Here is a 144179-nt window from a genome sequence, read left to right as displayed (position 1 = left end):
ACAGCCCACCCACAGTGCCTGCCAAGTCTGCCAACAGCGCCGCCGCCAAGCAAGCTGATAGGTCTTACATTGCAAGCAAGCAAGCTGAAATACTTGCCCCTCCACCTCTCTTTTTGCGCACATTTTACAAATCACGATCACTGTTTTATTTAATAATTATAAAATAAAGTTACATTACAAAAAAAAAAAAAAAATCAAAATGGCCGCCTGGCGGCCAGGGGGTGCACGTGCACCCTAGGACACCCCTTAAAATCACCTATGGACATCACTGACTGACATCACGGAACACCATGCATGGGCATAAACAGGCGAAACAGTGCCCAAATTTGGAGATGACTGACATCGCTGATACGTCTTAACTCCTACTATCCTACGAGCCGATACTTTCATCTCAGTACGCAACACAACCATGAGCAAGTACTAGGGTTCATATGGTTAAGTCCATTGTACTTTATTGTAAACATTAGGGCTGTCACGATTATGACATTTTACATGTGACGATTAATTGTCACTCAAATAATTGCGATTAACGATTTAATTGTGTTTTTGTCGTTGACAATTACATTTCTGTTTGGCTTTTAGGCTTTGAAGTTGCACATGTTAGATATGACAAATAACCTAAATATACAAAGAAATTACTGAAATTTGACAACTTTATGCTTAAAAAAGAACATAGTGGAAATATCCGATCTACAAGCTCACAACGCGTCACATCATTTCCACTATTTTTTTTCTTAAAATATTTGAACATGCAGATTTTTCAACATGTAAACGATTATGACGATTGTCACAAAATAATTGTGATTTTGTCAAATAATTGCAATTAGACGATTATGTACTGTAATAATTGTGACAGCCCTAACCAGCATAAAGCAAACATACGACTCCAGTTACTACATGTACGTATAGGTGAGAGAGACACGGAGTGAAGAAATCCAAACAGAACGGATGCAATAAAGGCCAACGCGGCCCGCAGACGCACACACACATCCACATCCTGGATGACAGAGAAATACCCCAGTCAACCTGAAAATCTAATTTCCACAAGCTGTGTCCTCCTCAACAACACCAGCCTATTTAGCAGCCGTGGCTGCATGTGTCACAGTATTAAGCCATTAAGCAATAAGACGGGGCAGCAAGAGGCACTGGGTTTAGTCCCAGGAAAGAAAGATCAGCGAGCCTGCAGTGCACATCATCAACAACAACTCAAACAAAACCATAACGGTCTCCTCCCACTGTCCTCCCGTCACCAGCAGTCACATGACGAGCATTGTGGCGTTTTTTTAAACATCCCTGAGAAGACCTTTATAGTCGAGATGGGGACGGACGCTGCTTTTTAAATATTTACGAGGCACCCGATAGGGGCAGGGCCGCCTACCCCCCCACCCCCCCTCACTGTCTCCCCTGACAGTCTAGAACACAACAGCTCCAGCCTCATCATCAGTGTATGTGTGTGTGTGTGTGTGTGTGTGTGTGTGTGTGTGTGTGTGTGTGTGAGTGTGAGTGCATGCATGGCATCCATGCCTCTGAGCATGTGTCATCGTTGCATCATTGTCTCGCGACGACACTCTGTGACAGCTCCATGTTCTCAATATTAATAACGGTGGCGGTCGGGCGGGCGACAGTGAGTCAGGAGCCATAGAGTAGCCGTCTGGGAGCCAGAGGGTTTCGCGGGTTCGATTCCCCCCTGAGCAAGACGCCGTGAAACGCTATATATAACTGCTGAGCAGGCTGCTGCAGCTTGGTGCCTAGCATGTAGGGGCGGGCGATATGGTGATAATTATCGTTGTGACGATACAATGTCTCCACGATATGCCTTTTCAGAGATGTCGTATATATCGTGATACAATTGAGGGAGCCTTGTAAAAAAATCCTGTTTAATCGTTAATACAGAGATTCATTGCAGAATTCAATTTAAACCTGCATTTTTGTCTAAATCAGTAGTTCTCAAACTTTAAAATGTCAAGGTCTCCACTTAACTCTGACAGTATACAAATGAAACCAAATGGACCCGTAAGGGTCAATTTGGTTTCATTTGTATACTGTCAGAGTTACGTACTTGTAAAGTTAAATTTAGACCTCCCAAAAGGAACCCAGGGAGTTTTTGTCAAGGAACTTTAATCATTAAAGACCAACTTGAAAAAAGAATCGTGATAAAATCGTGTATCGTGATACAGCTTGGGAAAATATCGTGATATTGTATTTTTCCATATCGCCCACCCCTACTAGCATGGTTGCCTCTGCCATCGGTGTGTGAATATGTACCTTGTTAGCATGTAAAGTATGACGATATTGATTGATTGATTGATTGATTGATTGATTGATTGATTGATTGACAATCATATATGCACAAAACAAATGGTAGCACATTTTAGTCAAAAGGATAACACAGGGGACACGGTGGTGCAGTTGGTAGTGCTGTCGCCTCACAGCTAGAAGTTCCTGGGTTCGATTCCTGCCGGGGACGCTGTGGGGGCGCTGGGGGCGTGTTCTCTCCTCCACGTCATCAGTGCCCATACCCTAGGAGGTGAAGGGGTGGCAAAAGGGCCTTTCTGTGTTGAGTTTGCATGTTCTCCCTGTATCTCCTAAGGTAGGTACCCTCACATGCACATGACTCCTCATGAATAGGAGCATGAGGTCAGTCCGTTGTCTCCCCAGGTTGGCAGAGGGAGTGTAGCGCCCAGGATTACATTTAGATAATTGACACTGGGTGGAAAATGGAAAATCGCAGAAAAGCCTGAAGGCTTACTTCCATAGTGGTCCTACTGTATCTGTTGTTGTGACAAAAAATAAATTAAATAAAATGAGTAGAATTCAGTTTAAAACCAGGACCATGTGGTATTAAGATATGCCCTGATGAAGACCCTGAGTTGGTCGAAACATGTTGGCTTTTATTATTTTGTTATGAAATAAAGTACACAGTTTTTACGTCCGTTCCCCTCCTTTTTAACTTTTTGAGTGCTTGGATCTCTCCTCTCTTTTTTAAGTTTTATCCCACTGAGCACCCATCACACGTTTTTAACTTTGCTGCTACCTCCTGAGTGAACTGTACCGTCATGAAACTGTACCTTTTCCTATGCAAACTTCTAATAGTCTTCAATCAATCAAGCACCTAGTTTCTCTTTGCTTGGTATTACGCTAAGATAACTCTTTATTTAAGGAGGACTGAAAGCTAGTACCGTATTTTCCGGACTATAAGGCACACTTAAAAGCCTTTAATTTTCTCAAAAAACTACAGTGCGCCTTATAGTCCAGTGCGCCTTATATTGACATTCCCTTTAGCACAGCTCCATCTGTTGGATGCATAACGCAACGGTAGCGTCTATTATGTGCGCCTTATAGTCAGGTGCGCCTTATATATGAAAACAGTTTGAAAATAGACCATTCATTGACAGTGCGCCTTATAGTCAGGTGCGCCTTATAGTCCAGAAAATACTGTAATAGTCCCAGTCAACCGCAGACAACCCATCCCATGTGATAGCTGCGGAATACTGATAAAGAGGCCTGTCCAATATCGCGTTTTACTCAGCATGGAACACTCCTGTGGACCATACACACATATTCATGAACAAAACTCTAAGTCAACCAAGGCTACTAAAAGGAGTCGGGAGGAGATGAGTTGTGGTGGATGAGAGTGGAGCTTGTGGATCAACATAAGTAGTTTATTTATTTTCTGTATTTTGTGCGTGTGAATGGGCGAATGTGAAGTACATTTTAAAGCACTTTAAAGAAATGGTAAATGGTGCATTTTGACCCTTTCTCACGCGCACGTTCATTCACACCACTGTCGGAGGAAACCATTCTAACTAAGGCACCAAACTGCTCATTGCTTTGAGTGGCCGGAAAGACTATAAAGGCACTTTATACAGTATATGTATGCAGTGCATTTACCATGATAATTAATTAGAACATTTCCACTTTATGTTTGTCACATATAGGCTCTGGGCACTGCTCTAATCCCAGGCCCACTCTACTAGTCCACATTATCTCCAGCCAGGGACGTGCTGGGCCCCTGATTCAGCCCGGGAAAAAGAGTTGTAGAGGCCCTCATTGCGCGCTATAGAGAGAGATCTCTCTCTATAGAGAGAGATCTCTCTCTATAGCGCTGCTGCTACTCAAAGATTTGCCATTTCAGATCATGACAAGTGACAAGCTAGTGGGCCAATTACATGAGTTATATTTCGTCGTTTTCGGGTGGAAACCATTTGTTTTGTATTTATCATTTAAAAAAGGTTTTAAACTAGTGAAAACAGCCGATCTACAAGCACACAACGCCTTGCGGTGCGAGGCGTTGTGTGCTTGTAGATCTGCTGTTTTCACTACTTTTGTGCAACGGCCTTGTATGATGAAGCAGGGCTTTGCTTTTCGAAAAAAAAATTACAAATTTGAAACTTGGAGATACAAGGTTTCTGCCCGACAGTGACGATTTACTTTGTTGGCCGCCCAGCCCCCAAAATGGAACTTATTTGTATTTTTTTTCCTAATGGCCAGCCTGGACCAGCCAGGAATGAACCAGCCGTTCGGGAGTTGTCCCGCTTTTCCCAATGGCCAGCACGTCCCTGTCTCCAGCTCACACAGACATCAGTACAATGTTGGAACATCTCAATACAGACAAAACCCATCAACACCCATTAGCAAGCGATCCTTTCCCCGGGGCTAAAGCAGCCTAATCGCACAGAAGTACAGAAAAAGTACAGAAATGTTTACGTAAAACAAGTAGTACTCATTATGCACAATGTCCCATTTCACAAGTTTTCAAATGTAATTGTATAAGAATCTTTGGCCGAAATGTATACAGGGCTGAAGTGGTTTTGCAATAATAATCAAAATCTACAAAATAACGAGTATCTAAATTTTTCAAATCATTATATTGGAGTAAAAGTAAAATATTTGCCCCTGAGAGATGTAATGGCGTAGAAGCAGTAAAACTACAGAAAATTGGAAATACCTCAAAATTGTAGTGCTTAAGTACAGTACATTTACAGAGTAAATGTAATTACTGTAGATACTTTACACCATTGAGTAAAACACAGAACATTCCAGCAGCTTAGAGAGTTGTTTTGAGGGTTATATCATTGAGCTTTGGATGAAACATTCAGTAAACAGAGAGAATGGTTGGGGGGAGGGGCACTGACTGCAAATTTGCACATTTATCGAATAAATCAAATCCTTTGATTGATTGATTGATTGAAGACTTTATTAGAAGTTTGCATAGGAAAAGGTACAGTTTCATGACGGTACAGTTCACTGGTACAAGGTCTACTAAAAGGAGATCCATGAAAAGACTAAGCTTATTTCCACTGGAAACCATTGAAGTATCTCATATAACATTGAATGACAGACAAATAGAACACAGTACTATGCAGTAGATATGTAAAGAAAAACAAAAAAAAAGACAGTAAGTCTAAAACAAACAGTATATACAAAGAAGGGGCAGGGGAGGGTAGGGTTGGGCTAGGTTCATTAAATTTACATAAATAAATAACTTAACTTTCAAGAAGTATAGTGAAAATAGCAGATGCACAAGCTTGCAAAGCGAAGTGAAGCAAGCAACGCGTTGTGAACTTGTCGATCTGCTATTTTCACTCAAGTTTGGGTCCCGGTCACATGTAATTTCTCTTTTGGGTCTTGAGCTACGCTGCTCTACACTGCAGAAGAGGACCAAGTGTAGACCCCTATATGGGACCACCAGCCAGCTATAAGTATATACTGGTTGTTAAGGATGGATGTGATTTCTTGAAGCCACTAAGTTTGATATTGATTAACTAGGCTTGATTAAAGTACAGTCATGGTTATATCAGGTAATGTGTCTAAGCTGTAACCAGAGAAAGTCATGCCTGTTAAAGGTTGACCTGCTGGCAACCTTGTCTTGACCTTTGAACTGTGATGGATCTGCGACCTGCGACCTTACCTCGAGGGAGGAAACACAAGCATGCAGGGACGTGCAGAGAATGTTAGAGAGGCAGGGGCTGACATTTCTAAACAGGCCTTTTGGTGAAAATATTGATAATAGCAGACCTCCGAGTTGGGAGGTTGGCTATTTTCGGTGCTCGATACCACACTGAAAATGCATAAAGTAAATGGCAAATCAAGTGGCAAAGTGAGAGGCCAAGTGAGTTTAACGTTGTTCAATGCAATCAGATAGGACTTTTCTGTTTGGATGCATGGGCTGTCAAGGCCAGAAAGTCGTTCTATTTTGCCATTCAGTAGGCGAATTCCCACATAATGTCCGGGTATGATGATGATGTCACACACATACCCTCTATACTCCGAACAAATATTCTACCTATGAGTGGATTCTGCCAATGCATTTCAATGAGAATAGCGTGGATTCATGGTCTTGCGCAGCTTTCTGCATGCCGCGCAGACCTTGCGTTTATACTGGAGCACTGGAGCAGATCAATTCTCAGATGCTGGGTTCCCCCTCTGTCCAATCGGGTGAGTCGAAGACAGAACAGGGAGGGTCCTGGAAGTGAGTGACAGCTAGGTGCACCACAGGCTTTAGGTTTAGGACAAAATGCGCTCTCTGCGTTTTTAGTCAGCCTCTCTCAAAAAGAGTTTATCAGCTGGCAACCATACTTTGGTGTGACCGTGCCCTTACAACATCTACGAAGAAACTAGAAAGTTGGCTGATTTACCACTATTTCAGGGTTGTGCCACGAGCCGAAGGCAAACTACCACTTTTTCCATATAAATGAAAGAAAACACAGTTGTAACTTGCAAGGATCTTTAGTTACAATCATTAATTGTTTCAGAATACACATAAACTTCCTAACTTCTAAACATGAAGTCTGCATGTCATTGTTTTGGTTGGGGAAAGGTGTTCCGACTCTCAAAGTCCCCGGATGCGTTGTGAGGCGCATTGATCTCGGAAATGTGCCTCATTTGCATCACAACGCATCCGGGGACTCTGAGCAACTCCATAGAGTTGTCTCATTTACCACTCTTTCAAGCCAATCACAATCCAGTATTTGAACACGTGACTAGAAAAAGTGGTAGAACAAAAGTTTTTAAATAATTGTAGTGGACTATACAATATTTGCCTCTGAGATGTGTAGTGTAGATGAACTGAAGACTGGACATATTCCAATATTTAAAAGTAAATGTACCTCAAAATTGTACTTAAGTACAATGTGAGATGTGAAGCGACGAGATCGCCAAGCAGCTTGGGAGACTAAGTAAGTAAGTACTTGAGTAGTACAGTAGTTACTTTCCACCACTGAACATAATCAGCATTATTTCATAATGTCTCCATATTGCCCATATGGATCCTAGTAGCCTGTTGATCAATACACAGCCACACAATAAAATCCTCAGTGTCAGCTGTCATCGCCATGCTGGCTTGTTGTGGACATTTCATCAAACTTCGTCAAACAAAAATGAAAAGACAATGATTATACCAGAAACACATAAAGAGACAGCCCAAACAAAGTCTTGCCACGGACACATTTTGTACGGTCATGTTGATGACCCCTGCTCAGTGTTCATTTGTCCATTTGGAATTAGAGCAGTGGTTCACAAAGTGGGGGTACAGGGGTCCCTTTTCCCTATACTATAGCATCACAATCCCTTGAACCATTTTAACGGCTATAGATCTTCTAATGTTTCAGATGGGGGGTCCCGTCCGTAACCAAAATACATATTCATTGAGCCCCAGGGTGGTCCAGGGGAAAAATCTGCCTAAAATGTATGCCCAAATTGGAACAGTTGTGGACACAAAACTACCATGATTGTGGCTACTCTTGACCCACCAAATGTCAGCTAACCCCTGAGAATTCACAAATGCAGTGTAAAACATCACATTTCTCTTACCAAATGGTCCTGCTGTGATCATTTACCAAGGAAAAGATGATTGAAAAAGACCTCTGCCTATGGAAATTTTGCCTTCTGAATAGTGAATGAGCCTCAAGACCTCATTGAAAACATATATAGTGAATAGAGAAATTGTTCACCAAGGTGTCATCAATTGATAGGCAAAATTGTATGAATATATTCCAAACTATGTAAACTCTACAGATGTTTTAGTGAGAGTAGTGCTGTAATATTAGTAATGTTAAAGTATAGGGTGAAAAATTATAAAAACGAGTAACAATAAGTAGTAATAATACTGTAATATGAGTAATGTATGGATGAAAAGTACAATGGCAGCTGATTACTATGCTGTAGGACCACTGTAACAATAATCAACAAAGAAATTGTAGTTTGATTTGGTCTCTATTGATTTATTGACATTTATTGACAGCTGTTCAGAGGTCAACACATTTTGCCCCCGCCGGCGGGGGCAATGGGGTTCAAGAGGGGTCCTATACTGAAAAGTGTTTACAAGAGTTTACAAATATAACCAAATGACCCAATAAGGGCCCATTTTGGTGCACATTGTGTACACTGTCACTGAGTTAAATGAACACTGTCGATGTGATTAGCCTATGACTGACCAATTAGCCATTGTGTGAATGTAACGTGTGACCCTTCCTGTGACCAGGGAAGCCATCAACAGGCTGTGTGAGGCCGTGCCCGGGGGCAAGGGAGCCGCATGGAGGAGGAAGGTCAGTGCTAAAGTGTGTGTGTGTGTGTGTGTGTGTGTGTGTGTGTGTGTGTGTGTGTGTGTGTGTGTGTGTGTGTGTGTGTGTGTGTGTGTGTGTGTGTGTGTGTGTGTGTGTGATGCAGTGGTGAATAAAATATAGTTTTAGTTGACTGAATATCATTCAGATTTTAGGCGACTAAATCTACAGTTGATTTAGTCAACTGAAATGTATTTTTGGCAGGCCTTGATGGCATCGTAATGACTGATTTTACACTTGGTTGCGTGCTGAAAATAGCCGATCTACAAGCTCACAACGCGTCGCAGCGCGACGCGTTGTGAGCTTGTAGATCTGCTATTTTCAGCATGCAAAACCTGAGAGCAACCAAATATAAAATGACTCTCTTCTCCACTAGTCCCTCCCTAACGTTTTAGTCTAGTTTGTATTTTGTTGACGAAATTGTCAATATTTTTAGTCTTAGTTTTAGTCATCACAGCTTAGTTTTTATTTCGTTTTTAATTTAGTTTTCTTCATTGAAAAAAACACAGTCGACAAACATTTTTCGTCACAGTTTTAGACGACGAAATCAACACTGATGTGTGTGTGTGTGTGTGTGTGTGTGTGTGTGTGTGTGTGTGTGTGTGTGTGTGTGTGTGTGTGTGTGTGTGTGTGTGTGCGTGCGTGCGTGCGTGCGCGTGCGTGTGTGATGCAGTGGTGGAAAGTAACAAAGTACATTTACTCAAGTATTGTGTTTAAGTACAAATTTGAGGTATTAATTTTTGTACTTTACTGGAGTATTTTCAATGCTTTTACTTCTACGCAATTACATCTCTGTGGCAAATATTGTACTTTTACTCTATTTGAAAACGTAAGTTAGTAGCCTAGTTCCTTTGCAGTTTTGTATTATTACGAAACATTCATTGACCACTTTAACATTATATACGTCAGCCTTGAAAACAGACGATCTACAAGCTGACAATGGGTTGCTTTGCGAAGCGTGTTGAGCTTGTACTGTAGGTCTGCCATTTTCAAAAGGTTTTTATACAGTTTAAACGCTTGTGAAATGGGACATTCTGCGTATTTTGTACATCATTTTGTTTACATTGTAGTTTAGTTTTAAGAAAAATAGGGAGAAACACTTCACTACCCACAATCCTAATGTGTAGCAGAGACATCTCTGACTGGTAGAGCGCAAGTTATACTATGGAAATGTTGTACCACAGGATCACTGTGAAAAAACATGGCGGCCACTATGATTACAAGCCAAAGATCCACTTTTAGAACCACTTTATTGTATTATAGGCAAATGTGTGTTTAGAACAATTTTGTATTTTGAAATATTTTGCAAGTAGCAGATATTCCTTGTGTATGTTGGTGTATATCACTATTGTTTCATAGCAACAAATTATTTTCCCAGTGCCATGTACAGTACCATAGAATAGATTACTAGTAAGACACCTCAGGGCGACAAGCGACCTTGCCCTAAAGGGCGAGGTTGCGCCATGTCTTGGCCATCTGACCAGTGATGTATATCGGACCAGTTACCCATATATGGAGACCCCTGGTACCCATATGGAGATCCATGTACTGTATATGGAGATATGCTGTGAGAGTCCAAACATGCTTACTCAGTTATTCGTTATGTGAAAGTCCCATGACGTCATTGACATCTGACATCATACATACAATCCCTTTTATGCCCATACATGGAGATCCCTGTCTGAACCAGCCACACAGATATGGGCTGTCTTTGCCATCTGTCTTGGCCATATATGGATTTTGTGGTATGTGGCCAATGTGGCCTCCATATATGGGCATTCCCATATGAAGTCCTGTTAGATATGGGCTCAATATTGATGACATCAGGGAACTCCATATATAGGCATAAAGGGGATTTTAGTGTTGTTCCCCTGACATCACAGTGATGTCAGAGCGCGATGTCAGACCGTAAAAAAGTGTCCACGTCCAGACAGATGGAGACATGATGTGCCGTTTCACATACTAAACTGCGACCTTCGGTCACAATTAACCACATTAACCCTACTACAGTTGTCTCTATTTTGGACATTGTCATAGGTAGGGGTGGGCGATATGGAAAAATACAATATCACAATATGTTTCCAAGCAAATATCACGATAGACGATCTTATCGCGATTCTTTTTCATGTTGGTTTTTATGGTTCAACAGACCATTTAGACCAGTGGTCCTCAAAGTGGGGCCCGGGCCTGGGGTTCCTTTTGGGGGGTCTAAATAGACCCTTACAAGTATGTACAACTCTGACAGTATACAAATGAAACCAAATGGACCCTTACAGGTCCATTTGGTTCCATTTGTATACTGTCAGAGTTAAGGGGAGACCTGGACATTTCAAAGTCTCAGAACTACTTATTTAGACCAAAATGCATGTTTAAATGAATTCTGCAATGAATCTCTGTATTAACAATTCAAAAGGATTTTTTATAAGGCTCCCTCATTGTATCACGATACATACGATATCTCTGAAAAGGCATATCGTGGAGACATTGTATCGTCTCAACGATATTTATCACCATATCGCCCACACCTAGTCATAGGTCATGATTTTCCAAAACGGTTCATATTTTTTTTTAAATCAATTTGTTAACAAACAGATAAGCGGTTGATGGTGTATCCTGTGTCTTTTGTGTTACAGGCCTTTAACAAGGCTCTCCAGTCCATCATGGGTAAAAGTAACCTGCGTTTTGCTGGCATGAGCATCGCGGTCAACATCTCCATAGAGGGCCTCAGCCTCCTCATCCCCACCACGCGACAGGTCAGTACACCGCTGTGTTTACATTAAATATAATAGATCTCTATTAGTGTTTGCTTTGGTTTGTCAGTTAGTTATTAACATTGTAGGTTTAACTTGCTTAGATGCATTTCTTTTAGATATTTATTTATTATCATGATGTGTTTTCATTGATGTCTTTGAGCTGCTGTAACGCTTCCCCTCGGGGATCAATAAAGTACCTACTAGGGCATTCACCAAATATTCGAATATTCGAATATCAAAGTCACTATTCGACGTTGTTCACCGAAGTCGAATATTCGCTTATTTTTATTTTTTTATTGTTTTCTCTTTAAAAAATGTATACCGCTAGTTTATAAAGCTTGGCTAGATAGGAAGTCATAAAAATTAGTTGTCAATGCCCCTGGTGGATGAATTTGTTAATGCTCTATACCAGGGGTTCTCAAACCTTTTTAGGCCGTGACCCCCAAAATAAACATATTTGAACTGGGGACCCCCCACCCTGACAAGCACTTGGAATTGTAGGTATTACATTTAATGTGACTCGGTTCCGCAGATAAATATTGTGACATTTCTTTTTTTATTTTTTCACAATGTTCGCCTCTTGCTTACTTAATATTTGACAGTTTGGCCAGTCCTGTCGAATATTCGACTATTCGAATACTTTGCGGTCGAATAATTCGAATACTAAAAATCACTATTCGTGAATGCCCTAGTACCTACCTACCTACCTACCTACCTAATATGACCAAATGAATCCTTCGGTTTGTTCTCACTGGCGATAAAGTTGATTATATACACCATTGTTTCCCAAACCCTGGGTCGGGACCCATTTGTGGTTCGCAGACAGATCTTTATGGGTCCCGTTTATTTAGTTTAGTTTTCATTTTCGTTTTTTTTTTCTTCTTCATTAATTAAAAACTAAATACAATATCTTTTTTTTTCTTCAGTAATTTCATGAAGAAATCAAAGAAAAATCTAAGAAATCCATAAATTAGAAAACAAATGTTTAAGAAGTAGTGAAAATAGCCAACCTATAAGCCCACAACTCGGTGCGAATCGACACGCTGTGAGCTTGTAGATCTGCTATTTTCACTAGTTTGGGTCCCGAGAAAATGTCAAATTCCTCTTTTGGGTCTTGAGCAAAAACGTTTGTGAATCACTGACATACACAATTAAAAATGTGTAATTGATACATGCAGTTGCATTGAGACAGAGATAAACACACACAAACATTTACAAGGTAAAATCCAGAATGTTAACTTCAGATCGTGTGAAAATGGACCAGTGTTTTCACTCTCAGATGTAAATGAAATGTAATGTAAATGCTCTCGATTCCATGTGCATAGGGACAGTAACAAACAAGTGCCAAACGTATAGAGTTGCATTGCATGCAGTGATAATATCCTGTGTATACGTTTCTGTACTGTACTTTTCCCCATCTCCATCTCTCAGGTGATAGCGCACCATCCGATGCAGTCCATCTCCTTCGCCTCGGGGGGAGACACTGTGAGTGCAATGCGTTATTATCCCCCTCCCCGCCCTAGCTTCTATTTGGTTGGAATGGACTTTTTGGCAGACGGCGAGTCTGCATTTGACTGCGTTCCAATCTCATGGCCTGCATGGAGAATCAATAAGGGCTTTAATTCAATTATATATCCCGCCCTCTAATTCATCTGGTCTTATTGAGTTCCTCCCCCCCCTCCTCTCATCTCTTGCAGGACACGCCTGACTACGTTGCGTATGTGGCCAAAGACCCCGTGAACCAGAGAGGTATCTACACCAAGGAGCTTCTCTTTCCATTCCCTTTTGAGTGCACGACACATACAGTACATGCAGCATTGTGTGTGTGTGTGTGTGCGTGTGCGTGTGCGTGTGCGAGTGCGTGCGAGTGTGTGTGTGTGTGTGCGCACGACCGCACGTGCATTAAATATGGATTAGATTCCACCCGGAGGGAGAACATTATGACTCACTGCCACTTGTTTATCAAGATGCTGCTATCGATTTCTCGGACTCTCTGCAAAGACACAATGAAGAAGTTCATTCTAAAATGAGTTATCAGCCGGTCGGAAAACACGTCGACACCTACTCCTTTGATTGTCCCTTTAAACTCGTCACTGAGGTGAAAGTACAGCTCTGCGTGGTGCAATACCAATGTCATTTGTAAAATCCGTCTGTAAAAAGTGCCCTCTCTCCAGACCATGAATGCTGTTTTTACTATGGTGAAAGAAATGCAAATGCCCTCTTTCCATGCCATACCTGAAGGCAGAATTCAAGAGAAATTGTCTCGTCCAAACTCTCCTGAACTTGAATGCAGCATCTTATGTTGAAAGAATTGCCCTCTCTGTGTAGAAATCCATGCCACATCTCCAGTATTAACTTGATCATGCTTAGTTCAGTGTGGTATCAAGCACGGAAATAGCCGGGGAGAGTTTCGCTGTTACTACGTGTCATCTTTTTCGACCTTTCAACACCCAACTCTAACCCTTACCCTAACCTCCGTGGGGTGAGTTGCTAACCCTCCCGACGCTCCGTTGTCAAAAGGATGGCACGTAGTAACAGCAAGATTTCACCAAATAGCCGACCCCCAAGCTCACAACGCGTCGCAATGCGCCGCGTTGTGAGCTTGGAGGTCTGCTATTTTTGACATTTTCACCCAAAAGGCTCTTTTAGAAATTCCGGCCCCTGCCTCTCTAACATTCTCTGCACATCCCTGGCGCTATGTAATACAAATGTAATTTGCTCTCTTGACCACATTATACCCTATCCATATACTTAGTTGACTGAGGTCCCCCAGGGGTCTGTACTCGGTCCCCTCGTCTCTTCCCCTCAACGCCAAAAAAATAGTCGATCTACAAGCTCACGTCGCTTGTAGATCCCTCATGCCATGCCCCGCTTGTCATTATTATGACATTCTTATGACCCCCATCCCAGAATAGGGATAATAGGGTTCATTTGGTTAAAGAATAGGAGCGATCACATGTGAGCGACCACAACGGAAATTGAGGGGGAAATGTAGGATGATTTTAACATTTCGTTGTTGTTGCTTTTGTATTGTTCATCTATGTTTTTATCGATATCCAAAACAACTTCTTTCCCCCTTTATATGACTTATAATCTCAGATTCAGTTAATAATAACCGGCCGGTACACGGTAAAAAATGTTAATTTCATCCCCTTGTAACTCTGAGAGTGTAGAAAATGTAAACCACGATTGTCTGTACGTTTTGGCTACACTCTCGAGTGGAATTAACAGGTTTTACAGTGCACACTCAGGTCATCTCTGGGCTCACTACTAACATGGCTCTCTGTCCTCTGTCAGCGTGTCATATTCTGGAGTGCTCAGACGGTTTAGCCCAGAGCGTCATCAGTACTATTGGCCAAGCCTTCGAGCTGCAGTTCAAACAGTACCTCCACAGCCCGCCCAAGACCATGGCCTCCACGGAGAGGTGAGCTCACTTTTCTGAGGGTTTCTTTTCCTCCGCTTCCACTGGAGAGCACCGGAACGAAGAGAGATGAAAGAACACAGGGGTCATCAACGTGTCCTTACACGGACGTAATATGTGTCCGTGGCAAGACTTAGTTTTGTCCGTGGCAAATTCTAGACTCTTTTTTTACACACCAATATAACGTTGTTGTCCTTATATGTCCAAAAGCGTTCGTTTTGTATTTATCATTTAAAAAATGAACTAAACTAGTGAAAATAGCCGATCTACAAGCACACAATGCCAATGCATTTCAATGGGAATGGAGTGGGGTTTTTTTGCAGCAAAACTGGCAGCAAACCGCTCCATTCCCAGAATCCGGCCTCATAGGTAGAGAATAAAAGTGAAATGGGACCTTCTGCATAATGAGTACATTAATGGATTGCATTTTTATAGCGCTTTTAAAGCAAGTTGCGAACTCAACGTGATTTACAACGGTCCATTCATTCATTCATTGGGATTCATACAAACACTTCCTACTTTTGGTACTTTAAATACATTTATATTCAAATACTTTTGTACGTTTTACTTACTTTTGTGACATTTTTAATTCCAGACTTTTACTTGCAGTATATCAGTATTTCTACATTGCAGTATTGGTACTTTTACTTAAAGGAGTAGTTCACCAATTTTCAACCTGTCTTCATATAATAGGTCCTCACTAATGGTCATGATAAAATATCACAATTTTTTTTTACTTAGTCCAAGTCTCCTAGGAGAGCTGTGGGGAGTTCAGAATCCATAGTCTTGTGACATCATCATTTTCCCAAAAAAAATTTTTATCAACATTTTTGAAAAAAGAAATAGATTTTTATTATCGCGAGAACAATGGCTTCCACTTTAAAATTGCAACTTTTCAGGAATAGAAAGCCTGCAGTTTCTATAAGCTGGATTGGCAATCGATGTCACAAGACTATGGGTTTCTGACCTGCCCACAGCCCTCCTCTGGAAAAAAAAAGAAAAAAAAGAAAAGAAAAGCTATTTTTGAGTGAGGATCAATTATATGAACATAGGTTGAAAAGTGGTGGAGTGCCCCTTTAAGTAAAAAAAGAGTACTTTTTCGAACAGTGCACAGGCTTCATGGGTCAGTGTGGTTTATCACACGTTGGCACTCATGCCCCCCTGTGCCTGGGCATTCTACAGAGAAGTGCTGAGTCGTGCCTTTCTAGAGACACTAAAAACCTGATATCAGAAGCTCTTCCTTTCTTGTGCATGAGGAGGAGATGTGCTCAATCCTTTGCTCTCATATTCCCACAAAGTCCATCCTTCACTTGTGACCATCAACACATATCAATACCTGTCATTCAGCTCTCGGGAACTATTTTCCAACTTTTTGTTTAGGCAAATAGAACAAGCTTGGCTTAAAACCCTTTAAAACCTGGAAGGCGCCGCCCACGTTTTAACCACTTTAACCATTATTTTATGCTTTAACTATTGAAAAATAGCAGATATACAAGCTCATAGCGTGGCTGCGAGCTTGTAGATCTGTTATTTTTGAGAAAAAGAAAAAAAAAATGAAAACGTGTGCAAGTCTTTGAATGTCTTTGACCCGATCTTTGACCCGACATCTAAATCCTTCCTCTAAATCAGTGGTTCTCAAACTTTTTCACGTCAAGAGACCACCAAAATTACAGTTAAAATGTATTGTTCCAGGGACCCCCCAGAAGCAGAGATTTGAGTTACAAAATTTGGCTTTGAAAAATATTTATTGAAAAATGCACACATTTTCACGATTAAAAAAAACAATAGCAGATCTACAAGCTCGGAGCCACGCTGCGAGCTTGTATATCTGTTATTTTTCAATAGTTAAAGGGCAAGTTCACCTCTGGGACAACCAGATCTTATTTTATTGTTGTTTGGGACACGATCAACACAATCCTGAGTAATTTTTTGTGTTCAATCTGTGTTTTTAGATATTTTAGTATTTCAGCTTGCCAAATGCATCATTATGACTAGCCTAGTAAACTGACTCCCCCCATCTTTGCATTCGAACGAAGGCAGGAGGAGGAGTCTGATCTGGTTTTCCCAGAGGTGAACTGTTCCTTTAAAGCATTCAATAATTTTAGGCCTAAATGGGTTCAAACATACAGAGCATGATGATAACTCTTCCCAGAATCAGTTACGTCAGGGTTCCCCAATTAGTTTTCCCCAAGGGCCAAATTATGTCTAGGGTACCAAGCTGAGGGCCACAACATTGCAGGGGACAGTGGCATTCCCGCTACTCCAGTGACAGTTCAGATATTGTCGTTGTCGGGTGAAAATCTTGTATGTCCAAAACCGTTCGTTTTGCATTTATCATTTTAAAATTAAACTAGTGAAAACAGCCGATCTACAAGCACACAACGCCTCGCACCACGCCTCGCGGTGCGAGGCGTTGTGTGCTTGTAGATCGGCTGTTTTCACTACTTTTGTGCGACGGCCTTGTTTGATCAAGCAGAGCTTTACTTTGCGAAAGAACGTACACATTTTGAAATACGGGTTTTCCACCCGACAATGACAATATACTAGTGTTGTTGCTGCTCTTATACCACCATTATTACTGGGGTTGGTGGGGGCCAGACAGTAGCCCCCCGCGGGCTGCAAATGGCCCGCGGGCCGCCTATTGGGGAACCCTGAGTTACGTGCTCACTCTATGGCTTCTCTCAGGACGTTCAGGGCGGAGGAGCCGGCGTGGGGCGACGACGACGACTCCTCGGAGCACGACTACTACAACAGCATCCCAGGGAAGGAGCCTCCCGTGGGGGGAGTGGTGGACTCCAGGCTCAGGCCCAGCGGGGCCCTGCTGGGCCACATCCACACCCAGCCGCAGAGCAAGGTACAGGATAGCAGCACAGGGGCCTTTCTGTGTGGAGTTTGCATGTTCTCCCTGTGTCTCCTTGGGTAGATACCCTCACAAAAACACGCAGTAATCCTGGTCTTTATAATGCCTCCCCCTGGCCAGCTTGGGCGCCTGATGGAGCCAGGGGAGGCCTTAGCTATGTTTCACCAGTTTCAATTGAAACGGGCCTCAGCCACCAGCTCTTGAACAGGCCTCCAGATTACTAAGGTCGCCCCTCATGGAGGGGAAAGGAACTGGTTGGAATAACGTGTTCCTTCCACGTGCTACGTCCAACCGGGGAAACTCACCCCTGTTAGTCCATGGGCCATAAGAGATGTCGGTATCCGAAAGGTGGCAAAGGTTACCATGCATTTTTGAAAAGCTCTATATCTGTAGATTATAATTTGGTATGATAACCCCTTCTGAGACACAGCTAAATTGGTGTTATCAGCCGCTAGAGTTGGTGTCCCATTAACTTTACTATACAGGGGGGGAAAAAAGCAAAACATGAATCTGCTTTAAGGGGTCAAACTAACTAAACGGCCGCCACAAAAGTGGCGGCCCCATAAGACTAAACCATAGTCTTATGGGGCCGTTTTTAGCCCACAGAATGTTTTTTGTGCAAAACAGATGCTTGCAATGGATTCAGAATCATGAAAAAGTTTGACCCCTCATATGATACTTAAAGCAGATTAATGTTTTCCTTTTTTTCCCCCTGTATAGTAAAGTTAATGGGACACCAACTCTAGTCTAGCGGCTGATATCACCAATTTAGCTGTGTCTCAAAAAGGGTTATCACCAAAATATAATCTACAGATATAGAGCTTTTCAAAAATGCATGGTAACCTTTGCCACCTTTCGGAAACCGACATCTCATATGGCCCATGGACTATGTCAGGTGATAAGATGTGGCCTGCTCACTCCTCATTCACTGAAGGAAGCATGAGCTCAGTTCGGGGCCCTCCCCAGGCGTGACAGAGGGAGAGCAGAGCCCAGGATTACAGCAATTAGGCAACCACTGATCCTAATGCATAATCAGCTCTGTAGAAAATATTTTCATGTCAAGGACCCCTAAATTAATGTGTGTTTGTCCGTGGACCCCCATCTGAAAAGAGTTTGTGCCAAGGACCCCCGGCCCCAATACAAGCTTTGTGGTGTTCAAAATATTGAAAATATTCAAATGTTTTCAAAGAATGTTAAGATTGTTTTAAAATAGCTGATGTGATGTACTGTACATATAGGGCCACTTTGAGAACCACCAGCACTTGGATTATACCTCCATAAATTGAGAGTGTACAAATACAGGTCCAATTGGTTCCATGTGTACACTCCCAGATACAGCCACATAAAGCCTCTATCAGAGTCCATGGTGAAGAGCTATATTCACTTCACCGTAATGTAGTTTCCTAGCTATCACCTAGGCTTTATGTATTTTTAGGTGATAGCTAGAAAACTACACCACGGTGAAGTGAATAGCACTTCACCCTGGACTCTGATAGAGGCTTAAGGGTCCTCCATTTGGTTCCTAACTAACCATAATGTATCTGGCCCCCTCAAGGACCCCTGGGGGTCCCTGGGCCCCTCTTTGATAACCCCCATTGTAGAAGAATATCTGCCAGGCTTATAACGGCACTACCGCTGTTTGCTATTTTACTTTGCATAACGTTGAGAGGAATTAATGTCATAGCATGTAATTTTCCACCCGAGATCTAAATGCATCTCAGACATTGTAATTGGGGCTGCAGCTGCTCAGAGTGTGCATGTCCAGCCTCAGCCCATAATTGACAGCCAGGGTCAGGCAGCACTCCTTCATCTCTGCTCCATAAACCAATGACCCACGAGCCTTCCTGCTCTTTGCTGCTATATGGTTTGCGTGGGGTATCATTCATAAGCCCTGTGAACAGGGGCGTCACACCAAATTCTGGGCCCTGGGTGCAAGGATTCACTGTAGGCCCCCCATGAATGGGAAGTTGGGAACGCATTATTATGCATTATTTTGTGCTTTAACCATTGAAAAATAGCAGATCTACAAGCTCACAGCGCGACACCGCTATTCTGAAAAATCGTGAAAATTTGTGCAGGTCTATATTTTTGACATGATTCTATAAATGTCTTCTAAATCCTTCTAAGGTTTTCCCCCATTTCAAAATATTTGCACCAAAAAAATAGCAGATATACAAGCTCGCGGCGTGGCACCGAGTGCCGCGCCGTGACCGTGAGCTTGTATATCTACTATTTTTCAATAGCTAAAGTATAAAATAATTAAGGCCCCTCCACCTTGGGCCCTAGTAACTCAGTCCCACTTTTCCCCCCCAGTGTGACGCCCCTGCCTGTGAAGCATGGCTTATAGTGTACTTCCACAAACGTCTTTTCCGTGTGCCTGCGCCCTAATTGGCAGGGAAAGATATGATTACAGGTTGAAACGCAGGCCCCTGTGAGAGGAATCATCCTCCTTTTCCCAGCAGCTTACTGGAGTCAGGGATGTAGCTAGGGTTTCAGACTGAGTGCCTCCAAACGACATTATGCCGGGGACAAGAGATGTACGCTGTACCAATCAGGTAGTGAAACAAATATGTTTACAAGGCATTGAGTGCGTCTCTGTGGTGCGTGTTTGTGTGTGTGTGTGTGTGTGTGTGTGTGTGTGTGTGTTTGTTTGCAGATGGGCTCCCCAGCGAGAAGGGACACAGTGTCTTACCCCTCTGGTCAGCTGTGCTATGAACTTCACTGGGACACAGAAACAAGCTCAGGTAGGACCTCTTGTGGCAAGACAAAAGACCTGCAATCAGAGAAAACATTGGCTGAAGAGTTATTTATTTATGTCGGTTTAAAGGGGAACTATGGGCACGTCTATTGTGTATACTGACACATTCCCCCCTCCCCCTTCCCTCTATGACAGGCATCAAACAGGTAGTTGCCTTTGACGCTTTCGTTGATAAGAGAGATCACTAACGAGCACTTGACACTTTTATGGCCCAATCGATTACCTCAGTGCACAACCCCTTTGAGGTTCAAAGGGAGCAATTTAGGTGCCGGCCACACGGAGCTGGATATTTCTGAAGCTAGACATTTCTTTATGCGGTTGGGGCTTGCAGCCACACAAAGCTGGATATTTTGGACGCGAAACTGGATATTTTTTAAACCGGATAAATAAGTGAAGACATTGCAAAATATTCGATTCACTGGATCCGTGTAGGCATGGAACACGGATATCTCTGAAGACTTTACTGTGTTTGTGCTTGTCCCCCTATAGTGGAGGTCTGGGGACTCTTTTAGACCTAGATATCTTTGTCGTGTGGACCTAGATATTTTTCTATGTGGATATCTGAAAAACCGGGATATATGAAAAATCCAGATCTGTGTAGCCTAGGCCTAAGAGCTCTGGACACCTCCCCCTGACAAAAACGTCCCTCCAAGGGATGAATGTCAACACAAACAGTGGAACAGAACCAAAATACAGCCAGAGGGATGTGTCTTTCTGCAAGGAAACACCCCAGCACAACAATGTAGTGGCTGATAGAGAGAAATAAGTGCTAAAATATGTATATACTATACTGTATATATAAAAAATATAGGCTTACCTAGTTTCCCTTTAAACGTGATGGTCTTAATTGCTTCCTTTCTCATGCAGGCCTGACATCAGACGGGTACCTGCGTGCAGACGGCCAGCCTCCCAGCAGCAGAGACTATGAGGAGCACTTGTACGTCAACACCCAGAGTCTGGAGGACTCCCTGGCACAGGGCTCAGAGGCACACAGAGCACCCAGGGGACCCGAGAGTCCCAAGAAAGACATCTTTGACATGAGTAAGTGAGGCAGGTTTTCTTTGTGAGCACAGCTGATGCATGAAGATCAACGGATATAGTTCAAAGCAAACACACCATTTTTTCCACCTTTATTATACCCATCTAAAAGCACACATTGTTATGACACAAGTTCATAGCCTATTTTATGGTCATATATGGTATTTATTGCTATAATAAGTACATGCAGTAGCAACCCACAAACATGCACTATAACTGCAGACAGCGGTTTAAGTGTATCACTGTGATCTTTGCTTCGTGGTCCTTTCTCTGCGGCAGTGGCTCAGGGGTTAAGAGTTGCCGTCTTAGAACACGGAGGGTTCCCGAAGGGTTCCCAGTTCGATCCCGGGCTCCCCCAGAATTAGAGTGGAAGAGTCCTTGAGCAAGACTCTGAACCCCTAGTTGCTCCTGGTGAGCAGCAGATCAGTGCCTTGCATGGTTGCCACCGGTAACCGGTAGAGTCGCCGGGAAGAAACTCACTGAGATTTTTTATTCTTGTATTTGTTTTACTGAGAATAAGTTTAGAAATAACTTTAGGATTACGCATATCTTTCTGAGGTTAAGATTAGGAATAGGGCTTGGTTTTGGCACCTTTTTACTGAGGTTATAAGGTTAGGAATAAGGTTAGGTTTAACCGTTTTTAGGCATAGTTTACAGAGGTATATATGGATATTAAGGATCTCAATGGAAAATACAAATAAGCCTTGCCTTACCCTTGTTTCCTTTTAGTTGACATTGTATCAGTGAACTGTACTGTCATGAAACTGTACCTTTTCCTATCCAAAACCTCGACTAATAAATACCTCAATCAATCAATCAAAAGCCATAAACCATCAGCCCAGGGCAGTTTCTTTCCGGCGACTCTTCTGGTATTCTTGCCACCGCCATTGAATGGGTGTGTGAATGGGTGAATGTAATGCACAATCTCTGTAAAGCACCTTGGATAAAGGCGCTATATAAATTCACCATTTACCATTTATTTCTCCCCCAGGGCCCTTCGAAGATGCTCTGAAGCTCCACGAGACCACCAGAGGAGGAGGAGGAGGAGGGGCAGGGGCGTGTGCTCAGGGCGGAGGGGGAGGGGCAGGGGTTGGCGTGGTGGTCCTGGAGGACCAGTGGCCCAGCCCGCCGCGGCGCCGCGCCCCCGTGGCGCCCACCGAGGAGCAGCTCCGCCGGGAGGCCTGGTACCACGGCCGCATGAGCCGCCGCGACGCCGAGAGGATCCTGGTCCGAGACGGAGACTTCCTGGTCAGGGAGAGCACCACCAACCCGGGCCAGTACGTCCTGACCGGCATGCACTGTGGCCTGCCCAAACACCTGCTGCTGGTCGACCCTGAGGGAGTGGTGAGTAGGGCTGGGATCCTTAACGATTCCCTCTTAATGTTCCGATTCCAAAGGGGAATACCACTCATTTTCAATATTGAACTATGTCAACATTGAACTCCAGTTCTGTGTTGCCTAGAACTGGAGGATTGATTGTGGGGTCATGTGATCAGTGACATCTAAGATTTATAAGCCTTCCTCAGTGCTTCAAACACACACAGTGTACAGTGTTTTATCCAGAGGGTGCAAAATCCCTAGGACTCTGAGAGGCCTTTTCCACCAGCAAAGAACCGGCTCTGGTTCTTTCTCCCGCCTATGGGATGAACCAGAGGTGAGCTTTTCCACCGAGAACCGTGTTGGTTCCGAACCGTAAAAGTTGGTTTGCGGCCGGTTCGCAAGAACGAACCAAGGTTACAAGAATGTTGCCATCCCATAGGCGGGAGAAAGAACCCGAACCGGTTCTTTGCCGGGGGAAAGGCCCCTGAGAGTGTACAAATGGAACCAAATTGACCCATGAGTTACTGACCTGTAAAACCTCTTAACAGAGTCCAGGGTGAAGAGCTATTCACTTCACCGCGTTGTAGTTTCCTAGCTATCACCTAGGCTTTGTTATGTATTTTTAGGTGATAGCTGGAAAACTACACCGCGGTGAAGTGAATAGCTCTTCACCCTGGACTCTGATAGAGGCTTAAGGGTCCATTCTTTGGACCCCTGGTGATCCCCAAACCTTACATTGAGAAACAGTGGCATGAACCAAGGTTATTATAGTAAACGAAAACTAACTAAAAAACGAAAACTAGAATGGAAAAAACATTTTAGTTAACTGAAATAAAAATAAAAACGAAGCTTTTTAAAAAAACGAAAACTAACTGAAACTGTATTGTGTGTTTACAAAACTAACTAAAATAAACTAAAATGATAGAGAAAATCTCCTTAGTTTTCGTCTTTTGTGGAAATAAAAAATAAAAAACACCAGTTGGTGAGGTCAAAGAGAGAAGTTGTATGTCTCAACATTCCTGCCACTCTCATCAATATGATGTTTATTTGATTTTCTTTATTAGACAATACTTTTTCTGGAGCTTTTTTAATCTCACCCCTGACAAATAACCAATATTACGTAAAAGACTAAAACTAACACTAAAACTAATAAAAACTAAACTAAAACTAAGCATTTAAAAAAAATTAAAACGAAACGAAACTAGCAACTTCACTTTAAAAACGAATTAAAACGAAACTGTAATTGAAAACAAAACCTCAAAACTAATAAAAATAAAAACTAATGGAAAAATCCAAAACTATTATAACCTTGGCATGAACTGCTTGGTCTTATTCCCTTGCGTCTCTTTCTGTTGCTCCATGCAGGTGCGGACCAAAGACATGCTGTTTGAGAGCATCAGCCACCTGATCTCCTACCACCTGAAGAATGAGCTGCCTATTGTGGCGGCAGAAAGTGAACTCCACCTTAAACAGGTGGTCCGGAGGAAACAGTGACCCCTGCAGGCCTGCCTCATTGAGGGTGCACTGCCTGAATGGGTAAGCAGGTAGGAGGACAATGATGACTGCATATATAACAAAACATATATGTCCTATAATAAAACTGGCTTAAAGGAGGACCGGCCAGCCGGCGGGCAGACAAATACAGAAATGTCCATATATGGGCATAAAAGGGGCAATGCGGGGTCAGAAACAGTGCTGGCCACGTAGTTAATGTAACTCCAAATGTCACTATTTCCCCATAGACTGATTAGACTCTCCAATAGACGGCTCATAAACTCATCCCCTCCCCTTTTACCATACACCCAACACTGTGGGTGTGGCTAACTTCAACTGGGTCACCACCCACCTGGCAACCAGGCATACTTAATGACTTGGTGGGTGTGGCCACATAAAAAACATAATTTGAACACTTTCTGTACACTTTTTTGGAAAACAATTTTTTTTTAGGGAGAAAAAAAATCATGGCACCCCATCTTTAAATAATTGCACCCTCCAGGTTCATACCCATTACACTGCTATGCACTGTAAACTAACTTGCAAATGAATGTAAATAAAGTTCTTTGTCTTCTCTCCTAGGATCCAGAGGTGAACACCCTCACGTCCATGCTGAAAACCGGCTGAAACGTCTAGCCTGGTTGCATCGCCGACTCCTCTATTCCAGTGGACATCGCTAGCAAGGACTTAAGAGGTGTCTGACGTCTCCTCGTACTTTCTGTCTCTGTGGAACTTTCAGGCTCAAAGGAACTGTCCTCTCACCCGTTGCTCAACTCCTCAGCATGCAGTCATTAAGCTACAAACCGCTCCGTCTGAACCTAAACCACGGTCCAGCCCTGCTGAGCCCAGTCCAGCCAAATGACATGGTGTCATGAACACTTGGCAGCTGATGGCAAGAGGTCCATTAAGGTCAAAGAGAGAGTTGACCACTGGGGGGGTCAGAAATCACGCAGTCGGCCCCACAGGGTCACACAGGAGGGAAGTGCTCCAACTGACCCGCTACACCAGGGCAGGGCCCCTGATTCAGCCCGGGAAAAAGAGTTGGAGATGCCCTCATTGCGCGCTATAGAGCTGCTGCTACTCAAAGATTTGCCATTTCAAGACCATGACAAGTGACAAGCCAGTGGGCCAATTACATGAGTTATATTTCGTTGTTGTCGGGTGGAAACCTTGTATGTCCAAAACCGTTTGTTTTGTATTTATCATTTTAAAAATGATTTAAACTAGTGAAAACAGCCGATCTACAAGCACACAACGCCTCGCACCGCGAGGCGTTGTGTGCTTGTAGATCTGCTGTTTTCACTACTTTTGTGCAACAGCCTTGTATGATGAAGCAGTGCTTTGCTTTGCGAAAAGATTTACACATTTGAAACTTGGAGATACGAGGTTTCTGCCCGACAGTGACGATTTACTTTGTTGGCCGCCCAGCCCCCAAAATGGAACGAAGGCCGACATTTTATTTACATTTTTTTCCTAATGGCCGGCCTGGACCGGCCGGGAATGAACCGGCCGTTTGGGAGTTGTCCCGCTTTTCCCAATGGCCAACACATCCCTGCGCTACACCCCTCCTTGTCCCCCACTGCTGTGTTGACCGGGCCGGTCACAGAGAGTGGTGAACCACATGGGCCTCGTGTCGCTCAGTAAAACCCGTCAGGACACATTTGGAACTTGGAGACACAAGGTTTCTGCCCCGACCGTGACGATTTGTTCCTCATGCTTGTAGGCATATCATAAATGGCTTGAAGATGGCACAACTGGAAAATGATGCAAAGTGCTGTTCCTATAGCCTCAATATTACCATTGCTTTACGTCCGATTTATTTTATTTCATCCCAATAATCTCAGGTCCAAATTAAACAGTCTTTTAAGCCATGCTTCTGTGGAATTTGTACTAAAGGAGGCCGATCATTGCGGACAGAGGAAAAGATGTCAACTTGGGTTGTTTAATTTTCACATTATAGCTACATGTAGACAGTCTATCTATCTACAGTATACATAGGCAGTCTATGGATGGCATTTATCTTGGAATGTGGGCAGTTCAGATTTTACACTATCATCAGATTGTGTTGTGCTGGTATGGTGGGTAAATCATGTCTTGGTACAGCTGCATCTGCTATATAAGCCTGTGATGATTACTGCACAGAGATGATTACTGCTCTGTAGTTAAATTATTTCCGTCTTCTGTTATAAAAAACAGCCATTGCTAAAGATGCATACAAACTCAGTATACCCTGATCAGTATTTCGTCAGCCCCTCGATGTTCAGTGCCTTAAGAACTACAGAAACAAGCATTTCTGTCTGCTTTTCCCACACGGAGAGGACAACAATGAGTGTGTAAATATGTGGTGTCTTAATGTCCCAGCTGCAAATTTTTTTTGTTTGTTGCATTGCCAATGAATGGATGATCAAGATGTCAGGTTGATTTTAAGATGTTATCATTGTAAGCTGCTGATGTGCAAACAATATTTAAAATACTGACGTGGTGTATTATGGTATGTTTGATTGTCACTGCCGATTGTCACCCCTATACTAGGCGAGTATTTTTGCCCTTTTTTCTTAGAAGCAAGCCATAGCATCAACCTGGAAGGAAGAAAGAAAGAAAGAAAGAAAGAAAGAAAGAAAGAAAGAAAGAAAGAAAGAAAGGAAGGAAGAAAGAAAGAAAGAAAGAAACTTTTCAAGTTGAAATAAAGGTTTGAGTTGAACTGAATTACTGAATAACTTAGCCATATTGAATACAGCCATAATACTCGCATATCCCTGTGAGTGATGCACCAGAGGGCTACGGTTGCAGACAACTTTCTGAAGCCTGATTTATGCATGGCAACGCCAAAATACGGAGCAAAAAAGAAACTGAGCAAAAATGAAGCATTAGTCATTAGGCTACATGTCATTGGCTCGTCCCAAACTCCAGTGAAGCCTTGGTGTGGCGTGGGCCAATCTAGTCCATCGTATCTAAGAGGTTGGGTGGTTTGTGTTGGCATGATAAGCTAAAGTGATATCAAATGTATTGTTGTTTGATCCCACTGGCTACGTACAGTATCTAATCAATCAGATCCCAGGTGAATCAATACATCTATTGTTCTGAAAGTGGTTTTATTCTCATCTGTCAACAGTGTCGGCCAACAAAAATGTGGTTTTCACCTTTCAATCAGCCGACACAGTTGTGTGATGAAAACATCTATAGTTGCACATGCAGAATGAAGAGAGGAGAAGGGTTTATCTCTCTTGTATGCAACCTTTTCCCAAATTGCCCCCCTTTGCTTTCTCGGGACTTTAGTGTAACTTTTGTTCTTTGATTAGCCTAAAGGTAATGCATTTTTATCAATAAAACGAATATAAAACAAAGGTAAAAGGCTATTTTGTTAATTTTGTCACACCAGTGTCCGTCAATTGATCAAGGTACCACAAGAGATTTGGTATACCGTAAATAACAACTGTATGCGTGCATCCTACTGCCATAACACACGCACGCACACGCCCGCCCGCACGCACGCACGCCCGCCCGCCCGCCCGCCCGCCCGCACACACACACACACACACACACACACACACACACACACACACACACACACACACACACACACACACACACAACACACACACACACACACACACACACACACACACACACACACACGCACACAGAATATCCAACTGTGTGTGTACTCAACTGTATGTACAGTATATATACTGTATACACGTGTTTTGTGATGCTTTTAGACATTTCAACAGCTTGCGCAACACAGTGACATAAGCGGTTATACTCAATTAGCATTGAGTCATGAGAGTGGCTGCCACAGTCCTGTTACTTATCTTTTTTTTTTTATTACATAAAATAATATATATATATATAGAGAGAGAGAGAGATATAGACATAAAGATATATAGTTATACAATGTATACATATATATTATATATCGTCACTGTCAGGCAGAAAACCTTGTATCTCCAAGTTTCAAATGTTTTTCTTTTTCTTTTTTTTTTTTTTGTAAATTAAAGCCCTACTTCATCATACAATAGTGTCGCACAAAAGTAGTGAAAACAGCCGATCTACAAGCACACAACGCCTCACGGTGCGAGGCGTTGTGTGCTTGTAGACCGGCTATTTTCACTATTATAAATAGTTTTTAAAATAATAACAAAAAAAGGAACGTTTTGAACATACAAGGTTTCCACCCGACAACGACAATATATATGTTCTGTTTTCCAGTGACAGTCTCTTTAAACACCTACAGTAAAAGGTTACCTCTGTTGAGTGCACTATATAAAGAATGGATTATTCTTTCCTCTAACACTGCCAGGACCTGTATACCTTAGGTGGAATTTTTCTGGTACCTGATGTGTGATATTTGTTCCACTACTACTGATCCTCTTTTTTTTACAAGTTAGCATTTCATTAAACTGCATCTGTTTTCAAAACAGTGATATCCAACTTTCTTTTTTTTTAAAGGAGGAAAAAAAGATATATACTATTTTACACCACAGTATGTTGTTAAAATAGATGCTCAGATCAGCTATACTATAATATGATACTGTAATATAGTACAAAATGGAAAATTATCTTTAACCCTGCAAGGCCCACTGTCACTTTTTGGACACATTTATATTTTATCAAAAAAGTGTTTAAATAATGTATGTTCCTGTCCCCCCCCCCCCACCTAAACATCACCATTGGATCCTATTGTTTAGTATTACAATGCCATTGGCCACGGTATTTGCATATGAATACCCTCCACAGAGGCTGACATTCACACAACTTCAAGATCTCTGGACGAACATCTCACTTTTTCACTGAAGCTATTCCTCACAAAAACATTAGTTACATGCCAGTAATATATATATTTTTTGGTGATCATTAGAATGTCTAGAATATGTACATACGTATGTTATTATTGTGAAAGATATCCCCCAAATGTAAATTAGAGCATGATTTATGATTCATGGCTATAAAACCTTACAAAAGGGATAGTTCACTTTCAAAAAAACCTTTGATAATTTTACCGTCTAATCAGGCTTTTATGAACACCCTGGTCAGTTTTTAATTTGCATGAGTCAATATTTAGATATTTGATGTAAATGTTACCAGGCCCTCCAGGCCCAGGGCCTCTCCCCACACACACCCATTGTAACTTCAAACTTCATTTTAACCATGATAGATTCATTAAAAACATCCATTAGTGACTCATACACTACCCTCCTAATACGTGAGCAGGCCGTGTTTTTTCGATAAATGTTTTCATTTATTTTTAAGAATTATTTTTTGTATTTCATTTTTTCCATTTTCCCAAAGAATTATCAAAAACAAATGAAAAAAGTTAGCGAAAAAACACGGCCTGCTGCTCACGTATTAGGGGGTAGTATGAGTAACCAGAAAGAATAATGTGTGTTTTTAATGCATCTATCAGAGTTAAAATGGAGTTTGAAGTTACAATGGGTGTGTGTGTGTGGAGAAAAGCCCATAAGCCGTTTCCCTGTTGAAAGTGGAATATCCCTTTAAGTTTGATGTGATGGACAAACTGCACTCAAAGTCATCTGTGAGCCATTCTATGTTGATTTATGCCACTGAAGATTGAGTGTCTGTCAGGTTCCCCAGCATGCTTCATGGTGAAAATAATATCTTAATGTGCAGACAGAATGACAGGCAAACAGATTAAAACCCATTTAGACCTGAACACATTATGACGCAATATTTTATGCTTTAACTATTGAAAAATAGCAGATATACAAGCTCACAGCGCGGCACCGAGTGCCGCGCTGCAAGCTTGTAGATCTGCTATTTTTGAAAAAGTCTTGAAAATGTGTGCAAATCTTTGAATAGATGTATTTTCAAAGCGAACGTTTGTAACTCAAATTTTGCTTCTGGGTGGTCCCTGGAACTAGATATTTTGAAATGGGGTTCCGTGGTCAAATAAATATCACTTTGGGGGTCCTTCACATGAAAAGGTTTGAGCACCACTGACATAGTAGTCTCTCAAGAACAGACTAACTGAGCTCCTGTTGAAGTGAAAAGGACCTTTTCTTTGACGATGGCTGGCCAGATCGCTGACATAGAAACATAGGTTTTTTTCCAAAAACCTTAGAAGGATTCAAAAGACACTTATAGAATCGGGTCAAAATTCTAATTTTCACGATTTTTCTAAAATAGCAGATCTACAAGCTCGCAGCGCAGCACTCGGTGCCGCGCTGTGAGCTTGTATATCTGCTATTTTCAATATTTAAAGCATAAAATATTGCGTCATAATGTGTTCAGGCCTAAATGGGTTAAGTAAGCTATGTTAACACCGCGTCGCTGCTATCTTGGACAGGGCTCTCGCTCAACATCAACATCAACAGGATTTACCTGGATGAGGGTATCAGGGGTTAAGGAGCATTCAGTGCTCTCTCCGCTATGGCTGGATAATGGCCTAACTAAATCTTGCCCAAATACGGAGTTCCACGCAGCTCCAGACATATTTATGACCAGGCCCATATGTGCACACATAAACATCAAAGGGGGCCCCTGCGCTTCTATCTGTCTGTAATAAGTGCCCTCTCCAGACCAAAAATGCAGTTTTTACTATGGTGAAAGAAATGCGAATGCCCTCTTTCCATGCCATGCATACATAAAGGCAGCATTCAAGACTAAAGAGTCCAAACTCCAAACTCTCCTGAACTTCAATGCAGCATCTTATGTTTAAAGAATTGCCCTCCCTGTGTAGAAATCCATGCTGTTACGCCACATCTCCAGTATTCACTTGATTAGGCCTATGCTTAGTTCAGTGTACACGTCTCAATGCGTCGCGTTGAGACGTGTTGTGAGCTTGGAGGTCTGCTCAACATTTTCACCAAAAGGCCCCCTGCAAGCCAAATGATAGCATCCTCCGGTGACTCCAGTGACGTTCAGAACTAGGCCAGATCACAGCCCATATGGGGATGATCTTGACGTCATTACCAGGACGTCATATAGACTTTTTAGTTTGACAGGATTGTTGATATTGTTTGTAATGTTAGTTGACATATGAGCATATAAGGTTATATTCTGGGACAGGGGCAGGATTTATGTTGGTTGAAATCAGGCGATGTTCAAGTTTGACTTGATCTGGCCCCCAATCGAGACGTCACCGATTAGTCCAGGTCCTGACCGTGCATGCTGGGCCCTTTTACAAATGTCAGCCCCTGCCTCTGATATTCTCTCCCTGTTTATGACATAACCCTCTTGCCAAATATGGTTCCACTGACAGTTCAGTGGCTCAGCGGGATGGTGGATCATGGGATTATGATTGGACTGTTGTAACTCACTGTGTCATGGGCTGAGTCAGTCCACTCTCTCTCCCGTCTGCAGATGGTCCAAAACCCAGCTGTCAGACCAGGGGCGTCAATTGGGTATGGCAGGGGTATGCAGCTGCCATACCCTGGGTCTCGGGGGGGAAATAAAAGTTACTTTTAAATAATAAATCCATGAATGTCTCTTTGTCTATCTGCGCTGGTTATTATGTTGTTAAATTACAATAAAATAACTACAAATGCAAAATTTAACAACATGGTCACTTTAACAAGGTATTATAATTATATTTTCCCCATCTTGACAAAATGGTATATTCCCAGGTTCCGCAGGTCAGCTACAGGTGCAATTCATTATTGTTAATTGTGTCACATTTACTAACATGACAAGTTTAGCTGCACTTGAACAACCATTCCAGGCTGCCATATCCAGCCCAAGAAACCATAGAAACGGGGAAAAAATAGAATGTATAAATGAATGTATCGTGCCTGTTGCTAAGGTATGGCAACATGACTGGTGTCTTGCACGTGCGCGAAGCAAGACACGAGTCATGTTGCCATACCTTAGCTTTTTCTGAACTGACGCCACTGTGCCAGACCTTTGACTGTAACTATAGGAACCGGCCTTGCGCTGCCACAGCACATTTGTGATCTGGTTTCTGCACCCCCTGCACCCAGGGTACTTATAGGTCATCTTCCCAAATGCTCCTTTGCCAAAACGAAAGGTGACTTTCTGTTATTGCTACCACACTCTTGGAACAATCTTCCATTGCACATTAAGTCCAACTCAGGGGTCATGAATATGTCCATATACGGACAAACGTGTCCGTGGCAAGATTAGGTTTTGTCTGTGGCAAATTCTATATTTTCTTTTTTACACACCATTATAACCACACACACACACACACACACACACACACACACACACACACACACACACACACACACACACACACACACACACACACACACACACACACACTCAGTGTGAATGGCAGGTTCACCCTTGCATTCATTCAGAGACTTGCTCACATCATGAACTATATGCGTCTCATGCACCCAACAGCACAGCACTAGGCCTACATGTCATCATACACCCGCTCTAAACGACCGCTTTGGAAGCCAGCTTTTTGTGGTATCCTGTTGATGATAGTGGGCCAGATGTTTGTTACAGATGTAACGCCCTGACATCACTGTGATGTCAGGGGAACCACACTAACAGAATCCCTTTTATGCCCATTTATGGCGTTCCCTGATGTCATCAATATTAAGCCCATATCTAACAGGACTTCATATGAGAATGCCCATACATGGAGGCCACATCGGCCACATAGAACACTAACAGAATCCATATATGGCCAAGACAGCCCATATCTGTCTGGCCAGATGGCCAAGACATGGCGCGACCTCGCCCCTTTAGGGCAAGGTCGTTTGGCGCCCTGAGGCGCCATACTAGTTTAAAATTGTATTTGTGATGATCATGTCGTAGGCTACATGGGCGTCCTTGAAAAAACAAACGTTATATATGTGACATATGATTTTATTTCAGGATCAATAGAGACATCAATCAATCAATCAATCAATCAATCAATCAATCAATCAATCAATCAATCAATCAGTTGATTCCTTATTCCATAATGCATGTGGCCTAAATGGATTCACATGCAGGCCACTTCATTGTTGAAAGGAGTGGGCATGCAGATGCTACAAGTGTACAGAGAAGACTTTGAAGTATGCTCCGCTATGAGGATTATGTTATCTTTGTCCTCAAGGATAGGGAAAAGGAAACAATACCACGCCAACACATTGATGGGGTGTAGAGCTGAGCTGACGTTTAGCTGGGGATGAACAATGGATCAGACAGCTGCAGCTGTCTGCATCTTTAAGAACTGAAGCCCGATTTATACTTCATGGAATGAAGCATTTAGCATTAGAAGGACCACTGTGATTCACACATTTGATCAAAAACACAAACAAAGGGCCTATACGGGTCCAGGCACATCCCACATAGGCTCTGACGCCTGACAGCGTGTCGCAGGTTCGAGTCCCGATCGAATCCCGGCGACCTTTGCCAGCGTGTCACTCCCCATCTCTCTCCCCATTTCCAGTCAGTCTACTGTCTTATCAATAAAGGCATAAAAGCCCCAAAACAAATCTAAAGAAAAAGAAAAAAAGAAGCTAGCCTTTCTTTGTGACCACAGTTTTGATAGATAAAGATAAATCACTACCAATAAATCACTACCATGACACTACCATATAGGGATTTGATGAGCGGAATACATACCATACATATTTGAGAAGGAAATATTGCGGTTTCAGTATACATATGAACTTAAATTAGATTAGTTTAAAATGACACATTTTGTAAAGGCTTTTACAATGGAACTATACAGTATGATGTCTGGAACAAAGGTCGTGCTCTGAAATATATAAAAGCATCACAAAACCATCTTAACCCATTTAGACCTGGAACGCTGTGTCACTTTAGATTTTAATCACTTTAAACATTATTTTATACTTTGGCTATTCAAAAATAGCAGATGTACAAGCAACATAGCGGGCACCGAGTGCTGCGCTATGAGCTTTTAGATCTGCTTTTTTTTAAGTGTGAGATTATGAAAATCTTTGAATATATGTATTTTTTAAGCAAACATTTGTAACTCAAATCTTTGCCTCTGGGGGTCCCTGGAACAACATATTTGGAGATGGGGGTCTGCTGCTGAAATACACAAAACTGTGCGTGTCCTTGACATGAAAAAGTTTGAGAACCGATGATCATAGAAAAATACATTTTTAGAATCAGCCTCAGGTTATCAGGTTAAAGGAGACTCTAAAATAGGAAGCAGAACAACGGGTGACGTTCTAACCTCCACTCGCTGCCCTCCTGTCCTTAACCATAGGTCATGGTGTCTATAGCCATACTGGTCCAAGATGTACCCACACCTCCAGCATCCAAAACAGAACTGCCAATGGATTTATGACTTCTTTCCAAATACAGGTCAATGGATAGCCTTTATATACAGACAGCGACAGAGCTGTGGGGACACAGAACGCCATCTGAAAGGTAAGAGGAAACAGGTAGTAAGCTGGAGAGACCTTTATATACAGACAGCGACAGAGCTGTGGGGACACAGAACGCCATCTGAAAGGTAAGAGGAAACAGGTAGTAAGCTGGAGAGACAAGACCACGTTGACCAATAGTTGTATGCTGACTCTGACCCCTAAGGACCCTTTCTAGGGAGGGTTCATGTGGCGTTTTTGCCGTGTCACTGTTCTATTTTCTTTTTTTTTTAGCACTGACCAATGGACACTTTGCACTTTTGGGGTTGTGTTGGTTGTATTTTGCTTGTGTTTGACAGGGGAGATACTTGTGTAGCACGGACTAACATTGACTGTTTGGACACTTTTTGTTTGACACTGCATTGATTAGTTGTGCTTTAAGTTTTGCTATTTGTGTTCTGATGTGACACTTATAAGTGTTGACTTCCTTTCGACACTTTATGTATATATTCTTCTTTATTGTGCCTTGCTTTTTTCCCCCACTGTACACATCAGTACTTATTTCTTTCTTTCTTTTCATTCTTCTCTGTAACCTTGTAACCTTAAACTTCTTTGCTGCCTCTGGGCGACTGATTTCCCCCCTTGGGATAATAAAGGCATTGATCTATCAATTGTGAATATCAAATGTAATGTGTTGTATTGCATTGCATTGTACCACTTCATTTCTTTATATTTGCTCACAGTTTCTTTCCCGGAGAGAACCAACATCCAGGTAATCCAACTGGGCTCGCAAAGCAAGGCAAGTCACCTTTTGTTGCGTCATAGTATAACTTTCTGTTCAGCCGCCTTTGATACCTATCTGCTGAGTGATTTATTGAAACAAAGCTTTCAGAGGATATAGTGTGGTAGTAACAAGGCCAGGGAATGTTGAAACCACCCTGTGAGGCTGCAAGTGAAACAGCTCTTTAAATGTCCAGAACAGCGTGAGACTGATACCACTTGGCTTGACTATCGGGCTAGACAGAATAATGGACTCAACAGAAGTCCAGTGTATTTTAAGTAAATCAAACACCTCATGTTGTAGGCAGTAGTAATAACACATTTGAAATGCTAGTTCTGTCACGCTATAGTTCTCATCATCACCTCCATTCTAATTGACTTGTTCATTTTTAATGTCTGACTTCAAATGATCACCATTATGACGTTGCTAATTATAAGCCGTTGACATCCATTGTGCGTTGGTGTACAACACATGTATTTATTTATTTGATTGTTATTTCTGTGACACTGAGAAGTCTTGTGATTGCATCTAAAAGTAGTTGTGATATCAAGTAATGGAGAAGCCATTTGGAGGTTGGTTCATCGCCATGCTGGCTTGTGGTGGACATTGTTGTTACATTTTTATTTTTGCCATGGACATAGTGTATACAACTAGCCCTAAATGACCATTACAGGTCTGTAACTCTGAGTGTGTACAAATGTAACCAAATGGACCTGTACATGTCCAAATGGACCTGTACATGTCCATTTGTCCATTTGTACACCCTCAGAGTTATCGGTAATAAAAAGGGGAAAAAAAGGTTTGGGAACCAGTGTCATCCTTATTCTGAAGAAAACCTAACATTCAGTAATTGGGTCTTATGATCAAAATACAGAAGAACATTACGGTGTAAGGATCTCCTGTGAGGAGAAAAAAGCAGTTTCAAAAACTTTTGGGTGACAAGTTTTCCTCCAATCAGGATAGAGTGGGGCCTTCCTCCAATCATGGCCGAGTGGGGGCGGGCCTTACGCGCACCAAGGCCCGCCCCCACTTGATCATGATTGGAGGAAGGCCCCCGCCTGTCACCTACCGTACATGAAAACTGAAACTTAAAAACTTGAAACTTAAAAAAATGTGAGTACTTCTTCTACTGCTGGTGTTTAGGTGTTGTCTCTGTGGAAACTGTTTGCAGGTTAAACACCTAAAATCGCAGCCATGGGGGACGCTCACATGATGGAGTTCGGCATCGCTGCTCAGTTCCTGAGGAAGTCGGACAGGGAGCGCCTGGAGGCCCAGACCCGTGTGTTCGACATGAAGAAGGAGTGCTTTGTGCCCGACCCAGATGTGGAGTACGTCAAGGCTTCTATCCTCTTTAGAGACAGAGACAAAGCCACTGTGGAGACCGAGTTTGGAAAAGTAAGTGTGCCATTATAGGCCAGTGTGGTCCTTAAAGGTGATACACCATGCATTTAAAAAGTATTTATGTCATATTGTTTATGTCCCAAAAACGTTTTTCAAAAGGTTTGAGGCTAAATTACCACTCCTGAATAGAGAGCCTCTCTCATTTTTGAATGGCTCTCAGAGCATTTTCAGCTGCAGTACCACCTTTGGCCTGATTATTATTATTATTATTTTTTTTTTTTGAAAAAATAATTGTTTTGAAAAAATAATTGTTTTGAAAAAAAAAAACATTTTGAAAAAAAAATAATAATAATAACTTTAAAAACGGCCGTCGCTGACGTCAGCGACGGAAGCAAATCTGGACATCCTGTTTTGAGAACCCGTGGGATGCTTTTAACCTCCGCCTTCCCAAAACCAGAGAAAGACACAACGGTCAGAAATGGGACTTTGTGAGGATAGAAGGTGCTAGTGGGACCCCAAAAAAAGGTTTTAAAATAGGAAAAGTTAAATTTCATGGTGTATCACCTTTAACCTTTTCAGGCTGCGACCCCCCAAATAATCATGGTTGAACAGGGAAGAGTTGCGGCATTACATTTGGTATAACACGTTCTATTGTGAAAATTGGATGTCCCATGGCATGCATTATTATATGTGCATATGTGGAAGCACGTCCACCCACTAGGTGATTTTATAATGGGCAGCTGCCCTCATTTATACATGACGTATAGCCTATGGTCCCCAAATTATTTTGGGGGGTCCCCAGATGATTAACTTATTATGTGCATGTATATATTTTCACAATTTTCACAATTTCTGCATATAATATTTGACAATTTGGACAATATTTAACATGTCCTTAAATTGTCACTTTAGAAATGTGCAGATACCCTCTATACACTTAAACTTTATGTTGGTTTGTTTACAGTTGAGTGAGAAAACAATGTTGCATGCTGCTGTCCGCTGCAAGTTGATGATGTCATTTTGTTAGATGTTGTTTGATGCTCGTATTAGCCTTCTGAAGTATTATTCAGTTTCTATAGACATGCTAATAACATTCCTTAGGGATTCATGTATTAAGCCATTTTTGGCTTATTATCCAGGCATCCTTTTAACATTGTAACCATACAGAGGTCACACTAATATTTATTCAAAGATTTGACTAATGGTTGGAGTTAAGGTACGACCATAAGAAACAGCCTTAATTTCTTCCCCCAGACGATCAGCCATAAGCTGGAGAACATCCATCCCCAGAACCCGCCAAAGTACGATAAGATTGAAGACATGGCGATGTTCACCTTCCTCCATGAGCCTGCCGTGCTGTTTAACCTCAAAGAGCGTTACGCAGCCTGGATGATCTACGTGAGTCATTGTTTAACCTTAAAAGACGACTTCGCCACTACTCCAGTACATGCACTTAGTCGGGGAGCCACAAGCCCAAAAGCTCAAAGAAAAGGGTTTAACATGTGACGTCATGACATACTTTTTATTTTTGTTGTTTCTATTCATTTGGTCATTAAGGTACACAGAATGAGAGGCCTGCTCTGCCGGAAACATTGCGAAAAAAGTTATGGCCATTTGTATATTCACTGTCCCATGGACTTCGCTATACAGAAGAGAAAAAAAATACATCTGCTTTAAGTAGCATGTGAGGGGTCAAACTAGGGGTTCTTCATGATTCTGAATACATTGCAAGCATTTGTTTTGCATGAAAAAATATTCCTTGGGCTAAAAACGGGCCCAGAAAACTGTGAAAAGTGATAAGTCATCACTTTCTTTTGATGAGTCATCACTTTTCACAGTTTTCCTAGTTTGACGACCCCTCACAGCAGATTTATTTTTCTTTTGTTTAATAATTGTCTTTTCCTGTATAGACCCATTTCTTGTTTACAAACATTGAGCCTAAATGCACAGGTGACTGTATCATGTAATCAATTCCCAACAATCCCCAAACCTGTTGTTTTGGGGAGCGCTGGTTTCATTGGCTCATTTGGTACCGACCTGCGCGTGCATCTAGGTTCAGTGATCAGGTGTAACGTGGACCAGAAATGCATAATATAGTGAAGTCGATGGGACAGTGAATATACAAATGGCCAAAACTTCTTTTCGCAATGTTTCCGGCAGAGCAGGCCTCTCATTCTGTGTACCTTATTGACCAAATTAATAGAAACTAAAATAAAAAGTATGTCATGACATCAAAGGTCTTTTCAATTTTTTGGGCCCGTGCCTCCCCGGCTATTAGTTTACTTTCCACCGCTGATTGTCATTATAATGCAGGGTTCCCCAATTCATTTTCCCTAAGGGCCGAATTAAGTCTAGGGTACCAAGCCGAGGGCCACAACATTGCAGGGGGCGACGGTGGCGTTCCCACTACTCCAGCGGCAGTTTTCGTCGTTGTCGGGTGAAAATCTTGTATGTCCAAAACCGTTCGTTTTGAATGTATCATTTTAAAATTGATTTAAACTAGTGAAAACAGCCGATCTGCTGTTTTCACTATTTTTGTGTGACGGCCTTGTATGATTTGCGAAAGAACGTACAAATTTGGAGATACGAGATATCCACCCGACAACGACGATTTACTAGTGTTGTTGCTGCTCTTATACCACCATTATTACTGGGGTTGGTGTGGGCCAGACATGTAGCCCCCCGCGGGCCGCCTATTGGGGAACCCTGCAATAATGTGTCACTGCTCCTCCTCCAAACACAGACTTACTATAATATGTCACTGCTCCTCCTCGTCCACAGACCTACTCGGGGCTGTTCCTGGTGACCGTCAACCCCTACAAGTGGCTGCCGGTCTACGACCAGTCTGTGGTGAACGCCTACCGAGGCAAGAAGAGGAGTGAAGCTCCCCCTCATGTCTTCTCCATCTCTGACAACGCCTACCAGTACATGTTGAAAGGTAGGTGCTGGCAGGGACATGCTGGGCCCCTGATTCAGCCCGGGAAAAAGAGTTGGAGAGGCCCTCATTTTCTTTTTTTTTTAATATATTTCGTCGTTGTCGGGTGGAAACCTTATATGTCCAAAACCGTTTGTTTTGTATTTATCATTTTAAAAATTATTTAAACTAGTGAAAACAGCCGATCTACAAGCACACACCGCCTCGCACCACGAGGCGCCGTGTGCTTGTAGATCTGCTGTTTTCACTACTTTTGTGCAACAGCCTTGTATGATGAAGCAGGGCCTTGCTTTGCGAAAAAATGTATACATTTGAAACTTGGAGATACGAGGTTTCTGCCCGATAGTGATGATTTACTTTGTTGGCCGCGCAGCCCCCAAAATGGAACGAAGGCCAACATTTTATTTTAAATTTTTTCCTAATGGCTGGCCTGGACCGGCCGCCCGGCCGGGAATGAACCGGCTGTTCGGGAGTTGTCCCGCTTTTCCCAATGGCCAGCACGTCCTGGGTGCTGGGAACCTGATATTCACTTCATTAGAAAAGGTGACCCTGACTGTACAACAGTCTCAACCCCTTCTGGATTAGGGCCCTCTTGGAAATCTTGAAAGCGTTTGCGGTTCCACCCATCTGGCCGTGGCAGCGAGCGAGCATTTTTCAGTTTGTTGTTTATTTTAGTGATCAATCGAGTCGATTCGGTTCCAGCTTGGATCAACGGAACTAACAGTATACTTTAAGTTGCTATTACCAGTAAGACTCCCTAAATCGGGAGATAAGTGCCGTCAGGTCGCATACACAAATTTAGAAGGCAATGGTAGCCAATCAGGAGGGAATATGGGAAATGGGAAAGATCCATGTTGATGACATGACTTAAGAGATACTGTGTACCGCTTTGCGTGAATTTATTGCAAAATCTGTATTAGTAGTGTCCAAAACTATGTTTTGCAAAAATCGGCCTGATGGTGGCGCTAGATGGGAAAGATGCATGTTGATGACATGAGTGAGCGCAGTCAGTAGTGCTGTCGCCTCACAGCTAGAAGGTCCTGGGTTCGATTCCCGCCGGGGGACACTGTGGGTGCTGGGGGCGTGTTCCCTCCTCCGCGTCATCAGTGCCCACACCCTAGGTGGGGTTGGCAAAAGGGCCTTTCTGTGTGGAGTTTGCATGTTCTCCCCGTGTCTCCTAGGGTAGATACCCTCACAAAAACATGCAGTAATCCTGGTCTCTATAAAGCCTCCCCCTGGCCAGCCGGGGCGCCTGATGGAGGGGAATGGAACTGGTTGGAATAACGTGTTCCTTCCACGCGTTACGTCCAACCGGGGAAGCTCCCCCTGTCAGGTGATAAGAAGCGGCCTGCTCACTCCTCATGCATTGAAGGAAGCATGAGCTCAGTTCGGGGCCCTCCCCAGGTTGGCAGAGGGAGAGTAGAGCCCAGGATCACAGCCTAGGCAATTGGCACCGGGTGAAAAAATGGGTTACAAAAATCGTGGGATAAAAATTTAAAGTAAAAAAAAAAAAGAATATCAATAAAGTCATCTGTGTTTTGCCATTTATTTGGGGGGGGGGGGGGGGCACTTCAATATCCCCACAGGCCACAGGTTGAGAACCACTGGACAACAACACACTGTCAGTATAATTATTAATGTGACTGCAGACTGCCCCAAATGAGTACCACGTATCATATCGTCGTTGTCGGGTGGAAACCTTGTATGTCCAAAACCGTTCGTTTTTATCATTTAAAAAAATGAACTAAACAAGTGAAAACAGCCGATCTACAAGCACACAGCGCCTCGCAGCGCAGGGCGTTGTGTGCTTGTAGATCTGCTGTTTTCACTACTTATGTGTGCTTGTAGATCTGCTGTTTTCACTACTTTTGTGCGACGGCCTTGTCTGATGAAGCAGGTACACATTTGAAACTTGGAGATACAGGGTTTCTGCCCGACAGTGACGATATTAACCTTTTCTCTCTTGCAGACAGGGAGAATCAGTCTGTCTTGATCACGTGAGTAAAGCACAATAACACTGAAACGCTTACCTTTGATCTGCTACACAAAAAACAAACAAAGGTTCATCTTATTGTTCTTCTATCTCCAGCGGAGAATCTGGTGCAGGAAAGACTGTGAACACCAAGAGAGTCATCCAGTATTTTGCCAGCATTGCAGCCGTTTCCGGAAAGAAGGATGCTGCTGCGGAGAAAAAGGTTTCTTCGGTCAACTCTAACACAATGGGGGCTCTATTGTGATTGTCTTAAGTACCAGCTCTTATGCCTTAACTTAAAGGCCTGTCCATACTACAAAATGACGTCACATGCATCTTCTGAAAAGCATTACCCCGAATTGGAGTTTGGAAAGCTGCATGTCGGAAAGTCGGAACTCTCTGACGAAAAGTTTGGTAGTCGAAGACAATATGGACACATGCCTTTAAGGTAGGTAAGGCATAAGAGCTGGTACTTAAGCCAATCACAATAGAGCCTGGGTCTTTAAAGGGGCCACACCATGCTTTTAAAAATATATATTTTATATAAATATTGGTCCATAATACAGTTTTATACAGGTTTTAGCCTTAAGAACCACTCGGGTATAAATGTCATGTTCTGTCTGTCTCTAATTCCAAGCCGTTTCAGATGCAATACCAAAATGCCCTTTGCTGGCGACAGGGCACCGTCTTTGGGCTCAAATTGGAACGATACAGAGAATATTAGAGAACCATGTTGAGAACCATGTTCCAATTGTAATCTTCTCTGTATCGTTCCAATTTTAACATGGCACCATGCTAATCTTTCCTGTATCGTTCCAATTTTTGCCCAAAAGTTCTCTTCAGTTGCCATGAAACTGAAGTGGAGGGGCGGTACTATAAAAATGAGCCCCCTGTGACATAGAGTGGGGCCGATTTCAAAAAAGTACCGTTCAGACACGCCCATTCAGAAAATCACTGAAACGAAAGGCAAGGCTTAGAGTTAATGACATTTCTTTTTTTTTCTTCTTTTTTTACATCCTAGCGTGCTTCCAGTTCCTGGTCACAACATTATTTGTTATTTGTTATGGTTTTGATAAGAAATGTGCTCACCTCCTCTCTAGGGAACCCTTGAAGATCAAATCATTCAAGCTAACCCTGCTCTGGAGGCCTTTGGGAACGCCAAGACCCTCAGGAATGATAACTCTTCCAGATTCGTATGTTTACGCACACGCACACACACACACACGCACACACGCACACACACACACACACACACACACACACACACACACACACACACACACACACACACAGGTTATCTGTACAGTGTATGTGCTTTTGTGTCAATAAATCCATCCTCAAAAAGACCAAATGAAACTGTACTGTCTGCATTTCTCAGGGTAAATTCATCAGGATTCACTTTGGCATCAGTGGCAAGTTGTCATCAGCCGATATCGAGACGTGTAAGTATAAAGGCATTTTTTTTAAATCAATTTGACACATTTAAACAGCAAAAATAATAATAATAATAATAATAATAATAATCAAGTTAAAACTTGCGTGTCTTTCAGACCTGCTAGAGAAGTCCCGTGTCACTTTCCAGCTCAAAGCTGAGAGAGACTACCACGTCTTCTACCAGATCCTGTCCCAAAGGAAGCCAGAACTGCTGGGTGAATACTGAAACATGAAACCATATCGTTCTAGTACAGGGGTTTTCAACGTTTTCAGGCCCAGGACGCGAGTTTAGAAACTCTACGCTTGCTAAGGGAAACCACGCCCCGCACTCATTTTTTAAGCTTGTGATTGGCTGAACCGGAGGTAGGGAGCGCTCCATTGTAGTCACTTGGACCGCGGAGGAGGTGAATAGAATGCGTTTATCCGATAAACTTTATCGTGGGCTTGCCCAGGCCTTACGGCCTGGGCATAAATATAACGATTGCATTCACCACGGCTTCGTAACTCCTGGCCCGCTCTTCGCGGGCACTCGCGCCTGCGGAGCTCGGGCGCGAAGAGCAGGACCAAGGTCCGCTGGCCTTCGCGCCACTTGCAATGTCATGGACAATAACTGCCGACGCTGTAGAAAACGAGCGCTCCTTCCCTTAGCAAGCGTAGAGTTTCTAAACTCGCGCCCAGGACCCCTTAGTTGAGAGAGAGATGAAGCAGGGCCCCCCCACAACCTTTTCATAGATTCCATATAGTTTAATTGTTTGACAGCACGATATTGTGTATTTTGGATTCATGTAAATTTGTGTTCTCAGATATTTAACCACTTGAACCGTCAATACTTACCAAATCTTTGTGTGATAGGATCATCTGTCCCTATAGTCCCTATTCTGTGGAGAACTTTAGACAAAAATAGCAGACCTACAAACTCACAACACTTCGCGCTGACGTGTAGACCGGCTATTTTCGGCAAAGAGGTTTGTTGTTGAGGGGAAAGCATTAAATGTCTGAAAATACACAACAAGATCTCACTCAGCAACGAAATAAACAGAAAATAAACAATAAAACAATTCACAGGAGGCAAGCAGTGATCACCCCATGATGTGCACTGCAATTTCAAATGCACTTTTTGTGATATAAAAAACAAGAAGACACGTGTCACATGTGTGATCAGGGCAGCTTGCTTGCCGCAGGAAATGTGCCAAGCTCAATAGGGAACAACAGTATCTATGAAATCTATGAACATGTGTAATCTGCAACACAATTTAATGTAGTGGGGGTCCCTTCTTCAACTCTCTCTCAGCTAGGGGGTCCTTGGGCTGAAAAAACATTGAAGAGTAAAGATTAACCATGTACCTGTGCTATTCTACCATGCTCCACAGAGATGCTCCTTATCACCAGCAATCCCTTCGACTACAGCTATATCTCCCAAGGGGTGATAACTGTCACTTCAATCAATGATTCAGAGGAGCTGATGGCTACTGATGTAGGTGACTTTGTGGATAAAAATAACAATAATCACACTCACCATCTGTCACATTGAAAACAATCAACCTATTTAGGCCTAGAATTATTTAATGCTTTAATTTTTTGAAAAATAGCAGATATACAAGCTCACGAAACTGCTGGGTCAAAAACAACTCAACTTGGGTTATTTTTGATCCAACTCACGGGTCAAATAGGGACCGATGCCCAGTTTGGTTATTTTAACGCAAGAAATTTGGTTATGAATGTTGACCCATAATTTGGGTCAAATAAATAACCAAATTATTTCGTCAAATAAATAACCAAATTATTTGTTTAAAATGACCCAAGATTGTAGTCAATATAACCCAAGTTTTTGGTTGAGTGGGCTAAATGAATACAACCTACATATACATGGTCTGGAGAGTGACAATGCCAATATTATCTGACATTAACATAATATCAGAAATGTTTCAGGGTTTCTTCTCAGATGATTTGTTCAAAGTTTAGTAATATCAACATAAAAGTGCATAATTAAATATATATGCAACAATGTTGATAATATTCTAATCAGAATAGTTTAGAGAAGATAAACAAAATAATCTCAAAATTACCATGAGTTCTTCTCTTCCAGACCAGCTGGGGGAGGGAGCTCAACCCTAAGCTAGCAGCCAAGCACTTACGGTTAGGGTTTAGGCTCAAATACTGACAAATCAAATTCAGACATATGACAGTCAGCTTGCCGAGACAGACACATGGATATGACATATTTAGCATTTTTAGCTCCCAACAGCTTAGAAAATGTCTCTGGAAACCTAGACAAATGCTTTTCCCAGCATGCTTTGCAAACAGGTTTATGGTGCCTGTCCCCTGATTGGCCCAAAGCTAGACCACTGACCCAAGTATATGGGTTACCACTAACCCCAAAAACGGGTCACCCCCAGATAAATATTACCTAACTCGAACAACCCTGGAATTGGGTCAAAATAATATCCCAATAACTCAAGGAAGGGTTGTGGCTCTGAGAAATGACCCCGAAATTTGACCTAACACAAATGACCCATGATTTGGGTCAAGAAATGACCCATGAGTTTGCCGCGCTGCAAGCTTGCTATTTTAAAAAAAATTGTGATTCTTTGAAGTCTTTGAATACATAGTTTTTAAAAGCGAACATTTGTAACTCAAATCTTTGCTTCTGGGTGGTCCCTGGAAAAACATATTTTGAGATGGGGTTCCGCGGCCAAATACCTACATGTAATTTTGGGGGTCCTGAAAATGTTTGAGAACCACTAATTTAGAAGAAGGATTTAGAAGACAGTTATAGAATCGTGTCAAAAATATTCAAAGACAAATGTTCACGATTAAAAAAAAAAAAAAAATAGCAGATCTACAAGCTCGCAGCGAGCTTTATAGATCTGCAATTTTGTAATAGTTAAAGCATAAAATAATGGTTAATGTGGTTCAAATCTAAAGTAACACAGATTTGCGTTCAGGTCTAAATGGGTGATGATGTCCTGTTGTTTTAGGAAGCCTTTGACGTGCTGGGCTTCACCCAGGAGGAGAAGAACGGCATCTACAAGATGACAGGTGCCGTCATGCACTATGGAAACATGAAGTTCAAGCAGAAGCAGAGAGAGGAACAGGCAGAGGCTGATGGCACCGAGGGTAAGATTTCATGATTAAACCCTAGGAGCAAGAGGAGAAGACACCGGTGACGCGTTGGTGACCACGCCTATCCGCCATGACACTTTGGGTGGCGGTGGCGGCACCGGAAGTTCGGTGAATAACATTAGCGTCTATGAGCTTCGGCTGGGACAGCTCATGAACAAAAAATAATTCTGAACGATAGAGACCTTTGTATAATCGCTCCAGGAATATAAAAGAAGACATATCACAGGTATTTTTACAATCACATGCTTTTCGATGTGCACAGTACATAATGTTATTGAGGCACCTAAACAGCGGCAAGTATAGTTTCTGTCTCGGAGCTATCGCGAGATTTGGATTCCAGACAGGGAATGATGGAGAGTCTCACGATACTATCTAGTTCAGAAACGTAAAATTGTGCTCTTTAGATGCCTCTATAATGTTATACAGTGTACTCACCGAAAAGCAACACAGCACAAAACAATGTGTGTTTTATAAAGGTCTCTATCGTTCAGAATTATTTTTTGTTCATGAGCTGCCCCAGCCGGCGCTCATATACTCCAATGTTATTCACCGAACCTCCGGTGCCAGTTTTGCCACCGAGAGTGTCATGGTGGATGGCCATGGAGCCTAAAATGACGTCGGTGTCCATTCCTTCTTTGATCTTCCTTGATTAAACCAGGGTCGTGCTGGGTAGGTGGGACGTTCGCGTACGAATCGAGTCTTTTGAACGACTCTTTGAAATGAACGATGGGATCCGGTTCGGTTCTTTTCTAATGAACAGTGGTGGGAAAAGTACTCAATTTCTTTACCTAAGTAAAAATATCAATACTGCAATCAATGAGGGAATACTCTGCCACAAGTAGAAGTACCCCCAAAATTGTACGTATTTGGTTTCAGACCCCCCATCTCAACATATTTTGTTCCAAGGACCCCCAGGAGCAAAGATTTTAGTTACAAAAGTTTGCTTTAAAAACATATCTATATTCAAAGATTTGCACAATTCACAAATGTTTGTGATTTTTCAAGAAATAAAAAACAGAATAGCAAGCTCATAGTGCGGCACCGAGCGCGGCGCTATGAGCTTGTAAATCTGCAGTCTGCAAATCTGCAATTTTTTTAATAGCTAAAGTATAAAATAATGGTTAAAATCTAGAGTGACAGAGATGCTTTCCGGGTCTAAATGGGTTCAGATAATGTGATTGAAATGTCTCGACATTTCTGCTGCTCCAGATGCTGACAAAGTGGCATACCTGATGGGTTTGAACTCGGCGGACCTCATCAAGGGCCTGTGCCACCCCAGGGTCAAAGTGGGGAACGAATGGGTCACCAAAGGCCAGGGTGTCAACCAAGTGAGTGTCTAGTTTATTGTACTGTGTATTATTTACAGTAACACATAGGGATGGGTATCGTTCACCTTTGAATCGATATGATACCTTTTTCGATACCTGGGAATCGATACGATACCCTTTTCGATACCATTTTCGATACTTTTTATTTATTAACTTCAACACGGAAAGAGTGGGGACTCGCTGCTGCGGTAGAGCAGAGGTGATGATGATGATCACACAGTGTGGCGGAGCGGAGAGTATAGACGTTGGATAATCATCATAATAATAAACATTATAGGCTATTGTCGGCTATTTTCCACAGTAACGAGTGTAGCCTACTAAAGCTTCATTAAACTCTCAGTAGCCCAACTGTTACAGATGCGACCGGCCAGGGGTGCGTTCCAGAGTATCGAAACGAGGTATCGTTCGTTTTTACGTGAACCGATACCCGATAGTATCGACGTCTTGCGATCGATACCATTAAAAGTATCGCAGACGATACCCATCCCTAGTAACACAGCAACATACTGTATACATCTCTGCTGTCAGGCAGAAACCAGCCATATCCAAAATATTGATTTAACTTTTCCGAAATGAAATGAAAACAACAAAAACATGTTTTTAGAACAACAAAATACTGCCTTATCGGTATGGTGACTTTAAAAATTGTCAGATAGATGAGTGTGTACTTATCATTACTTTACCCCAATACAGCTCAAGTGGAGTTAGAAGTTATTTGACCAATAATGTGGATATAGGGTGTTTTTCCATCTTCAATGACTTCTTCATTGTAATCAATGGGGGATATCCACAAGTTGGAGATGGTGGTTTGATCCATGATGATTTTGTTTTAGATTGTAACTGCTTTAATTAATATCTGTTTTAGTCTCTTGAATATTTTATTTTTCTTGTATTCTCTTTTTAATATTATAGTATTCTGTATTTTAATATTTCTGCATGTAAACGTATATTGCTGTTGATTATTGTATTGTATGGTATCTCGGCTATAATGCAAATGAGGGCCTGACCCTCAATTATACTCTGAGTTCAAATAAAGGTTATGAATAAAAAAAATGAATGGTCCAGTGAATGGAGTTAGGATGTTTAGTCAGTACGGAGCGCTTTTAAAAAATACTTTTCTATAAAAAATATTTTTCATTGTTTCAATAGTTTGTAAAAACCCACAAAGACGCGAGGATGATCAATAGCACTGATTTATAAATAAAATGAAATGTTGACAAATGGAGATTATGGCCGGTTTCTGCCCATAACAGCGATGATATGAATTGATGTTGTGATGCTTAATTCAAGGGGTCTTTTGGCAGGTCTACTACTCTATCGGTGCATTGGCCAAGTCGGTGTACGAGAAGATGTTCCTGTGGATGGTGGTGAGAATCAACCAATCCCTGGACACCAAGAATGCCCGACAGTTCTTCATCGGTGTGCTGGACATCGCAGGCTTCGAGATCTTTGATGTGAGTATATTCTTTTAGCAATTCAAATGTCACAAGATGGTTTTAATATCATACATCTATTAGTAGTATTGTTGTATGGAAAAATATCACAAAGCAAGATCATTTTGAGACTAGAATACAATAGAAAAAGGCCAATTATTATTAATCGGTCATCATGCGATATTGGCCTTAAAAATGCAATTTCGGTATTAAACCGACATCAAAATAACACACCAATATTGTGTTCCTTTAAGTACATTTTGATACCAATACTTTTGTAAATTCTGAATTCTAGGACTTTTACTTTAGTATTTCTATATTGCAGTATTGATATTTTTACTTACTTAAAAGAGTACTTTTTCCACCTCTTGCTTCCTTCCACCATTGAATCTCCTACAAAACCCCTGTTTCAAGTTTGTCTAACCTAATGTGATATGTGTGTGTGTGTGTGTGTGTGTGTGTGTGTGTGTGTGTGTGTGTGTGTGTGTGTGTGTGTGTGTGTGTGTGTGTGTGCGCGCACGGGTGCGTGTGCGTATGTGTGTGTGTGTGTGTGTGTGTGTGTGTGTGTTCCCTTTCAGTTCAACACCTTTGAGCAGCTCTGCATCAACTTCACTAATGAGAAGCTGCAGCAGTTCTTCAACCACCACATGTTTGTGCTGGAACAGGAAGAGTACAAGAAAGAGGGCATCGTCTGGGTGTTCATTGACTTTGGCATGGACCTGGCCGCCTGCATTGAACTCATTGAGAAGGTGGGTACATGGACCTGGCCGCCTGCATTGAACTCATTGAGAAGGTGGGTACATGGACCTGGCCGCCTGCATTGAACTCATTGAGAAGGTGGGTACATGGACCTGGCCGCCTGCATTGAACTCATTGAGAAGGTGGGTACATGGACCTGGCCGCCTGCATTGAACTCATTGAGAAGGTGGGTACATGGACCTGGCCGCCTGCATTGAACTCATTGAGAAGGTGGGTACATGGACCTGGCCGCCTGCATTGAACTCATTGAGAAGGTGGGTACATGGACCTGGCCGCCTGCATTGAACTCATTGAGAAGGTGGGTACATGGACCTGGCCGCCTGCATTGAACTCATTGAGAAGGTGGGTACATGGACCTGGCCGCCTGCATTGAACTCATTGAGAAGGTGGGTAGCCTCACGTAGGGCTGTCACCATTATGACATTTTACATGACGATTAAAGGGGCACTCCACCACTTTTCAACTTATGTTCATATAATTGGTCCTCACTCAAAAATAGCTTTTTATTTTATTTATTTTTTGTTCAGAGGAGGGCTGTGGGCAGGTCAGAAACCCATCGTCTTGTGACCTCATCGATTGCCAATCCAGCTTATAGAAACTGCAGGCTTTCTATTCCTGAAAAGGTCCATTGTTCTCGCGATAATAAAAATCGAAATATTTTTTTCAAAAATATTGATTAATTTTTTTGGGGGGGAAATTATGGTGTCATAAGACGATGGATTATGAACTTCCCACAGCTCTCCTAGGAGACTTGGACTGAGTAGAAAAGAATTGTGATATTTTATCATGAACATTAGTGAGGACCTATTATATGAAGACAGGTTGAAAAGTGGTGAACTACTCCTTTAATTGTCACTCAAATAATTGCGATTAACGATTTAATTGTGTTTTTGTCGGTTGACAATTATATTTCTGTTTGGCTTGTAGGCTTTGAAGTTGCACATGGCAGATATGACACATACCGGTAACCTAAATATACAAATAAATTACTGACACATTAGACAACTTTATACTTAAAAAAAACATCGATAGTGGAAATAGACAATCTACAAGCTCACAAGATGCGACGCGTTGTAAAACTTGTAGATCTGCTATTTCCACACTATTTTGGAAAATGTTGGAATATATGAAAATTTTTCAACATGGAAACGATTATGACAATTAGGACAAAATTATTGTGATTATGTCAAATAATTGCGATTAGATGATTATGTAATAATTGTGACAGGCCTAGCCTCGTGTAACCAGATAAATCTGACATTGCAAAGGCAAATTGCCCTCGACAGAAAGTCTGGCAACGCACGGCTAGAAGGTAGGTACATGGAAATGGACTTGGCCCGCCTGCATTGAACTCATCGAGAAGGTTGGTGTTTTGGGTGTTTTTTAGAGTGATAAAGCATTCCAGATATATGTTTTCATAATTACCTTCAATTGAGGGTATGCGCGTGACATCATCATCATACCTGGAAGTTATGTGGGAACGCCTACTGAGTGGCAAAAAAATACTTTCTGGCCTTGACAGCCCATACATCCAAACAGAAAAGTGCTATCTGATTGCATTAAACAACGTTAAATAACGTTAACTCATTTGCCACTCGATTAGCCAATCGATGTGCCATTCACGTCATGCATACCCTCTATACCAGGGTTCCCCAATAGGCGGCCCGCGGGCCATTTGCGGCCCACGGGGGTCTACTGTCTGGCCCCCACCAACCCCAGTAATAATGGTGGTATAAGAGCAGCAACAACACTAGTATAATGTCGTTGTCGGGTGGAAATCTCGCATCTCTATATTTGTACGCTCTTTCCCAAATCATACAAGGCCGTCGCACAAAAGTAGTGAAAACAGCAGATCTACAGGCACATAACGCCTCGCGGTGTCGCTGGAGTAGTGGGAACGCCACCGTCGCCCCCTGCAATGTTGTGGCCCTCGGCTTGGTACCCTAGACATGATTTGGCCCTTGGGGAAAACTAATTGGGGAACCCTGCTGTATACAGTTATATTCAAGAAAGCTCTGGTTTCTTATATGAATATATTGGCATCTCTTCTTTCCCCCCCACGTTTCTGCTCCAGCCCATGGGCATCATGTCAATCCTGGAAGAGGAGTGCATGTTCCCCAAAGCCAGCGACGAGACGTTCAAGGCCAAGCTGTACGACAACCACCTGGGCAAGCATCCCAACTTCCAGAAGCCCAAGCCTGTGAAGGGCAGAGTGGACGCCCACTTCTCCCTGGTCCACTACGCCGGCATCGTGGACTACAACATCTCCAACTGGCTGGGCAAGAACAAGGATCCGCTCAACGAGACGGTGGTGGGCCTCTTCAAGAAGTCCAGTCTCAAGCTGCTGAGTGTGCTGTTTGCCAACTACGCTGGCTCTGACGCCGCAGGTACAGCATGTGAGATGATAATAGATGGAGTTCAGTAAATATTCAAGGAGTTGGTCCACACGTTTTCATGTCATATAGGGCAGTGGTTCTCAACCTGTGGGTCGAGACCCCAAATTATTTGGGGGGGGGGGGGGGTCCCTAGATGATTAGCTTAATGTGCAAAATTGTTTTCTCACTCAAAAGTAAACAAACCTACAAACATTTAAGTGTATAGACTCAGAGGATATCACATTTCTAAAGTGACAATTTAAGGACTTGGTAATACCTCTAAAATGACAAATTAAACATTGGCAAAATTAGAGGCAGAAATTGTGAAAATGGACGATCTACATGCTCACAACGTGATCTGCTATTTTCACAATAGAACCATGTTATACAAAATGTAACGCCTCAACTCATAGTGCTCGTCTGGGTGGTGGGGGTCCCCAGTTAAAATATGATTATTTTGGGGGTTGCGGCCTGAAAAGGTTGAGAACCACTGTCATAGGGCAGGTCAAGAACCCCTTAGCTGATCAAATGTTGGTTCACCAGGAGCCTGGATGGCTTGGTTCCAGGCTTGAATACTTTTGTGTTACCATCGCGCTCTGACTTGACTGGTGTGGTCTCCTCTTAGATCATCAAACATGCATAGGAAATGGATTGCACACAGTGGCAACGGTTACTTTTCTTTTTTGCTTTATTGCATATTTCTTCGGCTATCCAGCTTTCTTCAGTGTACTGTACACCGTGCCACTGTGTGTGTGTGTGTGTGTGTGTGTGTGTGTGTGTGTGTGTGTGTGTGTGTGTGTGTGTGTGTGTGTGTGTGATCCATTTCCGATGCAAGCTTGACTTAAAATAGTTTATATAAATATTTTCGGAAATCTCTACGGGAAGAAATATACATAATATAATCTATCTGTGGCACTACAAAACTGCTATGCCCTATTATTCAAGATGTTATACTGATAACACATACAGTCTTCTTCACGTCATCCATAGAGGACAAGAGTGGCGCTGGAAAGAAGAAGAAGGGCTCTTCATTCCAGACGGTGTCTGCCTTGCACAGGGTGAGAAAAGCAGGGCAATTTAACTCTACACAGAATACTCCTTTTGCACAAAGTAGTGCAATGCAAGATAGAGGGCGCCAGATCCATTTGAGTCACACCCTACCACTACTTCCTGTTTATCCACAGAGCATCGATTCTAGTTGTTTTCTCCATTAGATTAAAGTGCTTTCTTTTGGCTTTTTTCAACTTTTATTACTTGTCAAAATACATTTTATTTGTCTGCCTCATCTTTTTACCATCCCAAGTAATAAAAGTTGAAAAAAGTGAAAAGAAATCTAATGGAGAAAATGACTAGAATCAATGCTCTGTGGATGAACAGGAAGTAGTGGTAGGGTGTGACTCAAAGGGATCTGGCGCCCTCTATCTTGCAATGCACTACTTTGTGCAAAAGGAGAATACCATTGTGCTCAAAATGATTCACCCCCCCCCCCCTCCCCCCCTCAACTCTTATCGACTAATCAAGGGCTTAAATAGTTGCATCAGATGAAGTTTGTTGACTTGTTGACTGTGATTAGAGCTGTTAGAAACATGGCTAAGTATAGGAACGGTCAGACAAGTTTAGAGAAGAGATTATTGCTTTGCACAAAAAAGGAAAAGGATATAAAACAATTGCATAGGCGCTGAATGTTCCAAAAAGTATGTTTTTTGAGCATAGTTCACAAGTTGGCTACACTACTTAACCTAATTTTCAGAGGGGGTTGAATCATTTCGAGCACAACGGTATATCAATATAAGATGGTGTATAAAACATAGGGGTGGGCGATATGGTGATAATTATCGTTGAGACGATACAATGTCTCCACGATATGCCTTTTCAGAGATATATCGTATCATGATACATTTGAGGGAGCCTTGAGGAAAATTCCTGTTTAATCGTTAATACAGGGATTCATTGCAGAATCCAATTTAAACCTGCATTTTGATCTAAATCAGTAGTTCTCAAACTTTAAAATGTCAAGGCCTCCACTTAACTCTGACAGGTATACTGTCAGAGTTACATACTTGTATACTTGTAAAGTTCAATTTAGACCTCCTAAAAGGAACCCAGAGAGTCTAGTTTTTGTCAAGTAACTTGAAAAATAACCAAATAACAATTCTTTTATCACAAGAATTGTGATAAAATCGTGATACAGCTTGGGAAAATATCGTGATATTGTGTTTTTCCATATCGCCCACCACTAATAAAACGTACTTCTGTGTTTTAAACTCCCCAGGAGAACCTGAATAAACTCATGACCAACCTGAGGTCCACCCATCCACACTTTGTGCGCTGTCTCATCCCCAACGAGTCCAAGATCCCCGGGGTGATGGAGAACCCCCTGGTCATGCACCAGCTACGCTGTAACGGCGTGCTGGAGGGCATCAGGATCTGCAGGAAGGGTTACCCCAACAGGGTCCAGTATGCAGACTTCAAACAAAGGTTAAAACATGAGCTAGTATAGGCTACACCACTGGTTCCCAAACAATTGGTCGGGACCCATTTGTGGATCGCGGCAGCTATTTTATGGGTCCCTTTACTTTTTGTTTACTAGAATTAGTTTTTAATTATTATTAAAAAAAAAATTCTTGAGCTTGTATATCTTTCAAAATATTAAATATAGAAATCTTTCAAATATTCCCCAAAAAAGGTATTTTTTTATGAATTAAAAACAAAATGCATTGTTCTTTCTGTAATTGCATGGAGAAATCAAAGACAAATCTAAGAAAATCCATAAATTATAACACAAATATTTAAGATGTTGTCGTGAAAATAGCAGATCTACAAGCTCACAACACGATGCAAAGCGACGTGTTGTGAGCTTGTGGTTATATAGTGGTTAATGTATGTTTTGTAATAATAATCAAAATCTACAAAGTAACTAGTAACTAAAGCTTTCTAATAATTGTAGTGGAGTAAAAAGCACAATATTTGTCTCGAAGATGCAGTGGAGTGGAAGTGAAATGATTGAAAAGTGGAAATACTCTAGTAAAGTAACTCGTAAAGTAACCTCCAGCTTCTTCTCTAAATTGATGTCCTATGATTTTAAATGTCTTCTTACCATGTTTGATTCAGATACCGTATTCTTAACCCAAACGTCATCCCTGAGGGACAGTTCATGGACAACAAGAAGGCATCGGAGAGACTGCTGGCCGCCTTGGACATTGATCACATGCAGTATAAGTTTGGACACACCAAGGTTTGTATTGTAATTACTTCAGTATAGAAATGTTTCTAAACACTGATTTAGAAAGAAGGTATTATACTAGGAGGAGGATTTTTCTCCCCCCAAAAAATGTACAGAAAGAGTTAAATTAGTTTTGTTTAGTAGTAAGTATGCCTGGTTGTCAGGTGGGTGGTGACCCAGCTGAAGTTAGCCACACCCAATGTGTTGGGTGAAAAAGGGGAGGGGATGATTATATGATGTCATTTAATCACTGTTTTTGGATCGGCACTTTTGACCCACAAGGTGTCAGCCTCCAGGAAGAAATCCAAAATACAAAGGGAATACATAATTGCTCATAACAACCACACCAGGGGGTCTAATGAAGTACTGTCAACCTCATAGACACATGAAAACCAGAAAAAGAACTATGGCACCACCTCTTTAAAGAAAGAGGTTGGGATATTTTGCATATAGCCTCGATCAGGACATGTCAAATTCAGAGACAGTGGGCCTCTTTTCACACAGGGCTCAAGGCTGCATTAAATAACTATTACATCTCACATATTTTAGAATGTTGTTGTCATGTTTGGATCCTTCCTGAATATCTTGTGTAGTACGGATATTCCACTTGGAAAACATTTTATTTTTCTGTAAAATCTTTCTGTTTACAATTATCATCCTCTTTCCATAATAGGTGTTCTTCAAAGCTGGTCTCCTGGGAGTTCTGGAGGAGATGAGAGACGACCGTCTCGCTCTCATCATCACCGGGATTCAGGCCAGAGCCAGAGGAATACTCTCCCGGCTGGACTACCAGAAACTGGTAGAACGCAGGTATATACAGTATAAAACGTTTCTCAAAGCAAACAGCTCATACTGTAATAGAAGGGGGAATATTACTGACAATCAACTGTTTCTATGAAAAAGGGATGCCTTGATGGTGATCAAGTGGAACGTACGTGCCTTCCTGTGCGTCAAGAATTGGCCCTGGATGATCATGTACTTCAAGATCAAGCCTCTTCTGAAAACAGCCGAGACCGAGAAGCAGATGGCGAACATGAAGGACGAGTTCAACAAGCTGAAAGAGACTTTGGCTAAAACCGAGGCCAGAAAGAAGGAACTGGAAGAAAGACTGGTCACCGTTCTCCAAGAGAAGAATGACCTGCAGCTCCAAGTCCAGGCCGTGAGTCAAGTCGTATCAAATCAACACACGTCACATAAATATTCAATAACTTATTGTTTACAATTTACTAAGTAAAATGTTTAAATATTGATTATTTTATTTTTGTGTCCTGCACACAAAGTGCCCCCAAACCTTATAGGTTTTTAAGACATCATTTTACGCTTACGTTTGTGTTGTCTTCGCTCCCGAGCTTGACAAATAAAATATGCCACTACGAAAGCTCCTTTCTCGAAACATGTCTCAAGTTTTTCATAATCACACTCAAGGAAATGACCAAATACTTAAAAAAAAATCTATAGGAACAAGACAATATCTCGGATGCCGAGGAGCGCTGTGAGGTTCTGATCAGGAGCAATCACCACTTTGGGGCCAAAACCAAAGAGCTGATGGAGAGACTGGAGGACGAGGAGGAGATGAACGCAGAGATCACCGCCAAGAAGAGGAAGCTGGAGGACGAGTGCTCAGAGCTGAAGAAAGACATCGATGATCTGGAGCTCACTCTGTCTAAAGTGGAGCGGGAGAAACACGCCACGGAGAACAAGGTAACGTGTAGGGATGGGACGATGCGCGATTTTATCGTTTATCGCGATAAAAAAACACTCACGATAATCGTATCGTGGAGATTTAATTCATTGTGATATTGTGCTCCGTCATGCACTGGGATTAATTCACCTTTTATTTGCTGAGCTGCATATCCGGGATATAGAATAGCAAGAACTGTCTGACTTCCGTGTCTACATAAACTATTGCCACGCCAAATTAAATGTTTTTACAACAACAACATTACAGGTTAAATGCATGACTGAAGAGATGTCAGCGTTGGACGACACCATCGTCAAGCTGACCAAGGAGAAGAAGGCTCTTCACGAGGCCCACACGCAGACCCTGGATGACCTGCAGAGCGAGGAGGACAAGGTCAACACCCTGACCAAGTTCAAGGCCAAGCTGGAGCAGCAGACCGACGACGTGAGTGTTTCAGTCAGCGGTGGAAAAAGTACTCATGTGAAAGTATCAATACTGCAGTATAGGAAATGCTCTGTTACAAGTACAAGTCCGGAATTCAAAATGTACTTCAGTAAAAGTATGAAAGTGTTGGCATCAAACTATACTTAAAGCACCAAAAGTAAAAGTACAAAATGTTTGAAAATAGCCTAGGTATAAAATATGGGTAGTGGATTAATGTATGTTTTATAATATAATCGCTTATGTAACTAAGGTTTTCCAATAATTGTAGTGGATTAAAACTAAGTACAATATTTGGATTTGAGTGGTCGGAGACAGTATGGACAGGCCTTTAAGTTAAGGCATAAGAGCTGGTACTTAGAGCCCAGAGACTCCCACATTCTTATCACCATGAATTCAAGGCTTTGTGCGCTGCGTAATTGATAGACCATAAGTAATTTTTTGGGTGAATACATTTTATTTATTAAGAAGGGAATATCTTCTTTGTAAAGGTGACACAACAAGACACACAAAACATTCCTTGGGGTAGAAACAGCCCCCATACAATTATTGTTTAGTGATGAGTCATCACTTTTCAAAGTTTTGTGGGAGCCCAAGGAATGTTTTCCGTGCAAAACAAATGCTTTCAGAATCATTCAAAACCCCTAGTTTGACCCCTCACATGCTACTTAAAGCATATTTATTTTGGTGTGTTTTATCTTGTATAGTTAATTTAATGGGACTCCAACTTTCAGCAGCTGTAACTGATTCTCCTAGGGAAACTGAATTTCAGTCTTTGTGGGATGTGTTACTAGACACCTTTACAAACGCATTGGTGAAGAAATGTTTTGGTAAGGAATTTATTCCATCTTTTCGCAAAGCAAAGCCCTGCTTCATCATACAAGGCCGTCGCACAAAAGTAGCGAAAACAGCAGATCTACAAGCACACAACGCCTCGCGGTGCGAGGCGTTGTGTGCTTGTAGATCGGCTGTTTTCACTAGTTTAAATCATTTTTAAAATGATGAATACAAAACAAACGGTTTTGGACATACAAGGTTTCCACCCGACAACGACGATATGACACTATTTCTGAAGACATTCCCTTCTTATATGTTTCAGCTGGAAGGATCACTGGAGCAGGAGAAGAAGGTCAGGATGGACGTGGAGAGAGCAAAGAGGAAGCTGGAAGGAGACCTGAAGGTCACCCAGGAGAACCTGATGGACCTGGAGAACGACAAGGGGCAGCTGGAGGAGAAGCTGAAGAAGTACACGATTTTATATGACAATCACACAAAACATTACAAATCTAATCTGATCTACAATAGTTTTACAAAAAGGCAGAGGTTTACATTAAAAGTATAAACACATTTTTCTTTTTTTATAGGAAGGACTCTGAGATGTTCCAGCTAAACAGTAAGGTTGAAGAGGAAAAGACTTTGGGAGCTCAACTTCACAAGAAACTTAAGGAGTTGCAGGTAACTATGAATGTAATATAAAATGCCATGATTGCATGTATAACCAGAAAATATAAATTGCTTCCCAGTGAAGCACAGAACTCTGCCACGGTGGCAGTAAAAACAAAAATCACACCCGTGTGAAGTGGAGCTGTGTGTGTGTGTGTGTGTGTGTGTGTGTGTGTGTGTGTGTGTGTGTGTGTGTGTGTGTGGATCATGTGTACCGATTTTTGTGACATTTGAAGAAAATATGTAGGAAAAGGAGCAAAAAGTGTGTTTTGGAGAAAATTCAAGATGGCGGAAAATCTATCATGGCGCAAATGGGCGTGGCCTATATGGGGAGATGCGTCATGACCCAAGGAATCCAGGGAAAAAATATTTTTAATTTTCCGACCTACGGTTCAAGAGTTACAGGCCAAAACGTAAAGTGGGGTGTTATGGCGCCACCATGCGGCCAAATGACACAATTATTTTTTATTTAATCCTTGAAATCATTATGAACCTCCTCTCCAAGTCTTGAAACTCTAGCCCCTATGGTTTGCGAGAGACAAATAATTGAATGTGAGTTTTTGCGATTCCCATTATAAGTCAATGGGGAAAATTAATTCACTAATAAATTAATATCAATTAAACTATTGAACCTTTCTCTTAGCAAGTTACTAGCCCACGATTCCCGAGTAAGCCGGTCGATTTGACATATGGCGCGAGTGTGTGGTGGCAAAACTGTGGGACTAGTAGCGTGCCGAAGTTTAGGAAGTTCAGGCTACATACAGACACAGACAGACACACAGACAGACACACAGACAGATAGTGCGGTATGCTATGTATTCCTGTAGGAATTGTTTGCCAAAATTGATTTTTTTGCTGTTTTGGCTTCTATAGGGACCAAACTATCAGAAAATGACGGGGGTCAAATTTTCAGACCCCTCCCTCATTTCCTGGGGGTGGGTCACTTCAGTTTTGGCCCTTTTCGGCCTTGTTTTCCCAATTTCCCATAGGATTTTTTTGCCCAAATGGCTTTTTTTGCTGTTTTGGCTTCTATAGGGACCAAACTATCAGAAAATGACGGGGGTCAAATTTTCAGACCCCTCCCTCATTTCCTGGGGGTGGGTCACTTCAGTTTTGGCCCTTTTCGGCCTTGTTTTCCCAATTTCCCATAGGATTTTTTTGCCCAAATGGCTTTTTTTGCTGTTTTGGCTTCTATAGGGACCAAACTATCAGAAAATGACGGGGGTCAAATTTTCAGACCCCTCCCTCATTTCCTTGGGGGCGGGTCACTTCAGTTTTGGCCCTATTCGGCCTTGTTTTCCCAATTTCCCAAAGGATTCTTTTGCCAAAATGATTTGTTTGCTGTTTTGGCTTCAATAGGGACCAAACTATCAGAAAATAATGGGGGTAAAGTTTTCAGACTCCTCCCTCATTTCCTGGGGGCGGGTCACTTCAGTTTTGGCCCTATTCGGCTATGTTTTCCCAATCTCCCATAGGATTGTTTTGCTAAAATATATTTTATCTTTTGTTGTTTTGGCTTCTATAGGGACCAAACTATCAGAAAATGACGGGGTAGACATTTTCAGACCCCTCCCTCATTTCCTAGGGGGGGGGGGGGGGGGGGGGGGGTCACTTCAGTTTTGGCCCTATTCACCTATGTATTCCCATAGGAGTATTTTGCTAAAATTGATTTCTTTGACGTTTTGGCTTCTATAGGGACCAAACTATCACAAAATGACAGGGTTCCAATTTTCAGACCCCTCCCTCATATCCTGGGGGGAGTACTTTACAGTACTTTATACACAACTTCACAGTATATTCTGAGAATATTCAATAGTTTAGGTAGGAACAGTTCAAGTGAGGAGGATGGGGTAGCATTTATACTTCTGACCTGTTATTATTCTAGTCAAATACAGGATCTATTCATGATCACTGTTATCTATGTCCTCCCTTAAGGCTCATTCTCACTGGGCCAGATAAACAGATACAAAAATATCTTTCTCCATTCAAGTGGATGGTAAGATACAGATAAAAGAAAATATCTGTCACAGATATTTTTTTATCTGTGTCTTTATCTGTTAATCTGGCCCAGTGAGAATGGGCCTTTATACTGTTGGCAAAGTCTCCAGTCCAGTGCCATAGCACTTGCAGAGACTGACTGTCCCTTGCAACCTGCTTTGCACCCACATGTGATGAGCTCAAGTATTGCCTTTGGAGCAGGGAGGGCAAGACACCTGACTGGAACATACCCTCCACTCTCTGAATTCCACCAATTCTCTTCAATTGGTGGAAGCTCAGGGCTCAGGGCAATTGGAGATTGGTGTCAGCAGCCTCTTCAATGTGTGCACCTCCTCAAAATCATGTCAACAACGAGCTTGAAAGAACTGTCCCTTGAGAAATACTCAAGCAGTCCCTGGCCTAACACATGTCAACTTCTCCTTGGTTGATCACACAGTCAGGAGTTCCTTGATGGACATAGTGAGCTTCATCTCTGGATGAAGACTTTGTGTTTTTCGACTGATCCATATACCTAATATTACCTATCAAAGACAACTTGACCCTCAACATAGCCAGCCATCATCGTTATGATGCGTTTGTTGAATGCATCCTGAAGATCTGACAGCTTTTTGTCTTTTTCATGTTCTGAAGCAAACCCATGGCATCAAAAATAAGAACTTTGATAGAATAATCGTTCTCCGTCAGATCATGCTATGGGACACATGGAAGATCTTCCTACAGAGCATCGCAGTGAGGTGTCGGAAGCAAGCTGGCCATTCATATTTACCATAGGGTTTTTCATTATCAGCCACAAAGTCGTAGCAATTCAATGTACACTTACCGCTAGGCTGGTGGTTGTAAAATGGTTCCATATGCTCCTGTAGAACCCCCGAGTATGTATGCAATCACTCTAGTTTTAGTAAAAACACGTTTTAATCAAGATCGCACGGAGAAGAACTGCATTTCCCATACTGCTAAACGTAAAAACGACGTCTGTGATTGGTCTAGCTTCTTCTTCTTTCACATATCTTGCGGTTACCGCGGAAGTAGCTTACTGCCCCCTGTCTTCCCGGCAGATTATTGCACGTCAGCAGAACTCCCGTGAGCGAATACGTTCTTTTACAAATATGATGCACTAGTTAAAGATGACGATAAGAAAGTCCACAGAGATGACAATCACTACATTTCAGGCCATATGCTGGCCTGGATAACTAAACTGAGCGTGATTTAACGGCTATATTTCAGGAAACAACAACAACATTCGCAAAGCATTCTGGGAGTGTAGTTTCCGCAATTTTAAAAATAATGATGTACACAGTCTTGTACCCTGCCATTTTTTTCAGCTTTCGAATTAATCTTTGCATTCAAAAAAATGTGAATATTGTCATGATTCCTCTCCAGCCGAGGTGGCTTTGTCCAAGGCTTAAAAACGTTTAAATAAATACTTTATGAAATGTCTATGCAAGAAATTAATGGAGAAAACACTTCCGACACCAGAGTGAGGACGGGGTGGGGCTTCAACTGCGATGCTCTACAGGGGCTCTGCCCTGGCATCTTCAATTGCATGCAAAATGTGAACCCCCTCATTTTCGGACAGTTTGGTCCCTAAAGAAGCCAAAACAGAAAAGAAGAAAAAAAAAATCTATGGGAATATAGAGCCGAATAGGGCCAAAACTGAAACCCCCCCTCCCCGCCTCAGGAAATGGGGGAGGGGTATGAAAATTTGAACCCTGTCATTTTCTGATAGTTTGGTCCCCATAGAAGCCTAAACAGCAACAAAACAATTTTAGCAAAAAAAAAATCCTATGGGAAATTGGAATGCATTGCTGAATAGGGCCAAAACTGTGACCCGCCCCCAGGAAATGAGGGCGGGGTCTGAAAATGTCAACCCCGTTATTTTCTGATAGTTTGTTCCCTAGGGAAGCCAAAACAGCAAACAAAACAATTTTTGCAAAAAAGTCCTATGGGAAATTGGGAATGCATAGCTGAATAGGGCCAAAACTGAAGTGACCCGGCCCCAGGAAATGAGGGAGGGGTCTGAAAATGTGACCCCCGTAATTTTCTGATAGTTTGGTCCCTATAGAAGCCAAAACAGCAAACAAATCAATTTTAGCAAAAAATACTGGGAAATTGGGAATACATAGCCGAATAGGGCCAAAACTGAAGTGACCCGCCCCCAGGAAATGAGGGAGGGGTCGGAAAATTTGACCCCCGTCATTTTCTGATAGTTTGGACCCTATAGAACCAAAATCTGCAGAAAAATCAATTTTGGCACAAAAATCCTACAGGAGCTGTATTTTGGACATAGCATACCACACTAAGACCCACACGGCCACGTATAGGGAGCCTGTGCTTCACACAGCTCCAAAAAACAAAGAAACGGGTGATAAATGGTAAATTTATATAGCGCTTTTATCCAAAGCGCTTTACAGAGATTGTGCATTACATTCACCCATTCACGCACACATTCATACACCGGTGGCGGAGGAAACCATGCAAGGCACCAACCTACTCACAGGGAGCAACTAGGGGTTCAGAGTCTTGCCCAAGGACCCTTCGACATTCACTCAGGGGGAGCCCGGATTCGAACTGGGAACCCTTCGGGAACCCTTCGTGCTCTAATAGCGGTTTCTCTACCCCTGAGCTATGCTGCCCCCATGATAATGTCCATTGTATTTCCAGGCCCGTAATGAAGAGCTAGAGGAGGAGCTGGAGGCAGAGAGAGCTGCCAGAGCCACGGTGGGGAAGCAGAGGGCCGACCTGTCCAGAGAACTGGAGGAGATCGTGGAGAGGCTGCAGGAGGCCGGCGGGGCCACGGACGCTCAGATAGAGATGAACAAGAAGAGGGAGGCAGAGTTCCAGAAGGTCCGTCGGGACCTGGAGGAGGCCACGCTGCAGCACGAGACCACCACCGCCGCCCTGAGGAAGAAGAGCGCGGACACCGTGGCCGACCTGGCCGAGCAGATCGACAACCTCCAGAGAGTCAAGCAGAAGCTGGAGAAGGAGAAGTGCGAGCTCAAGCTGGAGCTGGACGACGTGGTCTCCAACATGGATCAGGTCGTGAAGGCCAAAGTGAGCCAAAGTGGTGAAATCTCGATATTTCTTCGTCCCATTAGTGGGACGTTGGGGTTAGGTTTTAGGGTTAGGTTTAGGCAGGGACGTGCAGAGAATGTTAGAGGCAGGGGCTGACATTTCTAAAAGGGCCTTTTGGTGAAAATATCGTAAATAGCCGACCTCCAAGCTCACAATGTCTCACAGCACGACGGGTTGTGAGCTTGGAGGTCAGCTATTTGTTATGCTTGATTTCTACACATTTCTTGATTTCAACATAAGATGCTGCATTCAAGTTCAGGAGAGTTTGGACAAGGCAATTCTCTTGAATGCTGCCTTCAGGTATGGCATGGAAAGAGGGGCATTTGCATTTCTTTCACCATAGTGAAAACTGCATTCATGGTCTGGAGAGGGCACTTTTTTACAGACAGGGCAGGGCAGTGACGTTGAACTATCGAACATCGCAATAACCCTATACGCTCCCAGTCAAAGTTCCTAATGGTGTAGCACAGTGTTTCTCAAACTTTTACATTTCAAGGACTCCGCTTGAGTTACAGATTTGTATAGGTCAATTTAACCCCCCCAGGCCGGCAACAGTCCGCCATTCCGAAACACCGCTATTCCGAAGCAGGGTTAGGGTTAGGTTTAGGGTTAGGGTTAGGGTTAGGGGTAGGGTTAGGGTTAGGGTTAGGGTTAGGGTAAGGGTTAGGGTTAGGGTTAGGGGTAGGGGTAGGGTTAGGGTTAGAAGTCAACGTTCGGAATAGCGGTGCTTCGGAATGGCGGGGTGTAACCCCCAGGCCTAGGATTATTGAATGCTTTAACCAGTGAAAAATAGCAGATATACAAGCTCACAGCACGGCACCGAGTGCCGCGCTGCGAGCTTGTAGATCTGCTATTTTTGAAAAAGTCGTGAAAATGTGTGCAAATCTTTGAATATATGTATTTTTAAAGCGTTAGAACATTTGTAACTCAAATTTTGCTCCTGGAACTAAATATTTTGAGATGGGGGTCCGTGGCCAAATACATATCATTTTGGGGGTCCTTCACATGAAAAAGTTTGAGAACCACTGACATAGTAGTCTCTCAAGAACAGACTAACTGAGCTCCAGTTGAAGTGAAAAGGACCTTTTCTTTGACGCTGGCCGGCCAGATTGCTGACACAGAAACACAGGTTTTTCAAAAAACCTTAGAAGCATTCAAAAGACACTTATAGAATCGGGTCAAAATTCTAATTTTCACTATTTTTTCAAAAATAGCAGATCTACAAGCTCGCTGTGAGCTTGTAGATCTGCTATTTTTCAATAGTTAAAGCAGTCAATAATCCTAGGCCTAAATGGGCTAAAGGAACCCACAGAGACGGTGGAATGAATCCACTTTGAGAACCATTGGTGTAGCAATCGTTTCATGTTCAATTTCCCGTCGAGTCGTGATACATTTGTGTAAATATTGTTTTCAGACAAGCTTGGAGAAAATGTGCCGTTCTCTGGAGGATCAGACGGCTGAATACCGAACAAGAGCAGAGGAGGGTCAACGCTCCATTAATGACTTTACCGTGCAGAAAGCAAAGCTTCAAACTGAGAACGGTACGACACTGTTAAAATGGGGTCATGATAAAACAAATGTGAAAAATGCTCATTCAGGAGGTTGAGTTTCATTTCAGTCACATATTAAATGTTGCACAGTAAAAGGACTGAAAGGTGTTTGGCTACAGGCAGTGTTGATTTCGTCGACTAAAACTATGACTAAAAATGTTTGTCAACTGCGTTTTTTTCCACTGACGAAAACTAAATAAAAACGAAATAAAAACTAAGCTGTGATGACTAAAACTAAGACTAAGTATATTGACAATTCCGTCAACAAAATAAAAACTAGACTAAAACGTTAGGGAGGGACTAGTGGAGAAGAGAGTCATTTTATATTTGGTTGCTCTCAGGTTTTGCATGCTGAAAATAGCAGATCTATTGCGTTGTGAGCTTGTAGATCGGCTATTTTCAGCACGCAACCAAGTGTAAAATCAGTCATTACGATGCCATCAAGGTCTGCCAAAATACATTTCAGTTGACTAAATCAACTGTAGATGTAGTCGACTAAAATCGTATATTTAGTCAACTAAAATTAGACTAAAACTAATACTTTTCAGGTGACTAAATCATGACTAAAACCAAAAGACATTTTTATTCAAAAGACTATGACTAAAACTAAATCAAAATTTGCTGTCAAAAACAACACTGGCTACAGGTGAGCTGACCAGGCAGATGGAGGAGAAGGACACTCTCATCACCCAGTTGACCAGAGGGAAGCAGTCATGCACACAGCAGGCTGAAGACCACAAGAGACTACTGGAGGAGGAGGTCAAGGTAGAATATGCTTCAATTATGCCACCTTTCCTTTGCCACCATGTCTGAGCTGCGTGTATCTATTCTGCATCCAGTTTAAGGCAATACCCAAATTCAGAGTGAACATTTTAACGCTAATATTTGCTTCTGGGGGTCCCTGGAACAAAGTATTTTGAGATGGGGGTCCGCGTCCAAATATAAATCATTTTGGGGGTCCTTAACCACTGATATAGGCCGATTCTACAAATTTCTTCTAAATCCTAACAGTTTTCTGAAAAAAAATTATGTTGTTATATCAGTGGTTCTCAAACTTTGTCATGTCAAGGACCCCCAAAATGACATGTATTTGGCCGCGGACCTCCATCTCAAAATAGTTTGTTCCAGGGACCCCCAGAAGCAAAGATTTTAGTTAAAATGTTCACTCTAAATTTGGGTCTATTCTGCATCTAGCTTAAGGCCCAAGACCAATTGGGAAACCCACACACACTTCAATTACATGGTATTCATGGTAGTTAGAATGTCATGTTTCTGGAACTACCACACACTCATTCATACTGAAAAAGGATTGGGGCTCAAAAAGACTAATCTTTATTAAAACATTTAATGTTTTTCTTCCTTTAAATAATGCCTGACTTCTGTTCATATAGTCTCACACAGAAGTAGCAAAAATGATCCATCCCACAAGCTCACAACGCATCCCGTTTGTAGATCAGCTATTTTCTTTTGCCATTTTTGATTGGTTAAGTGTGTCTGTGGGTTTTAAAATATTGAACCAATGCAAAGTATTAACAACAGCTTTTAACTAAATAATAAAATAATAACTTGGAGGGGTATGATATTGGATACATCAGAACATAGTTTCCATTTACTGAAAAGCAATGCTCGGGCTTCCACACCGACATGCAATGGCAACTACGTGTATATAATATAGTTTCTATAGTTTCTATCTGTGGAACTAGCACACATGGGCCACCAGTTGCCCATGTATGAACTAGTCTATTGGGCTGCTATGTTTATTCATAAACCATTTACGTCTTGTTTTCCCCCCACCCAAAAAAAAAGGCAAGGAACGCGCTGTCCCACGCGCTGCAGTCTGCTCACCATGACTGTGACCTGCTCAGAGAGCAGTATGACGGCGAGCTGGAGGCCAGGGCGGAGCTGCAGCGGGGCGTGTCCAAGGCCAACGGCGAGGTGTCTCTGTGGAGAGCCAAGTATGAGACCGATGCCATCCAGAGGACCGAGGAGCTGGAGGATGCAAAGTACGTTTGTTTTACTTATGTTAAAGAACAACAGGGACGTGCTGGCCATTGGGAAAAGCGGGACAACTCCCGAACGGCCGGTTCATTCCCGGCCGGTCCAGGCCGGCCATTAGGAAAAAAATTACAAATAAAATGTCGGCCTTCGTTCCATTTTGGGGGCTGGGTGGCCAACAAAGTAAATCGTCACTGTCGGGCAGAAACCTCGTATCTCCAAGTTTCAAATGTGTAGATTTTTTGCGCAAAGCAAAGCCCTGCTTCATCATACAAGGCCGTCGCACAAAAGTAGTGAAAACAGCCGATCTACAAGCACACAACGCCCAGTCGCACCGCGACGCGTTGTGTGCTTGTAGATCTGCTGTTTTAATTTAGTTCAACTATATCATTTTAAAAATAATAAATACAAAACAAACGGTTTTGGACATACAAGGTATCCACCCGACAACGACGAAATATAACTCATGTAATTGGCCCACTGGCTTGTCACTTTGTTGTCATGATCTGAAATGGCAAATCTTAGAGTAGCAGCAGCGCTACAGAGAGAGATCTCTTTCTATAGCGCGCAATGAGGGCCTCTAACTCTTTTTCCCAGGCTGAATCAGGGGCCCAGCATGTCCCTGAAGAACAACTTTGTTTTTTTACAACAAGAGTTCATATTTTAGATTGTAATTATCATTTACTGCTTTCTATCGTTTTAGCGATTTTAAAGATTTTGATTTCAGGGGTTGGGGGCATGCGTACAAGTGGCTAAATATGTATTTTTACATAGACACAATAAGCCCATTCCCAAGATGCACTGCAATCTTTCATGAGCAGATGTGACTTATGAGGTGTTACTGTGTTACTGTAAATAGTAATAAAGAAATCGCCGGCTTATTGAGTCTAAAAAAGGCATACTTGGCCACTCGTACGCATGCCCCCACCCACTGAATTCAAAATCTTTAAACTGGCTGGAACGATATAAATCAGTAAATGAAAACATTTTAACACTCATCTTTTCTTTTCTCTAATTGCAATCTAAAATAATATGAACCCTTGTTGTAAAAGTTGTCCTTTAAAGTATCAATCAGTAGCTGCAATGTAAAAATACTGTGTTACAAGTAAAAGTCTGGGATTTACCCAAAGTACCAAAACTAGAATGTTCCACAAGTTTTGAAATGTGTAAAATGTATCTTTTGAAAATAGCCGATCTACAAGCTCGGCTATTTTCCAAAGGCCGAAATGTACATAGGACTGAAGTGGTTAAATGTATGTTTTGTTATAATAATCCAAATCTACAAAGTAACTAGTAAGTAGTAACTAAAGTTTTTGCCCTATTCTCATCTTAATTGCTTCTGTAAATCTAGAAAGAAGTTAGCTCAACGTCTGCAGGACGCAGAGGAAGCCGTGGAGGCTGCCAACGCTAAATGCACCTCTCTGGTGAAGACCAAACAGAGGCTGGAGAACGAGATCGAAGATCTCACGGCAGACGTGGAGAAATCAAACGCTGCCGCTGCAGCTCTGGACAAGAAGCAAAGAAGCTTTGACAAGGTCATTATTAATTATAAAACGCGAGGACAAAAAATAGCATGTAGTTAACCCATTTAGGCCTACAATTATTGAATGCTTTAACTATTGAAAAATAGCAGATATACAAGCTCACAGCGCGGCACCGAGCTTGTAGATCTGCTATTTTTGAAAAAATCCTGAAAATGTGTGCAAATTTTTCAATATATATTTTTCAAAGCAGACTTTTGTAACTCAAATCTCTGCTTCTGGGGGGTCCCTGGAACAACATATTTTGAGATAAGGGTCTGCGGCCGAAATAATTTGATTTTGGGGGTCCTTGACATGAAAAAGTTTGAGAACAGCTGATTTAGAGGGAGGATTTAGAAGTCGGGTCAAAGATCGGGTCAAAGATATTCAAAGACTTGCACACATTTCCACGATTTTTCAAAAATAGCAGATCTACAAGCTCGCAGCGCGGCACTCGGTGCCGCGCTGTGAGCTTGTATATCTGCTATTTTTCAATAGTTAAAGCATAAACTAATGGTTAAAGTGGTTCAAATCTAACGCGACTCGGGCGCGTTCCAGATATTTGAGAGTTAACTTCTTAACGTGTTGCATTTTATGACGTAAAAGCGGCGACATTGTTTAACCAGGTCGTGGCCGAGTACAAGCAGAAGTACGAGGAGTCTCAGACGGAGCTGGAGAACACCCAGAGAGAGTCCAGGTCCCTCAGCAGTGAGCTCTTCAAACTGAAGAACTCTTATGAAGAGTCTCTGGACCAGCTGGAGACCCTGAAGATAGAGAACAAGAACCTCCAAGGTAATAAATAAGGTTTCATTGACCTTTAATATCTAGATGCATTTTTGGGATGGAGCACTTTCTAGTCTAAAGCAGTGGTTCTCAACCTGTGGATCGGGACCCCCACTAGGGTCCCCAAAGTATTTTGGTGGGGTCCCCAGATGATTAACTTAATGTGCAACATTGTTTTCTCACTCAAAAGTAAACAAACCAACATAAGGATATAGGGTATCTGCATATTTATAAAGTGACAATTTCAGGACTTTTTAATAGCCTACCTCTAAAATGACAAATTAAACACTGGCCAAATTGTTAAATAATAGAGGCAGAAATTGTGAAAATAGCAGATCTACATGCTCACAACGATGTGAGCATGTAGATCTGCTATTTTCACAATAGAACCGTGTTATACAAAATGTAATGCCTCAACTCTTAGTGCTCATCAGGGTGGGGGGGGGGGGTCACCACTCACCAATATGATTATTTTGGGGGTCACAGCCTGAAAAGGTTGAGAACCACTGGTCTAAAGTAAAGAGAGTATGTTGGAGGTGCTCTTCGTAAAGTGACACAAACATACAGAATAATACAAAAAGATTTCAAGGCTCTCTCCATGACTATGGTTCAAACGCTTTTAATATCGAATGGATGTTAACGATATCTTTTGCACGGCGGGGACCAATTTAAATGTATTTGAATACCTTTAAAACAGAGGAAATCTCTGACCTGACCGAGCAACTTGGCGAGGGATTGAAGAGCATCCATGAGCTGGAGAAGGCACGCAAACAGCTGGAACAGGAGAAGGTGGAGACAAAGGCTGCTCTGGAGGAAGCCGAGGTGAGGCTGGATTATAAGCTCTAACGCAGGGGTCTTCAATGTTTTCAGGCCAAGGACCCCTTAGTTGAGAGAGAGAGATGAAGCAGGGACCCCCCACAATCTGTTCATAGATTCCATACAGTTTCATTGTTTGACAGCACAATCATCAGTGTATTTTGGATTCATGTCAATTTGTGTTTTCAGATATTTAACCACTTGAACCGTCAATACTTAACGAGCTTGACCTTTCACTCTGTAGTCTGCTCTCCCCCCCCCCCCCCCTACACCAAACCTCTTTGCAGGAAATAGCCGATACAAGCTCACAACGCCTTGCAGAGCGAGGCGTTGTGAGCTTGTAGATCTGCTATTTTTGGCTCAAGTTCTCAGAATATGGACGCTAGGGATCAAATGAAGTGGTTTATATAAAAAGGGGGAAAAGGGTTTCTATCAAACAAAGATTTGGAGGACCCCCTAGGGGTCCCAGTCGCCCTGTTGAAGACCTTTGCTCTAAAAAGGTATCACAGTGTATTGGCTCAGCGTCGAACACGTTTCCTCACGACGTGACGTTTCAACAGGGGTCCCTGGAGCACGAGGAAGGCAAGATCCTCAGGGCACAGCTAGAGTTCAACCAGGTCAAGGCCGACTTTGAGCGTAAGCTGGTGGAGAAGGACGAGGAGATGGAGGCGGCCAAGAGGAACCAGCAGAGGGTGCTGGACACCCTGCAGGGCTCCCTGGAGGCCGAGACCCGCAGCAGGAACGAGGCCCTCAGACTGAGGAAGAAGATGGAGGGAGACCTCAACGAGATGGAGTTCCAGCTCAGCCACGCCAACAGGCAGGCGGCGGAAACCCAGAAACAGCTCAAGGGAGTCCATTCCCATCTGAAGGTACAGTACTCTATTGAAGCAATAAGCCACAAGAGGCATGTGGTTACCTGGTATTTTATAACGGCTGAGAGGCGTGGTGAGGCACGAGGCAAAGAACAATTAAAACTGTTCTATTTCACTAATAATTCACTACAACGTCTGCAAAAAAGTACTTCCCAGCTACAAGAAATAGTAGGGGGAAATAAGGGCAAAAATTGCCACGTTACGCGTTGGATACAAGCACCAAATTTGGTACAGATGTCCCTTGGGTCATCCTAAAACATCCTAGAAGGGGTGCCCAAAACAACTTAAACAGGAAGTGAGTTATGGACAAAATAAAAAAACGTTTACGTTAACGTTTCAGCCCTGGGTTTGATATAAACTGATTCAAGGTGTGGGTTATAGTCTCACATACCACAGCAATTAAAGGGAAAACCAGCCAATCAGAATCAAGGAATGGAACTAGCCGTTTTAGAATGTGAATTAAACAACAAATCAAAGTCCTGACATTATGTAACTTACTGACAGACAAGCAAGAGCAGGCACGTGCACACATAGACATCAAAGGGGGCTTGAGCCTCTGCCCCTCTCCAGACCATGAATGCAGTTTTTACTATGGTGCTTTTCCGTGCCACACCAGAAGGCAGCATTCAAGGCAGCATTCAAGAGAATTGCCTTGTCCAAACTCTCCTGAACTTGAATGCAGCGTCTTATGTTGAAACAATTGCCCTCTCTGTGTAAAACCATGCCGTACACCACATTTCCAGTATTGACTTGATTATGCTGAGTTCAGTGTGGTATCATACACCGAAAATAGCAGACCTCCAAGCTCAACGTGCCGCAGCACGACGCGTTGTGAGCTTGGAGGTCTGCTATTTTCGATATTCTCACCATAAGGCACTTTTAGAAATGTCAGCCCCTGCCTCTCTAATATTCTCTGCACGTCCCTGAGCAAGAGACACAAAGCTTACATTTTGTTTAATGGTTTAATTCATATTCTTTAACAGGACTGCCAGCTGCAATTGGACGACGCTCTTCGTGCCAACGATGACCTGAAGGACAACAGTGACATTATGGAGAGACGCTGCAACCTGATGCAGGCTGAGCTGGAGGAGCTGAGGTCCATGATGGAGCAGACTGAGAGAGGACGCAGGATGGCCGAGCAGGAACTGCGTGAGGTCTCTGAGAGAGTCACTCTGCTGCACTCTCAGGTAAGTCATTGATCCAGACATCCCAAGTCTCGCGGAACTTGTGGGAGTCTCCCGGATATCAGCGGTAACATGTCCTTGGTTCGAACTTCCTTTGGTCCGACAACCTAACCTTAACCCTAACCTCAGTAAAACTAACGCTGGTGAGGGGCTAACCTGCCGACTGTGTTCGGACCAACGGGAGTTCGAACCATGGGGCAGTCCCCATATCAGCGTCTCCTCCCGGCCACCCGCGAGTGGCACTAAAACTCACTAAAACTGCTGACCGCTCGCGCAAATGCCGGCCATATCCGGGAGAATCGCGGGTATCTGGATCCGCGATGCGAATAAATGTGTTCTCATTCGTCGTTGAACTGTCAATCTGCCAAATGAATGATTGTCATTCAAGTGTGCATATGGGCCCACCGGGACCTCCTGGAAATGAAAATCTCCAAGTTGGGATGTCTGTTGTTAACCCATTAAAACCGGGGTGGTCATTTTAGATTGGAACTATAAAGCATTATTATATACTTTGGCTATTCAAAAATAATATATATATACAGCCAATGAGGGACCAGCATTCCTGGTGATGCCAGTGGTGATGTCATTGGCATCTGGTGATCTCTGCTGGCGCACAAGAATGCAAGTTGGCACCTCGACAGAGTGCAGTTCTAGTTAAATGTTACTATATTATTTTACAGTAATTTTACAAATCCCAATGTTTTGCTCGTGATTCCAGAACACCAGTCTACTGAACCAGAAGAAGAAGCTGGAGGGAGACACGTCGCGGCTCCAGAGCGAGGTGGACGAGGCGGTGCTGGAGTGCAGGAGCGCCGAGGAGAAGGCCAAGAAGGCCATCGGCGACGCCGCCATGATGGCGGAGGAGCTGAGGAAGGAGCAGGACACCTCCACCCACCTGGAGCACATGAAGAAGAACATGGAGACCACCATCAAGGACCTGCAGAACCGCCTGGACGAGGCCGAGCAGATCGCCCTGAAAGGTGGCAAGAAGCAGGTCCAGAAGCTGGAGGCCAGGGTGAGCCACTGAACACCATTCCTAACACTAAACCACGTTATGTGCACGGGGGGCACAGTGGCGCAGTCGGTAGTGCTGTCGCCTCATAGGCCAGTAAATCTAAGTAAAAAAAAAACGGCCTGACCCAAAAGAAATTGCAATAGTAATGGTTCAATGTTTTTTTATGATCCTTAGAGTCATCCAAAAAACATGTTAAAAATGTTCCATTTTATTCTTAGTGGATCAAGGTGAATTCAGGGGGTTCAAGTTTGGGTCCCTTCACTTACAATACAGGAAAAAAGACCCCCCCAAAAAATCTTCTTTAAGTATCATGTGAGGGGTTTTCATGATTCTGAATCCATTCCAAGCATTTGTTTTGCACGAAAAACATTCCTCGGGCTAAAAACTGACCCCCAAAACAGCTCAGTTTTGTTGTCTCCCTTTTTAGCCCGAGGAATATTTTTTTCCTGTATAGTATAAGTGAAGGGACCCAAACTTGAACCCCATGAATTCACCTTGATCCAAGAATAAAATGGAACATTTTTAACATGTTTTTGGATGACCCTAAGGATCATAAAAAACCTTCATTACTATTACTTGATTACTATTACTATTGCAATTTCTTTTGGGTTAAACCTCAGATTGACAAGCCTACTCACAGCTAGGTCCTGGGTTCGATTCCCGCTGGGGACGCTGTGGGCGCTGGGGGTGTGTTCTCCCCTCAGCGTCATCAGTGCCCATACCACTATACTATAGTGGGTTGGCAAAGGGGCCTTTCTGTGCGGAGTTTGCATGTTCTCCCCGTGTCTCCTAGGGTAGGTACCCTCACAAAAACATGCAGTGATCATGGTCTCTATACTGCCTCCCCCTGGCCAGCCGGGCACCTGATGGAGGGGAAAGGAACTGGTTGTCCAACTGGGGAATCTCTCCCCTGTCAGGTGAAAAGAAGCTGCTCTCCCCAGGTTGGCAGAGGGATCACATTAGATAATTGGCACTGGGTAAAAAATGTGAATGCAAAATCATGGGATAAAAAAATATACGTTATGCGTTGTATAGACAGTGGTTCTCAACCTGTGAGTCGGGATCCCCGCATGGTGTTTTTGTCTCATAAAGGAAAAGAAAGAAGGAAAACAAAAGACATCAAAAAGAATCAAGAAACTATGCAATAAAAAATGGTCAAACAATGGCCAAATTCTCAAATAACATATCTAATAACCGATCTACAAGCTCACAATGCCTCGCAAATACAGTATCTGTGAAACGAATCAAACTAAATGTAATGCCTCAACTCCAAGTCTAAGTGCTTGTCAGGGAGGGGGGGGGGGGGGGGTCCCTAGTTCAAATATGATTATTTTTTTAAAGGTTGAGAACCTCTGAGGCACTGGTTCTTAGACGTTTTCGAGTCAAGGACCCCCAAATTGATATGCATTTGGCCGCAAACTCCTCCATCTGAAAATGTTTGTGTCGAGGACCCCCAGAGGAGAGCCATGTAACTTTTTTTATAAAACAAATCTTAAAATTGTCCTAACTGTTAAATCGCTAAAGTTTTAGAACCCCCACTCCGTTATTTTCAGCTTCAAAAGCCTTCTCTTTATATGTTTTCTATGAGCCGTGAGGGGGGGAGAATTTCGCGGCAATATGACGTCATCATACTACCGGCCAATCACAGCGAGGGTTATACACTGCCGGCCAATCACAGCGCATCTTGGAGTGGGGTCGCTAGGGCGGCCATATTTGTAGTCTCCCGTGTGTTTCTATACTCGGGTGCACGGTGAAGCTTGGGTGAAGGAGTGTATCTCCGGAATGGCTGAACGCACAGCAACCAGGGACCCCTCAAAAGATAGATCTCGGCGAGGTGGAGGCAGACGCGGGGGTGTGAGAACCGAAAAACGGCCGAAAGACGCGGACGCGACCGAGGTTTGCTATAGAGCTACTGACCACAAGTTGAGCAACTTACACAGTATAGCTTTAAAGAAATGCTAAATTATAATAATCAACCTCCTATGATCATGATACTTGATGACAATTAAGCGCAGCAGCATGTTTGCCATTAATGCTTCTTTTTTTTAGTTGGGATTACGGTCTAAACATTTCACTAAACTCACACTTACCCATAATTACATTACCGTATGCCTTCTTTTTAAGGTAAGGGAGCTGGAAGCGGAATTGGAAATGGATCAAAAAAAGGCTGCTGATTTGGTAAAAGGAATGCGCAAATATGAAAGACGCATCAAGGAGCTCACCTATCAGGTACGATCCCTATATTTTCAGGTGTACTTAAAGGAGCTATAGTCAACTTTTTCTTGAAAAACGGATGCTAAAATAAAAATAATGTTTCGAAAATATTTTATAAAAAAATAAACTTCATACATTCAAAGCTTCTATTCAAAAATGACCACAAAAAGCGTAAAATAATGATAAAATAATCATTTTGGCCATTGTCGGGCCGACACTTTGTTTACATCCTAGTCTAACACTATCAAAGAATAGACTAGAATGTAAACAAAGTGTTGGTCTGACAATGGCCAAAATGATTATTTTATCATTATTTTATGCTTTTTGTGGTCATTTTTGAATAGAAACACATGTATGAAGCTTATTTTTTTTCAAGAAAAAGTTGACTATAGCTCCTTTAAATACACCTTTGGTCTTACGTATGCATACCTGAATTAAAATGGAAAATGGAATATTTTCTCAATGCAGACAGAGGAGGATCGTAAGACTGTGACCCGCCTCCAGGACCTGGTGGATAAACTGCAGCTTAAAGTCAAATCCTACAAGAGAAGTGTGGAGGAGGCTGTGAGTATTTCAACTGTTCACTCACTAAAGGAATATTAGGAATCATTTATACTTAAGGCCTAGGCCAGACGGAGCTGGATATGTCATATATCCCGGTTTTTCAGATATCCACATAGAAAAATATCTAGGTCCGGGGCGTCCGGTGGCCTACTGGTCAAGGCGCATACCACATAGGCACCGCCACATGGTTGCCGCGGCGTCGCCGGTTCGATTCCCGATCCGGACGACGTTTACCGCATGTCACTCCCCATCTCTCCCCATTTCCTGTCAGTCTACTGGACATCCCTTGGTCAATAAAGGCAAAAGCCCAAAAAATGTAAAAAAAAATTATCTGATTCCCCAGACCTCCACTAGGGGGACAAGCACACACACAGTAAAGTCTTCAGAGATATCCGGGTTCCATGTCTACACGGATCCAGTGAATCGGATATTTTTCAATGTCTCCACTTATTTATCCGGTTTCAAAAGTATCCAGTTTCACGGCCGAAATATCCAGCTCTGTGTAGCCGGCACCTTAAAGGTAGGGTAAGTGATTTCACTTAAAGGAGTAGTTCACCACTTTTCAACCTGTCTTCATATAATAGGTCCTCACTAATGTTCATGATAAAATATCACAATTTTTTCTACTCAGTCCAAGTCTCCTTGGAGAGCTGTGAGAAGTTCAGAATCCATCGTCTTGTGACATCATCATTTTCAAAAAAATAATAATTAATCAATATTTTTGAAAAACATATTTTGATTTTTATTATCGCGAGAAGCCGAGAACAATGGCTTCCACTTTAAAATTGCAACTTTTCAGGAATAGAAAGCCTGCAGTTTCTATAAGCTGGATTGGCAATCGATGATGTCACAAGACGATGGGTTTCTGACCTGCCCACAGCCCTCCTGTGGGCAAAAAAGCTATTTTTGAGTGAGGACCAATTATATGAACATAGGTTGAAAAGTGGTGGAGTGCCCCTTTAAGTTTCAGTTTTCATGTAGGTGACAGGCGGGGGCCTTCCTCCAATCATGATCAAGTTGCCTTGGTGCGCGTAAGACTCCACTCGACCATGATTGGAGGACAACCTTTCACCCAAGAGTTTTTGAAACTGATTTTTTTCTCCTCACAGGAGATAAGGCTGAAGTCCAAACATGGACCAAACACTCTATAGTAACTAGTACTATCAGAACATAGACCGATTGTGTTATTATTTGAATTAAATGAAGTTTAAGTTTAAGTGGCTGAAACCTAAGTTCAGCAAAAAAACAAAAAAAAAACAAAAAAAACGTTATTTTCTATCAATTAAACACCCCATGAAGCCCTGATTTTTTTTCCCGCATTCCCAAGTCAATAATTTGATGAGCGGGGTCATGGGTCAATAGGAGACACAGTAGGGAGTAGTATTGGCTGAGGAAGGCGACAAAAACATCATGTCTCACCTAGACACGGGAACCTGATGGTCAAGATTCCTGAGCAAGCATGCCAGCTCTATTAGTACAATGGTAAAAATGCCAGGACTGCGCAGGAAACCGGGTTCAAATCTGGGGTAAAAGAGAAAAGTTACATTATACAGGTTTAAAACACACACACACACACACACGCACGCACGCACACACACACACACACACACACACACACACACACACACACACACACACACACACACACACACACACACAAACCTATCTTTTTATAAAGTGCAGTGATTTCTTTGCAGTGCGCCGTTGCATGGACCCTCTAAAATATTTTCATATAAGCTACTCAAGTCACTTGTGACACGAGCAGTGGTTCAATGGCTAAACTAAAACCTGTGAAGAGAAGGCCAAAACTCATAGAGGAGTAGTGGAGGATGAAGAGAGGGTTTGATATGATGATAATGATATTGAGAATGAGTTCCACTTTATGTTCTACTGCCCTTTGTATCATGAGCTACGTCAAAGACTGTTTAATAGGTGTAAAAACCTAGATTTTATATGGTTAGGTGACGCAGAGAGACTTGGTTGGATTTTTGAAAATAAGATATTTGCACTGGCAGAATATTTAGAGAAAGCATGGGACAAACGGACAAAGAAATATATATGTATATATTTATACATACACATTTTGTTTTGGCATTTTCTTTTCTTTTCTTTATATTATTGTTGTGCACTGTGTGCAGTTTCCAATAATGGAATGTGGTATTGTTTATTCATGTTTGGTGTCTTATAATCCTGTAAGGGATGGGTCTTTTTGACAAGACACGGAAATAAAAATTCATTCATTCATAGTAAAATAACTCACCTTGAATAATTCTCCATGTGATATTTAGGAGGAACAAGCCAACTCCCATCTGGGAAAGTTACGCAAGCAGCAGCACGACCTGGACGAGGCAGAAGAGAGGGCTGACATCGCTGAGTCCCACGTCAACAAACTCCGAACCAAGGGTCGAGATACGGGCAAGGTGAGAACTATTACTGACCAGGGACGTGCAGAGAATGTTAGAGAGGCTGCGGCTGACATTAATAAAAGGGCCTCTTGGTGAAAGTATCGAAAATAGCAGACCTCCAAGCTCACAACGCGTCACAGCGCGACGCGTTGTGAGCTTGGAGGTCTGCAATTGTCTGTGCTTGATACCACAATGAAATAAGCATTATCAAGTCAATACTGTACAAACAAATATAAAAAATATAAACTATAACTAAAGTTTTCAAATAGTTGTAGTGGAGTATAAAAAAAGAAAAGTATAATATTTGCCTCTGCGATGTAGTGGAGTAGAAGTAAAAGTACTGACATTCTTAAATATTCCAGTAAAGTAAAAAAGGGGAAAAAAAGTACTTAAGTACAGTGCTTGAGTAAATGTAATCAAGTTACTTTACAACACTGATACATACTGACAAATGTCACAATTTGACCAATATCTGAAATTCTGAATCAGTGTTTCTCAAATGGGGATACGTGTACCCCTAGGGGTACGCGGAGGTACTGCAGGGGGTACTCAGAAAATACCCTCAAAAAGGAAAACTAGCATAAATCATGCTTGTTCATAGTTAAAGAATTAACTGCAATTGAATTAGGAGGGGAACAACATTTACTGTTATGTTTAATGAAGACACATGGAGAAACTTGATATGATAATAAAAAAAAAGATTGAGAAACACTGATCTAAATGGTTTTAAAACGTCTATGAAAGAAGTGAGTTCACTGTTTTCATATGTATTCATAATCTTTCCCCATACAGAAAAGTAAAGATGAAGAGTGAAGCGGACTCACTGAATGGACACCCTTTCCCTCTATGCAACATAGCCAGGGGTCATCATCATGGAGACTTGTGGTGGACATTCTTGGTCAAAATTAAAATGTTGCCATAGACAGACAAAATGACTAAATGAGTGGACAATAATGGTACCAGAAACATAAAGAGATAGGCCTGAATGGCCATAACAGGTCCGTAACTGTGAGTGTACACATTTGTACACTCTCAGGGCTGTATTTTGATTGTCTTAAGTACCAGCTCTTATGCCTTAACCTAAGGGCCTGTGTCCATACTGTCTCCGACCACCAAACTTTTTGTCGGAGAGTTCGCACTTTCTGACGTGCAGCTTTCCGAACTCTAATTCGGGGTAATTCTTTTCAGAAGACGCAAGTGACGTGATTTTGTAGTTGAACCGGACCTTTCCGACGAAAAGTTTGTGGTCGGAGACAGTATGGACAGGCCTTTAAGGTATTAGAGTTGGTACTCAAGACAATCAAAATAGAGCCCCCAGAGTTGAAGGAGTAGTTCACCCCAAAATAACGTTTTTCTATTGATTACTCACCTTGAGGTAGTTCAATAATATTCTTTGATTTTTCACATTGCCTAAGACAATAACTTCATTACAATAAATGACCCCATTGATTCCAGATGGAGATAAAAATGCCTTTGGGTCCCAATCCAGAATCAATGGGGGTAAACTTACTATAATCAATTTGTTGTCTTAGGAATGCGACAAATACACAAAAATATTATTGAACTCAAGTCTCTCTGGCATGAATAATCAATAGGAAAAAAGTCATTTTGGGGCTGAACTACTCCTTTAAGGGGGGACTGCAAGTAAGACATTTGAGAACGACTAGTAGGCTACCAGCGGATGCCATTGTGTTAAGGCATTCACCAAATATTCGAATATCAAAGTCACTATTCGACGTTGTTCACCGAAGTCGAATATTCGCTTATTTTTATTGTTTTCTCTTTAAAAAATATATAGTTTATAAAGCTTGGCTAGATAGGAAGTCATAAGAATGAGTTGTCAATGCCCCTGGTGGATGAATTTGTTAATGCTCTATACCAGGGGTTCTCTAACCTTTTTAGGCCTTGACCCCCAAAATAAACATTTGAACTGGGGACCCCCCACCCTGACAAGCACTTGGAATTGTAGGTATTACATTTATTGTGACTCGGTTCCGCAGATAAATATTGTGAAAATAGCAGATCTACATGCTCACAACACTGAGCATGTAGATCGTCTATTTTCACAATGTTCGCCTCTTGCTTACTTAATATTTGACAGTTTGGCAAGTCCTGTCGATTATGATCAAAATAAGAACATTATAATGGTGTGTAAAAATATAATAGAACATCTGCCCACGGACAAAACCAAGTCTTGCCACAGACTTTTGTCCGTGAACGGACATATCGATGACCTCTGAACATAGAAATAATTAAGCAATCTAAAAGCTTTTAGTTTGTTTAAAGTGTGGAGAGAGTAAACCATTACTGATTCTATACACCTTGCCTAAGCCATGGTGGTTCTCAACCTGTGGGTCGGGACCCCCATGGGATGTCAAGACTTTAAAAAAGAAATCAAGTATTAAAGGAGTAGTTCACCCCCAAAATGACTTTTTTTCTATTGATTTCTCACGTCATGGCGACTTGAATTCATGGATATTTTCTTTTTATTTGTTGCATTCCTAAGACAAAAATGTGATTATAGTAAATGTACCCACATTGATTCCGGATGGAGACCCAAATGAATTTGGGTCCCCATCCGGAATCAATCGGGGTACATGTATTGTAATACACTTTCTTGTCTTAGGAATGCGACAAAATACTAAAAATATTATTGAACTCAAGTCTCTCTCCATGGCATGCGTAATCAATAGAAAAAGTAATTTTGGGGGTGAACTACTCATAAAATGATCATAAAAAAATTGTCAAACATTGGCCAAATTGTCTAATATAAAAACGGCTAAAAACGATCTTGTAGATCTGCTATACAGTACATTTTTTGACAAGCACTACATTCCAAGTGCTTGTCAGGGCATGGGGTCCCAAGTTCAAATATTTGTGGGGGTCCCAGCCTGGAAAGGTTGAGAACCACTGCCTTAGACCAAAGGTTTGAAGTTTTCAGGCTGTGACCCCCCAAAATAATCATATTTTAACTAGGGACCCCCCCAGCCCCACCCTGACAAGCACTTGGAATTGTAGGAGTTGAGGCATTAAACATAGTTTGACTCAGTTCCATAGATATTGCCACTTTAGAAATGTGCAGATACCCACCCACTTATACTGTATGTTGGTTTGTTTACTGTTGACTGAGAAAACAATGTTGCACATTTAGCCCCATATAGAACCTCACCCGTCGCTGCATATTGTTGTGCTCCGAGATGAGGTCCTATAAAGGTATCCCACGGCTGGTTCGGAACGCCTCCATGTTGAGTTAGAAAACACTTTTCCCGAAATTGTATCCTAAAAGTAAAGGTAAAACATGCACCACGGCATGAAACCGCTTAAATCGTTAGTTTTGTAATGTTGTAGTTTTCCCATTCAACCAGAACTGTTACCAGTACTGTAGTCTTGCGTAGCCAGGGAGCATTTGCAAATCGCGTTTGGCAACAGTCTGGCCACGCGAGACTATGCCGGGGGCTTTTCTGAATTTAATGAGACTAAATAAGCGATTTAACCCGCTTTCCCAACGCCGTGGTGCATGTTTTATGTACCGTGGGATGGAAAACCATAGTCTGGGAGTGTGGAACTGCCTTTACTTTTTGGATACAATTTCGGGAAAAGTGTTTTCCAACTCAACGTGGAGGCATACCGAACCAGCCCTGGGATACTTTTATAGGACCTCATCTCGGAGCACATCTGTATGCAGCAACGGTTGAGGTTCTATATGGGGCTATTGCACATTAAGCTAATCATCTGGGGTCCCCCGAAACCATTTGGCAAGCCCTAGTTTCAGAACCATTGCTACAGTTCCCAAAAAGCATTTAATCTACTGCAAATCCATGACTGTATTTATTTCCTATACTGTATTGTCTAGCAATGAATGGATTTGTGGGAGCTCTTGGGTAGTGCCAAGCCATGTACGCAAGCAATGCAACATTACAGAAAGGACAGACCATTCAAAAGAAAGCCTTTTTCACCATGTAACTGCTGAAAAAAGAATAAAGCAATCTAAAAGCATTTTGTTTGTTTTAAATGCCTTTCGTGTCCTTTGTATTCAACATTTGGAGAAAGTAATTCATTACGTGAGTTTGCATCTTTTCCGTACACAACCAGTGGTTAATAGTGTTGCAAATTGAAGGTCCTTGTAATGACCATCGATAGGTAATACGGCACGGTGTTGTTACTAATGACATGTGACGAATAAGACTTAATAGTATCATAAACATGTTTGATTATATATGAGCACTTTTAAGAAACTGGTTGAACAGATTAAGAGTGACAAATAAAACCAATTGGTACTGTACAGTCAACACTGAGGATTTTTACGCAGGCGGTATTTTGGACGTCCCCAGCTGCTGCAGTAGGATAAAAGTTGAAATGGGAGACGCCATTACAAATAAATCTGTTCCATATGCATTGATTAACTATCATTGATTAACTAATAATCGTGAAGGTAATTCAGATGCTCATTCATCAAAACAAAACACCAAGCTTTGGAACAAGATAGGTGTGCATTCTACAATGCATCACACATTTCTATATTACTGCACATGGCAAATTTCTGTCAATACAAGCAGTCAGATATACGATTATGTCGGTTGCTGCGTTGAATTGCGATACATTGCTGAATCGATTATTTTTGGACACCACTAGAACAAGAGACAGCTAGACAATGACATGGGACCCATGAAAGGAATTTCACTGGACAGCAGTCTTTATTAGAAAATTGCAACGGAAGAAATACACGTTTTTGTTAAATACACAAAAGAAATATATACAACAATAATAAAACAACAGTGAGTTCACTTGTGGCCGTAGAGCTCCTGGGTCCTGCTGGGGCCCAGCTGCTCCTCCTCCATGGCCTGCTGGATGTGGATGGCCTGACGGCTGACCAGCCCTGACAGCTCCAGCAGAGAGGAGAAGCCTCTGAGGGAGAGAAGCAACACAGGGTCAGATATCTGACCGCTGAGGGCCTATGATTCACAGTAGAACCCCAAAATGACCTTTCTTCTATTGACTACTCACGCCATGGAGACTCAAGTTCAATAATAGGTTTTGGTATTCGCGCATTCCTAAGACGAAAACTTGATTTTGGTAAATGTACCCCCATTGATTCCGAATGGAGACAGTTCCCTAGGAGATCATGCTAATTGGCTAGCTTGTAGCTCGGGCCACTTGGACATTATGAACATGCAGCTTTTTCTGAGCGAACACATGCCGCTACATGTACGGCGATATAGCGATCGTGCAGCGCATCGTGAAAAATACACGCTGCAAGCACGTTAAAAAAGTTACGAAAATCTAAATAGCGTGGCTGTTGATCGTAGCAGTAAATGTGTCAATAGTGAAATAGTCAGTGGGGATTTATCTGGAGTGTATAAATCGAGCAAAATGGGCCCGAAACACTGAATCGTGAATCTGTATCGTTTGTAGGCCTGAAACAATCGTTACATAATTGTCTAATCGCAATAATTTGACATAATCGTTTCCATGTTGAAAAAATTAAATAAAAAAAATTATATATTTTCAAACATTTTCAAAAATAGTAGAAATAGACGATCTACAATCGATCGGCTTTTTCCACTATCAATGTTCTTTTTTTAAGTATAAAGTTGTCAAATATGTCAGTAATTTCTTTGTATATTTAGGTGATGTGTCATATCTGCCATGTGCAACTTCAAAGCCTACAAGCCAGACAGAAATGCAATTGTCACTATTCTTTTAGTGACAATTAATCGTCATGTAAAATGTCATAAACAGCCCTAATGGTTTGATAACATGGGGGCATGCTTACTCAGACAGCTGGTGGCTGATGTCCTTGGAAGCCATCTTCACGTCTCTCAGGCATTTCACACAGGAGCTGTTGTCTTGGTCTCCATGTGCACAGTCCATCAGGATCCTCTCACCCTCCTTCAGGCAAGCTTCTGCCTTCTCTGAGAGTGAGGAGAACCAAAGCTTACCACAATGTTCCAACACAATGTCGCCATCTGGTGGACACCTGACAGTACTGCATGTCTAAAACTTACTTTTCAGGAAACTGAAAAGAATTGAAGGATTCAATGTAGTCAATTAGTCACTGACAGACTTTACCACTTTCAACTTGGCATAATATTTTAAAAGGTGTTCTAAAATAGCAGATCTACAAGCTCACATGATGCATTGTGAACTAATGTAGATCATACAACAAAGTATTAAATAGGGCATTTGATTCTGAAAAAAACTAAAAGATTAAATATGTAGATTTCTCCCTAAACACTACTGTAAAGGCCTTGGCACACAGGGTCCGATTTTCCGCACGTGCAAAGGCCTTAAGACTAGCATTTCCTCCTGAGGATCAATATAATAAAACTTGAATGGTTTCCCCCTTACACTTTCCCAAAGACATTCTATTTCCTTCTATTTACATTTTTAAGAAGAAATATTTCCTTCTATTTACATTTTTAAGAAGACAAACATTGTCAACACCAACCCAAGAATTCCTTTCCGTCCCCTCCAATGTGGATGTTCTTTACGGGGAGGTTGTGCCGGGTGGTGTCGATGGCGGAGCCGAATGATTTGTAGTCTTCTGCAAAAAGCTTGCCAGCTTCCACCACTGGCTCCAATGTTGCAATCTGAACAGGAATATTAGTGGAATGAAAATACTAGCAAGATACTAAATGGCTAATTGCTCCTAGTCCTAACCAGCAGACTGGTGGTTTGCATGGCTGCCTCTTCGCTCATTGTCAGAGTGTGTGTTACACATACACTGTAGATTTCTTTGGAAATAGGTCATATATAAAAGAATGCAGCAAAATGTGTACAAAGAAAGCACATCCAAAAGATAAAATCCCAGGTGCTGGGCAGATGGAAACATTCAAATAGTCTGTATGCTAGATCAGTGGTTCTCAACCTGTGGGTTGGGACCCCCAGGAGGGTCCCCAAATGAGGGTCATCCAAATTGTCAAATATTAGAGGCAACATTTTTGGAAATAGCCGATCTACATGCTCACATCGCCTAGCCGATCTACATGCTCACAACGCGAGGCGTTGTGAGTATGTAGATCTGCTATTTTCACAATAGAACCGTGTTATACAAAATGTAATGCCTCAACTCTTAGTGCTCATCAGGGTGGTGGGGGGGAGGGTCCCCAGTTAAAATAAGGTTATTTGGGGGGGTCCGCGGCCTGAAAAGGTTGAGAACCTGGGTTCCCAGATTATTAGCTTAATGTGCAACATGGTTTTCTAACTCAACATAAACAAACCAACATGCAACGTGTTAAATGTAAAACTCTGATTTGATTGCAGTGACCTGTAGATCCAGCATCTCGTGCAGCATCCTCTGCCTCTCCTTGTGGAGGTACTGCCTCTTCTTCTCCTGGACGTCCTTACGGAGACGGGCCTCCTCCTCCATCTCCTCCCGGAGCCGCGCGTCCATCTCTGCCCTCAGCTTGGCAGTGTTGTGCCCCATCTGGAGCCGGGGAAAGGTTAGTCATGAAGGCAAGGTCAGAAAATGTTCACTCCACTGATGGAAGCAATGAATGAACTCCAACTGTTAATAGTGACATTCAACTAAAAAACATTATTCAAATAACCTTTAATTCATTAACGCCATTTTGACTTCATTTAAAAGGACAACTTTGTTTTTCTTTTTACAACAAGGGTTCATATTTTAGATTGTAATTAGAGAAAAGAAAAGATGAGTGTTAAAAATGTTTTCATTTACTCCTTTCTATCGTTTTAGCCATTTTAATGACTTGGTTGGGGGCATGCATGCAGGCGGCCCACAATAAGCCCATTCTCAAGATGCACCACAATCTTTCATGGGCAGATGTATTAGTGTTACTGTAAAGAAATCGCCAGCTTATTGTGTATAAAAAGATATATAGCCACTTGCATGCATGCCCCCAACCACTGAAATCAAGGTCATAGAAAGAAGTAAATGAAAACATTTGAACACATCTTTTCTTTTCTCTAATTACAATCTAAACAACCCTTGTTGTAAAAAACCTTTAAGTCAAGGTCTAGTTAAACAACAGGGATATTTTATTATATCAGTCTTCATTACTTTTTGGGTACATCACCTTTGCTGTGAGGTAAGCCAACAGAAACGTATTCATCTCGATGTCACTCTTATCGTTCTCTGGGTGTTTCTCGGCTTCCATAATATTCTGCATCACAGTGTTCTCTGAATCACACAAATAAAAAAATAATAAGATTTGATGATTGAAGTATTTGATGATGAAGTATTTTACAGCCAATTATTACTACCAACACCATTAAAGAAAACATTGTGAATGCATGCATAACTACAGAGAAGGACAGGATAAGCAGCAACTAGACTAGAGCAGTGGTGATCAAACTTGTGGGTCGGGACGTACCGGGGCGTTCCCCAAATTATTTTGTGGGGTCCCCAGATGATTAACTTAATGTGGAACATTGTTTTCTCGCTCAAACAGTAAACAAACCAACATAAAGTTTAAGAGTATAGAGGGTATCTGCACATTTCTAAAGTGACAATTTAAGGACATTTGCCAAATTGTCAAATATTAAAACAGACATCGTGAAAATAGCCGATCTACATGCTCACAACGCCTTGCAACGTGAGGCATTTTGAGCATGTAGATCGGCTATTTTCACAATAGAACCACGTTATATAAAATGTAATACGTCAACTCTTATTGCTCGTCAGGGTGGGGGGTCCACAGTTCAAATATGATTATTTTGGGGGTCGCGGCCTGAAAAGGTTGAGAACCACTGGACTAGAGAACAAAGAGTTACATATAGTTTGTAGACAACATAAGGGCATGTTTTGAAACGGGATGTGTGTTTTCTGCTGGTGTTTCAGTTCGAGTGTATCAAAGGGTGCGTTCGGAAATGCGCACCGGTTCTGGTTAGGGTTAGTTTTAGGCATAGTTTTACTGAGGTTAGGGTTAGGGTTGGGTTTAGGCATAGTTTTACTGAGGTTAGGGTTAGGATTAGGGTTAGGTTTAGGCACTCACTACACTGAGCACACACCCGGTGCGCATTTCCGAACGCACCCTTTGATACACTCGGACTGAAACACCAGCAGAAAACACTCTCCCGTTTTGAAACATCCAACCTCTCCTTTCCAAATCCCAATTCCATACAATACATAATACACATATCAATAACTTTGAATGAGTTACCATTAATCACAGAGATCTCAAAATCAGGGAGGTGGCGGTGGTGTCCTCCGTCGGTGAACGTGGACTGCAGAATACTTGACCTCAAAATAGAAGGTTCTAGACTTGACATCATAGCTGAGGGCAAACAAAATGACAGTGGTCATCAAACACATGTACAAGTCTTGAAAACAATGCTGTGCAGATATCAGGGATGCAGGAAATCGTATTCCTAATCAAATACATGCTGCAGAAAGTCCCCCTGCGAGGACATTGTTTTAGGAGCTGTGCTGCTGGAAATTAAGGAAAATCGAAGTTCTAATGGCAAAGCATAATAAATGGAAGGAGAAAAACGCCCGCACACGGTTCATATGCTCCATAAACTTACTTTTATTATAGGCAACTGGCTGCAACGTTTCGACTTTACGTCTTCATCAGGCAAAAGTTGTATTAACAAACAAAAAAGGGGTTTTTTGTTTGTTAATACAACTTTTGCCTGATGAAGACGTAAAGTCGAAACGTTGCAGCCAGTTGCCTATAATAAAAGTAAGTTTTTGGAGCATATGAACCGTGTGCGGGCGTTTTTCTCCTTCCATTATCTGATACCTTGATGTCCAGCACCTGGCCTGAATATAGGCTTGAGATGTGCACACAATCTTGTCTATGAAAAGCATAATAAATGGCATAGGCATTTATTTAATATCATTGCAAAACAAATGCATTACGCTATAAGATGCATGTCAAAAACATGTATAATACAATTTAAATGTATATATGTCTACAAAGAAATTTGATTCGAATTTTGTCGTGAATGTTAATGTCTTTGTTAATGTTTCAGACGACAGCCAGCCCCATGGCCTCCCCTAAGTAACAAGAAATCTTGTGAAATAAATGTCATCAACCAATCATCAAGGAAGATGATACACGAAAGAAGAAGCCCTAGAATGTTTTGGAAAGCTGTAAGGAGAATTCCAGACTAGTGCCTTTTTTTTACCGTAATCTGATGTTATTCCCTCCATTAACCAGTCGTAGAGGCGAAAAATATATACATCATTTTTAGCGCTCTGTAGCACTGACCTCTGGGGTGGGGTCTAGTAGCCGCTCGCCTTTTTACGACAGCTCGGGATACTCGTGTTTGACAATGTGGAACATTCAGAGACAGCTCGGGATACTCGGATCAGTCAAAGAATTGAGGTATGAGAACGCCTAGTCCGGAATTCTCCTTTAACTTCCAGCACAGGAAATACTTACGGGTTGGAAGAGTCTGGGGGGCCATGGAGCGTCTTGGCGGTGTTCCCACCTTCGGGTTGGCACACCCGGGTTTGGGTGAAGAGGGTCTTGGTTTGGCAAAGCTGGGTTTAGGCGAGGAAGGTCTTGGTTTGGCAAAGCTGGGTTTAGGTGAAGAGGGGGGTCTTTGTTTGGCAAGCCCAGGTCTAGGCGAGGTGGGGGGTCTTGGTGGTACAACAACTGTCTCATTGGCGGAGTTACTCTGTTAACAGTTACAGGACTCACAGTCAACATTCTTAAAGACGTCTTGAAACCCATTTTACAAGTTCATTGTCATTAGTGTGGTTGCCATAATAGGGCAACCACACTATAGTACCATATATTGTATTATATAGTGAAACACCAGCCATTTTGAGGACCAACACAGGTGTTTTGATTAATGTAGAATATTGGTTCTATGCCAATCAGACAAATTGAACACCTGTGTTGGTCCTCAATATGGCTGGTTTAGGACTACAAATGCAACCCATGAATAAGACTTTCTTCCATCCATCCTCCTTTCTATCTTTCCAGATAAACTTTATTTTGCCTCTCTACTCCTCCCGGTTTTGGTGGCATGCACTTGGGATGTCAAATCGACATCAGGAATTGTGTGCTTGCATTTTTGAGAGATGGGTTAGGTTATATAGTTTAATTCATATTCATTTATTAGTTAATTCATATTCATTTATTAGTTAATTAATTTTCTCCATTGACTCGAAAGGGAAAATGCAAAAATGTAACTTTTCCCAAATATGGGGATGCGGTCATATAGACCACATGAGACTGACACAATGTGTCCATATATGGGCATTCCAAGATATGGGCTTAATATTGATATCAGGGATCTCCATACATGGGCATAAAAGGGACAAGGACTGACGCAGAGATCTCCATATAATGATCATTAATTTATTAGTGAATTCATTTCCACCATTGACATGGGGAAGATTCAAATGGTAAGACGGAATTCATTTGCAAGTGTGACTCGTTTCACGGCAACCATACTTGCAGTTTCCCAGAATTGCATCTTTCTAGTTCAATGCTTATGGTTTGTATTAGTAGGCTGGTTCTTTTGACATTTTCTTGGAACCATTTAGGATCTGAACGCAAATCTGTGTCACTTTAGATTTGAACCACTTTAACCATTATTTTATCTTTTAACTATTAATAAAATACCAGGTATACAAGCTCACATAGATCTGCTATTTTTGAAAAATCGTGAACATAACCATTATTTTATGTTTTAACTATTAAAAAAATACCAGGTATACAAGCTTGCATAGATCTGCTATTTTTGAAATATCGTGAACATTTTGCAATCTTTGAATATTTTTGATCCGTTCTAATAAACGTCTTCTAAATCAGTGGTTCTCAAACCTTTTCATGACAAACACCCCCAAAATGACATTTATTTGGCCGCGGTGGACCCCCATCTCAAAATATGTTGTTCCAGGGACCCCCCGAGAAGCAAATATGAGTTACAAACGTTCGCTTTTAAAAAGATATATTCAAAGACTTGCAAAAATAGCAGATCTACAAGCTCACAGCGCGGCAAGTTAAAGCTAAATAAGTTAAAGTTAAATAATTCTAGGCCTAAATGGGTTAATTCACTTCAACGACAATAAGGTATCCGGTATTACCTTTGACAGGCTTCCCGATTTGTCAACAGGCTGTAAATATCGAGATTTCACAATCGTCCCACTGGCTGTAGAGATAGCAAGAAGAGACATTATTAGATATATCCTCAAAACACAGTGGGGTCCACGTTTGACATGTTTCAAATTATAATCCATTACAAGAACTCTGGGTGCTGGTATACAATGGTATCATGACAATATAAACACTATCCACTGAGCAATGTGTCATTTATTGGACAATCCTAGACTAAAAACATAGCATGTCTGTTGTTGTCCCACAGATTTATAGCCTCATGCAATTAATGAAAGAAATGATACTGCTGAAATAGTACAAAGAGTTTAATATGTTTGTTTCATAAAATCCCACCATAGACCATGATATGAGCTACTTTCTGTCAAGAAATTCCGTTCAGGTGATTCTTTATTCTAATCACAAAAAAATCTCTAGTGTTGCAATTTGCAGCTATCTGACCGATATGGAAATGCTAGTTTTATATTTAGCCAAAGAATCATTTCTCAACTTCTGCATTTGTTAACGTCATGTTTACTGACCTTTAGTTTTCTTCTTTGGAACAGCACCATCATCTTTGCTGGTCCCACTTTTGGAACTGAAATTAAAAGCAATTTCTATTTCAATTCAAATTAGCTTTTTTTGGCATGAGAAAACAACAAAAGTTTACAAGTGTAGCGGAGTATTCGTTATATTTGAGAACATAATGATTACTTTTACTTGTGGTACTTCAAGTACATTTTGATACCAATGCTTTTGTACTTTTACTCTAGTAAATTTAGAACTCAGGACAGGTCTTCAAATATAATAAAAAACAGTTTACGAAAATGGGTAAAGTATATACATTGGGAGGGAGGGGTTACAGCTAAAGGCAGCATATTAAATGCAATAAACGCAATTCATGCCAAGTTAGTTCATCATCATCATCAACAGGCAGCCAAACACCAGTTTATGCTAATGCTATGCCAGAGTGCACAGTGCGCACACACACCCACGCACACAAACGTTCCCAAACATTACCCAAAACAAACAGCTGATCTATAAATGCTCTGTTAGCAGTAGAACAAATCAGAAGTTACCCTTTCTCCCCCACAGTGGTGTTTTTAAAAGTACTGGGCGCTATGGTTGCTCTGCGGGACGCCATGTTGGTTCGAAGAGAACCGCCTGTACGTCACCTATAAAGCACCGGAGGAAACAGAAACAAGTACAAGTCAAGTGAAGGCGTGTATCTATTCTGCATCTAGCTTGAGGCAAGAGCCGCAATTAAGACCCAAATTCAGAGTGAACATTTTTAATTGATTGAAGAATGTATTAGAAGATTGCAATAGAAACATACAGTTTCATGACGGTACAAATCACTGGTACAAGGTCAACTTTAAGGAGATCCTAGAAAGCTGAGGATTATTTCCACAGACCACAGGAACCACACTTAATTCAAATCACTTCTGGTTCTGGGGGTCCCTGGAACAACATATTTTGAGATGGGAGCTAGTCCGCGGCCAAATACATATCATTTTGGGGGTCCTTGACATGACAAAGTTTGAGAACCACTGATATAGGCCGACATTCTACAAATGTCTTCTAAATCCTAACAGTTTACTGGAAAAAAAAAAAAAAAAACGTATGTTGCTATATCAGTGTGGATCTCAAAATTAATTGTCATGTCAAGGACCCCCAAAATGATATGTATTTGGCCGCGGACCCCTATCTCAAAATATTGTATTCCAGGGACCCTCCGGGAGAAAGCGAGGTTAGGGACCCCCAGAAACAAAGATTTGAGTTAAAAATGTCCGGACGTGCAAGACACCATCATGTTGCCATACCTTAGCAACAGGCACGATTACGGTACATTTTATTATTTTACCCTGTAGCCAAACATTGTTTATCATTACCTCAATCGGCTCAATAGAGCATCGCAGCGGAAGTTGATTCCTGGGGTCACTTAATATTCCCCATTCATTTTCGCCATAGACTTTTACAAATATATTTATAACAATTATGTTAAGCCTCGAACCAAGCCATCCAGGATGGAGGTGAATCATGATCATATAACCTTTGATCCTATGTGAAAACATATTTTAATATTACGTTATTTGATATACTACATTTAATAACTACCCTTTGTTTAGCGATTTTCAAAATGTTCTTTTCATAGAAAAAAAGTTTATATGGTCATGATTCACCTCCATCCTGGATGGCTTGGTTCGAGGCTTAACATAATTGTTATAAATATTTTTGTAAAAGTCTATGGCGAAAATGAATGGGGAATATTAAGTGACCCCAGGAATCCACTTCCGCTGCGATGCTCTATGTATGTGCTCTATGCTTCCAAATGTTGACAAGTGATTGGATCCCGACTTCCTGTTTGCCGACAGCTGGACGTGTCATGTGACAAGTACGACGGCCCCGCCCCCACCCAATGATGGAAAAAGTACTGAAATGCTTTAGAATCATTTTTGATTTAGACTTTCATCAGTCTGCTGCTCTTCTAGTCAACTCAGCAACAGGGGCAAGTCTAGGTTAAATAAATAAGAATCAAACCTCCAGGTCCAAGTTGACAAGATGATGTGCGCCCTCGGTAACTTGCGCCATCTCCTGGCAAAATGAAGCAACTGCAGTGCCATACAATAGTTCACCCCTAAAATGACTTTTCTATCATTTACTCACCACATGGGGACTTGGGTTCAATCATTTTGTTTTTGTCGCATTCCTAAGCCAATCATTTGATTATAATAAATGTACCTATTGAGTCCGGATCTCTATCCAGAATCAATGGGCCTACAAAGAGTCTGCTCAAATTATTGGCTTAAGAATGCAACAAAAACTAAAAAATATTATTGAACTCAAGTCTCCATATGGGGCGAGTAATCGATAGAAAAGGTCATTTTGGGGGTGCACTACTCCTTTAATACATGACATGTAAATTACACTGTTCCAATTTGTCTGCTCATTTATTTCATCACTTCCAAGTTCACTAGTTTATCCTTTATGAGTTCTCTGAACTGATTGGATGAAATTGATCTCAGACCTGAAAATGCATTTTCTGTTTACTAAAGAGCTGGAGACAAGCATGCTCCTACTGAGCAAAAACTCTATTGCAATATTAGAATATAGAGCAATTTAATGCATAGCCTACTAGTTGTTTTAACCTTTTATATACAACAATATATTGTAAAAAGAAAATGTCTGGAAGGCATGAATATTATACGACACATGTAGAGTACTACGTGTAGACCAGAAATACTAAAGTGAAATAATATTAAACTGACAGAGGAATAACAGAATAAAGAATTGACAGGGAAACATCAGCTGTTGCTGGAACTCAGTCAAGAATGTAACTGAGGCAGGTTTATTCACTCACTCATTAAATACAAAAGTCACATAATGTCATTGTAACAAGCAATTCCAGAGTCCAGACGTGCACTTCAAACTAATTCATGCAATACGTGAGCAGTGAGCACATATACAATTGAGATCTTTTCAAAAGTCTGCTTGTAATGATGTAACATGAATAATGATCAAATCAATAGAAGGCAAATGACACAAACTACTTCTTGGTAAATAATCTTTATCGTCCTACAGCAGGGGTGGGCAACTTTGATGATGGCGAGGGCCACTATATTTCCACCTTCACTCCAGAGGGCCACATTCCATATTGCTACGTCCTACTTTGTCATTCTAGTATCTCATACAAAAGAAGCAAAAATAGCAGATCTACAAGCTCAAAGGCTATTTTTGCTTCTTTTGAATTGGAATCCTGAAATGTAAAATTTTGATTTAATTTCAAACACATTAGTTATATATTCATGTTGACTCTATGAACCTAAATACAAATACCTACATTGGACATAAAAAAAATACATTTGAATACTACTATACTAGTCATTAAGCTACTGATATAGACTGACGGAATTAAAGCAAGTCATGTTTGGAATTGTAACAGCTGAAATCAATAATATATCACCAGCGGGCCGCATTAAGTGAAGGTGAGGGCCGCATGTGGCCCCCGGGCCGCCAGTTGCCCATGTATGTCCTACAGGGATATTCAGCTTTACAGTTAGTCTGTTCCAAAGACTATCAGAAAGTGTGGGTAGTTCGATAATCTTAGAGCCAATACGAGTAATACTGAAACGTTTGTTTTTTTGTTAAACGTGGTCAATAGTTTATTCTATTCTAACCCCTTCAACTTGGCCTCCCTATTTTGGGCATATCATTGTAAGCAAACATTTTAAAGATAGCTGATATACAGGGTCACAGAACGTTGCAACTAGACAAGTTGATACCCAGTGGAATGGATGTTTTAATATCTGTCGTACAATGAATTATGCACGGCTTAAAGGTCACAACTAGGAATTACCAAAACGTAGAAATATTCTGTTACGAGTAAAAGTCTAGTATTCAAAAACATACGTTACTCAAGTACAAAAGTATTGGCGTCAAAATACACCTAAAGTACCCAAAGTAAAAGTACTAAATATGCAGAATGTCCCATTTCAAGTTCTCAAAATGTATAAAAATAGCAGATCACAAGCTCAAAACGCACTGCGATGTGATTGTGATTCTGCACTGATCTCAGAAATAGCCCCCTATGGAATCCTCAAGACTGAAATCAGTCCCCAGGACTGAGAACTTTAACCCCTGTGAACAAACAAATTCAGACCTGAGTAGCTAAGCATTAAATGAAAAGGAAACTTTATATGCCTATATAAAATGACATTGACCCATGAACCTTCAGATTATTCAACCTTCAAAAGATCCAACCTGAAATGTAGCCTAAGGCCTTTGAACCAAAAAAAAAAGAAAGAAAGAAAATTAAAACTGAACAGTCCTCACAAAATATAAAAATTATCATTCTCAGTCCAAAAAGGAAAAAGGAGAATAGAAGTACCCAAGTTGTCCAAGTGTGCAGTCGGAGCAGTGGTGACTTCTCCTAAGGAAACAGGCAGGTTAAGCAGTGGGTTCTCCAGTCATGATGAGCAGGCCTCTTTCCTCACAATGTCCACTTTAAAGAGAAGAGTCACACAGAAAAGTGATGTTAGATGAATGAATGCAGGACAACATGTCTTTGACAGAAAGGCAAAAACCATCTGAACCCATTTAGTCTTCTTTTACATCAATAATAAACATTGTACCCAGGGTTTAACACACAATACTCACAAATGCAAATCACACATCCCTCCATAAAATTAAAAATAAAACAATATCTTAAAAAGCAGCATATCGTCGTTGTCGGGTGGAAACCATGCATGTCCAAAACGTTTGTTTTTATCATTTAAAAAAAATAACTCAACTAGTGAAAACAGCCGATCTACAAGCACACGTTTGTGTGCTTCTAGATCTGCTGCTTTCACTACCTTTGTGTGACGGCCTTGTATGATGAAGCAGGGATTTACTTCGTGAAAAAAACATACAAATTTGAAACTTGGAGATACGAGGTTTCTGCCCGACAGTGACGATATACAGCATAAGACTGTTTACGCTTTGACCACAGAGGTACTGTGTACAACCATATGGCCAAAGATTAAAGATAACATTAATTTGGTTGCAAAACATTACCATAAAGCAGACAACAGATTACCATAGGACATACCATTACATCTCACGTTCAGTGCACAGTGCACACATAGCAGTTAAGTGTCACACAGAAAAGTAATTTGAGATGAATGAATGACACCATAGAACAGGGCTACTCAACTTTAGATGGCTCAGGGGCCACAAACAAAAAAAGTCAAAAGGCCGCAAGCTAAAAATTACGGTCCCATTTTGGACGTTTAGGCCTACAATGATTTTGTAACACTTCATGACAAGTCCAATAATTAAGGAAACGCACAGAAAACAGACACATTTCCAATCTATACAAGCCAGGCCAAACCTCATTGAACCAAAACATTGTTATGGATGGAATGATGAAATGATCACATTTTATCAAATTAGGCTTACTACTACTATGAATGATGCTTCTGTGACTCGGTCACTTTCCTTACGTTTAAGATTGTCACGTTTCATGACAGCAATTGGTTTTTGGCATAAATAAATAAAGAAAATGATTTTGCACACTTTTGAGTGTGCAAGGCTCCCTTTCATTTTTCATTAAGACGGATTTAAAATAAATAGACGTTTATACTTATTATTCAATCACTCAAACGACCCAGCATCCCTAATCTTGGGGGACATTCACCAAAAATAGCCGATCTACAAGCTCACCACAAGATGCGTTGTACAGTTCAACTCAGCCTCAGTTGCACTGTACTTGTAAAACCATTTGATGCTTTGAGCTTTGTTAAACACAACTGCTCGTTGGAGGAGATTTGTGGTATAATAAGCATAGTTCCTTGGCTGCTGCGATCTGTTGGAATGCGTGCACTGTCGCTGCTGACTTTACTTTTCAATGACGGCAGCGTCGCGGAGACAAGCACAGACAACGGCTACGTCTTCATTAGCCTGAAACATGACGGTCGCGATATCACACGGCCGTCATGCGTCCAGACTGTGGTTGTCTGCTGCAAAATCTCAGCAGATTTGTCTCCGTCTCGTTGTACAAGCTCAGCATCTCGCACTGTTGTCAGTGCTCAGTGCTGTTGTGCTCTGTGCACAATGCTGCAGTGACTGCATTCTCTTCCTGACTCGTCATATCCCTAACCTACGGGGTGCTCCGAGGCTCAAATATCACCGCGTTGAAATAAATGACGGCATTAAAAGGACTTTAAAAGACTTAGAAAAATATATATTTGTAATGGTATGATCATGACGGGCCGCACAGACATGCGGAAAGGGCCGCATGCGGCCCTTGGGACGTGTGTTGAGTAGCGCTGCCATAGAACGACTATCAATAAAATGGCCATAAATCACTAAACATTGAATGAGACAAATACTTATTTAACAACTGGCTAACATGACAGCCGAGTTACAGTGAGGGATGCATGCTGACCCCTGTCTGCTAGTAGGACTCTACAGAATGTAGGTGGTGGTGGAGATGATGCATGCTGACCTGTCTGCTAGTAGGACTACAGGATGATGATGATGATCTCTGTCTGGTAGGTGGGATCTCTCATCTAGATGAGATCTTAGCACTGCTCTTACAGCCATCGCCTTGAGAGAACTGAGAGGATCTGGAGCACAATAGACAGAGAGGAAGGAAATAGTGTGCTTCTAGATCGGCTGTTTTCACCACCTTTGTTTGACGGCCTTGTATGATGAAGCAGGGCTTTACTTCATGAAAAAAAACATACATTTGAAACTTGGAGATACGTGGTTTCTGCCCGACAGTGACGATATACAGCATAAGACTGTTTACGTTTTGACCACAGAGGTACTGTGTACAACCATACTGGCCAAAGATTAAAGATAACATTAATTTGGTTGCAAAACATTACCATAAAGCAGACAACACACAGGACATACCATTACACCACACAGAAAAGTGTCACACAGAAAAGTGATTTGAGATGAATGAATGACACCATAGAACGACTATCAATAAAATGGCCATAAATCACTAAACACTGAATGAGACACACATTTATTTAACAACTGGCTAACATGACAGCTGAGTTACAGTGAGGGATGCATGCTGACCCCTGTCTGCTAGTAAGACTCTACAGAATGTAGGTGGTGGTGGTGGTGGAGATGATGCATGCTGACCTGTCTGCTAGTAGGACTAACGGATGATGATGATGATGATGATGATCTCTGTCTGGTAGGTGGGATCTCTCCATCCAGATGAGATCTTAGCACTGCTCTTACAGCCATCGCCTTGAGAGAACTGAGAGGATCTGGAGCACAATAGACAGAGAGGAAGGAAAGACGGTTAAGTGGATGGATGGATGGGGAGGAGAGGACATGAGTGAGTGAGTGAGAGAAAGGGGGGAGGGGGCTGAAAGGCAAAGGGTAAAAAGCAATGCAACACAATCTCAGAAGATGAGGGTCATTTGACTACTGTGCTATCCTCTACATACTGTGTAGCTGCATGCTCAGTGTGTTGAGCAAGGCACAAACAATGCCAGGCTTATGGGCACAAACGATGCCAGGCTTATGGGATGCATTACCAAGGGACTTCTATTGCATGAAAAAAAGGAAAGTACACATATTTACCGTTGAGGTTGGATAAAAGCTTGCGAGATGTGTTCAGGTCTCAGCTCCTCCATGTTTGGGACTGCGTTTGTAAGGGTTGATGTCTCGTTTACATGACCTTCATTGCAAGCATCTCTGGAAGCTGCTCCTGATGCCAGTGGCTCATAGTTCACACACCTGTTTCCTTCACAGCAGAGCTCTGTTCTGAATGGGTCAGCAAAAAGGAAACATTGGCATTATGAGTCACATGACAGTTTACACAATAGTTCTTACATTAAAGTCTTTGGTTGCTTCTTCTGGGTCCAAGAGATTCCATTTAATGCTCAAGCCTTCCCAGGAGGGGACACACACACTACTGTGCAGATGTTGTTGTGGCTGGCATCTTGCTTGGAATTCTGGAATGTTTTGATTTTGTGATCATTTTTCTAACATGTTTGTTTTAAGGGATGAAGTTGTTAACCTCATGCCCAACCCCCAATATGGAGGACTATGGATTGTCCTTAGTGATAAGCTTCCCCGCGACGGCAACGCGACAATCCAGGGAGAAGACCGATTTAGTCATTGCCAATTCCCATTTTTCCCCAAGTATCTTGGAGTCCCTGTTGCTGCAACCTCCCCTCACATGTGGAGGTATAACTACTATGTGCATCAAGGTTATTATAGGTAAATTACATTAGCTAAATAACAAAAACTAGAACCTTAACCCCTGACAAATATCCCATATTACAATAAAAACTAAAACTAGGATTTCTGGGGTCGTAGGCGCCTGTGTTATCAATCGGATAAAGGGGCAGGCTCACTAGCGAGTGGCAATGTAACAGCCTATGTCTACAGTCACCTTCTGCCCTTCATAAAGGACGACTAGCAAAGGCAGCTAGTCATCAACAAGGCAGCATTATGCTGTCAGCTTTTTCACTAAAAATATAAATAAACCAACATGCACACTCTAAAAACGAATTACAACTAAACTGAGGTAAAAAATATGGAGTCAAAACTAAATACAAACTAATGAAGTATTCAGAACTATAATAATCTTGATGTACATCCTGCAGTGCAGCAAAAAGGACATGATCACTTGTTCCTCACTAGCTTCCCACCCAACATGGCCAATTGTGTTTGTTGAAGCACCCAGCTCAGCTGGAGATACCTGGATATTGAACCCAGGTAACTGCGGTGTTGGAAGAGTGTTGACTCTACTCTCTACAACACCCAGATGCCCCAGTATGTTTAGATTGTGTGATATACCGTATAATACAGTACATACAAACACAATATAGATATACACAGTATAGACAGACAGATATTGATTGATATAGATATTATTTTTAGCATTTTTATTTTTTGTGCTTTTTTTTGTAGCTTTTTATAATGTTGCCCTTTAACCATTCTTAAAATGACTACAACAACTTGATGTTAAAACTCTTAAGTCTAAACCATGTAAAGTAACAGACAAAAAGTAAACATGCTCACCTCAGAGTCGTTCCCCTTTCTGCAAGCACGTCCACGCGCACCAGGAGTGATCAGGAGAGAGGCTCGACTGACCAACATCAACTGGGGGGACATCCACCTCCAGTCCGGGGAAACTCCAGCACAGTCCACAACAAACAGACAGATTTGTTGAATTTTCCCTTTATCTTCACAAAAACTATTTCTAATATAACTATTACTACTTCATGTTAAACTTTAAACCATATAAGCTAACAGAAAAAAGTAACGTTCTTACCTCAGCTCGGGTTACACACATAGCGTTCGTTCCCCTTTCTGGAAGCACGTCCACACGCACCAGGAGTGATCAGGAGAGAGGCTCGACTGACCAACTCTGACTGGGGGGACCTCCACCTCCAGTCCGGGGAAACTCCCGCACAGTCCGCAACAAACAGAGATATTTTTGTTGATTTTTTCCCCTTATCTTAACAAAAAACATTTCTAATATGACCATTACTACTTCATGTTAAACTTTAAACCATATAAGCTACCAGAAAAAAGTAAATGTTCTTACCTCAGCTCTGGTTACACAAATAGCGTTCCCCTTTCTGGAGGCACGTCCACGCGCACCAGGAGTGATCAGGAGAGAGGCTCGACTGACCAACATCAACTGGGGGGACCTCCACCTCCAATCCGGGGAAACTCCAGCACGGTCCACAACAAACAGACAGATACAAATAGCGTTCCCCTTTCTGGAAGCGCGTCCACACGCACCAGGAGTGATCAGGAGAGAGGCTCGACTGACCAACATCAACTGGGGGGACTTCCACCTCCAGTCCGGGGAAACTCCAGCACGGTCCACAACAAACAGACACATACCAATAGCGTTCCCCTTTCTGGAAGCGCATCCACGCGCACCAGGAGTGATCAGGAGAGAGGCTCGACTGACCAACTCTGACTGGGGGGACCTCCACCTCCAGTCTGGGGAACCTCCTGTGTGATACACGGCTGACAAGTCAAGACAGGACAGACACGCCGATGCATTTATGTAGAAGTGAGTGAGTTTGAAAACATGACCAATGATGGAAAAACTCCATACCTACTGGGAGAAATACAACAATGTGTGAACACAGCAGCAAGATTTGTGAACTGTTGCAACAAAGGCTAGAAACACAACCACCCTAAGGACTACAAACCATGGATTGACAATGACATCTAGACCTAATCCTACTGCACACACAGTATGAAACAGATTAATTAATTAATTAACTAACTAATTAACTTTAATTGAATTTACCAGCAGTGGTCCCCAGAGGCGAGGTGCACACTGCACAGGCCCACCGGTGTGTGGACAAGCCCTGGTGAACAACAACCTGATCCTATGGCCACACACTGACCTCTGACCCTACATGGACATCAAGGAGGAAACTCCAGCAAGCCTCAACTAAACAGGTCTCAGCAGCTCCCACTGTTCAGACTCAGCTCCCCGCCGAAAGCAGAATCGAGGAAGGACTTCAAGTAGAAGTCGATCGTCCGATCCTCCTCTGCGGGGGTGGAGCTATGTGGCTCCCCACTGTCCTGGCTCAAATCCTCGCTCGAGGCTTGATCAAGGAAGGCTTCCCAGTCAAAGCCAGCCACCAGCTCCTCCAGTACGGGGATGGCAAACTGACTGTCTGGGGGCCTATCCAAGTCACAGCTAGGAGGAGGAGGCACAGCGGAGCTATGTGGCTCCCCACTGTCCTGGCTCAAATCCTCGCTCAAGACTGGATCAAGGAAGGCGCCCCAGTCATAGTCAGCCACCGGGTCCTCCAGTACGGGGATGGTAAACTGACTGTCTGGGGGCCTATCCAAGTCAAAGCTAGGAGGAGGAGGAGGCGCAGAGACAGCGGAGCTTGCCACACTGCAGAGCTCCGTAAGCTGGTGTTGGACAGGAGGGAGTGTGCGGGGGACTTTGGCCTGACTAGTTACAGAGGCTTGGGGGAGCTTCCTCTTGCGCCCGCCAACCTCCTGGCTCGGCACGTTCCGTTCCGTGCAAGTGACCTCTTCACAGTGCCCGGGGAGCTGCTGCGAGCCGGACCTGGGGTCGATCTGGACTTTGTAAACGCCGCTGCTGAGGCGCTCAACATGCTGCGCGTCAACGGTCCAGAAGCGCCCCTTTCCCGACTCGCCTTTCTCCTTTGGGAGCTGGATGAAGCCCTCGTTGATGGACAGGGTGTGCCGGATGGTGCACTGCCAGGAGTTGGTTTCGGCACAGCGGTAGAAAGAGAAGTTCTCTCTGAACCACTCGTAAATAGAGGTCAGTCTGAGCTTTCTCTTCTCGCTGGCCTGTATGGCCATGCAGATCAGTGTGGCACAGGAGTAGCGTGGCTTCTCATGGGCGTTGGTGTTGCAGCCCACCACACCGGGGCTGGGGCTGTGCGTCACAACGCCTGAGCTCTGCTGGGCCTGGCTGCAAGCCGCTGGTGTGGGCATGACCGGGGTCAAGGGAAAGCCAATGGCCAGAGGGGCCAGAGCAACCACATACAAAACCAATGGCTGCTGGGTGGGGACGGAGAGAGGCTCCCTGCTGAGACCTCCTCCTGGCTGGGGGACTATGCTGTTGGCACCAAGGGCAGAGATGTCCTGGAGCCAGTTAAGGCTCATCAGACTATCATCCACCTTCTTGGGCCACAGCCGGTTAACACACTGGAGAGGCAGCATGGCTAGGCTATGCTCTGAAACCTCTAGTCAAGAGAGTGTGTTCAGTTAACTTTAAATAAACAAAACTAACCCAAAAGCAACTAACAGTTCTACAAAGATTAGATCAGTTAATTTTAACAACAAGCGACAGTATGACCGAGTCTGTGATTTAAACGACAACGTCTTTCAGTCAAACCGTTAACCACCACAACAAATTGTAAACAAACAACCTGCTAGCAGCTACTGTACTAAAAACGGTAAACTAAATATGGCTGAAAATTACCCACAATGGTTAAACAACTACAAAAACGTCGTCCGTGTGTGTGTGTGTGTGTGTGTGTGTGTGTGTGTGTGTGTGTGTGTGTGTGTGTGTTCCGTTAACGTTTTGAAAACAAACAAAACTCACCCAAAAGCACTTAAACTGTTCTACCAAGATTAAATCAGTTAATTTTAACAAGCGACACAGGATGACCGAGTCAGTGATTTAAACTACAACGGCTTCCCGTCTTTCAGTCAAATGTAAACAAACCAGCTAACTACAGTACTACAAACGGTTGAAATATGTTGAAAAATAATGGTTGAAAATGACACACAACAGTTGTAAACTACTACAAACACCGTCACGTCCTTGTGTGTGTGTGTGTGTGTGTGTGTGTGTGTGTGTGTGTGTGTGTGTGTCTGTCCCGTTAAGAGAAAAAAACGTACCTCGGTTGGTTAACCTGAAGACTGGATCCAAAAAGTGTTCAAATGTCAAAAAATATCAAATTAAAAGTGTAAACGGTGAAACAAAAGCAACAGAAGGATGACAGGCGTCGATGAAAAGCAGCAGTCAGCAGTGATTGGTCAGCAACGGTTCTCTGGTTGAGCAGCAAAAATGCACGTCTGATGTCAATGAAGTCCAGATGAGCACTGAATGTTAATATCCCAAGAACACCTGTTTAAACCTGAAAGATTCTCGAGCGCTGTCCCAGTGGACCAATAGGAGCGCTGCTCGACGCTATTGGCCCGCTGCTGAGCAGCTGGACCAATAGGAGCGCTGCTCGACGCAGAGGCAGTTTCAGTTGTAAACAACTCATCCTCGCGAGAAAGCCTGGTGACGCGAGGTTACATCCTCCCTGGTCCAACACTGTTTCCCAAATGTGGGGTTACTTATTATTGTTATTATTATGATTAGTAAGACTTATTAAAAACTAGTTTAACTATGTATTTAAAAAAAGGAAGAAAAAAGAAGAAATAGTAGGCTATTAATCAGATTATTATTATTTCCCCCACCCCCCCCCCCCTTTTTTTGGGGGGCTTCACAAAATGTCCTCGTAGATCTATTTTTTCCAAAAAGTAACAATTATATACGGTAATTAATAATGAATAATGTATTTTTGTAGGATTCTGCGCTGATCCTTTGCTTCTTCCAGAGTATTGACTACCGTTCAACAGTAGAGGGCGCTAGAAGCTTGATGGGGTGAATGCTTTGTAATAAGGTAGAAAGCCTGGTAGACGAGGTTAGTAATAAGGTACTTTTTCCCCCTTCATAACAACAGTAGGTCGGGAATAACTTTTGGCGGATAATGATAATGTATTAGAATGATCCTAGAATACATTGGGAAATTAGTCAGAAATGCATAATGTTAATACATCATGTTGAGATGGTTATGTTTCAGGATGAGGGTTAGGAGAGGCTTTGTTTAAGCCAGCCCAGGTCTTGTTTTTAGTCTTTTCATGGATCTCCTTTTAGTAGACCTTGTACCAGTGAACTGTACCGTCATGAATCTGTACATTTTCCTATGCAAACTTCTAATAAAGCCTTCAATCAATCAATCAATCAATCAATTGTAGTTAGCCTGCCAATGTGTGTACTGTGGGAAAAGAGTACCTTATGCTCTGTGGACAACTGGACGTAAGGTTGCCTACTGGAAAGCAATCTATGAATGTAAGCAATCTACGACTTTCTGAAGAAACTTTCAGTGAATTAATTGAGTTTGCAAGTCGTTTTAGCATGCTATGCACATAATGTTTTATATACACGTTTATTATAATCACTGTGCGAGGAAGTTGAATTTATTGTTGTTCACCTCTCTCTCATCTCATCTGCAGTGCTGCAGAGTATTTTAGATGTATACAAATGCACATCAACAGCAGTCTTCAAAAGGAGGTAGGCTATATTATGTACTGTATAGTGTATAGAAAACCTTTTACTGTTTCCTTGGAGTAATTCTAATTTAAGGATTTCTCCTACACGTTTGGAATTTAAGCAAGACAAGCAGAACAGAAAATGACATCACATTTCAAATGGCTAACAGTGGATTCATAACAGCATCTCTGCAACCATCATTCACATTCTTATGCGGAGGCGACACAGGCTGATCTGATGCTTTTTGTACACACTAACCTCACTATTCTTGCTCTCAGGCAGAAACCTTGTATTCAACATGTTATGTTTTCATAAATGAATGCCCTATACTTCAGCATACAAGTGTTGCACAAAAGTAGTGAAAATAGCTCACAATCTGGCACATTGTGAGCTTGTAGATTGTCTATTTTCTCTCTATTTGATATTCTTTTTTTAAATGGTAATCAACAGACTGAATGCACACTGCATTGTTCTCTTAGCCTCGTAAAGATGGGAGGAGTCAGTTTACTAGGCTATTGTTCTCTGCCTCCCGCCACAGCCTTCCAGGGGTGCACAGCGGCTGATGACAAGACTGCTGCAGTGGAGGGTTTTCTGCACTACCTGTATGGTGCCATGGTCCCTGATGCCATCTGGCAGTATTCTAGCGAGGACCAGTTGAAAGATGTCCAGATGGCTATCGAACGCAGCATTATGAACCACATCTTCAAACTGGCCTTTTACCCCAACCAGGATGGGGATATATTCTCAGAGATCAGTGAGTATCTAGACCAGCAGTGCCATGCTGATTAAGTCTGTCTCAATTAACAGTGATTCAGTTCCCTCTGTGAATCTTCATGGCAGAAATGTGTAGGTAGGCCATTACACATTCACCTCAGATTCCTTGAATAACATGTCCTCAAATTACAGTACTCTTGTCTCCTCCCAAACATCCTCACATCTTGGTTTGAGGGATACATGGGAGAGGGAACTGGGGATTTAGCTGGGGGAGGACTGGCGGAGTCGAGCACTACAGAATCAACTTCTCGTGCATATGTGCTCGTATGTGCCTAATTCAATTTAAGGTAGTTCATAGGCTTCACTACACCAGGACCAAGCTGAACAGAATGTTCTCAGATACAACATACTCCTGCAATAGATGTTGTCACTCCCCTGCAGATCACACACATACATTTTTCTCCTGCCCAAAGCTTTTATCCTTTTGGACGTCCTTTTCTGATAGCCTTTCTGTGGTTTTTGGTTTTTCGGTTCCCCCCCTGTCCAATGATTGCTATTGTTAGTGTGTCTCCTGCTGTGGGCAGATTCAATAGGCTTCAGAAAGATCTGATTGCATTTGCTTCTCTGATTGCTAGACGATGCATACTGCTCCACTGGAATAGCCCTAGCCCCCCTCCAACAACATCTTATCTTGGTTAAAAGACTTGTCATCATTTAAAATTAGTTAGAGGTTCCTTAATTGGTTTTCATAGAACTTTGAAAACTTATAGGCCTATTATTACCACTTTTACCGTATTTGTACACATTCAATTCTGTTTAATTCAATTCTTCTCTCCTCAGGGCGGGTGGGTGGGTGAGTGGGTGGTTAGATGTTGTGTTGTGTTTAGGTTAGTTTGTTACATTATGTGTACTGTGTTGTGTTGTGTGGTATGATTCAATGTATGCCCTGTATTTTAAAATTGATAAAACTCAATAAAAAATGTAATATAAGAAATGTGCAAAGGTTTAACCACTTAAACCCTCTAGACTTCTCTACATGGCCTGCTTTCTTCCGTCTACACCAACTTTCTTTGCCAAAAATAGCACTTATGGGTTCTCTTATAGCTTGTAGATCTGCCATTTTTAAGCAAATGTTCCCCCCAGAATACGTGTGTTCAAGTGGTTAAATAGCAGGAGTTGTGTTGTGTTCTCTATTTTCACACAATTATCTTCCAATATATTCTTCCAGGCTTTTCCGTGAACATATCCATCAGCTCTTGAAAGTTGTGACAGCCAATCACAAAGCTCTTCAGATCCCAGAGGTAACAACTTGATGATCCAATTTCAGATGCATTCAATGAACGTTTTATAAAACAGGCCATTATGTCTGTAATAGCATGCTCCATAAAGTGGCTTTAGATGTTAATGTTTTTTAAATGTTTCCAGGTGTAGCTAAAAGAGGCTCCATGCCTTCTGCACAGTCTGAGATAGGACCATCAATGCCTGCAAGGCCCGAAGAGCCCAGTGTTACTGCACACGTGTTCCACCATCATAAACTTGCTGAGTCTGGTCTAAGATGACTCCGTCGCCTGACAGATGACTTTGTAGCCGTACTCGTTCAAGAGGTTGAACCTGACCGATGTCCTGCAGTGTCTTCAGAGGGAGGTATGTATGTACTTTAAAGAAAACCTTAATTTATACTGGTAATGTGTATAGAAACAGCCAAAACAGAAGAAATGCTTGGTCTTCAGACAGTGCTTCCTCCAACATAAGGATGTGTGATTTAAGGCTAGCTGCAAGCAACTCCTATTTCTATCCTATATCTGGAATAGGCCTATAGAGTTGCAATACCAACCCTTGACAGCCCATATATCCAAACAGAAAAGTCAGATTCTGATTGTATTAAACGACGTTTAACTCACCAACATTGCAGCTGTGTGGAAAGCTTTAATTATCCTTTTTGTATTTGCCAACTTTAGTTTCATAAAAATCCACCATAGATATGGTGATTATTGTTTAAGTGTTAGTTTGGAAGCACTCGTTTTCAAAAACAACGTCCTGCTGCCTCCTGCTGTCCTGCATTATGTGCAAAAAACTAAAAACTGGTTGTATGCAGGACCGTTGAGTGATTTCCAAACTTGGAGGATACAAAGAGGATAATCCAAGCTTTCCTTACTAGTGGGGGAGCCAATCGAGCAGATTCTGTTGGTCGTAATTTTGGAATGTTAATTTTTGGAGACATGTATATCTTGATTCTTGGGGTTCTCAGAATGTCAAAAAAACATGTCTCCAATTTTTCTTTTTGGGTTTAGCTTGTGTAATTAGCATAATTAGCCAATTAATTGCCAAAAACAGTAAATGGCAATAACTTTGCTTCTAGGTAACTTATAAAGGTGATTTAAGAGTCTAAGTCCATGTTTGTGAGGTCCAGGAATTGATCTGTTACCATTGTGAAGTCATACAACCTTTCCTAGTTAGCTTAATTAGCATAAATGATGCAAAAACTAGGCGAAAATAAGCAAATTGCTGCATTTCTTTAGTTCTAGTCAACTTTGAAAGCTTCTCACAAACTCTAAGATGTATGTTTACAAGTCATCAATTATCATCATTCTAAAAATAAATCATGCAACCCTTTGTCTGTGTAATAATTATGTAATAATCACACCCAAACGAGAAATAGCTATATTTCTTTGCTTTAACTTAATTAATAACGATAATCTTACAGACAGTGTAAGTCTGTTTGCATGTCTAGAAAATATTCTCTTTCCATAACTAGAATATCTAACCTTTCCTTATTAGCTTAATTTGCATATATATTGTTACAACCCTATTAGTGTCAGACGGGCGGGCCCGTGGAGCATGCCTTTGTGTGAGGGACGTGAGGGACTCGGCCGTGGGCAGTGAAGTGATATAAAATAAAGAACAATACGAGAAATGGTCACAGAATTATCTGATTGTTTATTCTCAGAAAGTTCTGTAAACACATTTAAATAGAAGGGTCTCCATCTTCGTCGTTGTCATCATCAATCCCCAACAGATGTGCCTTGCTAATGTAGCACCCAGCCATGAACCAGCGACAACAGCCCTGCTAATCGGGCTCAGCCCTATTAGCACGACTGGTTGTGTGTTGGACTGGCGAGTGGAAGTCCTGGGTTCAATCCCCGCATCTGCGTATCACTACATCTGGCGCTGTGAGCAGGGTGAGGAGCGTGATGTCCTCGCGTGAGGTGGTCCGCGGCGTGATGTGTGAAGCGCGAGGGCGCGCTCCAAAAGACCAGGGGGGTGAATGTAGCACCCAGCCATGAACCAGCGACAACAGCCCTGCTAATCGGCTAATCAGCCCTATTAGCACGACTGGTTGTGCGTTGGACTGGCGAGTGGAAGTCCTGGGTTCAATCCCCGCTTCTGCGTATCACTAGACTTACATTACAACACACCTATTCATCTGCCCCACACATGCACATCTCAGAGCAGTTAAAATGTTGAGATCGACAAGGACAATGTGACATGCACTGGGATTTTTTGCAGCCACATTTGATCAGTTGGGTAATGGTGGCTGGAGCTGGGGGATCATGTGTTGTTTGAAGAAGAGGTGCGCGCACGACTCCAACCCGTTTCAACAATATTAAGCTTCTTACCGGGTGCACGGTCGGGAAACGTAACTTTACAAGAACAGTCTCAAAAGAGAACACCAGCACTCCGGAATAGTCCTTAAAGGCTCTTTTTTTATTTCATAATAAGGTCGGCAGGTAATGCTGCAAAGCAGCCAGCAAACAACAAACGCGTTTCGGCGTTACGCCTTCATCAGCGTTGTATGTATACTGGGCCAAGGGAAGTGTCACATTTTATAGTGTCCTAGGAGCAACAACTTCCTTCGTCCGAGTAGCCAACAAATCCCCACCAACATTGTAAAATAACAAGGCAAAGGCAATTCATAGCTCACAAGAAAAACGTCTACTACACATAAGAAAGAAAAAATTCTAATAAGTCTAATTAAATACATTGAGTCTGAGTCTGTTCTAATATAGGGGTCTACATAATTAATTCAATATTCACACTTAGGTAGGGATTGTAACAGAGAGAGGCATGATGTGGTACTCGTAAATACACTTAATCAAGGCCAAACAAAACTATATACACACTAGAGAGACAAAAGTTCAGGAAAAAACGGTAGTATTTCATATGTCGAAACCTAGTCCCATCGATTACTACTGTGCTGTCTGGGGTAAACTAAATAATTAAAAATTCAAGAAGAAGTCATTCCACAAACTATAAGTATTACAACGAAAGAACAAAGAAGTCAGATTATAAGGGATAAAGAATGCTATAATAGCAAAAAACAGATACATTTTTTGAAGGGAAGACAGGTAAAGACATACCGAAACTTGAAAACATAAGGTTAGGCTTTTTACGTGTTTAAAAGTTAAAAGGTAAGTCTTAAAATCACTTTCTTCTCAATACTCCATTTAAGTCCATCCTCTCACAAGGTTGTCAAAAGCTACATTCATAGACAAAGGGACAAAAATAGCCAAACCAGAATAAACGTTTAAGAGTCCTCGTCACAATATCTATAGAAAAAACAATTCAAGTTTAACCAGCCTGTAGGGCAAAATAGAAAACTCATAGTATATCGTCATTATTATTATTAGGCTGCAAGACGTACAAATATCTATAAAAGGCCATAATGAAGTCTACTCCTTGGGTCTTCATTCTTCTTAGCTTTTCCATAATGAGTAAGGCAATAAGCCTGGATATTTGAGAGCTCACAAAGTTTCATATATACAAACGATTATATCTTCACCAGACGAACCAGGCATGTTGTGATTCTTAGATGTCACCCCAAGTCTCTTCCAACCAGTCTCAATACTTCATTTATGCTTCAGTTCTTTCGAACCAGACTTGTCAAGGTTTGTTTTTGCTGTAGAGGGAGACCTGAGGTTCGAGTCTCGGTTGCACAATGTTGAAGGTGTTGACCGTTTTAGCGTCGACGACGGCTCTACATCCTCTATCGGTTGAGAAGTGTCATTCGGAGACAGTAATCTCTTCGGATCAGGAGTAGTCGGTGACGTTGTGTTGCAGAACCACGCCGCGTCTCGTCTGGCTTTGTCGATCGCCTGGTACATCATGGTGAAGCTGCAACAGCATACCATACCACGGGAGGTGCGTCGCTCGGGTAACAACATGTTTGAAGAAGAGGTGCGCGCACGACTCCAACCCGTTTCAACAATATTAAGCTTCTTACCGGGTGCACGGTCGGGAAACGTAACTTTACAAGAACAGTCTCAAAAGAGAACACCAGCACTCCGGAATAGTCCTTAAAGGCTCTTTTTTTATTTCATAATAAGGTCGGCAGGTAATGCTGCAAAGCAGCCAGCAAACAACAAACGCGTTTCGGCGTTACGCCTTCATCAGCGTTGTATGTATACTGGGCCAAGGGAAGTGTCACATTTTATAGTGTCCTAGGAGCAACAACTTCCTTCGTCCGAGTAGCCAACAAATCCCCACCAACATTGTAAAATAACAAGGCAAAGGCAATTCATAGCTCACAAGAAAAACGTCTACTACACATAAGAAAGAAAAAATTCTAATAAGTCTAATTAAATACATTGAGTCTGAGTCTGTTCTAATATAGGGGTCTACATAATTAATTCAATATTCACACTTAGGTAGGGATTGTAACAGAGAGAGGCATGATGTGGTACTCGTAAATACACTTAATCAAGGCCAAACAAAACTATATACACACTAGAGAGACAAAAGTTCAGGAAAAAACGGTAGTATTTCATATGTCGAAACCTAGTCCCATCGATTACTACTGTGCTGTCTGGGGTAAACTAAATAATTAAAAATTCAAGAAGAAGTCATTCCACAAACTATAAGTATTACAACGAAAGAACAAAGAAGTCAGATTATAAGGGATAAAGAATGCTATAATAGCAAAAAACAGATACATTTTTTGAAGGGAAGACAGGTAAAGACATACCGAAACTTGAAAACATAAGGTTAGGCTTTTTACGTGTTTAAAAGTTAAAAGGTAAGTCTTAAAATCACTTTCTTCTCAATACTCCATTTAAGTCCATCCTCTCGCAAGGTTGTCAAAAGCTACATTCATAGACAAAGGGACAAAAATAGCCAAACCAGAATAAACGTTTAAGAGTCCTCGTCACAATATCTATAGAAAAAACAATTCAAGTTTAACCAGCCTGTAGGGCAAAATAGAAAACTCATAGTATATCGTCATTATTATTATTAGGCTGCAAGACGTACAAATATCTATAAAAGGCCATAATGAAGTCTACTCCTTGGGTCTTCATTCTTCTTAGCTTTTCCATAATGAGTAAGGCAATAAGCCTGGATATTTGAGAGCTCACAAAGTTTCATATATACAAACGATTATATCTTCACCAGACGAACCAGGCATGTTGTGATTCTTAGATGTCACCCCAAGTCTCTTTCTGAGTCTGGTTCGAAAGAACTGAAGCATAAATGAAGTATTGAGACTGGTTGGAAGAGACTTGGGGTGACATCTAAGAATCACAACATGCCTGGTTCGTCTGGTGAAGATATAATCGTTTGTATATATGAAACTTTGTGAGCTCTCAAATATCCAGGCTTATTGCCTTACTCATTATGGAAAAGCTAAGAAGAATGAAGACCCAAGGAGTAGACTTCATTATGGCCTTTTATAGATATTTGTACGTCTTGCAGCCTAATAATAATAATGACGATATACTATGAGTTTTCTATTTTGCCCTACAGGCTGGTTAAACTTGAATTGTTTTTTCTATAGATATTGTGACGAGGACTCTTAAACGTTTATTCTGGTTTGGCTATTTTTGTCCCTTTGTCTATGAATGTAGCTTTTGACAACCTTGTGAGAGGATGGACTTAAATGGAGTATTGAGAAGAAAGTGATTTTAAGACTTACCTTTTAACTTTTAAACACGTAAAAAGCCTAACCTTATGTTTTCAAGTTTCGGTATGTCTTTACCTGTCTTCCCTTCAAAAAATGTATCTGTTTTTTGCTATTATAGCATTCTTTATCCCTTATAATCTGACTTCTTTGTTCTTTCGTTGTAATACTTATAGTTTGTGGAATGACTTCTTCTTGAATTTTTAATTATTTAGTTTACCCCAGACAGCACAGTAGTAATCGATGGGACTAGGTTTCGACATATGAAATACTACCGTTTTTTCCTGAACTTTTGTCTCTCTAGTGTGTATATAGTTTTGTTTGGCCTTGATTAAGTGTATTTACGAGTACCACATCATGCCTCTCTCTGTTACAATCCCTACCTAAGTGTGAATATTGAATTAATTATGTAGACCCCTATATTAGAACAGACTCAGACTCAATGTATTTAATTAGACTTATTAGAATTTTTTCTTTCTTATGTGTAGTAGACGTTTTTCTTGTGAGCTATGAATTGCCTTTGCCTTGTTATTTTACAATGTTGGTGGGGATTTGTTGGCTACTCGGACGAAGGAAGTTGTTGCTCCTAGGACACTATAAAATGTGACACTTCCCTTGGCCCAGTATACATACAACGCTGATGAAGGCGTAACGCCGAAACGCGTTTGTTGTTTGCTGGCTGCTTTGCAGCATTACCTGCCGACCTTATTATGAAATAAAAAAAGAGCCTTTAAGGACTATTCCGGAGTGCTGGTGTTCTCTTTTGAGACTGTTCTTGTAAAGTTACGTTTCCCGACCGTGCACCCGGTAAGAAGCTTAATATTGTTGAAACGGGTTGGAGTCGTGCGCGCACCTCTTCTTCAAACATGTTGTTACCCGAGCGACGCACCTCCCGTGGTATGGTATGCTGTTGCAGCTTCACCATGATGTACCAGGCGATCGACAAAGCCAGACGAGACGCGGCGTGGTTCTGCAACACAACGTCACCGACTACTCCTGATCCGAAGAGATTACTGTCTCCGAATGACACTTCTCAACCGATAGAGGATGTAGAGCCGTCGTCGACGCTAAAACGGTCAACACCTTCAACATTGTGCAACCGAGACTCGAACCTCAGGTCTCCCTCTACAGCAAAAACAAACCTTGACAAGTCTGGTTCGAAAGAACTGAAGCATAAATGAAGTATTGAGACTGGTTGGAAGAGACTTGGGGTGACATCTAAGAATCACAACATGCCTGGTTCGTCTGGTGAAGATATAATCGTTTGTATATATGAAACTTTGTGAGCTCTCAAATATCCAGGCTTATTGCCTTACTCATTATGGAAAAGCTAAGAAGAATGAAGACCCAAGGAGTAGACTTCATTATGGCCTTTTATAGATATTTGTACGTCTTGCAGCCTAATAATAATAATGACGATATACTATGAGTTTTCTATTTTGCCCTACAGGCTGGTTAAACTTGAATTGTTTTTTCTATAGATATTGTGACGAGGACTCTTAAACGTTTATTCTGGTTTGGCTATTTTTGTCCCTTTGTCTATGAATGTAGCTTTTGACAACCTTGTGAGAGGATGGACTTAAATGGAGTATTGAGAAGAAAGTGATTTTAAGACTTACCTTTTAACTTTTAAACACGTAAAAAGCCTAACCTTATGTTTTCAAGTTTCGGTATGTCTTTACCTGTCTTCCCTTCAAAAAATGTATCTGTTTTTTGCTATTATAGCATTCTTTATCCCTTATAATCTGACTTCTTTGTTCTTTCGTTGTAATACTTATAGTTTGTGGAATGACTTCTTCTTGAATTTTTAATTATTTAGTTTACCCCAGACAGCACAGTAGTAATCGATGGGACTAGGTTTCGACATATGAAATACTACCGTTTTTTCCTGAACTTTTGTCTCTCTAGTGTGTATATAGTTTTGTTTGGCCTTGATTAAGTGTATTTACGAGTACCACATCATGCCTCTCTCTGTTACAATCCCTACCTAAGTGTGAATATTGAATTAATTATGTAGACCCCTATATTAGAACAGACTCAGACTCAATGTATTTAATTAGACTTATTAGAATTTTTTCTTTCTTATGTGTAGTAGACGTTTTTCTTGTGAGCTATGAATTGCCTTTGCCTTGTTATTTTACAATGTTGGTGGGGATTTGTTGGCTACTCGGACGAAGGAAGTTGTTGCTCCTAGGACACTATAAAATGTGACACTTCCCTTGGCCCAGTATACATACAACGCTGATGAAGGCGTAACGCCGAAACGCGTTTGTTGTTTGCTGGCTGCTTTGCAGCATTACCTGCCGACCTTATTATGAAATAAAAAAAGAGCCTTTAAGGACTATTCCGGAGTGCTGGTGTTCTCTTTTGAGACTGTTCTTGTAAAGGATCATGTGTTGTGACTAGCACCAGTTGATCTCCATCCATATTCAGTTGCTAGTGGCATCTGTGGGTTATGTACGTGGTCCTGACTCCTCATACCATACCATTGCCTAATGGGCACGGGCAATGGCTAATGCTCCTTGTGTAGGTTGCAGCTTCTCGGCTTCTAATTGTTTCTTTGTGAATAACCTCCACCTGAGCTCGCCAACATCCACAAGATTTGTACCGGGCTCGTACAGCTGGCAAACAAATGCTTCAATCTTGTTTTCTGTGTCAGAACTGAGCTTTTTTGTAGTACCTAGAGTAGCAAATGCAAATGGGAAAGCCATCATGGATCAAGAGATGTTCCCAGTGGGCTGACCACTTCATAGCCACACTGGACAGGAAGACCAAAGAACATAGTGAGACCCATGTAGTATTTGACCGCCATGACATTGCATCTTCACTGAGGGAGGCCACATGTAAGCGATGCCAGGGTGGCAAGCCCCCTACCACTTATCATGTGGAAGACAACACACTAATAGGGAAGGTGTCAGAAAAACTGTCAGGTATCCACACCAAAGATGAGCTGACTGTCTATCTGGCTAAGAAAGCCCTCCAACACTTCCAGGGGAAACACAACATTTTCATAATTACGTCAAGGCAACATGTCCACTCAAACTCTATCAATGTAAAACATCTCCACAGCTCACAGGAAGAGGCTGACACAAGGATAATCCTGCACAGCCTGCTGTGTGTGGGTTACCATCAGCTGTACAAGGACACCTATTTCATCACCGGTGTGGGGAACAAAAAACGTATCATCTCACTGTAGCCAGTAGTGCACTGGGTAAAACAAGGACTTCAGCCTTACCAGGGTTACATGCCATTTCTGGAGCTGACCAGCCAGGCCATTTTGCTGGCAAGGGAAAGTTAACCTTTTGGCAAGCCCTACACCCGTGTCCTGTGGAGGTGGTATCTGCATTTGCTACTCTAGGTACTGCAAACAAGCTCAGTTCTGACACAGAAAAAAAGATTGAAGCATTTGTTTGCCAGCTACAAATACAATCCCGGTACAAATCTTGTGGATGTTGGTGAGCTCAGGTGGAGGTTATTCACAAAGAAACAATTAGAAGCAGAGAAGCTGCAACCTACACAAGGAGCATTACATCAAGCCATTGCCCGTGCCCATTACCAGGCAATGGTATGGTATGAGGAGTCAGGACCACGTACATAACCCACAGATACCACCAGCAATTGAATATGGATGGGAGGCTGAGGGAAATCAAGTGGTGCTAGTCACAACACATGATCCCCCAGCTCCAGCCACCATTACCCAACTGAAATCCCATTGCATGTCACATTGTTCTTGTCGATCTCAAACGTGTAACTGCTCTCAGATATGCATGTGTGGGGCAGATGAATAGGTGTGTTGTAATGTAAGCAAGGCACATCTGTTGGGGATTGATGATGATGACAACAAAGATGGAGACCCTTCTATTTAAATGTGTTTACAATACTTTCTGTAAATATTAGAACAAACAATCAATCTGTGACCATTTCTCATATTGTTCTTTATTTTATATGAGGGATATATATATAGGCCTATATATATTGTAACGTTTTGCAGACTGAGTGAGGCAGTTCGCTCCCAAACCGGGAAGCGAACCCCAGCCCCCCACTCAGCAGAAAAGGCAAGCAGCTCGCTTGGCATGGCGAGTTACGGCCCAATCTCTTGCAGGGTTGTAACAATATATATGCAAATTACGCTAATAATGAAAGGTTAGATATCCTAGTTATGGAAAGAGAATATTTTCTATGTAAAGCTCTATGTTCTATGTAAAGCGCTTTGGATTAAAAGCGCTATATAAATGCACCATTTACCATTTACCATTTCTAGACATGCAAACAGACTTACACTGTCTGTAAGATTATCGTTATTAATTAACTTAAAGCAAAGAAATATAGCTATTTCTCGTTTGGGTGTGATTATTACATAATTATTACACAGACAAAGGGTTAAATGATTTATTTTTAGGATGATGATAATTGATGACTTGTAAACATACATCTTAGAGTTTGTGAGAAGCTTTCAAAGTTGACTAAAACTTAAAAAATGCAGCAATTTACTTATTTTCACCCGTTTTTGAATAATGTATGCTAATTATGATAATTAGGAAAGGTTGTATGACTTCACAATGGTAACAGATGAATTTCTGGACCTCACAAACATGCACTTAGACTCTTAGATCACCTTTATAAGTTACCTAGAAGCAAAGTTATTGCCATTTCCTGTTTTGGGCAATGAATTGGCTAATTATGCTAATTACACATGCTAAACCCCAAAAGAAAAATTGGAGACATGTTTTTTTGGCATTCTGAGAACCCCAAGAATCAAGATATACATGTCTCCAAAAATTAACATTCCAAAATTACGGAAATTGATAGGCTCCTCTACTAGCTGCTCTTCTGTTTGAATGAATGGCTGTCAAGAGTTGAATATTAAAAATGGGATCTAAGAGTTGCACATTAACACATTTCATACTAGTGCTACACCTCTTTTAGGTTGAAATGTGAGAGATATTTTTTTCCATGTTCATTAGAGGTAATTCCATACTTTATTTTTGCAGTAGATTTGTACCGCTAATTCAATATATTATCACTGTAATAACTATTGAGTTTATTATATTATATTGTTGCTGTCGGGTGGAAGCCTTTTAACTCAAAAATACTTACTTTTTAGGAAAGGAAAGAACCTGTGTTACAATGGATCCAGTGTACTTATTAATGAGTGTAGAGATGTTTTAAACGTTGTCAGTTAACAAGTATGCATGTCTTTTTTTATGTCTTCAGGCTCATGGAAAACCCCAGTGGTGAGGAGAAGATCATCCATACAGTATGCTTCAGAGAGCACACAGCCCAAACACAATAATATTTTTAGTTTTTTGTCACATTCCTAAGACAAAAATGTGATAACAATAAATGTACCCCCATTCGTTCCGGATGGGGACCCGTTTCGAAACGGGTCTCCATCCGGAATCAATGGGGGTAAATTTACTCGAATCAAATTTTTGTCTTAGGAATGCGACAAAAAACAAAAAATATTATTGAACTCTAGTCTCCATGGCGTGACTAATCAATAGAAAAAAAGTCATTTTGGGGGTGAACTACTCCTTTAAGATGGTGTACAACCAATGGATGTGAGTCTGTGGGACCGTTTCAATGTTTAGTAGAATTGTATACGGTAGTTTATTACTTTTCTGGGTGAGAATCACCAGATTGCAAATCTCTCTGGCTTAAGCCCATGTTAAATCTTATTCTTACATATTTTGTAAAAAAACAAAGAAATATGAAAAGATGCAACTGAGGAGATGGTCCAACCACAAGCTTCAGACTCAGAGTGAGAGGACATGCAGGAGACATAATAGCTGGTGGGAACTCTGCTATCCTCTTGACTTAAATGACAAAATGTTGATGGTTCAAATAGCACGTTATTCAATTAAGTTGTAGTCGACATTCTTTTCATGCTAGCTGTCTAATAAGAGGACAGTTCAGACCTGAAACGGCAGGGATGAGAACTGCAACCATTTCATGGTTTTACCTTGGTTTGTTTCCCTCCCAGCTGTTTGACTCAACATCTCTGTATCACATCAAAACCTCATCTCACCCGACATGGACCATATAAGAACAGTCTTTCACAAAGCCCACAGATTTAACACATTACACGATCACATGTACCCAGTTTTAAGAGTCATCATGAAAAATACGATAAAATCTGGAATTTGGTTCTCTGAAGATTTGGCTCTCGTCACTGGCCATTGCGACTTGGTGTATGTGTGTGTCCGTTTCAGGTGGTGATGGGTGGTGGACAAGAGGCCATGGAGGTGACCACTACCTCCACAAGAATCGGAAAGTTTGAGATCTGGTAAGGGCATGCAGGTTTGCCACCCTGGGCCAAAGGTGAAGATCATTTCAGGGGTTTCTGCTCTAAACTCCAAATGGGACCCATTGTGTCCATGACTCCGCTGCCAACAGATTCAGGCGGAGCTCTGAGTCTGAATATGTCTTGACCGAGAGATTACTATGGCAGTGACATACATGCAGACTTGTGAAAAATAGTTACTAATAGTTACTAAACCATTCGTTTTTGTATCCGTCTTGTCGCCAACCAATCATCAAGGATAATGATACACGAAAATAGAAGAAGATCTGTGTTAACAGAATGCAATATCACCTGACCAAATTACTGGAGACATTTGCCTAGTGTCGCTGTAGTTATGAGGTACCACTGTTGAACCACATTAACCCTGGGCATGTTTTTATACCATCAGGTTCTTCCCTGCAGCCTATGAAGAGGAATTTGGCAGAGTCAAGGGTCATTTCTGCCCCATCAACTGTGTGGCATTCCACCCTGATGGCAAGAGGTAAGAAATTAACACAAATTCACAAGCCCTGTACGAATAAGAAGTCGTCTATGGCAAGTCCAAGTAGTATTGTGATTGTTGCGCTTTACTGATGTTTTCCTCTGTGTCGTTTACAGTTATGCCAGCAGAGGAGAGGATGGATACACAAGGATTCACTTCTTAGACCCGCAGTACTTTGGCTGGAGGCATAAAACACAAAGGACCATCATCCTCATAGCATCATCTTCCATCAAGTATACCAGTTAAACCATAGACATAGAAAGGTAGACGCCTCCTTCGACTCTGATGCATGTGCATCGAGGGACTAAGGGAATCACGTGTGCATTGCTTCCATGTGCGTCACACATAGGGAAGTTGCTAGGCCAATCAGAGGTAGGTGGGGGAGGGTCTTTACGTACCAGCCTGTAAGAACAGCTGAGCCGCACATCATCGGAACTGGCTCTGTTGAATTGAATTGTAGTCCTTGGATAAGTCCCTGAAAAGTCGCGCTGTTATTGGCCAGTAGTCACTTTGACTGACAGCGTTCCCTTAGTTTTTCCAGGATGTCCGGACTACAACTGTTGCACGTCGCTCCAATGAACTGCAGAGGCGAACAAGGCATCTAGCTCTTTATATCTGTGAGTTAAACAGCCCAACAGCCCACACCTCCAACAAAGGAGACAGGAGTGCATTTACATAGTCAGGTACTCTACCCTGACCACATCTCCTCATCTCCCATCCCTTCATGTGAACCGATCTGACGTTGCACCGTCATGGCGGAGTCTGGAATGTCATTTGGCCTGTGTGACTTTTTTAGATCAGTGCAAATGGAGAAAAGGAGGTCAGAAGAGGAGGGCAGGGTGGACTGTGTGTAGATGAATGAGAATGGTATGTTCCACTGCTTCAATGGGCAAATAATTTAACATCACTAAGGATTACCATTTGTACCCTTGAATTTGCATTGTCCGACTAGAATTAACCCACAATTACTGAGTGTATTTAATTTTATTACGCAAATAAATAAAGATCTTGAAAAACCTTGACGTTTTCTTTATTTTTACAACAGTCAATTATGATAATACATTTAACAAAAGAACACCAACAACCACATGTGGAGGGTAATTTCCAACTGAACTGTCTCGACCTGTTAATGCATAACGGTACAAAATATCGTATATTAAAATAAAATCTGTAAAGAAATCGTTACAATAATTACCAATAATATATTTCCGTATACCATGATGGAGATGAATTGGTTTGCCTTTTCAAGGGTAAATGGCATTATGACAGTGTTTTATGTGAGGTGGTGGTCTCAGTCGTTCAGAAGGGGCCTGTTCTCGGCCCAACACACCGCATTGGGGCCTGTCCATGGGGGCCCCACACCAGTGCAACAGCAGTCTATATTTACACCCGTGCTTTTTATTGTGTGTATTGTCATCAAGTGTCCAACTCAGTGTAGATGTGCAGCCACGCCCTCATCTCTGGTCCCCCTAGGAAGAGGCCCTCCTCTGTTAGGTAGTGGGGGTCCCTGCTTCATCTCTCTCTCTCATCTATACAATATGTAGTGCGGGTCCCTGCTTCATCTCTCTCTCTCATCTATACAATATGTAGTGGGGGTCCCTACTTCATCTCTCTTTCAACTATACAATATGTAGTGGGGGTCCCTGCTTCATCTCTCTTTCAGCTTTACAATATGTAGTGGGGGTCCCTGCGTCATCACTCTCAGCCACGATGACGCCTATACACACAGAGGTATAATATGGTTCTGGTGTTTCTGTGCTATGCAGGAGCAGCACAAGACAGTCTCATATCTAACGCAGTTGCGCCCCAGATCCACCAGGTGGCCTCATAACACATACAAAAACTATAACCCTTCCAAGATAAACTGGTATATTAACAGGGTCAAATTAAGAGTCAAAGCACCTAATCCACCTGACAGTCACAATATCCTTAAAGTCTAAGTAAGTAATATCTGTGATGCATTGCATCATGTGATCTTTCACTTGAAAACAGGGTTATGTCAGTAAACGCCATCCTGTGGCAACTATGTATGAAAGGCAGTGTTTTTTCATCCAGTGTCTCCCATTAATGTAAAGCCTGTAACCTAGCTCTTACTTTTGAATGCCTATTGGATTATTAACCACAATTTCAAAAAATAGCAGATCTGTAAGCTCATAGACTGAGCTTTTATTGCTGCTACTTCTGTTTTCGATTTTTTTTATAGGGCTCAAGTAATTAAGAATTAAGCTGTGGGTACTCAAATCTAGTTGCAAAACTCTAATCAACTTATTCTGGGCTATTTGTCACACGTTTTAGGTTAGTTAATAAATGAATGGCAAGTTGAGAGTGACACTGAATAAGTTGGATTTCCCATGAATGTAAGAATACTTGGCCAGAAATGAGAGATTACAAGAGCAAGCATCCTTCATATCTTGAATGTAGGCTACAATGAAACAATACAATGATTTACAAGAGCAGTTCACCCCTAAAATGACTTTTCTATCGATTACTCACCACATAATTTAGTTTTTGTTGCATTCGTAAACCAATAGTTTGATTTACAATAAATGTACCCTTATTGAGTCCAGATCACCATCTGGAATCAATGGGCCCACAAAGAGTCTGCTCAAATTATTGGCTTAGGAATGTGGCAAAAACAAAAAGATATTATTGAACACAAGTCTCCATTGAGCAAGTAATCGATAGAAAAGGTCATTTTGGTGGTGCACTACTCCTTTAATACATGACATGTAAATTACCCTGTTCCAATTTGTCTGCTCATTTATTTCATCACTTCCATGTTCACTAGTTTATCCTTTGAGTTCTCCGTCCTGATTGGATGAAATTGATCTCAGACCTGACAATGCATTTTCTGTTTACTAAAGAGCCTGAGACAAGCATACTCCTACTGAGCAAAAACTCTATAGCAATATTAGAATATAGAGCAATTTAATACATACTAGTTTTAATCTTTAATATACAACAATATATTGTAAAAAGAAATGTCTGGAATGCATGAATATTATACAACACATGTAGAGTACTATTGTCTCGACAGAGTTAACACGTGTAGACCAGAAATACTAAAGTGAAATAATATTAAACTGACAGAGGAATAACAGAATAAAGAATTCACAGGGAAACATCAGCTGTTGCTGGAACTCAGTCAAGAATGTAACTGAGGCAGGTTTATTCACTCACTCATTAAATACAAAAGTCACATATATGTCATTGTAACAAGCAACTCCAGAGTCCAGGCGTGCACTTCAAAATAATTCATGCAATACGTGAGCACATATACAATTGAGATAATTTCAAAAGTCTGCTTGTAATGATGTAACATGAATAATGATCAAATCAATAGAAGGCAAATGACACAAACTACTTCTTGGTAAATAATCTTTTATCGTCCTACAGGGATATTCAGCTTTACAGCGAGTCTGTTCCAAAGACTATCAGAAAGTGTGGGTAGTTCGATAATCTTAGAGCCAATACGAGTAATACTGAAACGTTTGTTTTTTGTTAAACGTGGTCAATAGTTTATTCTATTCTAACCCCTTCAACTTGGCCTCCCTATTTTGGGCATATCATTGTAGGCAAACCTTTTAAAGATAGCTGATATACAGGGTCACAAAACGTTGCAACTAGACAAGTTGAGACCCAGTGGAATGGAGGTTTTAATAGCTGTCGTACAATGAATTATACACGGCTTAAAGGTCACAACTAGGAATTACCAAAACGTAGAAATATTCTGTTACAAGTAAAGGTCTAGTATTCAAAAACATACGTTACTCAAGTACAAAAGTATCAAAATACACCTAAAGTACCCAAAGTAAAAGTACTCAATATGCAGAATGTCCCATTTCAAGTTTTCAAAATGTATACAAATAGCAGATCACAAGCTCAAAACGCACTGCGATGTGATTGTGATTCTGCACTGATCTCAGAAATAGCCCCTATGGAATCCTCAAGGAATCCTGAAATCAGTCCCCAGGACTGAGAACTTTAACCCCTGTGAACAAACAAATTCAGAACTGAGTAGCTAAGCATTAAATGAAAAGGAAACTTTATATGTCTATGCAAAATTACACTGACCCATGAACCTTCAGATTATTCAACCTTCAAAAGATCCAACCTGAAATGTAGCCTATTGCCCGTTGAACCAAAAAAAGAAAAGAGAATTAAGACTGAACAGTCCTCACAAAAAATTAATAATAATAATCATCCTCAGTCCAAAAGGTAAAAAGGAGAATAGAAGTACCCAAGTTGTCCAATGTGCAGTCGGAGCATTGGTGACTTCTCCTAAGGAAACAGGCAGGTTAAGCAGTGGGTTCTCCAGTCATGATGAGCAGTCCTCTTTCCTCACAATGTCCACTTTAAAGAGAAGAGTCGCACAGAAAAGTGATGTTAGATGAAAGAATGCAGGACAACATGTCTCTGACAGAAAGGCAAAAACCATCTGAAACCATTTAGTCTTCTTTTACATCAATAATAAACATTGTACCCAGGGTTTAACACACAATACTCTAAAATGCAAATCACACATCACTCCATAAAATTAAGAATAAAACAATATCTTATAAAGCAGCATATCGTCGTTGTCGGGTGGAAACCATGTATGTCCAAAACCGTTTGTTTTTATCACTTAAAAAAAAATAACTCAACTAGTGAAAACAGCCGATCTACAAGCACACAACGCCTCGCACCGCGAGGCGTTTGTGTGCTTCTAGATCTGCTGCTTTCACTACCTTTGTGTGACAGCCTTGTATGATGAAGCAGGGCTTTACATCGTGAAAAAAAAAACATACAAATTTGAAATTCGTGGTTTCTGCCCGACAGTGACGATATACAGCATAAGACTGTTTACGTTTTGACCACAGAGGTACTGTGTACAACCATACTGGCCAAAGATTAAAGATAACATTAATTTGGTTGCAAAACATTACCATAAAGCAGACAACAGATTACCATAGGACATACCATTACACCACACATAAAAGTGTCACACAGCAAAGTGATTTGAGATGAATGAATGACACCATAGAACGGCTATCAATAAAATGGCCATAAATCACTAAACACTGAATGAGACACACATATATTTAACAACTGGCTAACATGACAGCTGAGTTACACGTGAGGAATGCATGATGACCTGTCTGCTAGTAGGACTCTACAGAATGTAGGTGGTGGTGGAGATGTTGCATGCTGACCTGTCTGCTAGTAGGACTACAGGATGATGATGATGATGATGATGATGATGATGATCTGTCTGGTAGGTGGGATCTCTCCATCCAGATGAGATCTTAGCACTGCTCTTACAGCCATCGCCTTGAGAGAACTGAGAGGATCTGGAGCACAATAGACAGAGAGGAAGGAAAGAGTATGGTTAAGTGGATGGATGGATGGATGGATGGGGAGGAGAGGACATGAGTGAGTGAGTGAGAGAAAGGGGGGAGGGGGCTGAAGACAACTATTCCACAATCTCCGAATGTATGGCGGAAGCATTTGAAGTCTGGCTTGCGGGATTTGGTGTAGAGCCAGTAGTGGAAAAAAATAAAAAAATAAAAAATAAATTAAAAAAAGTATAGAGCACATGAGCCATGGGGACTCCGGTCAACTACTGTAGGGCGCTCTACAGACGGACAGCGGTTGCCGCCGGGGCTCCCGCTTGGATCTGCGAGGACCGCGCCGCGGTGATACACAAACACACTCGCTCTTTGAGTAAACGCTGCGCGGTATTTCACAAAGATGAACACAATCCATCTCTCACCGCCCGCGTACGCATGCACAAACAAGCACGCTCGCGGGGATTTTCACGGGACTGCGCCCGCTCGCCTCGCCGCCTCTAAACTTCGCTGCGCGGACGAAATAGCCGCCCGCCTCTCATTGAAAATGAATTACTAGCAGGCGGTGACCGCGTACCGTCTGGAATCCCCTTAAAGGTTAAGTGGATAAACATAATCTTCTGTAGAACTACATTATTTTTCAGCATTGTATGTATCCATACAGTACAGAGAAAGACGTGTTCTTCAGCAAAATAGGCATAATTTAAAAAGGAAAAAAAGAAAGAAAAAAACTTTGGCCGCTGGTAATTACAGTAACTGCCTTCGTTCCATTTTGACGGCTGGGTGGGCCACAAAGTAAATGATTCAGATTCAGATTCAGATTCAGATTCCTTTATTTACCATTGTGTATCACACATAGGAATTTGCTTTGGTAACATACAAGTGTGCATTCAATATTTTTTTCACAAATAACATGAAACCAACAAACACAAAACACCGTGCAGAAATAAATAATAAATAATATAATATAAAGTGCAGTAGTGTTCAGTAGTGCGACATATTTCTGATGTCCCTAAGGGGCAGGGGAAAAAGGGAAACCAGCGTCATCCAGCAGCCTGGCGGCTGAGGGGAAAAAACTGTTTTTGTGGCGCTCTGTCTTGGCCCCCAGATGCCGCATCCTTCTCCCAGAGGGGAGCAGGGTGAGGAGACCGTGGCCAGGGTGGGAGGGGTCGGCCATGATCTTTCTTGCCCTCCTCAGCGCCCTGGAGTCGTGCAGGGACTTGAGGGAGGGCAGGTGACGTCCAATCACCCTCTCTGCAGAGCGTATCACCCGCTGCAGCTTGATAAGATCTTTTGCAGCTGCAGCGGGGAACCAGGTGATGATGGAATGTGTCAGGATGGACTCGACGATGGCCGTGTAGAACTGTGTCATCATGGACCTCGACAGTCTGTATTTCCGCAGCTGCCGAAGAAAGTACAGCCTTTGCTGGGCCTTTCTCAGAAGGGCCGTGATGTTTAGTTCCCACTTCAGGTCCCTGGAGATGATCATCCCCAGGAACTTGCAGGACTCCACATAGTCCACCTGAGTGCCACCCAGTATGATGGGAAGGGGCGGGGCTGGGTCCTTCCGGAAGTCCACCACCATCTCCACTGTCTTAAGGGCATTTAGCTCCAGGTTGTTATTTCCACACCAGCTTCGCAGCCGCTCGATCTCCATCCTGTAGGCTGACTCGTCCCCCTTGGAGATGAGGCCCACCAAGGTGGTGTCGTCCGCAAACTTGAGGAGCTTGACCGACGGGTGGAGGGAAACACAGCTGTTGGTGTACAGGGAAAACAGTAGTGGGGACAGGACACAGCCCTGCGGGGAACCGGTGCTGGTGAACCTAGAGCTGGAAATGTTCTTCCCCAGCTTCACCCGCTGAGACCTGTTGGTCAAAAAGTCCGTAATCCACCTGCGAGTGGAGGCAGGCACTTGCAGCAGGGACAGCTGGTGCTCCAGGATAGCTGGTAGGATGGTGTTGAAGGCCGAACTGAAATATAACTCATGTAATTGGCCAAAGGTCCATTTAGGTGCAGAGGTGAGTGGCTGCGTGTCATTTGGTTATTTTAGAGATTGCTGGCTTGTCAGAGGTTAGTTGGGGTCAGGAGGAGATCAAGTTCTACCAGTTCTATCAATCCAAAACTATTGTTTGGTACGGTAGCTTCGACAGTTGTGGTTTCTTTCCACCGTGGTGATATCTTGATGAGAAATATTCTATCATGATGAGAAAGTCTTAGACCTTGCAAGGTTGTGATGCAAGATATGTGGAACAATGGAAATAGAAAGGTCATGTACTGTACGTGACGTAGGCCTACATGACCATTGATTAGATAATGATAAAGGGCATGGCAGGATTTAAAAGATTGCAGTGTCACAACTACTTTCATGCAATGTCTCCTAACTTTGATCAGAGGTGATCAGATTTATAAGCTGGAGGTCTGATGGTGATTGTGGACTAGAGGTCTTCACGGGTCCAATTTGAACTACCCGAACCCAAAAGGACCCGGGGGAAATGGACCCGGACCCATATGGCCCCGTCTATCATTTGGAATTTGAGAACCGTTACCCGATCAGCCCCGAGACGTGATGGATCCGATCCGAACGGCCCCGCCTGTTATTAGAAAAATTGGATCCGATACCCGAGCAGAACGAGAGATCCGAGACCCGAACCTGTCGCCCCGAAATGAAAGAATGCCAACGTTATTATATTAAGAGTTGTATCAGACATATTTCTTACCTAACGTCGCCACGGTGCTGCTGTTGCTGTCAGCGGCGCTGTGCCTCTCGCTCTCGCCAAAAGATGATCTTTTCCCAGACCAGTAAGTCAATGCGGACAGTTTGTAAATACAAATAAATCCATGTTTTTATTCCTTCTTCTGTGGCTAGCCAATGCTAATGCTATCGTTTTCTGTCGCATGTGTTGTTCATTATATCTTTCTGCTTTGAGTGTCCATTTTGCTCTGCAGAGCATGACAACACGCAATGACAACTCCATTGTAAACCGTTAACCAAAACGTTACGTTAATATCTTTGATAATAATAACAATCCAACTGATACAGTCAGTGTTGTTGTGACTGAGTGAGTTCTACTTCTCAGTTCTCACAACCAATGCAACAGATTACATGCTGCATCTTTAGTGCCATCGTGTGGCGTTATCTATTTGGTGCAGTTGTTGCGTTCACTTTCACTTCAATCTCGGCCTGTCTCGGCTCCACTCGGGTAACAGGAGATACCCGGGGAACCGGGGCAGACGGCCCCGGCCCCGGCCCGCCCCGCGGTAAAAGCTCGAAAACGGCCCCGTTACCCGGCTCGGTTCGGTTCGGATCGCGGGTAATTTCGGATCTCGGGCAGGTCCGAAGACCTCTATTGTGGACCCTAGGCTGTGGTCAGTGGTTTCCACTGACTGTGATTATGGAGTGTTACTACAGCATTTTGTTATTTCTGGACACTTTCAAACACTTTCTCTGAAGGGTTTACTTGTCCAGTGCTGCCATCCTTTGCTTTTGTAGCAAACAGATCCTTCTGAACAGATCTGTTTTTGATCTTTTCCTGCACAATATTTCACTGCGGTCCCATTGACTTTAGTCATATGAATCCATTGTCCAAAAAATAGGTTTCTCCAACAAAGGATTAAACACGTTTCGCTATTTTCAGGGAATTAAGGTTATTATCAAATATTACTTCTAGCTGTCTTGTTCTCATCTGATGCAATCATGTACAGTAGCATGTACAGTACCACAAATCTCCTGCAACAATAATGAGCAAGTCATCCGAATCAATTTGGTACTCAACAAGGAAAATATTGATATAGACTATATTTTTCATGTCTTGCCACGGACAAATTGTACAGACATTTTGATGACCTCTGTGTTAAACACATTGTGTCAATGGGAGGGGAATATACAGTTAAATTAGATACTTTGTCATTAACTTGTGTACAAACCAAAACTGAAGCTTACTCAGCTAAGATGAGTTTTTTAAGACATTTGAATTTAAATGATGCAACAATGTAAATGATCAGATCATAATTTAAATCATGCAAAATGTAAATGATCAGAAAGTGTCACATTACTGTTCCTGTAGGCCTTTAGTAGTACTAACCCTATTCACCCTGAACCCCCCCCCCACATACACACACACACCCGAGGACATCCGAAAATCTTTGCGTGTGCGCTTCACGTGCGCATTAGCCCCTCTCAATGGCAATACTATTTTGAAAATGGTGACTGCACCTATGCTCTCTCTATAGTGCTGAGTAGCAGCAACCCACAGAGCAATCACATTGGCCCCACCTGCTTGTCTATCATGTGAATACCGGCCCCAGAAAAAAATCTGGCGCACTGCCAATAGCCACGCACAATGAGGCCGTCTCGGCCTCTCCAATTCCTTTTTCAGGGCTGAATCAGGGGCCCAGCACGTCCCTGCAGGTGGCCTTCCTGAGACAGGCATTAAATGTGTCATGGATGGTCCAACTATGTTCCATGTTTAGGATTTCAATAATTGGTTCTAAGCTGTAAAGGTGAATCGTATACTTATGATTATTACAGTAAACGGATGGCTTTTCAGAGGAAAGTGTTACTTGAGGAGGAGGAAGTTACAGTTACAGGAGCAAGTTCTAGCTAAACTAGTTGTGTGTTGTTTATCAACTTACATGATGAGAGATTAATGAAGGGCGGGTGCAGGAATGAAAGGAATGCAGTGTAACTAAATATAGTTTGATGCAAAGGTGCCCAACCTTGATCAGAGGAGAGGAGGAGGTGTGGAGGTGAGGCTGTGGATCAAGGGTTTCCATGGATTATGCTTGGTGAGTGTTATTATAACTTAGCTGTTATTGTCACTATATTGGACACTTTGAAAGACTTTCTCTCAACTGATGAAAATGAGCTTTACCTTGGTGGCTGGTGCTCCTTCTCAACAGATGACATACCGGTACCATGTTTTCGCTCTTTTCCACTGTGGTCATACAGTTGAACCGACTCACATAGGCTAGCATACAGTGTACGTGGTACAGGTGTCACGTACAATACCACAAATCTTCTGCAACCTATTAATGAGCATGTGACGTCTTCCCATGAGTCACCAAAATTATTCAAACACAATCTTAAGATTATATTGTGAATATATAGCTATAATACAGATCGCGTTAGACCGGTAATTGCCGGTTTTGACCGTTTTTTTATGGCCAAGACCGGAAAATAAAATTCCTCCCGGACATTCTGACCGATTGAAAAACCAATGGTCATTTATCATTATCGCCGTCTGCTCCTCATGCGCAGGCTGCCTCTATCTCTCTCTCTCTCTCTCTCTCTCTCTCTCTCTCTCTCTCTCTCTCTCTCTCTCTCTCTCGCTCGCTCGCCCGTCCGCTCTCCCTCTCTCTCTCTCTCTCTCTCTCGCTCACTCGCTCGCTCATTTCAGTGTCAGTTTGCGACACGCACTGCATGTAAAGCCATGGGAATTAAGGAATGCACGCACGGTCAGCAATCAACCCATATGAACAAACATTATACACTTGTTTGAAGTTCTTTATGAGGAGATGGAGTGGACTGGAGACAGTAGGAAGAGCCTTTTCAACTCTCCTAAAGTTGCATAACATGCGCACGGACGCACTGTCTGTCTGTGTCCCCACTCGACAGTGAGTATTGGATTCATTGCTGGTCAGATCAGATGAATCTATCAACCTTTCCTTATGAAGCAAATGCTATTTTTCAATATTCTTAAGTCAAGACATGGTATTGTAGGCCTACTGTTGGCATGAAAGATGATGACAGAAAGACCTTGTTGTGAAAGCAGTGTGCCACATGCAGACAGCCTGCGCGATTAGTCCAATAATTAATTCCCTTATGCGAGATTGAAGCGTTTTTTTTTCTTTCTTTCTTTTTAGCCTACTTTTTCATTCAATTCGTTATGTCCGGTAAATTTTTATCATGCCGGTCACGGTGACCGGCTGTTAAAAATCCTAGCGTGACCTCTGAGCTATATATACATGTATAGGGTGGACTCAGGTAATGTGGACCGCTTTTTGGTAAATCGCCTGGGAAACTAAGAAAAAGCAGTGCAGAACGCTGAATGTATTTTTTATAGTTAATATAGACTGTCCTTAATATATTTGTGTTAAATGTATGTAGGAAAATTAGATGGTTATTTTTTTTTAAATGTTTAAGCTTAAAATGTCACACATTTTCAAGATTAACACTTTTCAGGTTTTTTGAGCCACCTGATCAGCTAAAATGGGCCACTTTAGGGTTGACCCCATTAATTCCTAGCTCTTTAAAATTTAACAGCCAATGACTGCACATGTTTCTTGCCACAACTGTACTTGACACAAAACAATAAAAATTTGAGTGGTCTTTGGTTGTTTTGGTGGGAAGAGCAATGTCTCAAAACTAGCCTGCAGAGGAGAATTGCATTGTCCAAACATATCTAATTTGTCAGTTATAAGTTTGACAAGTGAATAAAAAACAAATGCACATCGATAAAAAATATATATAATATATATGTAGACGGCCTTAACCAGAAACAATGCTTATATTTTGCATATCTAGTGTATTTTTATATTAAATCATATTTTTGTCAGTGGCCCATCTTACCCTAACCCTAATAAGGTAATGTGAGCCACTCATCTGCTATAATGAGCCAAAGCAAATCAAAGCAAAACAGTCAAACAAGATTTGGAGGTCAATTTAATTTCATTCATTGACCAGGGACCCCCAGGGCCGGCTCCAGGCCCCCAAAACAGGGCCTGGGGACGGCCAGGGACCACCAGGCACCACCAGGGACCACCACCGGAGGTCCCTGGCGGGCCTCCGAGCACTGCCGCCCGAGGACCACCTCCAGGGACCCCCAGGGACCCCCAGAGCCGGCTCCAGGCCCCCAAAACAGGGCCTGGGGACGGCCAGGGACCACCAGGCACCACCAGGGACCACCACAAGAGGTCCCTGGCGGGCCTCCGAGCACTGCCGCCCGGGGACCACCTCCAGGGACCCCCAGGGACCCCCAGGGCCAGCTCCAGGCCCCCAAAACAGGGCCTGGGGACGGCCAGGGACCACCAGGCACCACCAGGGACCACCACCGGAGGTCCCTGGCGGGCCTCCGAGCACTGCCGCCCGAGGACCACCTCCAGGGACCCCCAGGGACCCCCAGGGCCGGCTCCAGGCCCCCAAAACAGGGCCTGGGGACGGCCAGGGACCACCAGGGACCACCAGGGACCACCACCGGAGGTTCCTGGCGGGCCTCCGAGCACTGCCGCCCGGGGACCACCTCCAGGGACCCCCAGGGACCCCCAGGGCCGGCTCCAGGCCCCCAAAACAGGGCCTGGGGACGGCCAGGGACCACCAGGGACCACCACTGGAGGTCCCTGGCGGGCCTCCGAGCACTGCCACCCGGGGACCACCTCCAGGGACCCCCAGGGCCGGCTCCAGGCCCCCAAAACAGGGCCTGGGGACGGCCAGGGACCACCAGGCACCACCAGGGACCACCACCGGAGGTCCCTGGCGGGCCTCCGAGCACTGCCGCCCGGGGACCACCTCCAGGGACCCCCAGGGCTCATTTCTGAAGGTGGCCCACCTAAGCTAACACAAAACATAATGCTAATGAAGGTGGCCCACCTAAGCTGGCCCAGCTAAGCTTTCACCACAATTGACTATGGTAATGTGAGCCACTTACAAAAACGTCATTATTTATGAAAAATGATTTCATTAAGCAAAATATCAACATCATGCCTGGTAAAGGACATCTTAACACACATTTTGCACCAGTTTTTATAAATGTGCATTTGTTTTCATTGATGTAGTATCCTTAGCAATCTCAAGTTAAAACTTTGTGTCTCTGCACCCACCTTGCAAATTCTTCCAGCAGGTCTTGTTGTGTGGCTTAGCTCCTCCCATCAAAACGACTATGGACCAATCAAATCACTTGTTGGTGTCAAGCACAGCTGTGGCAAGAACATGTGCAGCCATTGGCTGCAAAGATTTAAAGGCACAGTTGCTAGGAGCCTGAAACTATGGCTGGCTCACATTACCTGATGGCCCACATTACCTGATAGTATATTATGAGAGAGGATATTTTTTGTAAAAAAAGAAAAAGAAGAAAAAAAAGTGCCACAGACTAAGAAAAGTCTTCCCACGGACATGTTTGTCCGTGTACGGACATGTTGACCCCTGCATTGGGCACATTGTTTATTCCGCTGACTTGTCCAGGAAAGCTATTATCACCATAATGTAATTTGAGAGACCACAATGGAAATAATTAATCCCTCAGGGTTATCCTTGTAGCACCATATACACTGTACTATTTGCAAACTGTTGATAAAGTATTCGATCAATCAATCATGAAGAGGAACTAAAAAGAAAATTAACTACAGGATGGGTCTTCAACAGGGGGCCCGGGACCCCTAGGGGGTCCTCAGAGTTACTACAGGGGGTCCTCCAAATCTTTGAGTGATAGAAAGTTTCTTTTTTCCTCCTTTTTTATATTAACCACTTGAACCCTAGTGTCCATATTCTGAGAACGTTAGCCAAAAATAGCAGATCTACAAGCTCACAACGCCTCGAGGCATTGTGAGCCTGTAGATCGGCTATTTTCAGGAAAGAGGTTTGGTGTAGAGGGGAAAAAGAGCAGACTAAGTACAGAGTGAAAGCTCAAGATTATTAAGTATGGACGGTTCAATTGGTTAAATATCTGAAAACACAAATTTACATGAATCCAAAATACACTGATGATTGTGCTGTCAAACAATGAAAATATATATGGAATCTATGATAAGGTTGTGGGGGTCCCTGCTTCATCTCTCTCTCAACTAAGGGGTCCTTGGCCTGAAGACGTTGAAGACCCCTGAACTACAGTATTGCTTTATAGTGTGTGCCAGCGCCTACGTCATTGTAGTCCTTAGCGGCCATTTCTTGGGTAAAAACACAGGTGTTTCAATTGTTTGATTGCATAGAACTAATGCTATAGTCTAATCAGAACACCTGTGTAAGGCTGTGTTGACCCAAGAAATGGCCGCTCTTAGAACTACATTTGGCACACCCTATATACATTGTGTCCGCTGACTTGGCCGTCACAGAATTATAAGGATAAGGTCATGTGCATGCATTAATATTCAATAAGAAGGTCATAAAATGCTCTCAATAATATAACCTCATCTCCCATCCTACATATAATTTTAGAGAGAGGTCAGTCACTCAGTCACTCAGTCACAAAATGCATTATACTGCAGTGACCAATACAGCCCAGTAGAGGGCGGAATCATTCCACAACAAAAAGAAAAGAAAGGAGAGGATAAAAACAACGGGTAAGGTCTAGTTGTTGGGGTTTTTGGAAAGTGGGCCTGTGTACTAGGATGTCATCTCACTGGTGCTCACTCCTACATCTCAACACCTACATTGTAGCATTTGGAGGCAATCCTAAAGCAGAATGTTTAGCTACATATTCTCACAAACACCTCACAAACATAGCCACCACGTCGAACAAACGTGAAAATTTCCCACTGTCCACATTTTAAACATGCCACTCTTTGAACCGCATTTATTTCAATTTAACAAACTTTGCTCATGCAGAGCAGCCCACTCCTGACGGAGTGATCCAAAGTTGACCGGCGACGCGATTTACGTCACAAATGGGCGTAAACACAACGCACTCCAAGCCTGCAAGCTGCAAGCAATGGCATCAAAGTATCAAGTTACAGAGATGGGGGGAGGATGGGGGGGGGGGGGGGGGGGGGGGTGGAGAGTAGAGAGGTAGAGAGAGCGGAGCTGAGCGGAGCACTGGCAGTGTATCGAATTACAACAGAGGGAGGTGTGTCGTGTTTTCCACCGAACGTGAAGCCAGTTACACAACATTTGGTTACCCATCGAATTATGTTCCACCTCTGCCTGGATCCTGCTATGGAGTAACACATTTGCTGCAACACCTCATGCACTGCCGCGCCGCCTCCTGTCGTGTCCTCGCGCACTCATTCCTCTCATCACCCCGCACCATATCACAGCATATTTTGCAAAGCTCCGTATGTTTCCATCTTTGTTTCATTTGAGTCTTTTCATTCTGGTAAGTACAACCTTAATTAATGCTCTACCTCATTACAGCCAATGCGGTTTAGTGATAGCAGGTCAACGAGGAGGCATTTATATGCACAGTTTTACAATTCAATTGAGTCAATATCTGCCAAGCAGTGCTGTGTGACTGTCTACAGCCACTTTTGCCTCAAAATTGTATGGGTGTACTTTTACTCCACTAGAATTATTTGACAACTTTACTATAGTTTTTTTGCAGATATAAATTATTATATTATAAAACATACATTTCATTTGTCCACTTCAGCCCCATTTCTTTACCTACAGTATTTGCCAGTATACACATATACATCTACAACCTCACAATTAAAAAAAGAATTATGCCAATACTTACTTTCAAAACAGTTCAATACCACTGTGTTGATACTTTACTTATTATTTATATATTGTATTTTAGCCACATCTTGATAACACACCATGCCCCCCACATTCTTGTGCTCAATGGGGAAGCCTCTGTTTGTTTACTCTGTCCCTGCCCCCTGTAGCTCGCCTTTGTGTGTTGGTTGTTAAAATTCCTAACACCAATCCAGGCATCATGTACTGCACTCCCTACAGTATGTAGCATCCCCACATCATGTATATTGCTCTGTATCTTATATATACATTCCTCTAAGAGCCGCATCCCACTTCCAAGCCCATTCACGCCCACTTCACATCCACCTCAACTCATAGCTAGATCAGATGTATGTCGGTAGAACTCACGGAATACCGCCCTAACTCTATCATTGGCCCCCCGTTGCCATGGTGACCGGTGACCGCCGTCCATTGGCTCGTATTCCCAGCTATGGGACCGGCGGATCCAATTTCAACCGAGGGGGGCGTAGCCAGAACACACACACACACACACACACACACACACACACACACACACACACACACACACACACACACACACAAAAATAGCTAATAGTTAGCTCACAACTTTCCACTTTTCTCTTTCACCTCAATCGCAGTAACATCCGTATACACCACGTCATCGCATCACCATTTTTTTTTTCAAAACTTTTTTTTTCTCAAATTTTTTTTCTCAAATTTTTTTTTCTCAAAAAAATGTTTTTTCTCAAAAAACTTTTTTTCTCAAAAACTTTTTTTTTCTCGAACTTTTTTTTTCTCAAAAAACTATTTTTTCTCAAAAAACTATTTTTTCTCAAAAAACTATTTTTTTTCAAAAAAAACATATTTGGCCATTACACACACCACACTGCCGCAACATGGCGGTGAGGGCCGCACAGCGGCCTGAACTCTAGACTTTTGCGGCCCAAAGGGCCGCAAATTTCTAGTACAGTACAATTCAGTTAACATTCCATTCTGTAAGGAGCCCCCTACAGGCCAGTAAGAGTAAGACAGCGATTTCAGTTAACATTCCATTCTGTAAGGAGCCCCCTACAGGCCAGTAAGAGTAAGACAGCTGATTGGGAAGAAGGCCTCACTAACTGAGACCTTAAGCAGGTGGGGCATTCCAGGCCTCGTTGGTCCTCAGATGGTAAGAAACAGCCTGCAGAGGAGTCACGTGGGGACGCCGAGCAAGATGGCTGCACTCTGATAGAGCTCCGTAAAACCCCCCACTAAATACAACTTATTTCGACACAATCTACTCCACCTTTTTTGTTTTAAGTGCGAAACTAATTGTGGCTTTTGCAAGAAACAAGAAATCGTTCATGTCTACCTCTAAATATTTTACGAGGAACACTAAAAGCTCGGTACTGTCGGTAGCATTAGCACCGCCGCAGATGCCGTCAACAGGACAAGCAGACAAAGGAACAATTACAATGGAAAAGCTCATGGCCGAAATCAGCAAGATCGGCTCTACTTTAAGCTTGGTGGCTACAGATGTATCCGAAATCAAAGTTACACAGGCAGAGCTGGTCCTAAAAGTGAGCGAGATCCAGGAGAGAGTGAGTACTGCTGAGGATAAAATCAACAAAATGGAGGACGACGTGGCAAATTTGACCGCGGCTACTTCGAGGCACGACAAACTCCTGGAGCTCTTGTGGAACCGCATTGAAAACTTGGAAACCCGAAGCAGGCGAAATAACGTTCGAGTACTTGGCTGGAAATATGGACTAGGAGATGATAATTTGGCGAAATGCATGCAACAGATGGTGGTCGAGGGGCTGGGTATTGACTGGAGCGAAGAATTTGAGATCGAGAGAATACATCGTGTTCCAGCAACTAGACCTAACCCGAATCCGAATCACCCACCCAGTGTTATGATGGTTCGTTTTCTGCGCTCCTCTGCGAGGGATAAAGTTTTGCAAGCGGCCAAGGAAAAGAAAGGCAGGGTTCGAGTTATGCGGGGGCCAGTGGGAGCTTAGCTCCCATAGTTAAAGTCTGGGACCCCATAGTCAACAACCCCCTTTGGGGTCTCTTTTTTTCTAAGTGTGTTTTTTTTTTTTTTCTCGTTTTTTTTTTTTTTTTTATGTTCCATTGGAAGAATTTATATTATTTATGTTAACTAGATATACTAAATAAACATGTTAGACAGTAAGACTGAACAATGACATCACACCGTTTAATCCTACTATTCATTTTATTATTATAAATCAGGCGCATTTAATGTGGGGTGTGAGTCTTCCTTTACCGTCCGGGTTATAACACACTCGCTGCAATGGTTCCTACCTTTCCCCCAGCTGGATGCAGACCTACCCAGCTGCGTGGTCTCGCCATGGCCTGGGCATAGGCTAAGCTAGGAACCACTGCATCGAGTCTTTGCACTTCTAGCCACGGCCCGGACGGCAAAGGAAGGCGGACACGCCGGAGAGCAACAAAACAACCAAACAAAACAACGCTGTCTTAGCAAGACCATACCCGAGGGAAGTAGGGGTGCTGGGGGTGCGGCCGCACCCCCTCCCCCACGTCCCACCGCACCCCCTAAAGGGGGGTTGGGGGGAAAATATTGCCGATCGGCAAGTAGAGGCTCTGACATCAGTGGCGTGAAGTAGGAGCTATTGGCTACTTCTATTTCCAGTACAATTTCAAAATAAACATGTGTTGAATGATCGATTGTATAGACAAAAAAAGAAAAGAAAGGCTCTTGTTTTGAAATGTGCTTCTGGGCACTGTTCAGAGAGGAAATGGCTTTCAAAGGACTTCCCTTTTAACTTGTCTGAACGTCTGTCTCTCCGTGCGTAACTGATGCGTCATGGACTCGGTGGATTATAACAATACGGCCATAAAGGAATATACAGAACACCAAGACAACACAACCTAGGCTATGAAGACATTAAACATCGCCCTCTGCTAGCCCTGGCATCCTCACTGGTGAGTCGTGGGCTCGTGGCTATAGACTTGTAATGATGAATGAATGCTATGTTATGCTGCTGTGCTGCCTGGCTAGGCTAACGTTTGGGCTAGCTAGTGGCTAATGGCTATGGTGTACCAGAACCATCGCCAATGAAGCCTGGGTTTCCGAGGCTAGCTGTTTCCTAACACTGGGGTCTGGACCGATGTGGCAGACACGTTGTATGGGTCACAACGCACTGAACACAGTGCGAAGCAACTCGTTGTGAGCTTGTACATCTGCTATTTTCACTACTTGTTTGGTACAAGGTAGTAATGTCTCTTGGTTCACGGGCTAAAAAGTTTGGGAACCATCATACTTGCTGTTGTAGACAGGTTCACGGGCTAAAATGTTTGCTTGCTGTTGTAGACAGTGGTGTAAAGTAACTAAGTAGATTAACTGAAAAGCTCTGGGAACTGAATGATTTTATGAAACTGGCACTTGTTGTCTGACTGTTGGTACCAAGAAATCCAGACTATATACCGAAAAGTACCTGATTTAATATGATTTAATATAGGAAAATACTCGTTTTAGCCGACTTTATACCCGAAAAATAGGGCCCCCATAACTATGGGGGCCACCCCCATAACTATGGGGGCCCTATTTTCCCAGAGGGACCCCATAGCTCTCGGAGTATAACTCGACCTCTGAAGAAAGGAATTCAATCATGGAATGGATGCAGGCTGTCAATGTTTCCAGACATGTCCAAGGAGCTTGCTGATAAAAGAAGAGGGTATAATACAGCCCGAAAATTACTACTGGATAACAACGTCAGGAACACACTAGCCTACCCAGCGACCCTGCGCTTTACATGGAAGAAGAAAAACCTCCGATTCACATCCAGCACAACGGCGGAGAAGTTCATCAAAGAACGCATGAACTTTGAGGTAAATGAAGATGTAGCCGAAACGAATGGACATGACGATGAGGTGAATGAGGAAGACGCGGGCGCTACGGCTGTAGTGGATGAAGAAAACGTGAGGGCTGAAGTGGATGAAGAAAACGTTGATATGGTCTGAAGGGACTGTGACATTGAATTGATGAGCCAACTTCTGGTGGAGTGCAATACATATTGACTTTCAGGTATGGTGGGGGGGAGGGGGGGTGTTTAGAGTTGCAGCCTGGAGTTATCTAGCCCCATAGTTAACTAGGTTACGTGGGTTAGCTGACTAGCAAGGCACTGCGCGGACCACATTGGTGTGCAGTTAATTTTGTTTTGTTTTTGTGTTATTTTTACCTGTCTATAGCAGGACGTTATTTGGACAGGGTTTTATTTTTTATTTGTTTAGTTAGGTTTTGATCTTTTACCCCTAGAGAAGGGATGGTTTTGGACATGTTTACGTATTTTGATGTCAAATGTGTAACTGAAGTGGTGGTACAGCAGCAGCATGATTATTGTTTTGTAATTTCTTTTGTAACTAGCAGTCTGAGATGCTCCATATATGAAGGTACATGGATACGATTTGAATATGGTTAAGTTTATTTCATGGAACATTAACGGATGTGGGAACCCAGTTAAAATAAGGAAAATATTGACATATCTCAAACATAAACAAGCTGACATTGTGTTTGTGCAGGAGTCACATCTTAAAGATGAGGAAGCCTTAAAATTTAAACGAGATTGGGTAGGCCAGGTATTTTTCTCGTCATTTAATAGTAAGCAAAATGGGGTAATTATTGGAGCTGTGTGGAACACAAGCTCCCTATACGTGGCCGTGTGTGTGGGTCTGTCTGTCTGCGTGTCTGTAGCCTACAGGACCTTTTGTGACCACACAAGGGCGCTGTTGTTCAGGCCAGACACACACACACACACACACACACACACACACACACACACACACACACACACACACACACACACACACACACACACACACACACACAGCTCCACTTCGAACAGAGGTTCGATTTTTTTGGTTAACAAACGATTGAGTTTTGTAATGCTAGGAGAGACCAAAGACAAAAATGGGTGGATGATCTGTATAGATGCTTTAGTCAATGGTGTTAAAGTGGTTCTGTGTAACGTGTATGCACCTAACAAGGATGATCCAGCCTTTATTAATGAGGTGAACAAAATTCTGGGTGCTAAAGAGGGTCATATCATAGCAGCAGGTGATTGGAATCAAATTCCATGCCCTGTATTAGATAGAAGTACATTTAGGGCAACAGCGCCCCCAAGGGACCGAGCAGCACTACACATGTTAATGGAAGATGTGGGCCTGGTAGATGTTTGGCAGCTGGTGAATCCTTGTGAAAGGGAATACACCTTTTACAGCCATTGTCACAAAATTCATACCAGAATTGATTTCTACTTAATCTCCAAGACCATTACCAAGGATGTGATTGATTGTAAAATTGGTACTATAGCGTTGTCAGATCATGCACCGGTTGAACTTGACATGGATTTGAACATTGAAACTGGGAAAAGGGGGAGGTGGAGAATGAATACTATGTTACTGCAAGATGAGCTATATAGTACTGAATTGGCTAAGGACTTGAAGTTCTTTTTTGACACTAATCTTGGTTCAACAGAAACGATTGCTACAGTGTGGGACTGTAGCAAGGCATTTATTCGAGGAAAATTAATAGCACAATCATCTAAAAAGAAAAAAGAATGTATTGAACAAGTACGTAAATTGGAAGGTGAAATTGGCAGACTAGAGAAAAATTTGGCAGAACATTATACGGAAGAGGTGTATCGGGAATTATGCAAATGTAAATTCCAATTGAACAAGATATATAATAAGAAAACAGAATATGCATTATTTAGACTGAGGACCAATTTTTATGAGGGGGGAGAGAAGACTGGCAAACTTCTGGCCCGACAATTAAAGCAAAAAGATAATAATAGTGTTATTCCTGCAATTAAAAAGGGGAATGAAATAGTTTCATCATCTAAAGAAATTAACAAGGTATTTCAACAATTTTATGAAGAGTTATACACGTCTACCTCTAATTACGAGCAGGGGGAGTTAGAAGATTTTCTCTCCAGGATAGATCTCATCTGCCCGAAATGACCCCACAACAGGCTGAATTTCTGGATGCACCGATTAATGAGAAAGAGGTCAGGAATGCTATTGCAGCGATGAAAATGGGGAAGTCACCTGGCAACGATGGCTTCCCTATCGAGTACTTTAAAAAATGTATAGATATTTTGGCTCCCATTTTGACTAAAGTATATACAGAAGCATTTGAACTGGGAACGTTACCAGGCACTTTCAATGAAGCTTTAATAACACTGATCCCCAAAAAGGACAGGGACACCACAGACCCATCGAATTACAGGCCTTTAAGCTTAATTAATGTAGATTGCAAGCTGTTGACTAAAATACTGGCACTACGTCTGGACAAAGTGTTACCAGACATTATCCTAGGTGAACAGGTTGGCTTCATCAAATTTAGGACTTCTAGCGACAATTTAAGGAGGCTAATCCATCTCACGTGGCGTCATGCGGCGGGCGACGCCCCTGTCGCCGCCCTTTCACTGGATGCTGAGAAGGCCTTTGACAGGTCAGACTGGGGCTTCATGTCAGCCGCAATGTCACGTTTTGGTTTTGGCGAAGGTTTCAAGACTTGGTTTAATATTTTATATAAAAATCCTAAAGCTGCAGTCATCACAAATGGATTCATATCTCCATACTTTAACATAACGAGGTCTCTCAGACAAGGCTGCGGTTTTTCCCCCTTGCTATTCACAATATTTCTCGAACCACTGGCAGCCATGATCAGAGCCAATACAGCGATAAAAGGGGTGGAGGGAGGGGGGAAAGAGCATAAACTGATGCTTTATGCGGACGATATTTTATTACTGATAAGGGACCCTGCTAACTCCCTACCTCCCCTGATGGATACTATTCAGACATACTCTGAGCTGTCTGGGTATAAGATTAACTGGAATAAATCTGAGGCTATGCCGATCTCCAGATCATGTCATTCACACATGGTGACTCAGTTTGGTTTCAGATGGGTTCCTATTGGAATGAAATACCTGGGAATTAGACTTACCTCAGATTTGGACAAAATTATTGCATTAAATTATGAGCCATTACTTACGAAGATAAAAAACAATCTGGAAAAGTGGAGCACTTTGAAACTGTCTCTCTGGGGTAAAGTGAATGTTATCTGGTGGTTGCACCTCAGTTTAACTATATTTCAGCAATGCTTCCTCTGAATATCCCTGATAGGATCTTTAAAGAGTATGATAAAATCATTAGGGACTTTCTTTGGGAAAAGAAAAAACCGAGAATCAAACTGAGTAAAATGTGGATGCCTAGAGATAGAGGAGGCCTTGCCCTACCAGACATGAGGACATACAATATCTCCTTCGAAATGGCTAAATTGTCTAAACACTTTAGTGGGTTGGTCTCTGATTTGGACTGGGTAATCATAGAGAGAAGCCTGGCTTCACCATTTCGTCCAATTGATGTTCTGTCACAGGTAGCGAGCAATGAACCCAATCCGAACCCTATAATTTCACATTCAAAGAATGTATGGGCTAAGATTCATAAAGCACACAAGATGTCACAGTATAAACAACCATACTCTTCACTCTGGAATAACCCTAAAATATGTATTGGGAAGACAAAGATATTTTGGAAAAAATGGCAGATAGCCGGGATTAATAATATCAGTGACCTATTTGACAATGGGAACTTTATAACTTGCTCAGATCTGAGAGCGAAATTTAAACTTGGGAAGGATGGTTCATTTTGGAAATATTTCCAAATGAGACATTGTCTGGGCAGTACTTTTGATGCTGGTGAAAACCCATTGCTTGATTATTTAAAACTACCACACGAAGCTCATACCGCCTCCGTATTTTATAAAATGTCAAAACAACAGTTGGGTGATACATGTGACAGTCTCAAACTGATATGGCAAAGGGATCTGGGTGTGGATATTGAAGATGAACATTGGAAAGGACTTATAGCAAATGCAGGACAAGGGATCAGAGAAGCAAGGGGGAAATGTATTCAATATAAAATAATTCATAGATATTACTACACACCAACTAGATTACAGAAAATGGGAATTACAGAGAGTAATACATGTTGGAAGTGCAAGGAAGAAGTTGGCACGTATATCCATATGATTTGGGAATGTCGCATGGTGTATCCTTTCTGGTGTACAATTCTTGATTACCTATCAAAATGGTTGGGATTCACCATACCCCCACTACCACTGCTCTGTCTTTTAGGAGACAGGACAGTGGTCCCTGGGTTAAATAAAAAAGCTTTGTAATAGTAAAGGTTGGACTGGTCACAGCAGCCAGAATCCTGCTGCGGAACTGGAAAGCCCCAAGAACCCCTGTTTTTAAAGAGTGGAACGAGGAGATGATCAAAATCACATCGTATGAGTACATGCTGGGAAGAGTGAATGGTATGGGAAAGATGAAAGAGATATGGGATAGTTTTCTAACATATATGACACTTATTTGAAGATGTGAAGAGGTTCCTACTTTTATTTCCTTTGTATTTTTATTTTTGTATTATCTTGGACTGACTGTATATATGTTTGTACCTGTTGTTGTGCTGCACTGTACCACCCATTACCACTTTTTGTATTAAGAAGAAAAAATAAAAAACATTTGAATTATAAAAAAAAGAAACAGCCTGCAAACAGGTTACTAGAGGGCAAGAAATAAACAGGCAAAAGTTCTCGAATGTTCTCTGTCACGTTGCATTGGTCAAAACAACCTGTGGTGTAACCAGAGCGGTGATATGACGACGCAAGAATATGACCAATTGGTGTGATACACGATCGACGGACGATGTTGGGCAACCAATAGGCATATTTTGTATACTCTAGGCAGCAGTATAAAACACATCTGTTAGAGCAGAGTTGGGGAGTTGGAATCGGTTCACCGAGGGAAGGAGAAAAGAACGAGAGAGCTCTTATCTGTGTGTGTCTCGCATCTTCGCTATTCTATACTCTGTCAATCTTGGAATAAAAGGCTGATAGCTGATCTCATATCTTTACCCCAGTCTCAGCATCTTATTTCACCAGGACCTCTCGGATTATATTCAACAAGATCTCTTGGATCATACTTATTATACTTGGAAAAAGACCAAACACCATCAGCAGGACAACATT

General features: G+C 42.1%; 3 protein-coding genes across 5 annotated transcripts in view; 2 read left to right on the top strand and 1 right to left on the bottom strand.

Moving 5' to 3' along the window:
• shc2 (SHC (Src homology 2 domain containing) transforming protein 2) overlaps positions 1-25428 on the top strand; it is a 49652-nt gene extending 24224 nt beyond the window's left edge. For 2 of the 3 annotated variants that reach the window (XM_080734022.1, XM_080734021.1), the window contains 11 exons: positions 8483-8546; positions 11195-11314; positions 12746-12799; positions 13012-13063; positions 14612-14738; positions 17421-17589; positions 20252-20339; positions 21221-21394; positions 22383-22735; positions 24077-24247; positions 24788-25428. In XM_080734022.1, the coding sequence (XP_080590148.1) occupies positions 8483-8546; positions 11195-11314; positions 12746-12799; positions 13012-13063; positions 14612-14738; positions 17421-17589; positions 20252-20339; positions 21221-21394; positions 22383-22735; positions 24077-24205 (1330 nt within the window). In that variant the 3' untranslated portion in view covers positions 24206-24247; positions 24788-25428. Of the gene's footprint in view, positions 1-8482; positions 8547-11194; positions 11315-12745; positions 12800-13011; positions 13064-14611; positions 14739-17420; positions 17590-20251; positions 20340-21220; positions 21395-22382; positions 22736-24076; positions 24256-24787 lie in introns of all 3 variants that reach the window. The other variant, XR_013962363.1, reaches the window with a different exon arrangement.
• An 11011-nt stretch (positions 25429-36439) lies between these two features.
• On the top strand, positions 36440-79534 carry LOC308302077 (myosin-7-like; the record flags this gene model as incomplete). Its single annotated transcript, XM_080746263.1, has 37 exons — positions 36440-36640; positions 37841-37984; positions 39368-39524; positions 41491-41518; positions 41611-41716; positions 42594-42686; positions 42872-42935; positions 43044-43142; positions 44298-44401; positions 45906-46044; positions 47260-47378; positions 48683-48832; positions 49390-49560; positions 51645-51957; positions 52936-53003; positions 54218-54423; positions 55057-55180; positions 55842-55978; positions 56072-56327; positions 56627-56869; positions 57117-57293; positions 58390-58535; positions 58655-58745; positions 63393-63782; positions 65218-65344; positions 66000-66118; positions 67160-67356; positions 68700-68883; positions 69495-69660; positions 70349-70473; positions 71028-71336; positions 72323-72526; positions 73242-73538; positions 75663-75767; positions 76221-76316; positions 78605-78736; positions 79514-79534. The coding sequence occupies 37 exons, from the start codon at positions 36440-36442 to the stop codon at positions 79532-79534; spliced, it is 5808 nt and encodes a 1935-aa protein (XP_080602389.1).
• Positions 79535-83392: 3858 nt separating this feature from the next.
• haus8 (HAUS augmin like complex subunit 8) lies at positions 83393-91897 on the bottom strand. Its single transcript, XM_080732635.1, has 10 exons — positions 91818-91897; positions 91281-91336; positions 90732-90796; positions 89074-89311; positions 87847-87960; positions 86761-86864; positions 85989-86147; positions 85170-85311; positions 84495-84633; positions 83393-83626 (listed from the first exon to the last, which is right to left on the bottom strand). The coding sequence occupies exons 1-10, from the start codon at positions 91880-91882 to the stop codon at positions 83503-83505; spliced, it is 1206 nt and encodes a 401-aa protein (XP_080588761.1). The 5' UTR covers positions 91883-91897; the 3' UTR covers positions 83393-83502.
• Between the last annotated feature and the right edge of the window lie 52282 nt (positions 91898-144179).

The sequence above is a fragment of the Nannobrachium achirus genome (assembly GCF_963921795.1).
Source record: "Nannobrachium achirus genome assembly, chromosome: 1".
Lineage (NCBI taxonomy): Eukaryota > Metazoa > Chordata > Actinopteri > Myctophiformes > Myctophidae > Nannobrachium > Nannobrachium achirus.
The sequence above is the reverse complement of the archived record's forward strand: the minus strand, read 5'-3'. Positions and strand labels throughout refer to the sequence as shown.

Excerpts from the sequence above, each read along its gene's own strand:
- haus8 (XM_080732635.1), bottom strand. The coding sequence starts at position 91,882 with ATGGCGTCCCGCAGAGCAACCATAGCGCCCAGTACTTTTAAAAACACC. Across the intron at positions 90,797-91,280 it reads TCCAAAGAAGAAAACTAAAG|CCAGTGGGACGATTGTGAAA; the intron begins GTCAGTAAACAT and ends CTATCTCTACAG. Across the intron at positions 83,627-84,494 it reads ATCAGCCACCAGCTGTCTGA|AGGCTTCTCCTCTCTGCTGG; the intron begins GTAAGCATGCCC and ends TCTCTCCCTCAG.